Source organism: Salvelinus fontinalis, chromosome 3 (assembly GCF_029448725.1).
Source record: "Salvelinus fontinalis isolate EN_2023a chromosome 3, ASM2944872v1, whole genome shotgun sequence".
Lineage (NCBI taxonomy): Eukaryota > Metazoa > Chordata > Actinopteri > Salmoniformes > Salmonidae > Salvelinus > Salvelinus fontinalis.
In genome coordinates, this window is record NC_074667.1 from 19,974,449 (window position 1) to 20,118,627 (window position 144,179).

The following is a 144,179-nucleotide window of genomic DNA, read 5'->3' on the forward strand; positions in this document are numbered from 1 at the left end:
GAAAGGGAAACTGCCTTGCTCAGGGGCAGAACAACATATTTTTATGCCAGCTCAGAGATTCAACCAGAAACCTTTCGGTTAATGGCCCAACGCTCTAACCACTAGGCTGACTAACCCTTCTTATGTCCCGCATACATACAACCTCTGTAAGGTCCCTCAGTACTGAATTTCAAGGACAGATTCAACTACAAAGACCACGGAGCTTTTTGAAAGTCTCATAAAAAAGGGCTGTGGGTGATTGGTAGATGGGCAGTGATTGGTAGATGGGTAACAATAACAAATCAGACATTGAATATCTCGTAAAGCTTGGTCTAGTTAATAATTATGCTGTGCATTATCTATTAAACCACCCAGACACCCCAAAGATACAGTCATCCTCCTCAACTGAGCTGCAGGACAGGAATGAAACTTCTCAGGGATGTTACCATGAGGCCATTATTGATTTTAAAACAGCTACAGGTTTCAATGGCTGTGATGGAAGAGAACTGAGGATGGATCAACAACATTGTAGTGAAAATACAAATATTCCAAAACAACAAGGCACTAAAGTAATACCGCAAAAAAAAAAAAAAACATGTCAAAGGAATACACTTGGTCTAAATGCAAAGCCCTATGTTTGGAGCAAATCCAACACAACACCACTGAGTAACTGCTTCCTTATTTAAAAGAATGGTGGTGGTTGCATCATAGTATGGATATGCTTGACATTGAAAAATTACTGGAGAGTTTTCAGGAAAAATAGAAATGGGCACAGACAAAATCCTAGAGCAAAACCTTCTTCAATCTGCTTTAAACCAGACACTGGAAGAGGAATTCACCTTTCAGCAGGTCAATACCCTACAACACAAGGCCACATCTACACTGGAGTTGCTTACCAAGAAGACAGTGAATGTTCCTAAGTGGCCAAGTTATAGTGTTGACTTAAATCGTCTTGAATTATGATGGAAAGATTTGAAAATGGCTGTCTAGCCATGATCCCCAACATCTTGACAGAGCTTGAAGAATTTTGCAAGAATAATAGGCAAATATTTCACACACCAGGTGTGCAAAGGTCTTCCACTTACCCAATAAGTTTCTCAGCTGTAATTACTGCCAAATGTGTTTCTAACCTGTATGGAGTCAGGGGTGTGAATACTTAGGCAACAATTATATTTTATTTATTAAATGTATGTTAATACTAATAAAAAACGATTTCTTCCACTTTGACATTACTGAGTATTTTGTGTAGATTGTTGACAAAAAAAAAAAAAAAAAAAAAATCTATTTTAATCATACTTTGTAACACAACAAAATGTGAAGAAATCCAAGGGTTCTGAATACTTTTGCAAGCCATTGTTTAGCTGGCATGGAATGTTCGTATCCTGTATATTGGACTGTGATATGTGGTTGTCTCACCTAGCTATCTTAAGACGAAGGCATTTACTTACTAGCAGTACTACTTGTTTCACTGAGTGAGGCGGATATATAGCACTTTGCATAAAAACAACATGGTTCTTTGTCTCTCTGAAATGAAACCGTCAAGTAATAGATTTCAAACAAATGCATGTCTGTCATTGAACATGTCTGCCATGCCATGATTAGATAGTGAAAAAACACACCAATCTTTAACTAAAAAAAACAAATTTACCTAAATTTCTGAAAAACTGATATATAGCGTTGTGGAATGAAACTCTGTCTGTTTGCCTCAAGTTTTGACAGAGGTTCATTATGCTCCCCTAATCAAATCTAAAATTGTGTTTTTGGAAAATGTTTAATTGAAACAGTAAAAGGGGTAACGTAAAGGTCGAAAGATCAAGTGGGGAGAGTAGAAAGGATGGACACGGAGAACGAACCCTGGTCTCCAAGGTTGACATCATCTAATGCTACGTGAGGTTTCTTATAATTAGCAGCATTTGATCGTGCTAGACAGGTATTCCTTCAAGTTGCGCTCCAGTGATAACTAACTAGAAGCTTTGAAGAGCTGAGGACCTTCGATGCCGCACGGGTGTTTCCATGTGCCAAGGTCTTCAGAGTAAGGTCACAAAAATTAGCTCATCGAGTTAGCAAAATGTCAGGAATTTAGCGAAATGGGTCTGTGGGGCTGCAACTGAATCCAGTGATTCACACATCACCAAATGGTACACTTTTCACTGGGGGAAATTGTTCTGCATAAACAGATACACATATTGTGGGATAATATTTTGATTTCTCCAGTCTCCTGAGGGTAGTTTAATTCAAGCAATGTATGTAGCTTTGTCTTGTCTTCCATGTCTAAATAAATGATGCAAGAACCAACATATATTGGATAATGTTTTTGGTGCTTTTTACATAATACTTATTCCATTGTAATTGTGAAGTATAAGGAATGTGATTGTATCCTATTAAAACTGCAGATTGGATAGTTGCCCATGAAGTGTGGGTTATGGGAGAAATGTAAAAAATAATGGCAAAGATCACAAAAGTGTCTTGAGTCTTTATTGAAATATCTAGTAACAGTTTAGGCGTTAGGCGGTTTGTCCATTCCAAATGCAATAACACAGACAAGTTCATATTACAACATTAAGTTACTGCAGGGGCACAGACAGACATGCCTTACAAAGGCAACTCGGAACTTCAACAGTATACATGGAGACTGTGCTGTATGTCTGAATACATCCCTAAAACTATGGGTTTTCATAGTCCGTATCCCATAGGTCAAGCAGATAGGTATTCTACCACGATAAGGTTAACAGTGTATGTGCAGTCATTGCCATAGTAGAGCATGAGAGGGTCGTATTCTTTTTGAACAATACAGTTTAGTGATCGTCACAATAACTAAAGCCCATTCCGGTAAGCCGTATAAACACAAACAACAGCAATCTGATGTAGGTTGAGCTGTGTAATTAGAAAACCATTCATCAGGTCATGGGTGTTGCACAGGTTGGCTTGCCTTGAATGTTCCAGTGGAAAGCCCTACATCCTAATCCAAGTGGTCAGTCGGAATTGTTCGTTTTAGTGCTGGTATTATCTGAAGTGGGAAATAAGAAAGAAAGGGGTGGGTAGGGGTGTATTTTACAAAGGAGAGGGGATATACAGTGCAGTGAAAAAGTATTTGCCCCCTTACACTTTTGAATCATCTGTCCAAAGAACATTATTTCAAGAGTCTTGATCATCCAAGTGCTTCCAGGTGCTTTTTGGCAAACTTGAGTCAACGTTTTGGACGACATGGGTCCAATTATGCCTGGCAAAAACCAAACACTGCATTCCACCGTAAGAACCTCATACCAACGGCCAAGCATGGTAGTGTTAGTGTGATGGTTTGGGGATGCTTTGCTGCGTCAGGACCTGGATGACTTGCCTTAAAAGAAGGAACCATCAATTCTGTTCTGTATCAGATCATTCTACGGGAGAATGTCAGGCCATCTGTCTGTGAGCTGAAGCTGAAGAGCAGCTGGGCCATGGGGCAAGACAATGATCCAAAACACACAATCAAGTCTACATGAAAATGGCTAAAAGCAATACATTTGAAGATTTGGAATTACCTAGTCAAAGTCCAGACCTAATCCCAATTGAGATGTGGCAGGACTTGAAACGAGCAGTTCATGCTTGAAAACCCACATATGTCACTGAGTTACAGCAGTTCTGCATGGAAGAGTGAGGCAAAATTCCTCCACAGTGATGTGAGAAACTGATCAACAACTACAGGAAGCGTTTGGTTGGAGTCATTGCAGCTTATGGTGGCACGGCCAGTTATTGAGTGTGAAGGGGCAATTACTTTGTTCATTAAATAAATGAAATAAATATGTAATTGTTGTGTTATTTGTTCACTCAGGTTCCCTTTATGTAATGTTAGGTTTCGGTTGTAGATCTGATAACATTCAGTATCAAAAATATGCAAAAGTAGGGTTTAATCAGAAAGGGAGAAAATACTTTTTCACGGCACTGTAGATATGCATCAGTGATTTGGTTTGGTCTTTTACAGGTCTCGCTATGTCATGTCCACAGGTAGACATACATTGGTATTAGGGGGTTGAGTAGGGGAGGGGAGTGAAGTGGGGACGTGACTATGTAGCTATTGACTGCATGATCTCATGGCAAAGGCATTGACAGAAGCCATAGAACACACACAGAACTAGGGTGGAGGGCACCAGGCTGACCAGGATGACGCCCAGGGTGAGCTGCTGGATCATCAGCAGGTAGATGCCCAGTGGCAGCGACGAGAAGAAGACCAGACACAGGACACCGATTAGGAAGCTGGGAAAGTTGCGCGAGGTCCAAGCCCCACACTTCTGCAAGGGCATGTCGCAGGGCTGCGAGGCCAGGCTTGCGGGCCGGTACAGGCGCACCATATTGAGCATGCTCATGGAGTCCGATGACTGCGATTCGCCCGGCACCTCCATGATGGTGATGACCAGGCAGTCGGAGGAGCTATGCGACTGCTCGCCGGTTGTGACGCAGTCACCCCCAGAATCACCACCACAGCCGTCCCCTCCACCTCCGCTCCCGCTCAGGCTGCTTGGGGTGAGCAGTACCTCCCCGCCAGGGGTGATGGAACCGCCACTCTTCCTGGCCCGGTCCTGATAGGTGAGGATGGCCAGGATGTTGCTGTCGTCCTGCAGCAGCCAGATCTCCTCGTAGGGCACGTGCGTCTCGTGGCGGCAGAAGGGGCAGCTGACGATGCTGGGGGACGAGTTCTCCACAATCTTCTTCAGGCATTTGGCGCAGACGCGGTGGAGGCAGCCCAGCACCTTGGGCTTGCGGGTGCGCGTGTCGTAGCGGTTATAGCAAATCTTGCACTCCAGCTCCTCCACGGTGTAGACCAGAGGCTGGCAGCGCTGGTCCGTCTGCAAGTCCAACTTCTCAAACTTCTGGTTCATCCCGAGAGAGGCAAGGGAGGGCGGAATGCCCAGATTGCCAGGAATACAGGTGCTGATGCAGCAGCGCTAGCCAGGAATGGTGAATGTCCCAAGGCGTCACCCTGCACTGATTCAACAGCAGCTGCCCGGTAAAGTTTTGTCCCTGATTCAAGATTTATATGATTTTTTTCTCAAGTGTGAAGATAGTGAATGTTGTTTTTAGACTGTTATTTGTTTTTGTCCACATTATAACTCACAAGAAGCGGGGTAAAAATAATGATTTAAGACACTGATATGATGGGCACCAATATACTTTTTTTTTTACACCTTTTCACAGTAAAAATACATTCACATACGGTATTACTTCGCAAATATTGACACCTAGGTTGCAAAGAGAACAATCAGGCCCTGATATATATTTTTGTCTGGTCGTGAATACCCTGAATAACTGAGTTCGTACAGTTGAGCATGCTGATTGGCTTTACTTTCACAACGATGTACAGTATAGTGCTAAATTAGTGTTTGAGGGCATAGGATTGGGGAAGACAGATTTGGACTGGTCCCTACCCTAACGTAGCGCAGGCAGACTTCGGATCAGAGGGTTTCTCTTGCAGTTATCTACTGCTATCATACAATACAATGCTCTCATGGTTACCCTGCACATACAATGTCTGTCTGCAGATTTGGTACAAATTCAGATCTGCAGATGAGTTTCCAATGACAAAACCATTCCAACAATTTACTGAGAGAACCTACTGGTTTTGAAAGTCCCTGTGATGTGTAAAGTGCGTAAACAGAAAACATACACAAGTGGACAGGGAGCTGGAACCATTTTCAAATTTGCCTGTGTCACTATTGCTTCGATAGGAATATCCAAAATATGGAGGGATGAATTGGATTATATCCGTCAGGAAATCTTGCGTGAGTGGTTGTCGAACGATCAAGCTAGAGAGAGGTAGTGGTATTGCCAGTATTGGTATTCTCAGGACACTGGTACAGCAGCATGGTTACTCCTCTGTGGAAAGAACACAAAGGAATATTTGTCAGTGAACATTTGGGAATCAAAAACAAGTATAAAACCACACAGTAGAGGCCTAGGACGATCTAGCGGTCTAAGCTGTTGCCTCCTGTGCACATACAGTACCAGTCAAAAGTTTGGACACGCCTACTCATTCAAGGGTTTTTTCTTTATTTTTTACTATTTTTTACATTGTAGAATAATAGCGAAGACATCAAAACTATGAAATAACATATGGAATCATGTAGTGACCAAAAAAGTGTGAAACTTCTTCGGTATCGGTGTCCCTTCCACAGGACGGTTGAGCTAACGTAGGCTAATGCGAGTAGCATGAGGAACATTTCCCAGGACATAGACATATCTGATATTGGCAGAAAGCTTAAATTCTTGTTAATCTAACTGCACTGTTCAATTTACAGTAGCTATTACAGTGAAAGAATGCCCTGCTATTATTTGAGGAGAGTGCACAATTTTGAACATGAAAAGTTATTAATAAACAAATAAGGCACATTTGGGCAGTCTTGATACAAAACTTTGAACAGAAATGCAATGGTTCATTGGATCAGTCTAAAACTTTGCACATAGACGGATGCCATCTAATGTCCAAAATCTAAATTGCATTTGGGTGTGTCATTTTAGACATAACTTTTAAAAAGGGGCTAATCCTTAAGAGTTGTTAAACAAATCAAAATATATTTTATATTTGAGATTCTTCAAAGTAGCCACCCTTTGCACACTCTTGGCATTCTCTTAACCAGCCAATTAACAGATGTGCCTTGTTAAAAGTTAATTTGTGGAATTTCTTTCCTTCTTAATGCTTTTGAGCCAATCAGTTGTGTTGTGACAAGGTAGGGGTGGTATACAGTAGATAGCCCTATTTGGTAAAAGACCAAGTCCATATTATGGTAAGAACAGCTCAAATAAGCAAAGAGAAATGACAGTCCATCATTACTATAAGACATGAAGGTCAGTCAATGCGGAACATTTCAAGAACTTTGAAAGTTTCTTACATTACATATATTTACATTTTAGTCATTTAGCAGACGCTCTTATCCAGAGCGACTTACAGTAGAGTGCATACATTTTATTACATACATTTTTTTTTTTACATACTGAGACAAGGATATCACTACCGGCCAAACCCTCCCTAACCCGGACGACGCTATGCCAATTGTGCGTCGCCCCACGGACCTCCCGGTTACGGCCGGCTGCGACAGAGCCTGGGCGCGAACCCAGAGACTCTGGTGGCGCAGCTAGCACTGCGATGCAGTGCCCTAGACCACTGCGCCACCCGGGAGATGTTCTTCAAGTGCAGTTGCAAAAACAAGTCAAGCGCTATGATGAAACTGGCTCTCATGAGGACCGCCACAGGAAAGGAAGAGCCAGAGTTACCTATGTTGCAGAGGATAAATTCATTAGAGTTACCAGCCTCAGAAATTGCAGCCCAAATAAATGCTTCACTGAGTTCAAGTAACAGACACATCTCAACATCAACTGTTCAGAGGAGACTGCATGAATCAGGGCTCCATGGTCGAATTGATACAAAGACACCACTACTAAAGGACACCAATGAGAAGAAAATACTTGCTTGGGCCAAGAAACATGAGCAATGTACATTAGACCGGTGGAAATCTGTCCTTTGGTCTGATGAGTCCAAACCGGGCGCGTTCCCAGTCATCAGCGTTATCTGCATTGCCTCTATTCAAATGACTCTCTCCTAACACACACGCCATATGTTGCTGCTAGTATTATTATTTTTTGATCCTGCATATAACTACCTCATTGTCACGCCTACTCCAGCTCTTCCCCTCCGGCGTTCAACGTCGCCGGTATACTAACCACCGGTCCTGGGTTCCACCATGATACTCACCTGGACTCCATTACCTTCCTGATTACCACCCCTATATCTGTCACTCCCTTGGGTTCCTTCCTCAGTAAGTATTGTTCCTGTGTTCATGTGTAAACTCTATTGTTATGTTGTCTCGTTTCATGTTTGTTGTTTTATTAAACGTTTCTCCTGCACCTGTTTCTCGACTCACAGCGTCTCCGTTACAGAATACTGACTCAAACAATGGAAGCTGCAGGAAAACCGAATATCTCTCAGATGGTCGACAAGCAGGGTTACCTTCTACGTTAACACCATGACCAGCAGGCACAACTGGGGACGGATATGGAAGAGGTTCTTCGCAGTTTGCAATGTTTCGAACACACCCGGGAGGTCTTGCCTTCAACTAACGGAGGATACTCTACAACCAGCCGACCCAGCGAGCCAGCACAACAGCCCATTCAGCAACCCGCTCAGGTCAGCGATGCCCGTATGTCCCTCCCAGATAAATACGACAGTACCTCATCCAAATGCCGTGGCTTACTACTTAATGTGCTCCCTCTTCTTTACATATCAGATGGGAGCTCCCACCACCGAGAGGACCAAGGTTGTCACGGTTATTTCTCTGATGACTGGGCGGGCGTTGGAATGGGCTACGGTCGTATGGGAGAGAGGAGGAGCTAGAATCCTATGAGGGGTTCATGGCTCTATTTAAATGTATCTTCGATCACCCCCCGGAGGGCAGAGAGGGGGGGGGAGTGAGTGTCTACTTCAAATACGGCAGGGGCACCAGACGGCTGCCGAGTATGCGCTCACCTTCCGGACAGTGGCAGCATTCCAGAGAATGGAATGAGCTGGTGCTACATATGCTATTCAGAAGAGGTCTGCGTGAGGAGGTCCAGACGGAACTGGCCTGTCGACACGACGACCTCACCTTGAAACAAACTCATTGCGGTGGTCATCCGTCTGGATAACCCACTTCGTGAGTGTCAGTACTCTCATCACATCTCTCCCTCCCTTAGTGAACACTCGGGATCAGAGCCTTAACCCATGGAGGTAGGGGTCACACGCTTCCCCGCGGCGGAGCACCGCAGATGGATATAGCTGGGGCTCTGTCTGTACTGTGGGCAAGGAGGGCACAAGCTCCAGCGGTGTCCGGCACTTTCGATTCCGGGATCCACAAGAGCAGAGGGACGGTCACGTGATCTTCCACCCCTTGGGGCAGCAGTGAGTATTCCATCTTCATCACTTTCTGCTAGGTTCTTTTTGGTGTCCATCACACTAGTTGACTGTCCCTCATGTACTGTGTCTACAGCATTAGTGGATTCCAGGGAGACGCGGCTAAATTTATTGACCAGACCCTTGTCTCCTCTCTTAATATCATCTCATACCCGCTCTCCTCTCCTTTTCCGGTTCAAGCCCTCGATAGTTGACCATTAGGATCTGGAACCGTCACACACATCACACATCACCCAACCACTCACCCTCACCATGGAGTCCACTCATCAGGAGAACATCCCCTTCTGCATTACCAGTGCACCAGTTCACAAGATCATCCTTAGCCTCCCTTGGCTTCAACGCCATAACCCTACCTTCTTATGGTCGAGGATGAGAATCACAGACTGGTCACCCGAATGCCAGAGCACCTGCTTCCCTGCTTCCCTGTCCCCTGTGGTTCCACGTCAGTTGAGAGTCCTGTGGTTGCCCTTCAGCCCAACATCCTGGAGGTATACCAAGACCTGCGGGAGGTATTCTCAAAGACCTGCGCCACCTGTCTTCCTCCTCATTGCCCCTGGGACTGTGCCATCGACCTGCTTGCAGGTTCAGCACCTCCGTGCATACGCATCTACCCTCTGTCGGTGGCTGAGACCCAGGCCATGGAGGATTACATCCAAGAGGGGCTCCAACAAGGTTTTATCCGCACGACCACTTCTCCTGCGTCGGCTGGTTTCTTCTTCGTGGAGAGGAATTGACTACAGTGGACTCAATGAGATTATCACAGCGTATCGGTAGCCTCTCTGGTTGTTGCCAGCAGCCATCGGACAGCTCCGCGGGACCCGGATTATTACCAAACTGGACCTGTGGAGTGCTTACAATCTCATCCGTATCCGGGAGGGGGATGAGTGGAAGATTGCGTTTAGCACGATGTGTGGTCACTATGAGTACTTGGTGATGCCATTTGGCTTAGCCAATGCTCTGTCAGTGTTCCAGGCATTCATTAACAAGGTGTTCAGGGACATGCTCGGACTCCAGGTGGTCATGTATATCGAAGACATCTTGATCTACTTGGCTAACCTGAAAGATCACATCACTCACGTTCGAGCAGTCCTGGAATGCCTCCTGGCTAACCACCTGTAGGTCAAGGATGAGAAGTGCCAATTTCATCAGAGGGCTGTCTCCTTCTTATGCTACCAAATCAGCCTGCAGGGAATTGAGGATGGATGACAAGAAGGTAGATGGGGCAGGGGCACCAGACAGCCCCATCAGGTCATGGCCAGTCCCAACCACCATAAAGGGGTTACAATGGTTTTTGGGGTTTGCCAACTTCTACCGTCATTTCATCAAGAACTTCAGCTCTGTCACCAGTCCTCTCACCTCTCTCCTTAAGGCAGGCCTCGTAGGTTGTTGTGGAGCCCAGCAGCCAACGAGGCCTTCTGTCTACTCAAGGGATGTTTCATCTCCGCCCCATTGCTCAAACATCCAGATCCCACGATATCCTTTGTGGTGGAGGTAGATGCTTCATAAGTAGGCATGTGGGCAGTTCTGTCTCAACAACAGGGTAATCCATAGAAGTTGTACCCGTGTGCTTTTTACTCTAAGAAACTGTCCCCTGCAGAGAGGAATTATGACGTCGGTGATCCTGAGCTCCTGGCGGTGAAGTTGGCATTAGAGGAGTGGAGACACTGACTGGAGGGCACCAATGAACCATTTGTCATTCTCACCGACCATCAGAACCTGGAGGACATACGGACTGCAAGAAGGCTGAATCCGCACCAAGCAAGGTGGGCCCTTTTCTTCACAAGGTTTGACTTCACGCTGACCTATCACCCAGGTTCAAAGAACACCAAGGCCGATGCTCACCTCTACAATTCGGGAGAGGGTCCTGTCCAGAATGCGCCTATGATCCCATCCTTCCGAGTTGTAGCTCCTGTGGTCTGGGATGAAGATGTGAACATCCGCCAGGCTCTGGAGAGGGGGCCCGCATCCAACTCTCCTCCCGAGCACATTTACATTCCTACAGGGATAAGGGTCTGGCTGATGACCTGGGTAAACACAGCTGTTGTCGCTGGACATACTTGTATTTCTCGCACTACCCAATCCATCTCTGGGAAATACTGGTTCACCTTAGCACAGGATGTCACTTGCTACGTCAACTTCTGTTCCGTATGTGCCCAAACCAAATCCCCCCGGAATGCTCCAGCAGGGAAGCTCCCTCCCCTTCCTGTGCCTCAGCATCCCTGGTCCCATCTATCCATTGACTTTGTTACAGATCTCCCCTCCTTTGATGGTTTCACCACCATTTTGGTGGTTGTGGATAGATTTTCAAAATCCTGTCGTTTAATCGCTCTTACTGGTCTCCCTACTGCTCTCCAGGTCACTGAGGCACTCTTCCAGCAGGTCTTCCAGCATTATGGCCTTCCCGGAGGACATTGTCTCCGACCGTGGCCCCCAATTCACATCATGGGTATGGAAAGCCTTAATGGAGAAGCTCTGTGTCACGGTCAGCCTCACTTCCGGGTACCGACCTCAGTTCAACGGGCAGGTGGCGAGGATGAACCTGGAGCTGGGGAGGTTCCTGAGGAGTCACTGTCAGGACCGGCAGGGAGAGTGGGCACAATTCCTTCCATGGGCAGAGTATGCCCAGAACTCGCTATGTCACTCCTCCACTGGGTTGACCCCCTTGCAGTGTGTTCTGGGCCCTGGCTCCGTGAACCCCGGGCCAGACCGACGCTCCTGTGATTGATGAGTGGTTCCGGCAAGCAGAAGAAGTGTGGAGCGATGGTCACTTGAGAATCCAACGAGCCGTCCACCATCAAAAGGAGCAGGCAGAACGCCACCGCAGTGCGACCCCTGTGTTCCAGCCTGGGGATCGTGTCTGGCTTTCTACCAGGAACCTCTCACTCCGCCTGCCCTGCAAGAAACTGAGCCCCCGGTTTGTGGGGCTGTTCAAGGTTCTCCGCAGGGTCAACGAGGTGACTACTGTATCTCACCTTCTTTTAATGTCTCCCTTCTCAGGCTGGTGGTTCCTGGTCCCCTAGCTGATGCTGTCCCCACGACACCCCTCCACATCGAGGGGAGTCCGGCATATGCCGTCAGATCCCGACTGGACTCCCGACGTTGTGGGTGTCGTCTCCATTTCCTGGTGGACTGGGAGGGGTTTGGCCCAGAGGAGCGGTGTTGTGTTCTGGTGGAGGACCTTCTGGATCCCAACATTATCCGTGATTTCCACCTTCGCAGCACAGACCAGGCCGCTCCTCATCCTCAGGGTTGTCCCTCTGGCTGGTGTCGTCCTGCGGGCCGGAGGAGCCGCACGTCAGGGGGGGGGGGGGGGGTGTACTGTCACGTCTACTCCTGCTCCTTCCCTCCGGCGTTCAACATCGCTGGTATACTAACCACTGGTCCTGGTTTCCATCATTACGCGCACCTGCAGATCATCATGATACTCAACTGGACCCCATTACCTTCCTGATTACCTCCCCCTATATCTGTCACTCCCTTGGGTTCCTTCCTCAGTCAGTATTTTTCCTGTGTTCATGCGTAAACACCACTGTTATGTTGTCTTGTTTCATGTTTGTTGCTTTATTAAATGTTTCACCTGCTTCTCGACTCACAGCGTCTCCATTACACTCATCTATCACTGATATCGTTATTGATATTGTTCTTGTACATATAATTTTTTAAATATTGACACTATCTATTTTGGACATTTCTACTATGCAAGTAACCATTTCGCTGTACAGTTAACACGTTCTGTAGAGACCCATCCAGATGTGGCTGGGGGTTATAGCATTTCTTTCATATGACCCATTAATTTAGACAAGTGTATCTGGGTAAGCGTCATCTAATACTTATTAAATATTTTTTATCTGGACACTTGCTGTTTACCTGCAATTTTCCCTGACTGTAGGCTATTACTTTAACCTCTCTTGGGTAGGGGGCAGTATTTTCACGTCAGGATGAAAAGCGTGCCCAGAGTAAACTGCCTGCTACTCAGGCCCAGATGCTTGGATATGCATATTTTTAGTATATTTGGATAAAAACACTCTGAAGTTTCTAAAACTGTTTAAATGATGTCTGTGAGTATAACATAACTATATATGGCAGGCAAAAACCTGAGAAAAAATCCAACCAGGAAGTGGGAAATCTGAGGTTTGTAGTTTTTCAACTCTTTGCCTATCCAAGATACAGTGGAAATGGGGTCATATTGCACCTCCTAAGGCGTCCACTAGATGTCAATAGTCTTTAGAACCTTGTTTGATGCTTCTACTGTGAAGTGGGGGCGAATGAGGTCAGAGGTCTGCCAGAGAGCCACGAGCTGACCAGGCGCGTTCACGTGAGAGACTTAGCTTGCGTTCTATTGCATTTCTGAAGACAAAGGAATTCTCCGGTTGGAACATTATTTTGAAATCTGACAGCGGTTGCATTAAGGAGAAGTGGATCTAAAATTCCATGCATAACAGTTGTATCTTTTAGCAAAGTTTATTATGAGTATTTCTGTAAATTGATGTGGCTCTGCAAAATCACCGGATGTTTTGGAACTACTGAACATAATGCGCCAATGTAAACTCAGATTTTTGGATATAAATATGAACTTTACCGAACAAAACATACATGTATTGTGTAACATGAAGTCCTATGAGTGTCATCTGATGAAGATCATCAAAGGTTAGTGATTTATTTTATCGCTATTTCTGCTTTTTGTGACTCCTCTCTTTGGCTGGAAAAATGGCTTTTGGTTTTTCTGTTTTTTCTGTGACTTGGCTCTGACCTAACATAATCATCTGGTGTGCTTTCGTCGTGAAGCCTTTTTAAATCAGACACTGTGGCTGGATTTACAACAAGTGCATCTTAAAATGGTGTAAAATACTTGTATGTTTGAGAAATTTTAATTATGGGATTTCTGTTGTTTTGAATTTGGCGCCCTGCAGTTTCACTGGCTGTTGACGAGGTGAGACGCTACCGTCCCACATACCCTGGAGAGGTTAACCACTTTTAGTCTTAATCTTTACTACTCACTGTTTAGCACATGATCTCACATGTGAATCCTTAAAGAGATGGGTGGGACTGGCTTAAGAGGGTGTAAACAATGCTGAATGGGTGTAGATAAAGGAGGGCTCTCCAGTAGGTGTACCAAAATATTCAAAGGCCATTTTCTCAAAAGGGAGTTTACAAGTTCAACTTTCAAAGCAGAATTACTTTGCCATTGTTCCTCAAATTCAGTGTTTGATATACCGGTTTGTCTCAGCTTTTATCCAATGTAAATAACACAACTTAAAATGTTGCTACATAAGACCAAATCAAGGGGGTCAGTCACATATGTCAATGCAACAGGTCAAAATGATAAGATTACAAAAAAGCTTCTTCAGGCTAGGGTCTATTTTTCCTCATTTCCACCTGACTGACGTGCCCAAAGTAAACTGCCTGTTGCTCAGGCCCTGAAGACAGAATATGCATATAATTGGTACCATTGGAAAGAAAACACTCTGAAGTTTGTAGAAATGTTAAAATAATGTAATAGACTATAACAATAGATATGGTAGGAGAATTTTGGAAAAAATAATTCTGGTTGGTTTTTCTTTGAGAGCCCATGCTCTTCCATTAGAACGTATAGGGAAAACATTAACTTCTTCAGGCTGCAGGGTGAATATTGAAAAAACTGGAAAATATGTGCACATTTTCAAACGGCCTCTTAAGAAATTTTTTATTTTACAATATGCATATATTTACTACTGTTGATTACTACTGATAGATAACAGTCTATAGTTTCTAAAAAGGTTTTAATTATTTCTCTAAGTCGAACAGAACTATTTTTACAGCCATTTTCCCAGCCGAATTGAGATTTCCAAAATGCGATGTGTCTCTTTAAGACCTTGTCTATACAAGGTCATGACACTTAGGACCGTAGAAACACGTCATACGCCTTCATCTGGATGTAATGCGGAAGTGAGACTTGAAAGCAGTCGAATATCTCGTCCATGGACTGAATACCACACCTTCCTGTGAGACCTGCGCAGTTAAAAAAAAATTCCGGGCGCGAGGCAGAAGTTAGACTCGGCTCCTGGAAGAAGCTCGATAACGGTGAATATGATCTCTTGCTACGATATTATTTGATACATGTCACAAAATCATCCTAAAGTATGTTTTTTCAATATACTTTAATTATATTATTGCAATTTATTCTGGACTTTAGACGTGATGTTTTGGAAGAATTTTTTGAAGACAGAAAGATTAGCGCCGCACAGCCGTGGTGCTTGCTAACCAAAGAGGGAAATATTTCGTTCTGGAACCCAACTAAAGACTGTACTGGACATTGGACCCCGTTACAACATTCTGATGGAAGATCAACAAAGATAAGGACCCAATTTGGGATGCTTTTTCATATATCTGTCGAACTGTTCTATGCTAACTGTGCTAACTGTGCTAGGCTAGCGCTTGACTAGAATCAATGCTGCCTTATGCTAGCTTATGTTGTTAGCTAATATAACGATATATTGTGTTTTCGCTGTAAAACACTTCAAAAATCGGAAATATTGGCTCTATTCACACGATATCTGTCTTTCATTAGCTATCCACCATATGTTTTTCTGAAATGTTTTATGAGGTGTAATTAGTAGTTGACGTTGGTGTCTGTATTTTCTCTGGCTACTCCCGTCTGATTTCAGACTGTAGCATTTATGGTAGCATCAATGTAAAACTGATTTATAGCTAAAATATGCACATTTTATGAACAAAACATAGATTTATTGTGTAACATGTTATATGACTGTCATCTGAGGTAGTTTTTTCTGGGTTCTTTAGGTTGGTTTTAGGTTATTTCGGTTGGCTTGTGCATGCTACTTGAATCATAATTCATACATCATAATCATAATCATACGTGTCTGTCCACTTTTGTATTTGGTGGTGAGCTAACATAAATATATGTGGTGTTTTCTCTGTAAAACATTTAAAAAATCGGACATGTTGGCTGGATTGACAAGATGTTTATCTTTCAAATGCTGTATTGGACTTGTTAATGTGTGAAAGTTAAATATTTAAAAAAAATAGATTTTGAATTTCGCGCCCTGCAGCTGTTGTCATTTTCGTTCCGACATCGGGTTTGCAGCCCAAACAGGTGAACCTCTTATGGCTGGGGGCAATATTGAGTAGCTTGGATGAATAAGGTGCCCAGAGGTGCCCAGAGTAAACTGCCTGCTACTCAGTCCCAGTTGCTAATATATGCATATTATTAGTATATTCGGATAGAAAACACTCTGAAGTATCTAAAACTGTTTGAATGATGTCTGTGAGTATAACATAACTAATATGGCAGGCAAAAACCTGAGAAAAAATCCAACCAGGAAGTGGGAAATCTGAGGTTGGTTGTTTTTCAACTCATTCATTTCCTATTGGAGATACAGTGGGATAGTGGTCATGTTGCACTTCCTAAGGCTTCCACTAGATGTCAACAGTCTTTAGAACCTTGTTTGATGCTTCTACTGTGAAGGGAGGCCAAATGAGAGGGGAATGAGTCAGAGGTCTGCCAGAAAGCCACGAGCTGGCCATTCTCATTCATGTGAGAGTTAGCTTGAGTTCCATTGCATTTCTGAAGACAAAGGAATTCTCTGTTTGGAACATTATTGAAGATTTATGTTAAAAACATCCTAAAGATTGATTCTATACTTCGTTTGACATTTTTTTTATCGGACTGTAACGGAACTTTTTGACCTTTCGTCTGCTCTTAGTGTACGCGCTTCGTGTGTTTGGATTTGTTAACCAAACGCGCTAACAACAGGAGCTATTTGGACATAAATGACAGATATTATCGAACAAAACAAACATTTATTGTGGAACTGGGATTCCTGGAAGTGCATTCTGATGAAGATCATCAAAGGTAAGTGAATATTTATAATGTTATTTCTGACTTCTTTTGACTGCACAATATGGCGGATATCTTTTTGGCTTGTTTGGGCTCTGAGCGCCGTACTCAGATTATTGCATGGTTAGCTTTTTCCGTAAAGCTTTTTTGAAATCTGACACAGCGGTTGCATTAAGGAGAAGTTTATCTAAAGTTCCATGTATAACACTTGTATTTTCATCAACATTTATGATAGGTATTTCTGTAAATTGATGTGGCTCTCTGCAAAATCACCAGATGTCTTGGAACTACTGAACATAACGCGCCAATGTAAACTCTGATTTTTTTATATAAATATGAACTTTATCGAACAAAACACACATGTATTGTTCAACATTAGGTCCTATGAGTGTCATCTGATGAAGATCATCAAAGGTTAGTGATTAATTCTATCTCTATTTCTGCTTTTTGTGACTCCTCTCTTTGGCTAGAAAAATGGCTGTGTTTTTCTGTGACTTGGCTCTGACCTAACATAATTCTTTGGTGGTGCTTTCGCTGTAAAGCCTATTTGAAATCGGACTAACAAGAAGTGTATCTTTAAAATGGTGTGAAATACTTGTATGTTTGAGGAATATTAATTATGGTATTTCTGTCATTTTGAATTTGGCGCCCTGCACTTTCACTGACTGTTGTCATATCAGCCGTAAGAAGTTAATTACATTTTAGGGTACATGAGGATTGAATAGAAACGTATTTTGACTTGTTTTAACAAAGTATAGCGGTAGCTTTTTGGATTCCTTTGTCTGCATGTTGAACGAGTGGATTACTCAAACCGATGGTGCCAACTAAACTGACTTTTTGGGATATAAAGAAGGATTTTATCTAACAAAATGACACTACATGTTGTAGCTGAGACCTTTTGGATGACAAATCAGAGGAAGATTTTCAAAAAGTAAGTGAATATTCAATCCCTATTTGTGAATTTATGAAACCTGTGCTGGTGGAAAAGTATTTTGATATGAAGCGCTGTCCTCAAACAATTGCATGGCATGCTTTCACTGTAAAGTCTATTGTAAATCGGACAGTGCAGTTAGATTAACAAGAATGTAAGCTTTTAACCGATATAAGACAGATTATTTATTTGAAATGCGCGCCCTCCAGTTTCACCGGAAATTGTCCTGCCAGCGGGACGCCTATCCCAGAGAGGTTTAACTATCTGATGTGTCTCAATTATGATTCTGGATGTGCATGGTTTTATCGAGGCTTCCTGCCCAAGATGCAATAAGTTCGAGAATTATACATTTTTTGGACTGAATAAAATGTAGCATAGTGAAAACTAAGTACATGTTTATTTTCTTTCTTCCAGGACTGATGGAATGTCCGTTACCAAGTTTTTTTTTTACATGTTTACCAATGATTCTGTATCTCTCCCTTTGAAAGGCTTCCTGAGGCAGGTGCCTTAGGAGAGAAGTTATTGAGACTGTATACTATACACTATAAAGGTGCCCGGATCCGGCTGTTAAGGGAGCGCCCAAATTAAGTAAGGCCTGGCCATTTTACCATACGTTTTACCTCACACGCCAGCACCCACACACAACCCACCTATTATGACTATTTGTTAGTTGCGTTAATACTGTGTTTGATTTATTGTGTGGGGTCTTTTTATTTTGGTTTTAGTGAGTTTTTCAAAGGTTAGAAAGGATACACAAATTACATTTTCTGAAGTATCTATTGTACGAGTTTTGGCTGCACATATGTCAATTCTCTTGATAAGAAATCTTCAAATGATGTCTGCGTTACAGTGAAAGAAAAGGGAAATATACTCACTTAATGGGGTTGAATGACCTCTGACCTCTGTTCTGACTTTCTGGGGAGGCCTGATCATCCTCACTAGAAAGGCTAGAGACATTGGGTGAGATTTAAATGTAAACACTAATAACTAGAAGTTCATAATTTATCAATAGTCCTATGTGTGATTCGGACCACGAGAAGGACAGAGAGAGCTCTGCCCCTGAATGAGGGACACCTGTCTCTAGTCTATTTCCTTATGGATTTAAGGGTTTATTTGTTATTCTGATTTGTTTATTATTTATTTAATCAGAAGTGTTTTTTTGGAACGCATGAATCATGATGTGAGTCATGTGTCCAAAAGAGGATAAGGAGTTCTATATGAAGAAGTCTAATGCTGTTGTTGTTTTGTTTTGTTATTGTCTTGCTTCAATACAAATCTCACCAGATTGGGTCTGCTGGATGGTCGGAATTTCTCCCTAAGGATTAGCCCTCTGACTTCCTGACCCTGTAACTCTGCGGTGAGATCGCCAAGATGATAGGGGAGTATTAGCCAATGAAAAAAAGGGTTTCAACTGTGTCTCTTTGATGTTTGTGTTACATATCTGTATTAGGAATATTGGTAGTAGTAATAATTTGTCATGCGGTGAATAATTTGTCTGAATTTCCTGAATCAGAAATGCCATTAACTAAACTGTTCTGGTCTGTCCTCTCTCGAGGTTATGGCGAAGGTGACCACAGATGGTATCTAGATGCATGGAAGGGTTAATTTGACCAAGAACAGTTTGAGCCTCACGCCCTCAAACCTGAGTCCAAGTCATTAACCTGTACACAGCATCCAGTCGAAGCTATCAACTGACTTTTCTCTCATGCCATTTCTCTCAGGAGTGCAACATGAGTCCACATGGAGTGAGCATGGAGAGAGATCTCTTCCAAACGTATCTCATGCTGCTGATGTACTGGTTGGAAAATGAACAAGACATGATGGACCGTAAAGGATGGTGGCGATTCAGGTGAGAGATTCATGTGCTTGGGAAAATCAGATTATTCCCCAGATATTGAAATCGGGACATTATCAAAGGCCATCCACTTTGAACATGTGCCTATTTAAACGGTTTTGACAGTTATTGTATTTTCATGATGGTCTTCACCAATAACCGTCAGTTACATGGTTATTCAATTACCATCAAACCCTTAGCGCCTAGTCCTATCCGGCAGGACAGACAGGACAGACTGGCAGAGCAGTGATGGGACCAAACAAGGTGGGATCCAGTCCTTAAGCTGGTCTGGCCAAAATACAGGGGGAGCTGATAGCCAGTGTCACTTTAGAGGATAATGGGGGCCAGGGGGGTGACAGCTCCAGTGCACGTAAAGGGGTTGGGGGCTGCCCCATGAGGCCAGTCCACAGAGACACAGCAGTCTTGGGGGAAAGAGTGGCGGAGCAGTCTAAGGCACTGCATCACAGTGCTAGAGACTCACGTTCGATCCCGGGCTGTGATCAGGAGTCCCATAGGGCGGCGCACAATTAGCCCAGCATCGTCCGGGTTAGGGGAGGGTTTAGCCGGGGTAGCCTGTCAGTGCAAATAAGAATTTCTTCTTAACTGACTTGCCAGGTTAAATAAAGGTAAAATAAAAAACATGCCACGGGGGTGGCAGAGGATTCTCAAACTCAGTTAGTGTAGGGCCAGTGGGGACCTTTCATGAGCGATGAGTACGATGCCGGAGGATGGCCAAGGCTAGAGGCGGTCGCTCGCGTGCTGTGGCTGAGGATTGTGGCATGCCGGCCGGGGCCCAGAGACGAGGTCAGGTGGTTCCCCAGGTGCAAGAGTCGGAGTGCAGGAGGCGGGCGGCCCCCCAGAACTGAAGACAGTGGGTCCCCCAGATCAGGGGGCAGAGGGCCTAGCAGTGCAGGAAGCCAAGAGCCTGACTGGACAGGGGACTTGGAACCTACTACTAAGGCTGAGGACTGCAAGCCAGGTATGGCGGGATGCTGGCGGGATGCTGGAAACCTAGCTGAGCAGGGAACTTGTAGGCCAGCGCTAGTATAGCCTCCTGTGATATCAACATTGTGAACATGGTGGCGGTTGGGTTTGTTATACTACGGACAACGAACACAATTGCTTTTTTAACAAGGCAAACGACAGGTCAAAGGCAGGCAGATGTCAGTAATCCAGAGCAGAGTCCGAAATGTACAGAACGGCAGGCAGGCTCAGGGTCAGGGCAGGCAGAGGTCAGTAATCCAGGGTGGTGTAACATGGTACAGAACGTCAGGCAGGGTCAGGGCAGGCAGAGTGGTCAAAACCGGGAAAACTAGAGATATTTTACTAGGCAAGTCAGTTAAGAACAAACTCTATTTTTAATGACGGCCTAGGAACAGTGGGTTCACTGCCTTGCTCAGGGGCAGAATGACAGATTTTGTACCTTGTCAGCTCAGGGATTCTATCTTGCAACCTTTTGGTTACTAGTCCAACACTCTAACCACTAGGCTGCTCTGCATGGGAAAAAACGCTGGTAGGCTTGACAAAACAAAACGAACTGGCAACAGACAAACAGAGAACACAGGTATAAATACACTGGGGATAATGGGGGAGATGGGTGACACCTGGAGGGGGGTGGAGACATGCACAAAGACAGGTGAAACAGATCAAGGTGTGACAATCTGTATTCCCAGTCATTTGAAAATCATAGATTAGGGCCTAATGAATTTATTTCAATTGACTGATTTCCTTATATGAACTGTAACTCAGTAAAATCTTTGAAATTGTTGCGTTTATATTTTTGTTCATTATAGAACGGCTGAGGGCTGGGAGCCTAGTGCTGATAACTTAGGGCCTGACAGGAAAGCGACTCTGAACCTGACAGGGAAACTGACTGTGAACCTGAGAGGGAGAATGACTGACAGGGAAACTGGCACTTTTAATGCGAATATTCAAAAAATCTGTATAAAACAATATGTGCATTTTCTCACCAGAGATGTGTCTCCATAAAATGGACATATCGCGGATAAAAGGTTATACGTAAACGACGTAGTGCACATAAAAATAACTTTTGCAGTTAAATTCCTTTGTACCGAATGAAAAATAAAAGTTTCGATAGCATTTCTTATATGCGCTCTAGCCAACAGTTTGCAGCTACGTTGTGGGTAGGCTACCTACGTGATGATATTATTATGGATAAGAGTGAGATTATTTATATTTGTCAATCAGAAGCTAAGTATCATTCATCAGGTCACCAGAATAAGACCCTGGATATTTATTGGAAAGGAGCATCAAGCGTGTCACCATGCGCTTTCACCACCCTGTGAAGTTCATCATAATTTATTTTATCTGTAGCCTAATAAACTGCATGCTTTCCACAAGTGATAGTGGGAGGACCACACAACATATCGTTGCATGACTCCAAGTTTACATCGATATGATGGTTATCATATCAATACTTACTTATCAACGCCATGTCTCGCATAATTAATTTAACTGACAAGAAAAGGTCTGACCATGTCGAACAAACAAATTGTCTTTCTGCATTTGTACATTTGTAGCGGCATATCCTGTTTCCATCAGCCCGGTCGTTACTTTTTTCATGCATCAGGTAATTCGCCCCCATTAAATGGTTGGATAGAAACCTGGTTATTTTTACAAGAATGTCATCAAGTCTTAGGCACATTTTTGTAATTTCAATAAACATTTAGTCTAGTTATTGTCAAAATGAAAACAGTGGGCCATTTTAGTCAACTAAATGTCATTTTATTTTAGTCACATTTTTATTGCCTCATTAATCTATAGTAAACATAAATAGCTGACTTCCATGTGCACAAACATACAGAGCAGTGTCCTACCAGCATATTTTTCTGCATAACATCCTGTTCTCTTCCCAACAGCAAAAATATAACATACACTATATAAACAAAAGCATATGGACACCCCTTCAAATTAGTGGATTTGGCTATTTCTGACAGGTGTATACAATCAAGCACACAGCCATGCAATCTCCATAGACAAGCATTGGCAGTAGAATGGCTTTACTGAAGAGCTCAGTGACTTTCAACTAGGCACAGTCATAGGATGCCACCTTTCCAACAAGCCAGTTCGTCAAATTTCTGCCCTGCTAGAGCTGCCCCGGGCAACTGTAAGTGCTGTTGTCTTTGACAATATTTAGGGCCTTCCTCTGACCGCCTGGTGTAGAGGTCCTGGATGGCACGGAGCTTGGCCCAAGTGATGTACTGGGCCGAATGCACCCTCTGAAGTGCCTTGCGGTCCAAGGCCAAGGAGTTGCCATACCAGGCAGTGATGCAACCAGTCAGGATGCTCTCGATGGTGAAGCTGTAGAACCTTTTGAGGATCTGAGGACACATGTTGGGGCGGCAGGGTAGCCTAGTGGTTAGAGCGTTGGACTAGTAACCGGAAGGTTGCAAGTTCAAATCCCCGAGCTGACAAGGTACAAATCTGTCGTTCTGCCCCTGAACAGGCAGTTAACCCACTGTTCCTAGGCCGTCATTGAAAATAAGAATTTGTTCTTAACTGACTTGCCTAGTTAAATAAAGATAAAAAATAAATGTCAAATCTTTTCAGTCTCCTGAGTGGGAATAGGCTTTATCGTGCCCTCTTCATGACTGTCTTGGTGTGTTTGGACCATGTTAGTTTGTTTGTGTAGTCCACAATCATCTCCTTTGTCTTGATCACATTGAGGCAGAAGTTGTTACCCAGGCACCACACGGCCAAGTCTCTGAACTCCTCCCTATAGGCTATCTCATCATTATCGGTGATCAGTAACTTTCACTGTTGTGCCGTTGGCAAAATGAATGATGGTGTTGGAGTCGTGCCTGGCCATGCAGTCATGGGTGAACAGGGAGTTCAGGAGGGGACTGAGCATGCTTCGCTGAGGGGCCTCCGTGTTGAGGATCAGCATGGCAGATGTGTTGTTACCTACCCTTACCACCTGGGGGCAGGCCCGTCAGGAAGTCCAGGATCCAGTTGCAGAGGGAGGTGTTTAGTCACAGGGTCCTTAGCTTGGTGATGAGCTTTGAGGGCACTATGGTGTTGTACGCTGAGCTGTAGTCAATGAATAGCACTCTCACATAGGTGTTCCTTTTGTCCAGGTGAGAAAGGGCAGTGTGGAGTGCAATAGAGATTGCATCAGCTGTGGATCTGTTGGGGCGGTATGAAAATTGGAGTGGGTCTAGGGTTTCTGTGATAATGGTGTTAATGTGAGCCATGACCAGCCTTTCAAAGCACTTCATGGCTACAGACGTGAGTGCTACGGGTCGGTCGTCATTTAGTCAGGTTACCTTAGTGTTCTTGGGCACAGAGACAATGGTGGTCTGCTTGAAACATGTTGGTATTACAGACTCAGCTCGCGGCTGGGCATCCCTTTGTAGTCTGTAATAGTTTGCAAGTCTTGACACATCCGACGAGCGTCGGAGCCGGTGTAGTACTATTCAATCTTAGTCCTGTATTGACGCTTTGCCTGTTTGATGGTTCGTCTGAGTGCATAGCGGGATTTCTCATAAGCTTCCGGGTTAGTGTCCCGCTCCTTGAAAGCAGCAGATCTACCCTTTAGCTCAGTGCAGATGTTGCTTGTGGGCACAGAGACTATGGCTTCTGGTTGGGGTATGAACGTACGGTCACTGTGGAGAGGACGTCATCAATGCACTTATTGATGAAGCCAGTGACTGATGTGGTGCACTCCTCAATGCCATTGGAAGAATCAAATATGGCTTCTGGTTGGGGTATATGGCTTCTGGTTGGGGTATGAACGTACAGTCACAGTGGGGATGACGTCATCAATGCACTTATTGTTGAAGCCAGTGACTGATGTGGTGCACTCCTCAATGCCATTGGAAGAATCACGGAACATATTCCAGTCTGTGCTAGCAAAACAGTCCTGTAGCTTAGCATCTGCGTCATCTGACCACTTCTTTTTTTTAAACAGATTTAAGTTTTCCTGCATTAAAGTCCCCAGCCACTAGGAGCGCCACCTCTGGATAAGCGTTTTCCTGTTTCCTTGTGGCCTCATTGAGTGCTTGGTCTTGTAAGTTAACCTTAGGATCTACATTATATGCCAAAAATGATGCTTTGTTAATTTTAGTACAGCCTTGTAACTTAAGCTTTATCGCTTGTATTTGAATCCATTAATTTAAAAAAGTTATTAAATAATACTTGCTTTGATATTTCCTTCTCATAACCATTCCTTGATCTTAGTCAGTTAAACGTATAATACTTGATTGCAGATGGTTTTACTATAATGCTAAATGGAGTCAGATAATTTATTTAATATACTTAACATACCTTAACATGTTAACATATTATTGCATATTCTTATCACGAGTCGCATGCGAGGTATCAATAATATACACATCAAAGATTACCCCACTACACTTACATGCTGACCACACCGCTCACGTCGCGTGCTCGAGCGTTGCAAAATAGATTTACACATACATGTTATTCAATGATTGCACCCACTCTGCTCACGAGCATCTGCGTAGCCAAGCGCTAAAGCAGAACTTGGTTCTATTTGTGACGCTTGACGCACTGCAAGTCCCGCCTCTCCCATCTCATCATTGGTTTTACCAAGCTAGCTAGCTAGCTAAATATCCATGAATGTTTAATGTTTTTCGACCTGTCCCCAAATGAATATATTTGGTTCAGAGTTTTTTTTATATTTCAACCTGCGTGTCCTGATCGCGTCTGGTGTGGGTGGACAAAATCAACATGCGCGTGATGGCGAACGCACGTGCGCGAGTGGTCAAGTCAGCACGTAAGAATGTGGACTAAGAGTATATGTATTAAGATTGTTTCACAAACACACTGGGAGTAGGCTATATGTATTTATTTGAATCAAAACTGAAATCAAATCCTCCAGGCCACTGAAATTGAGTCTCACTAGGCCATTATTGTATCCCACTAGAACTCTTTGTGAAACAGAGAAACTAAGCGACAAACAGCAACAGTTAACTCTACCCAATGCTGTGGGAACTGTGAATATCATGCTACCACACAGAGACAGATACTACTGTTTGAGGAACCCAGAGAAAATAGACCACTGGTGTTGTGTGCATATCCCCAGGATTTCTATTGACTTCAACTCAGTAGAAAATTGAGCTCTTCTCGTGGCCTTTAATAATTTCCACTTGGTGTCAGTTTGATTCTTTGCATAATCATTAACACACTTGCTGACATAGCATAGTGTCACGGCCGTCGAAAGAACTGGACCAAAGCGCAGCGTGGTGAGCGTACATATTCCTTTTATTTAGAATGACGCTGACAAAACAATAAACAATAACAAAACGACCGTGAAGCTTAAGGGCATATAGTGCCACAAACAAAGACAACTTCCCACACAGTAAGGAGGGAAAAGGGCTACCTAAGTATGGTTCCCAATCAGAGACAACGATAGACAGCTATCCCTGATTGAGAACCATACCCGGCCAAAACATAGAAGTACAAAAACATAGAAAATAGAACATAGAATGCCCACCCAAATCACACGCTGACCAAACCCAAAATAGAGACATAAAAAGCTCTCTAAGGTCAGGGCATGACACATAGTGTGTTTCCCTATCTGACAGCGGACAATAAATCCAGGGTGGGTTGTAAATCAACTGGTGGGGGAGGCATCACTGTTCACTAGATGTAGAATTATAAGGAAGACAATAGCCAACAGTCTCATTTAATGGATCTCGATAACAAAAGTAAACAGGCTATCATATGGCAAAGCAAATAAACCCATAAGCAGGACAGGCCTACCATATCCTTAATTGAATGTCAGCTTGTCAAGCAGTATTGCTTTTAATGCTAGCCTATTTATGCATTTTGTAGTAAACAAAGAAACAGCAAATAATCTCATAGAACATTTCACACTCGTATGCATTGACTTTTTTCAAATGTTGTTGTGTCACAGCCTGCATTTAAAATGGATTAAATGTAGTATTTATTTTCACTGGCCTACACACAATACCCTATATTTTTTACACATTTATTAAAAATGAAAAGCTGAAATGTCTTGAGTCAATAAGTATTCCAGCCCTTTGTTATGGCAATCCTAAATTAGTTCAAGAGTACAAATTTTCTTAAGTCACATAAATTGCATGGACTCACTCTGTGTGCAATAATAGTGTTTAACATGATTTTTGAATGACTACCTCTGTACCCCACACATACAATTATCTGTAACTCAGCTGCCGGAGAGGAAGGAAACCACTCAGGGATTTCACCATTAAGCCAATGGTGACTTTAAAACAGTGGCTGTGACAGGAGAAAACTGAGGATGGATCAAAAACATCATTGTTACACCACAATACTAACCAGAGTGAAAATATTCCAAAACATGTATCCTGTTAGTAACAAGGTACTAAAGTAATACTGCAAAAAATGTGGCAAGGCAATTAACTTTTTGTCCTCAATACAAAGTGTTTATAAAGGTTTTATACTGTTGGGAGTTGTTTTCTAGGAAATTTAGAATTAGCTAACATATGAAATTGTTTTATATCATTTAGCTATTTGATTTAGAGTTTTAGGACCCCTTTAGGTGTAAAAATATATATATATATAAAGTATCAAATATTGAATTTGGCCTTGAGTAATAAGAGTTCCTCTGTCCAGTGTCTTTTGCACATCTTAAAATCTTTTCTTTTTATTGGCCAGTCTGAGATATGGCTTTTTCTTTGCAACTCTGCCTAGAAGCCAGTATCCCGGAGTCGCCTCTTCACTGTTGACATTGAGACTGGTGTTTTGCTGGTACTTTTTAATGAAGCTGCTAGTTGAGGACTTGTGAGGCGTCTGTTTCTCAAACTAGACACTTGTCCTCTTGCTCAGTTTTTCACCGGGGCCTCCCACTCTTTCTATTCTGGTTCTGTGAAGGGAGTAGTACACAGCGTTGTACCAGATCTTCAGTTTCTTGGCAATTTCTCGTATGGAACAGCCTTCATTTCTCAGAACAAGAATAGACTGACAAGTTTCAGAAGAAAGTTCTTTGTTTCTGGTCATTTTGAGCCTGTAATTGAACCCACAAATGCTGATGCTCCAGATACTCAACTAGTTTAAATCAGAAAAACAGTTTTCAGCTGTGATAACATAATTGCAAAAGGTTTTTCTAAAGATCAATTAACCTTTTAAAATTATAAACTTGGATTAGCTAACACAACGTGCCATTGGAACACAGGAGTGATGGTTGCTGATAATGGGCTTCTGTACGTATGTAGATGTAGATATTCCATAAAAAATCTGCCGTTTCCAGCTACAATAGTCATTTATAACATTAACAATGTCTACACTGTCTTTCTGATCAATTTTATGTTATTTTAATGGACATAAAATGTGCTTTTCTTTAAAAAACAAGGACATTTCTAAGTGACCCCAAACTTTTGAACGGTAGTGTATGTATCTTTTTTTTTAACCCCATTTTTCTCCCAAATTTTGATCTTGTCTCATAGCCCCAACAGACTCGGGAGGCAAAGGTCGAGTCATGCGTCCTCTGAAACATGACCCGCCAAACCGTGCTTCTTAACACCTGCGCGCTTAACCCGGAAGCCAGCTGCACCAATGTGTCGGAGGAAACGCCGTTCACCTGACAGCCTGCAGGCGCCCGGCCCGCCACAAGGAGTCGCTAGAGCGCGATGAGCCAAGTAAAGCCCCCCTGGCCAAACCCTCCCCTTATTCAGACGACGCTGGGCCAATTGTGCATCACCCTATGGGACCCCCGATCACGGCCAGTTGTGATACAGTCCTGGATCAATCTCGGGTCTGTAGTGACATTTCTAGCACTGCGATGCAGTGCCTTAGACTGCTGCGCCACTCGGGAGGCCCTTAATAATATCAGCTGAGAAATAAATATAGTAGCAGTAGAAGGCTGGGATCCTCCTCTTTTTAATGGCAACTATCAAAACTCTGCTTTCGCACAGGATTGCATATAGGAATGTTTGGGCTTATAAGAACACGTATTTCACTTCATGCATCGACCACTGTTTGAGGAGCATGCAGCCTCATGGATAGAACGTTTGGAGTGTAGCATAAGGTAACCAGTCCATCCAGTATGCATGATACAGTCCACACTCAAAGGCGATTGCTCTACCAAAGACATCTTAAATCTAGGTTGTTATTTTTGTAATGTTTTTCTGCCATGTGTAATATGCTGTAGGCTATTAAATCAAAATGAAATCACATTTTATTGGTCGCGTACACATATTTTGCAGATGTTATCGCAGGTGCAGTGAAATGATTATGTTTCTAGCTCCAACAGCAGTAATACCTAACAATAAAAACAATAAACACAAATGTAAAAAATTTAAAGAAAGAAGGCTATGTATAGTATACATGGCATAATCATTTAAATCAGCTTATTTTGGGGCCTTGGGCTCATATATAGACCTATGTGTTTGCATATGCTCTAATACGTGTATGGGTGTTTTGAATTAACCATCACCTTAGAAAGTGCTGTCCATTTCCTTGTGTTTGGCTTTGAAACAACATCCACAACGACCATGTTTTCCACTCAATTTCAACCTGTTGTTGAACCTCTTTCTTCAAATTGATCATCACAGTGAGGTGAGTTTTAAAAGCATCATACTGTTTTGATTATGTGTTTGATGTGATTTTCGATAGCATTTGCATTGATGTCAGAGTGGTTAGAGGGACAAAAGCGCTGAGTACCAGGCCATTAGTGACCTGACGGTTGTTAGCGAGTTGGGTACTACCAACGCATGTTCAGAGTGCATAAGAGGAGATTACTGTGACTCAACGGTTATGTGGAATTTGACTGCGGTCATGACTTATAACTGGAATGACAATGATATTCTATACCAGGGTTCCCGAACTGGCGGCCCCACAAGTTTTCTGAGCAAAAAAGTCAAACAAAAAAAACATATATTTTTATTGTTGGACATAAAACACCTCTAAAGTGATTTTACTTTTGGAAATCTGTTCCAAAGTATTCCCACACATAATAGAGATGATGTGATTGTATACAAATGTAAGTTGATCATATAACAGTATATTAAAAATATTGGTATTTCAGTACTGTATAATACGATGGAGCTAATTCACTATGAATCTAAAAATATAGCCCAATAACTTCCTTCCTACTTTGTAAAGTATACAGAAACATAAGCACACTTGGCACTGAACCGTGAAATACTATCCATACTGTATGAGACAGACACTTGTCTTTTCTTGTTTCTAATTTTAGACACAGCAAAAATCTTGATTTGATGGGATCGGACAGGTCGATATATTGCACCTGGGAATAGTGGTGGTCAAGTCAACCACTCCACTCTTTGCATTAACGGTCTGACTGACAGTGAAACCTGTTCGATTAGGTTGCTTTTCTTTTCTTACAGTGTCAGAGTAGCATTGCCACACACTTTGAGCAAATTGACAGTCAATATAACGCTGAGCTGCTTTCAAGTATAAGACATGCAGTAAAAGTGCATTGTTTTACAGATGTTGGATCTTAATTTGACCCCCATTGTCGCAGGAGGAAAATAACCTGGCAGCAGGAGGATTTGAAGAAATATTTAGAATTGCCACCAGGGGGCAGCTGGAAGCGGTGTTTGCAGTACCGTACCTACATTATACCTTATGTAGGCTATGTGCATTGTGAATTCTTATGTGTATTATAATGATTTGACATATTTGTAGGGGGTACATGTATTTTTCATAGGGAAAATCTGTTTGTTTAGATTGTTATATGTTGAAGGCAAGCAAAAGGCAGAATAAATTATTGGTTACCTCAGTGCCTGTGTGGTCCTTCGGTTACAGCTGCTTACCCCGGCACACATATGCCAGAGTTGGCATGGGTTCGAATACGGCCCACTGCCGTTTGACTCATAAGATTAATGTCTATTTTTGACGCATTAATTCCGCGTGGTTAGAGGGTTAAATTCCGTGTGGTTACAGGGTTAAAACAGAAAATATGTTTAAAATATAGAAGCAGTTAAATATAGCCCAACTTAAAAATGGGTATGATTTCTTTGATAGACTACACTATCGACTTTACTACTTTTGTCACGACTTCCGCCGAAGTTGGCTCCCCTGCCTGTTCGGGCGGTGCTCGGTGGTCGTCGTCACCGTCCTACTAGCCGCCACCGATCCCTTTTTCGTTTGTCTGGATGTGTTTTCTGATTATTTGCACCTGTGGTTTTTTTGTTACGTAATGAGCTTCCCTATATTTAGGAGTTTGACCCGCCCTTGTTTTGTGCAGGATTGTTTTTTGTTACGTGCGTTGTATGTTGGGTTGTTGCAAGTGTTTTTCTGCGCCCTGTATGTTCGGGCTTCATATTTTGTTAAGCAGTAAAAGGAATATTTTTTTCCAAGCGGCTCTCTCTCTGCGTCTGATTCTTTTCACACCCTTTGACGATCGTGACAACTTTGGATTATCAGGCAGTTAGATCACATATTTTATCACGAATAACTACACTCAGACTAGCCTGCTACACTTTTATACACTCTCCTACTAGAATACCACAGTATATGCAAATATATATATATATTTCACCTTTATTTAACCAGGTAGGCAAGTTGAGAACAAGTTCTCATTTACAACTGCGACCTGGCCAAGATAAAGCAAAGCAGTTCGACAGATATAACAACACAGAGTTACACATGGAGTAAAACAAACATACAGTCAATAATACAGTAGAAAAATAAGTCTATATACAATGTGAGCAAATGAGGTGAGATAAGGGAGGTAAAGGCAATAAATAGGCCATGGTGGTGAAGTAAATACAATATGGCAATTAAAACACTGGAATGGTATATTTGACAGTAGATGAGTGTGCAAAGTAGAAATACTGAAGTGCAAAGGAGCAAAATAAATAAATAAATAAATACATTAGGGGAAGAGGTAGTTGTTTGGGCTATTTATAGATGGGCTATGTACAGGTGCAGTGATCTGTGAGCTGCTCTGACAGCTGGTGCTTAAAACTAGTGAGGGAGATAAGTGTTTCCAGTTTCAGAGATTTTTGTAGTTTGTTCCAGTCATTGGCAGCAGATAACTGGAAGGAGAGGCTGCCAAAGGAGGAATTATTTTATCCCAAGTGTTTATCCCTTACTTCAACCATACATTTATTTCTTAATCAAAAAATATAGCTATAAAAAATTATCTTATGACTGGATAGATAAATAAAGTAAGGAAACAGGGATGGAAGTCCTAATGGATCGAGGATTTAAAGGGGGTTAAGTTGGACAGATTGGTATGATAATGAAATGAACGTATTGTTGAAGGGAGGTTGAAGGAGGATGGGTGTGTGTGTCTGTATTAGGGTTGAATATTTTCTCTGTATTTTACAAATGGTCTATCCTGAGAATATATCACTTCTCTCCCGGTTAACCAAGGAATTTTCCACAAAAACCAGAAGTGTCATTCAAAAGCATTATAAAACATAGAAATATGTGTGGATTTGATTAGGGCTTTGATTGGCATGAAAATTGAAACCTAATGTTATCTGAGCCTGATTAACCATATATTAAATACATTTTATGAGCCCTACATTAACAACATTTAATGACCCCAAATGATTGTGACATTATCCAATACATATATACAGGTACAGGTTACTGCACATTACGCACAACAAAAGAACATGAAATCCCATAGATGTAGTTAGTTATATGCTGTCATGACTCTCCTGCGAGGATCCAAAAGATCAGGTTACAGTGGATCAGCTCTGCAGAGAGAGAGCTCTGCAGAGCTGGAATGTGCTGTGTGTAGAGAGAGAGTCTTGCCTAAAAACGTTAACATAAAACAATGGACATTGAAACAATATTTCTAACAAAGAATGTTGAGAATGATGACAGATGGAATAAGGGAAATTAATGTCTATTTTGTGATGTCATTACTATTATCAGAAAGACATTATAACGGGAACATTGTAACTTTAAGAGCTTTCACACATTATATATCAGATGTACATCTAAATGTTGTAAACCTTATATGATTTAAATATGAAACTATTTTTGAAAAGATAGAAATGTGATTTTAGTCTTCTAATGAGATAATGTTTTCTCATGTCTGTTGCATACTAAGACACGCCACTAATGACGTCAGAGTTCGTGTCAACATGATGGAACCACCTTTCAGGCCAGAGTGCTTAAAAGGACTCGCTGAGAATGTAAATACAGACCAGAGAACGTAAGGATGTGGTCCACACAACATTTCAGATGTCATACCCTCTAAGTGTTTGTTTAACTTTTTGGAAAAGTGGTCAAAGTAGCTGATTTATGGCAAGTGACATTGTTTACAGTGAATGTTGGACGTCATGATGTCACAATGGGGAGCTTTAGAATGTTGAAAGAAGGGTCATTAAAGTGAATGAAAAAAATGGTTTAAAAAGTATAAAAGATATCAAAAAGTTAAATGAAAGCACACTATTCCAGATCATAATACACTTTTTAAAGTTTGAATGGCGTTTCCAGCTTAAACGGTGTAAGAAGAGTAGTGTGCAGAATAATAATAATAAGATGAAGTGTGACAAAGATTTTAAGTCGGGAATTTGCTTCGCAAGTCTCATCTAATAATTTAAAATGACGTGCCTATGTATCATCAGTAATAATAGTATTCTTAGTGCTTGCTAGAGCATTATTAACTGCCGTAGCGCAGTGGTCTACGCGGCGCGCTCCAGCTCCGAGCCTCATGAGTTTGCGCCCAGTGCTGGCAATCTAGTGACAAGCCTGAGCCTACATTAGGCCCACAAGTTAATTGCATTTATTTAAATATTTTCAAGAAGTTAAATGAATAGTGTGATTTACACATCAGAGAAAAATTTCTTAGCTCAACTAAATCGTCTTTGGATAGGCTCAAATGTATAAACATATTGACAGCTTTACGAAATTAAATATCAAAGCCACACAATACAGGCTTTCAATCCACACCAAAGACCATAACTAAATCAACAAAATATACATAACCTAACTATAAAACGTGGGCGAGCATCCACGAGTATCCACACTGGACAAAAGTTTATCGTTCTACAGTAGGCCTACATCTGTCAATCAACTGATGGCCTAAATCAATTTAGCCAGGGAAACACAAACAAATCAAATCAAATTATTCACATGCTTACTCACAAGCCCTTAATCACACCTTTCATTTTGTGCCAATGGATAGGCTAATGGGTAGCCTACAGAATGTAGCCTGTTGGAATATAGCCAAATAACAAGGGGCTTATTGCAAACATCGATGGTACTAGATTAATGCTGGCTGACGGCTCTGGCAGGTCATGGCTGGCTGACGGCTCTGGCAGGTCATGGCTGGCTGACGGCTCTGGCAGGTCATGGCTGGCTGGCGGCTCTGGCAGGTCATGGCTGGCTGGCGGCTCTGGCAGATCCTGGCTGGCGGGCGGCTCTAGCAGCTCCTGGCTGGCTGGTGGCTCTGGCAGCTCCTGTCTGGTGGGCGGCTCTGGCAGCTCCTGTCTGGCGGGCGGCTCTGGCGGCTCCTGTCTAGCGGACGGCTCTGGCGGCTCCTGACTGACGGACGGCTCTAGCGGCTCCTGACTGACGGACGGCTCTAGCGGCTCCTGACTGACGGACGGCTCTGAAGGCTCAGGACAGACGGGCGGCTTTGAAGGCTCAGGACAGACGGGCGGCTCAGACGGCGCTGGGCAGACGGGCAGTTCAGACGGCGCTGGACAGACGGGCAGTGCAGACGGCGCTGGGCAGACGGCAGACTCTGGCCGGCTGAGGCGCACAGTAGGCCTAGTGCGTGGTGCCGGAACTGGTGGTACCGGGCTAAGGACACGCAACTTAAGGCTAGTGTGGGGAGCAGCAATAGGGCGCACAGGGCTCTGGAGACGCACAGGAGGCTTGGTGCGTGGTGCCGGAACTGGTGGTACCGGGCTGGAGACACGCACCACAGGGCGAGTGCGTGGAGGAGGAACAGGGCTCTGGAGACACACTGGAAGCCTGGTGCGTGGTGTTGGCACTGGTGGTACTGGGCTGGAGCGGGGAGGTGGCGCCGGATATACCGGACCGTGAAGGCGTACTGGCTCCCTTGAGCACCGAGCCTGCCCAACCTTACCTGGTTGAATGCTCCCCGTAGCCTGGGCTGTGTTGGCGAACCGGGGACACCATGCGTAAGGCTGGTGCCATGTATGCCGGCCCGAGGAGATGCACTGGAGACCAGACGCGTTGAGCCGGCTTCATGGCACCTGGCTCAATGCTCAATCTAGCCCGGCCGATACGTGGAGGTGGAATGTACCGCACCGGGCTAAGCACACGTGCAGGAGACATCGTGCGCTTTACCGCATAACACAGTGTCTGCCCGTACTTTCGCTCTCCATGGTAAGCTCGGGGAGTTGGCGCAGGTCTCCTACCTGACTTCGCCACACTCCCTTGTAGCCCCCCCCCCCCCCCCCCAAGAAATTTTTGGGCTTGACTCTCAGGCTTCCGTGCTAGCCGCGTACCTTCATAACGCCGGTTCCCTTTCGCAGCTGCCTCCGCTCTCCTAGCTGCCTCCACCTGTTCCCATGGAAGGCGATCCCTTCCAGACAGGATCTCCTCCCATGTGTAGCAACCTTTTCCGTCCAACACATCCTCCCAAGTCCATTCCTCCTGACATCGCTGCTCCTGCCGCTTACCACGCTGCCTGGTCCGAGTGTGGTGGGTGATTCTGTAACGCTCGTCTTTAGGTGGAAGAGAGGAGGACCAAGGCGCAGCGTGGTGAATGTTCATGATGTCGAATTTTAATGATATCCAACAAAAAAGAACACTGACAAAATACAAAATAACAAAACGATGTGAACAGACCTGAACTTGAGAACATAAAACATGAACGCACGAACAGGTAGGAACAAACGAACGAACGAAATGAAACAGTACCGTGTGGTGAAACAAACACAGACACAGCAACAATCACCCACAAACAAACAGTGAGAACAGCCTACCTTAATATGGTTCTCAATCAGAGGAAACGTAAAACACCTGCCCCTGATTTAGAACCATATCAGGCTAATGCAATGAACCCAACATAGAAACACATAACATAGAATGCCCACCCAGCTCACATCCTGACCAACTAAACAAGGCTAAACAAAGGAAATAAGGTCAGGAACGTGACACCTATACTGTATGTGCACACTGAACGTAGCGTGCCAAATTGCTAGAGCACCCCAGGCCGCATTTGAACTTCCTCATTTGAATTTCCTGGTACAGTAGGAAAATCCTCAGTGACAAAAGAGTGATCAAGTTAAGAGCTAACATCTGTAGATTTGTAGCGTGTTGATTCACAACATTGTGAGACATGTACTGTTGGACCTATATACATTCATCAAATTCACTTTCAAAATAGTTGTATATAAAGCTGCTATAAATAAAAGAATCAATAATTCAGTGATTTACTGAGTCCACCCTCTCCCCCAACACATTGTTTCAAATAATGACACTTAAAATGGTTTAAAACGGTTTCAGATACTCTAGTTATTGGGGATACATTTTTCAAACCTGTCCAAGTATTTACATAAATACCTGTTGACATTTCTCTAAGATATTGCACTTTTTATATTTAACCATGTTAAAACAATTTAGGCACTACTGAAACTACTACTTTGTGATTGAAAACATGTCCAATGAAGGCTTATGAAGATTTAAAACAATAGCCTATTCTAATTAGGTGGGCATGTCTGTCAAAATTGTACAATCCGACACCCAGTTTTGATCAGAAGCAAGCTTCTGGAACTCCTGTTGCAACATAATTTCACTATAGTCACTTCAGGAGATTTTAAAACGCCTTTTAAAATGGACCCCATATTTAGTTTTGGCAACTAAACTGACCAGACTGATTCTAACCTATTGATAGGCTACATATTTATTTCAGCATAAACACGTTTTACAGAAGTTGTTGTTGCTGTGGCTGTTTTTATTAGCCTGTTGTGTTGCATAAATTAATGCATTATAATTCCCAACAAGAAAAACAAATGGAAGCCCTGTATATTTGGAGTAGGCTGTATTTGAAAAGCCTAGTTTGAATACAATCTTAATATCATTCACATAGTGGTCCTTTGTAGCTCAGTTGGTATAGCATGGTGCTAGTAACTTTGGGGTAGTGGGTTCGATTCCTGGGAACACCCTTTGTAAAATGTATGCACATATCACTTTAAGTCACTGGATAAAAGCATCTGCTAAATTACATATATTATACAACCTATACTCATAATAACCTATAGCACTATAATAGAAAATGTACATGTATTTGTTAGATAGAACATAGGCCTATACTACTAGGTGTGACAATTTGTTATGCATATTGAAATTGAATATAACCCAGTTGCAACAAGCCTCATTTACATTCAGTAGCATACATTAGACTAATCCAACAATCAAATATCACCGCAGTTATGTGCACGCGCCTTTGATAGGAAAGTGTAGGACGAAAAACCTGGCTCACCGTATGACAGTCTTCCCAGTGTCTTCCCGTCAAGGTCCAAGGTAACCGAGGCTTATCGCCATCACATTTCTTCTTCCCTCGTTATCTAGTGTCGCGCCCTGTCGGTGAGTCACTGTGGATCTTGAGGTCCCATCTGCCCCTGTCGGACTGCTATCTCCCCTTCAATGCGGTAGCGCGAGCACCGTAGCATCAAGACCTGCACAGATTTATCTTCAGTGGTTGCTGTGGCAACAACACAAAGTGCAAGCTGCATGCAGCTGAGCTGCGCAAGACTCAACCGTCAAGCGTGGCTGTGGTCTGTTATGGCTGGAGACAGCAGAACCATTCAATTTCACTGTCAATCAGTGGTAGGCTGTATAAATCTTTGCATGAAAATATATGTTTTGTTTGCAATTTAAATGCTCATATCACAATTTGTTTTTGCCCAGGATATGTATATTGATGAATAAGCCTGTACACCAATAGCCTACACAGGGCAGTAACCAGGGTTAGAGTTTCAGACCTCACAAAAATTTCATTTTTGAAAGTTGGAAAAAAAATTGGAAGTTGAAGCTCATTTACTGCATTTCTATACAATTTATGAGTCATGCCCTTCATTAAAATTACACGTGACTGTTTGAGTCACATATCTCCTCTTATGCCCCCTGGATATACGTTGGTAGTACCCAACTCTCTAACGACCAGTGCATCATTTGTAAAACGGGGGGGGGGGGGGGGGGGGGGGAGACTAGACGCAGCAGACTAGACGACTAGTCTACTGTCTATGGTGGTGAAATGGACGGCACTCTCCAAGGTGCTGATTCATTCGAACACTTTAGACAACACTGCAGCATGCCCACATATTTGAGTGTAGCTGCAGGGCTTACACAAGTCCAAATTTTTCATAGCTTAATTTTCTAGACACTAGTGTACAGCAACAATTTCAGATGTTATATATATGGGGGACACAATCTTCCCAGCTCTGTAGATTCTGCTGTGAGGAGGCAGAGTCATTAGACCATTTATTTTGGTATTGTCCGCATGTAGCTCGTTTTTGGTCACAGGTCCAGGAATGTTTGAAGAATTGCAACATTTGCGTAGAACTAACGCTACAGATAGCAATAATGGGGGATTTGAAAAGCCATAGTCAATCAATCAATAATATAATTATTATTTTAGCAAAAATGTTTATTTTTAATTTACAATCCGTGGAAACTATGAGAATAGGAAGATTCAAATATTTTGTGAAGCATCACAGCACAGTTGAAAAATATATGGCAAATAAAAATCCGAAATGGATGATGTTGGAAGATAGATGGGAAAGGTTGAGTGGAGCTGAAGGGTGGGACTAATAACAAGATAAACAATGTAGGGCATACGGGATCTGTGAAATGTGTATAGGTGCGGAGCTATTGTGAAATAGCACAGTTACAAGTGGAAATCAAACTGGATGGACAACAGAAATAGAGGAAGGACTAAGAACAAACAAGAGAGAACTATTATAAAGTAGACTGTGTCTGTAAAATGTGTATAAGATGTATAAATTGAAGGTAAAAACAGAAATGTTTATCAGTTTACTCCAATTGGGGGATCGGTGGTAGGGTTTGCGGGGAATAATAACAAAGGTATACTCTTTAAAAAAAGTATGTATGTCTATGTAGGTATGTGTATGTATATATGTGTATATGTATGCAAACGTGAATGGATATATATATTTACCCCAAAAAATATGGGGGATTGGAAATGATGCAGACAATTACATTGGAAGCAACATTCTTTCCGCAATATTAAGCTGATCCACCCCCCCCCCCCCAAAAAAAAATTTTTAAAAAAAATTCAGATGCCACTGCAGAACACCCTCCATTTGCCAATGCACACATACTCAGCTGTGGTGCTTACAAGACCCGAATTTCATATCATTTTCAAGACATCAATGTAGCAGTAGAACAAATATCACAACATTGGAATATAACTTCAAATAAAATAAATAAATGTAGGCTACACCAGCACACACATATGATAATATATAGGCGTCCTGCCTATGTGATAATATGAGGCACATATTCCGATTAACTTCACACCACATAGGTTTTCAAAACCTCCCACAATGACTCTTCCCATGCCAATTCCATTTAACTCCTGACAGTCACTTTCTTGCTCATAGCCATGAATGGGCGTGTGGCTGTGAAGTTTAGTCTCCTAAACTGTTCGGAAGACTGGCTTTTTCCTAAGAGCTCTTCATTTTTTTTATGTCGGAGGCAGAGGATGGGGCGGCAGGAAGGCTAGGGGTTAGAGGGTTGGTCTAGCAACCAAAAGGTTGCAAGATCAAATCCCTGAGCTGACAAGGTAAAAATCTGTTGTTCTGCCCCTGACCAAGGCAGTTAACCCACTGTTCCTAGGCTGTCATTGAAAATAAGAATTTGTTCTTAACTGACTTGCCTAGGTAAAAGAAATGTTACTGTACATTCCACCCACACTTTTGATACCTCCCGTGGTTTCTAGACCCAAGCTCCCTACCTTTTTGCATGTTGAATTCTGCATGACAAGCCAGGGGTTATATGTTTGCTTGTTCTTGAACTGTAAAGTGCACCTGCTCCGAGCACTTGTTGGTGGATGCACTGTTCCGTCTCAAATCAAATCAAATTTTATTGGTCACTCGTTTAGCAGATGTTATTGCGGGTGTAGAGAAATGCTTGCGTTTCTAGCTCCAACAGTGCAGTAATATATAACAATTGTGGTGGCATTTTCCAGTATTACCAAATGACAAAAGAGAGAGACAAACTTCACACACAGTCAAGAGTTATACTTAAACTACATCTTTAATGAGCTTTAAGCTTTAGCCTTTGACTTTCAACAATTCACTATCTAAAATGAGTTTTGAGAGTGACTACAGAAGAATACAAAGATATTTTATAGCCAAGATACACCCCTCTCAATTTACATGATGAACCACAGATCTTAGGAACTCTTCACAAAGGGACTTTTACTTGAGAAAGGAGTATCCCTTAGCCAGATAGCATTCGCTATAAATTATCGCTCAGTTTGGTCTCTAAAACAAGGTTATAATCTCGTTCCTGGTACTTCATAGTCCAAAAACATTACCTCATCCAAGGCATAACTCAATTGTCAACTCTAGATACTCCCATCTCAAGTAAACCCCTCTTGACCCCACTCCTGGACAAGCTCACTGAGGGGAGTGAGCCTTTAGGTCATACACTATCCCAGGATAAGTGTAAGATGAGAGAGGACCTACAATGTTTCCAGACACTGCCATACACCTCCCAATGGGAAAAGGAGGGAGTGACTGGCGCACAGACATTGTGGAGACAAGTAATTGGTTCCCTATTAATCACGCCATCCCTTGACATGGTTTAAGAATAGGTAAAGATTCACATATGAAGACAATGTTCCATTCTGTTCTCTTCCCTTTCTGATATTCTGCATAACACCAGGGACATGTGGTGCCTGACCTCTCCCCTCTCTGGACCCCAAGTGACTGAGCCCTAGCTGAGGGAAAAGTGCAACTGCCAACACTATAGTCCAAAAGGATACATTCTAATGACAAGTATCTCACATAAGCATATTATATAAATAAAACATTATTTATCTATGTTACCCAACTAATTCGGATTCATCCGCCACACAATTCACAACAATACACACAATACACAAACATCTAAAGTAAAGGAATGGAATTAAGAATATATAAATATTTGGACCAGCAATGTTGGAGCGGCATAGACAAAAATTCAGTAGAATACAATAGAATACAGTACATACTTAAATATGAGATGAGTAAAGCAAAATATGTAGACATTATTAAAGTGACTAGTATTCCAATATTCAAGTGGCCAGTGATTTCAAGTATATGTATATAGGGCAGCAGCATCTAAGGTGCTAGTGATGGCTATTTAACAGTCTGATGGCCTTGAGATAGCTGTTTTTCAGTCTCTCGGTCCCAGCTTTGATGCACCTGTACTGACCTTGCCTTCTGGAAGTTGGCGGGTTGAACAGGCAATGGCTCCGGTGGTTGTTGTCCTTGATGATCTTTTTGGCCTTCCTGTGACATCGGGTGCTGTAGGTGTCCTGGAGGGCAGGTAGTGCCGGTAGTGCCCCCGGTGATGTGTTGGGCAGACCGTACCTTCCTCTGGAGAGCCCTACAGTTATGGGCGGTGCAGTTGCTATACCAGGCGATGATGCAGCCCGACAGGATGCTCTCAATTGTGCATCTGTAAAAGTTTGTGAGGGTTTTAGATGCCAAGACAAATTTCTTCAGCCTCCTGAGGTTGAAGAGGCTCTGTCGTGCCTTCTTCACCACACTGTTTGTGTGGGTGGACCATTTCAGTTTGTCAGTGATGTGTACACCAAGGAACTTGAAGCTTTCCAACTTCTCCACTGCGGTACAGTCAATGTGGATAGGGGGGTGCTACCTCTGCTGTCTCCTGAAGTCCACGATCAGCTCGTTTGTTTTGTTGACGTTGAGGGAGAGGTTATTATCCTGGCACCACACTCCCAGTGCCCTCTCCTCCTCTCTGTAGGCTGTCACGTCATTGTTGGTGATCAAGCCTACTACTGTTGTGTCGTCTGCAAACTGGATGATTGAGTTGGAGGCATGCCTGGCCACGCAGCCATGGGTGAACAGGGAGTACAAGGGGGCCGAGCATGCACCCTTGTGGGGCCCCTGTGTTGAGGATCAGCGAAGTGGAGGTGTTGTTTCCTACCTTCACCACCTGGGCGCGGCCCGTCAGGAAGTACAGGACCCAGTTGCACAGGGTGGGGTTCAGACCCAGGGCCCCAAGCTTAATGATGAGCTTGGAGGGTACTATGGTGTTGAATACTGAACTAAGTACCGATACAGATATAGCCCTTGGTTCACTCCAGACTTGACTGCCCTTGACCAGCACAAAAACATCCTGTGGTGTACTGCATTAACATTGAACAGCCCAGGCGATATGCAACTTTTCAGGGAAGTCAGGAACCAATATACACAGTCAGTTAGGAAAGATAAGGCTATCTTTTACAAACAGAAATTTGCATCCTGTAGCACTAATTCCAAAAGGTTTTGGGACACTGTAAAGTCCATGGAGAATAAGAGCACCTCCTCCCAACTGCTTACTGCACTGAGGCTAGGAAACACTGTCACCACTGATAAATCTATGATAATCGAGATTTTCAATAAGCATTTTTCTACAGCTAGCCATGCTTTCCACCTGGCTAACGTGAACCCGGCCAACAGCGCTGCACCCCCCGCAGCAACTGGCTCAAGCCCACCCCCCGCTTCTCTTTCACCGAAATCCAGAAAGCTGATGTTCTGAAAGAGCTGCAAAACCTAGATGCCTAAAAATCAGCTGGGCAATCGAATCTGGACCCCTCTTTCTAAAATGATCTGTCGAAATTGTTGCAACCCCTATTACTAGCCTGTTCAACCTCTCTTTTGTATCGTCCTGCCTTTCTAAAGTCTTCGAAAGCCAAGTTAACAAACAGATCACCGACCATTTCGAATCCCACTGTACCTTCTCCACTATGCAATCTGGTTTCCAAGCTGGTCAAGGGTGCACCTCAGCCACGCTCAAGGTCCTAAACGATATCATACCCGCCATCGATAAAAGATAGTACTGTGCAGCCGTCTTCATCAACCTGGCCAAGGCTTTCGACTCTGTCAATCACCACATTCTTATCGGCAGACTCAATAGCCTTGGTTTTTCAAATGACTGCCTCGCCTGGTTCACCAACTACTTGTCAGATAGAGTTCACTGTGTCAAATCGGGGGGTCTGTTGTCCGGACCTCTGACAGTCTCTATGGGGGTGCCATAGGGTTCAATTCTCGGGTCAACTCTGTTCTCTGTATATATCAAATGATGTTGCTCTTGCTGCTGGTGATTCTCTGATCCACCTCTACGCAGATGACACCATTCTGTATACATCTGGCCCTTCTTTTGACACTGTGTTAACAAACCTCCAAACGAGCTTCAATGCCATACAACACTCGTTCCGTGGCCTCCAACTGCTCTTAGGTGCTAGTGAAACTAAATTAATGCTCTTCAACCGATTGCTACCCGCCCGGCCGATTAGCATCACTACTCTGGACGATCTGACTTCGAAAATGTGGACAACTACAAATACCTAGGTGTCTGGTTAGACTGTAAACTCTCCTTCCAGACTCACATTAACCTGTTTGGGCTGCAAGGGGCAGTATTGAGTAGTCAGATAAAATGTGCCCATTTCAAACGGCCTCGTACTCAATTCTTGCTCGTACAATATGCATATTATTATTACTATTGGATAGAAAACACTCTCTAGTTTCTAAAACCGTTTGAATTATTTCTCTGGGTGAAACAGAACTCATTCTGCAGCACATTTCCTGACCCGGAAGTGGAAAGTCTGAATTCGATGCTCTGCTTTTCTTCCTGCCTATACATGGCCATGAAACGTAAGAGTCTACGTTCCCTTCATAGACCTTCCCCTGGGTGTCAAGAGGCTGTGAGAGAAGAAATTTAGTGTTTATCTTGGTCTGATGTTGAATACAGGCTCTTTGTATGACGTGTCCCCCATTTTCGGTACTCTGAGGAGCGCGTGCTGGACAGAGGGATTGCCTTCTGTTTAGCTGCCGTTATGGACGACCAATATCTCCGGCTTTGATTTTATTTGATACATGTGACCATATCATCGTAAAGTAGGTTTTTTCAATATAGTTTAATCAGATTATTGAATTTTTTTCGGGAGTTTTGCCGTGTTCCGTTCTCTTCCGTTTGTTGACATGGAGAGATCCGTGCCACCCGGCTAGCGCGCGTGCTAAATGAAGAGGGAAAGTGTCCGTTCTGAATCCAAACAACGACTGTTCTGGACAAAGGACACCTTGTCCAACATTCTGATGAAAGATCAGCAAAAGTAAGACCCAATTTATGATGTTATTTCATATATCTGTCGTAGTCGCCGGCGCCCAAGTGTTTCTGGCTATTGTGCTAAGCTAATATAACGCTATATCGTGTTTTCGCTGTAAAACACTTGATAAATCGGAAATATTGTCTGGAATCACAAGATGCCCGTCTTTCAATTGATGTACACTATGTATTTTTCAGAAATGTTTTATGATGAGTATTTAGTTATTTGGCGTTGGTATCTGTAATTTTTCTGTCCGCTTTCGGTGCAATTTCTGACTGTAGCTGCAATGTAAACTATGATTTATACCTGAAATATGCACATTTTTCTAACAAAACATATGCTATACAATAAATATGTTATCAGACTGTCATCTGATGAAGTTGTTTCTTGGTTAGTGGCTATTTATATCTTTATTTGGTCGAATTTGTGATAGCTACTGATGGAGTAAAAAACTGTTGGAGTTAAAAAAGTGGTGTCTTTTGCTAACGGGGTTAGCTAATAGATTTACATATATTGTCTTCCCTGTAAAACATTTAAAAAATCGGACATGTTGGATGGATTCACAAGAATTATACCTTTCATATGCTGTATTGGATTTGTTAACCTCTAACGAGCACCTACCCCGGATTCGGGAGCACCCCCCACCCCCCCCACACTGATTAGCATCGCTAGCATAGCGTCACAATTAAATAGTAGCATCTAAATATCATTAAATCACAAGTCCAAGACACCTAATGAAAGACACAGATCTTGTGAATAAAGCCACCATTTCAGATTTTTAAAATGTTTTACAGGGAAGACACAATATGTAAATCTATTAGCTAAACACGTTAGCAAAAGACACAATTTTTTTACTCCAACAGTTTTTTCCTGCGTCAGTAGCTATCACTAATTCGACTAAATGAAAATATATATAGCCACTAACCAAGAAACAAATTCATAAGATGACAGTCTGATAACATATTTATGGTATAGCATAGTTTTTTTTTGAAAAATGTGCATTTTGTCAGGTATAAATCACAGTTCTACATTGCAGCTGCAATCTGAAATAGTGCCGATGCAGCCAGAACAATTACAGAGACCAACGTCATATAACTAATTACTTGTCTTAAAACATTTCAGAAAAAATACACAGCGTACAGATATTGAAAGCCCAACATCTGGTGAATCCAAACAATATTTCAGATTTATTAAATGTTTTATAGCGAAAACAAAATGTAGCGCTAAATTAGCATAGCCACGCCAGCCAGAGCCAGCTGGGCGCACCCGACCAGTTCACATGCACGACAGATATATGAAATAACATCGTAAATTGGGTCTTACTATTGCTGATCTTTCATCAGAATGTTGATCAAGGTGTCCTTAGTCCTGATGAGTCGTTCAATCCATTCACAATGGCAACTTTCCCTCTTCATTTAGCATAGGTACTGGTCGACTGGCACGGTTCTGTCCAAAGTAAAAAAACTCACAGAACGGAACACGGCAAAACTCCCGAAAAAATTCAAATAATCTGATTAAACTATATTGAAAAAACATACATTAAGATGATATGGTCACATGTATCAAACAAACTTCGAGACGGAGATAGTTTTCATCCGTAACGGCAGCAAAACTGTAGACAATCGCACTTCCAAATAGCGCGATTCAGAGAACCGGAAGTTGTCGGTCACGCCAAAGAAATAGGTCTTATTTCACGTCAGTACAAGATAAACAAAAAATTTCTCCTCTGACGTCCCCTTGACACCCAGAGGAAGACGAATGAAGTGTGTTTCGGGTCATAGGTGGCGTGACCATATATAGGCAGAGCGTTGAAGCGAGCATACACATCTTGCATTCTTCTTCTTGGTCAGGGAAAGTGCTGTCAAATGACTTCTGTTTCACTTAGAGACAAAATTGAAACGGTTTTAGAAACTATAGATTGTTTTCTATCCAATGGTATTAATTATATGCATATAGTAGGAGCAATAATTGAATAAGAGGCAGTTTAATCTGTAGAGGAAATTATGCTAATGGGAAAACAGCACCCCCTGTATTCTTTAATGTGTGAAAGTTAAATATAAAAAAAAAAATGTATTTTGAATTTCGCGCCCTCCACTTGAGCTGGCTGTTGTCATAAGTGTACTGACGTCGGGCTGCAGTCATAAGAAGTTAAGCATCTCCAATCCAAAATTAAATCTAGAATCGGCTTCCTCTTCGCAACAAAGTCTCCTTCACTCATGCTGCCAAACATACCCTCGTAAAACTGACTATCCTACCGATCCTTGACTTCGGCGATGTCATTTACAAAATAGCCTCCAACACTCTACTCAGCAAATTGGAAGTATTCTATCACAATGCCATCCGTTTTGTCACCAAAGCCCAATATACTACCCACCACTGCGACCTGTATGCTCTCATTGGCTAGCCCTCGCTACATATTCGTTGCCAATCCCACTGGCTCCAGGTTATCTATAAGTCTTTGCTAGGTAAAGCCCCGTCTTATCTCAGCTCACTGGTCACCATAGCAAGACCCACACGTAGCACGCGATCCAGCAGGTATATTTCACTGGTCATCCCCAAAGCCAACACCTCTTTGGCCTCCTTTCCTTCCAGTTCCCTGCTGCCAATGACTGGAACGAATTGCAAAAATCACTGAAGCTGGAGACTTATATCTCCCTCTCTAACTTTTAGCATCAGCTGTCAGAGCAGCTTACCAATCACTGTACCCTCACATAGCCCATCTATAAATAGCACACCCAACTACCTCATCCCCATATTGTTATTATTATTATTTTCTTCTCTTTTGCACCCCAGTATCTCTACTTGCACATCATCATCTACACATCTATCACTCCAGTGTTAATGCCAAATTGTAATTATTTCGCCACTATGGCCTATTTATTGCCTTATCTCCCTAATCTTACTACATTTGCACACACTGTACATAGATTTTTCTATTGTGTTATTGACTGTATGTTTGTTTATTTGTAACTGTGTTGTTGTTTGTGTCACACTGCTTTTCTTTATCTTGGCCAGGTCGCAGTTGTAAATGAGAACTTGTTCTCAACTGGCCTATCTGGTTAAATAAAGGTCAAATCTATTATTTTTAAATGTCAGGGATAGGCAACCCTGTTCCTGGAGTGCCGCAGGTATGGGGGGCATAGCAGGGAATATAAATATGATTCAAATTTATTTAGCCTGTTGTGCATGTTATTTGGGCATTCATACGTATCACATACGTATCACATATCAGTTTGTGATACATACTGCTTTGTGTGCTGGTGGGGCAGCCGGCGGAAAATACAGAGCATAGAGGTTGGTAATGTTCTCTCATTGCGCCGTGATTGGCTCAGTGTTCTGTCACTCATGGGGACATTACATCACCGCAAAATCTACAGGGAGAGCTCGAAAATTCAAGCTCCTTGGGTGCTGCCATAGACTTACATTAGAAGTGCCCATCCAAGAAGGTTCAAGGTCATTGGGCACAGATAAAATAACGTCAAATCATGTTACCTACCGTAGCTTTGATTGGACTGATCATGTCAACATCATACTTTCAAAATCTTAGCTAGCAAGCTAGCAGTCATCATGAATCAAGGCGATAATCTACAGGCAAATCCTTCTCAATTCTTGTCATATGAAGAGAAATTATGAAGAGAAATTATAGGTAAAATGTGTCGGTGCTCATCGGCAATTGGACATAAACAAGTTAAACAACAAGTTGTTTGGAAGGAATCAATGGCTAACTGCAAGCATTGCAAAGCAATTACTAGCCTGCTATTTAGTGGAATGGTGTGTGGTCCAAGTCTGGGTTTAAGGGTCTCTTTTCCAAGTGTCGTGTCTTGAGTATCATTAATGTTTAGATGCCTCCTAGGAATCAGGAGCAGGAGAGCAAGGAAATCCCAGTGGCAAGAGTTTAATGAGCAGTCCCAACACAACTACAATATGGGACTAAAACACGCCCAAAACGAGAATAAAGCGTAACACACACAGAGGAGAAACCTCTACTACTAAACTCAATACCAAAACTGCAAAACTGACGAGAGAAAAGAAACCCTGTGGTGCAGACACGCACCCCTATATAACGTCACCACAGAAAACAATCCCGCACAAAGACTCGCAGGCAGCGGAGGTAAATATACCCACCGAAATCAACTAACAAGACACAAGTGTAAACAATACAGACAGACACAAACGAAAAGGAAAAATGGATCGGTGGCAGCTATTAGGCCGGCGTCGACAACCGCCGAGCACCGCCCGAACAGGGAGAGGAGCCACCTTTGGTGGAAGTCGTGACAATTAAAAGTGAAGACTGTTATATTATCAAATCAATTCTCTAGGTTTAATTATTACGTGATTAAACTAGTCATGTAAACATTAACTAGGAATTCGGGGCACCACAGGAAAATGTCGTTGCAGAGTTATTATTTCCCGAAAATAGCTCTTCTGATATTTTTGAATCTTGTCAAAACAGTCGCCTGTTAATGAAATTTTCCTCGATCAGTTTCGTTCTTGAACGTTGTAATTCTTTCATCTGCACGAATCCAGATTTTACTTGATGAATCATCCATACACAAATTGGCTCAATTATTTATTTACTAGCTAATTAAACAATTACAGAATATATAAAACATCCTAACATTATACAGTAAATACTGTCCCTAGAGGACTTAACAAAACATGACAGTTTGGTTATAACACAATAGTTACAGAGAGAAAAGGGGGTGGAAGGAAAGCAGACAAATATTTCGGTCTTTAGGACAATGGGGAAGCTACTCTCACGGAAATGAAAATACATATGCCACTAATAAATCGCTAGTTCGAAAAGTAATGCAATGTTTTTACGTGAAGCTGGCTTCGATAGTTGGTCGATGGAGGTAAGATTCTGGTTTGTCCAGTAGAGATTGCCATTTTCCTTTGTAGAATCTTCGAGGTCGTAGTGGTGTGAGAGGTTCATCTCACTTTATAGATGCTTCTGCATTGTCGTCAGTGTTCTCGGACTAGACTTGCACAAATTTTCAGCTGCAGACTAGGCTGTAGTCTAGGATTCACTTATTTTGTGATCAATGGAGGTAAGAGTTCATACCATTTCCAGCCGTGGAGCGTCTTTTGGTAGAGTTGTAGATTCAAACCATTTGTAACACCCGGCTTACACAGTGGTTTGCATGGTCTGGTGTGAATTGCGTCACAGGGGCTTTTATACTTGGGTAGAAAAGGGGCCGTCTCATCATGTTCGTGCCCACATGGGCATGGCTATTGACTGTATATAAGTTACCATTAAACTAACTAGCTAGCTTGCCTACTCCAACAATAACTCCACAGATAAAAGGGTAAACCAAGTTTGTTTCTATTAATCCCTCCTTCAGGCTTCTAATTCTTCTTTGAACTTTATATGGCGGTTGGCAACCAACTAAGGTGCATTACCACCACCAACTGGACTGGAGTGTGGACCTCAGTTCATCTTTCAATCACCCACGTGGGTATATGCTTTTAAAAACCAATGAGGAGATGGGAGAGGCGGGATTTTCAGCGCATCAAGCGTTACAAATAGAACCAACTTCTATTTTAGCGCCTGGCTATGCAGACCCTCGTTGATGCGCGCAAGTTGTGTGGGTGCAATGATTGAATAACATGTATGTGTATATTTATTTTGCAAAGCTCGCGCACGTGACGCATGTGGTGTGGTCTGCATGTAAGTGTATGTTATCCTACGGTTCTGACTTGGTGTACAGGGAGAATACTGTAAAAATGGCCCATGTTCTGAATTCTGTCTCTGTACATTTTAAAAGTTTTTGTCACCATAATAATGCAATTAATGTATTGTTTAGTGTTGTGTTGTGTAGTAGCTTTGCTGGCATGCATCAAAAACATTTTGGGGGAGTTTGCTCCACCAAGATTTACAATGCCTTCGGAAAGTATTCAGACCCCTTACCTTTTCCCACATTTTGTTACATTACAACATTATCGTGCTGAGGGTTTTTTTCAGCGGCAGGGACTGGGAGACTAGTCAGGATCAAGGGAAAGATTAACAGAGCAAAGTACAGAGAGATCCTTGCTGAAAATCTGCTCCAGAATGTTCAGGACCACAATTTCTGGGGAAGATTCAACTTCCAACAAGACAAAAACTCTAAGCACACAGCCAAGACAATGCAGGAGCGGCTTACTTAAGTGGCCCAGTCAGAGCCCAAACTTGAAGCCGATCGAACATCTCTGGAGACACCTGAAAATAGCTGTGCAGCGACGCTCCCCATCCAACCTGACAGATGTTGAGAGAATCTGCAGAGAAGAATGGGAGAAACTCCCCAAATACAGGTGTGCCATGCTTGTAGCGTCATACCCAAGAAGACTCGAGGCTGTAATTGGTGCCAAAAATGCTTCAACAAAGTACAGAGTAAAGGGTCTGAATACTTATGTAAATGTGATATTTCAGTTTTTTATTTTTAATACATTTGCAACTCTGTATAAAAATCTGTTTTTGCTTTGTCATTATGGGATATTGTGTGTAGATTGATGAGAAAATTAAAACAATTTAATCAATTTTAGAATAAGGCTGTAAAGTAAGAAAGGGGTAAAGGGGTCTGAATACTTTCCAAATGCACTGCAGATAGGACCCATTATTTCTGGACTGAATACATTTTCACCCAAATATAATTGCTTTTTAAACATAGCAATTCGGGGTTGTGTTCATTAGGCACGAAACAGAAGAAAAACCGAAACAGAGAGTACCTGGACCTATAAGAAATTGTCATTTTTGTTTCTGTTGCAAAACATTTTAAAGCATTTTCTGTTGTGTGAATGAATACGGACAGATTTCAGATTTTCACTTTTTTTTCAAGTGAAAAATAAGTGCATTCTCTGGCCTCCCGGGTGGCGCAGCGGTCTAAGGCACTGCATCGCCTCGTGTTCGATCCCAGACTATGTCACAGCCAACCGTGACTGGGAGCCCTATGGGACGGCGCACAATTGGCCCAGCGCTGTCCGTGTTTGGTTGGGGAGATTTCCTTGGCTAATCGTGATCTAGCGACTCTTTGTTGGCGGTCCGGGCACCTGCAGGTTGACTTTGGTCGTCAGTTGGATGTGGTTTCTTCCGACACATTAGTGCGGCTGGCTTTCAGGTTAAGCAAGCAGTGTGTCAAGAAGCAGTGCGGCTTGGCAGGTCATGTTTCGGAGGACGCATGCCTCTCCCGAGTCCGTTGGGGGGTTGCAGCGATGTGACAAAATTGTAACTACCAATTGGATATCATTAAATATTTTGTTATTTCCGCACCGTAAAAGTGTCCATAATTTGCAGGATGCTGGATGAGTACTTTGAGGAGCAGATGAAGGAGATCATCAGGATGTGTGCCTACCAGACAGACCATGCTCTTCTCTGCCACCATGGGCGAGGAATACAGACACAACCTGTATTCCTTTATTATCACATTGGTCACCAAACCCGGTCTTGGTGAGCTACAGGGTGTGCAGGCTTTTGTTCCAGCTCAGCATTAACTCACCTGATTCGACTTGTCGCCGTCATCTTGATGATTGGCTGATGAGTTTGGTCACGTGTGGTAGTGTCTGGTGATGGTATGCCATTATGGTTTGTGTTGACAAATATGGCATATTGTTCAATTAGATTCTGAACGTCGTTGCATTGTTTTCCCATGACTTTACCCTCCAGTGGCTGCATTGTTTATTGAAATGGTGTTATCTTTCTCTCCCTTTGTCCTCCAGGTGAAAGACTTGGCGTTGGTCTCTCTGAAGCAGCCAGTGCGTAATCTTTGTGAAAAGCAACACAGACGTGGCGCCCGACAGGAGTTTGTCAGGATCCGACCAGCCAGGGAAGGAGACAAGGAGGCCGTTGTGGGCGGTGAGTTGTCTGGACGACTATCACAATACAGTGATGAGTTATTGTGAAGTAAAGTACAACATGTAGCAGAAAGTTCACTGCTCACCTTTTTCACCTTCGTCATTTTCCATTGAACAGAAATGGTCCCGTGTGGCTCAGTTGGTAGAGCATGGCGCTTGCAACGCCAGGGTTGTGGGTTCAATTCCCATGGGGGGGACCAGGATGAATATGTATGAATATGTATGAACTTTCCAATTTATAAGTCGCTCTGGATAAGAGCGTCTGCTAAATGACTTAAATGTAAATGTAGCAATCTCGACTAACTGTGGGTGTGTCACCAGTCTGTGCAGGTGTGTCTCTTGTGTCTCCTGCCTGTGTGTGTTTTGTGTTTATCTCCTGTGTCAATGTCTGTGTGTCTCAGCCCTGCTGACGCAGACGTTCCAGGACCACGTGATGGTGTTCACCCAGACTAAGAAGCAGGCCCACCGGATGCACATCCTCCTGGGCCTGATGGGGCTAAAGGTGGGGAAGCTGCACGGGAACCTGTCCCAGACCCAGAGACTGGAGAGCCTCAGGTACCTAGACACTTTCCAACTAACTGGCCTTACACCTGGGCTTGCGCTGCTCCGCAAAGAATTACACTCTGTTTTTATTTTTAACAACTGAACGTGCGGCTCACGCCCAAGAACACTTGATAAATTGCTATGCAAAAGCTATGCATCCAGTGTAGCAGCTTAAAACCTACTCTTTTTGCGATGCCACAGGGTAGCTCCCCTGTAACACTTACAGTGTTATACACTATTACCTACTTCACACTATTGCCTGATTTACACTATTGGACCAAGCGAAGTCGAGCTGTACTGAGCTGGCCTGGTTACGCATCCACCATCGTTGCGGCAACCGTGCTGAAAAGGACAATGTGAAATGAAACTACACGTTTTGTGTCGTTTGTTTTGTGTCAATCAGGCATTTGACATTGCTAAAATAATAAGTATGCATAATACATACCCAGCCATCTTTTCTCAGAAATTAATCGAGTAGCTGGTGCAAGATTTTTGTTCTGTTGTGCTGAGATAGGTGAGTGAGGGTCAGGGTGGGAAATACATTTTTGGGTCAGCCAGCAAAAAATCTACCAGCCACTCAATATTTACCAGCCCAAATATATATTTTTACAAAAACATTTTTAAATCAATGGATGAGCATGCTTTGTAATGTTTCTAAAGCAAAAATGTATTACCAGTATGTATTACATTCTCAAGCAAGCACGAACATTTCAGCTGTCCCTTTAAAGGACGGGACGTTACCGTGTTAACTGGGCACTCTCTTGTCTTCCTAGCAGCAAACTCAAACTAACATTGAAAAACAACCTAGTGTGTGAACAAAACTGTGTAACTGGCCAAGAAACACGATGACAAAGTCACACTTTAGTAGCTTTTCTTGTCAATTGTGACCAACTTCTACATGTGGGCTTTTGATTGACAAAACGGTTCCCAAATGCTCTGTGACTACCCACCAACGTGGCAAATGAAATAGTCATTCTTACCCACCAATGACAAAATTTGCCCGCGTTTGGCCCGTGTTCATTTTCCATCCTACTTGTGGCTATAGTTTATATAAAAGCTGCCCTTCACTGTAGAAATGAACCATGTCTCCTCAGATGATCAACTTGACCATGCCGATGAAGCCATTTTCAGATTGAGATGCACCCGCTAACATCGTCGTTCTCCTCCACAGGTGATAAACTTTACCATGCCCAACACAATGAAGCACTACATTCACAGGGTGGGCCGCACAGCCAGATCCGGCAAGGTGGGTTGCTCTGTGTCCATGGTGGGCGAGACAGAGAGGAAGATGCTCAAGGACATTGTCTGGAAGGCCAATACTCTTGTGAAGGCCCGTGTCCTGGCACAAGGTAAAAGCTCAACACCAGGACCCTTTTAAAATAGTGCAGAAATGCATCTTTCCTTCCTTGTGTACTTGAGATAATATCTATAAGTGTTTGGATATGGCATAGGCAGGGATATCACCCTGTTAATTTTAACAATTCAAACAATTCAGATCACTGATTACTGAAAGGAAGGTAAGGATTCATTTCTAAAGTTTTAAAAATGTTGAAGTCGATTCTATTGCAACGGGGCTCATCTGACTAAATAAAATAAAAGGAACCTCGGCATACCTACACCTCATTCAAGAGGGACTCTAGTCCTCCAAATTTGTAGAATTTTATGTTATTCTTAAAGGATTATTCAATTTGATGGCCACAAGGTCAATTGATCTTTTTTCTCTGGTTGTGCTTTTGTGATGACTGAGCTGTTCTCTCTCTTCTTCAGAGGTGATTTAAAAATTCCGAGACCTTATTGAGAAGCTGGAGAAGGACGTGTACGCCGTGATGCGCCTGGAGAGAGAGGAGAGGGCCATGGCCTACTCGGAGGCTCAGGTAAAAAGCAGCATATTGTGTGTATTCAAATACATGGTAGTGTGTTCCTGTGGTCATTTGTGTGTATGTGTATTTTGTGTGTGTGTGTGTGCGCGCACGTGTCATTCAGATCAGTGTGTCACAGAAGCAGCGAGCACAAAACGCAGACGAGACAGACCTCCAGAGGAAGTGGTTCCAAATGCACGACGAGCGCAAGACCGCAGTGAGTACCGCAGACCAATACTTACTATAGGCCTACCAACCCCCCTACCATGTTCCTCGCTGCTACAAGATGGCATCTTCATTTTACAACATCCTGCCCTTTCGATGTTATATACACAGTACACGCAGTGCATTACCATGGACAGCATAGCTCATCTCACTGCAACCAATGCCCACGACCTCGACTACAGCTCAACTAAAACCGGCCCTTGACCAGACCCATAGTTCATGATTTAACCTTTGTTTCTGCCAGTGACCAAAGCTCTGGCGGACTTTGACTTGACCCTAAGGGGAAAGAAGAGAGAGAAGTTCATCAGAGAGGGGAAAAAGAAAGAGTTATCGGTACGAGTGCTCATATTAGTTCCCTGTTTGACTGGTACCATGTTTTCATTTTGTATGTTTTTTTCCTAGATTTTTCTGTCTTTTTTTTCTGTATAATTCAAATTAATGTTAACAGAATTCCACATCAACGGTGTTTCCACTCAGGAATCTTTTACTTAATCATTTACATACTTTATAGCATCGAAACCATTACATTGACTAATAATTTGCTATTTATGTCCTCTGTACACTAGATATGGTTTTGAACTAGTTATAAACTGATAAGGGATGCAACAGTTTAAAGTTCAACTCAGGCTAGCCAGCTCAAATATCCAAGCGGTCAGTTCTGTCATATAGCTAAATTACATTTATGTTTACTTAGCAATCTTAGAGTATCCTGTAGTTATCCGGGTATACATCAGTCCATATAGTAAGGAGCCTTGTCCGAGCCAGAACGGCCCATATGGCAGGAGCCTATCCTCTGTCTGTAGCGCGAGGCAGCTTGATGTACAAGTACACTTCCTGGATAGGACGCTACTCTATCTCAGCGTTATTACTTTGACTATGCAGTTGGAGCTAGATACCCTTTTCTTCCCTAGTCGTCTCCACTGAAATTCAATTCGCTAGAGTGACATTTATTGTATTGTGCACGTCTCTCTATAATTTCCGCATAACATACAAGTACATAAACATTGTAAAGCAAAGCAGACGTGTGTGTGTATATACATCATCTTTGGGTCAAGTACTTTTTCAGTTAGCTGTGTATCTTGTCCAATCACCGTTTTCTCTTTGTGCCTCTCAGTCTGAGGACAAAGCCCAGTTTGAGATCCTCAAGTCCCAGATGTACGCCGAGCGAGCAGCCAAGAGGGACCGCACACCCAAACGAGCCAGGGCCATGCCAGAGGATGAGCCTGTCCAGAAAGGTGGCCTTTTATCACACACTTTTAAACAGCTAATTACTCATATTCTATAAAGAACTGGGCCATGTTCGTAAAGCATCTCAGGAGTAGGCGCTGATCTAGGATCAGTTTGTCTTCAAGATCAAAATGAATGATTACATGGAGTATAGTACTCCTACTCTGAGACACTAAGAATAGGAACCATGGTTTTTCATATTTTGTGTTCCAAGTAGGTGGCTTACTAAATTCATGTTTTACTACTTTAATGGCCATCACCATCATCACAATCTGGCCATGAACAAGGAGAAACCCGCGTTTTCCATTAGCGCCGGCTGATCAGCCGGTTACAGACTAGTTTTCTGCCTGAAACTTTTTCCAGTTAATAATAAACAAGGATTCTTTTTGATTTAAATGTTTCAATTCAGTAGTCTGTCGAGGCGTCTCGCACTAGAATGAATGATATGCATCTTCATTCTATCCATGTAATGGCGCAGGAGGGGAGTGCTGCCGTTTTAGCGGCTCTTAACCAACCATGCTATTTTGTTTGTTTTTTTGCGTTCGTAACTTTTTTTGTTGATAATGTTGCTGCTACCGTCTCTTATGACCGAAAAGAGCTTCTGGACATCAGAACTGGGATTACTAACCTCAAATTGGACGAAGAGTTCTTTAATGTCGTCGTTCAGCCATGACTCGGTGAAACATAGGATATTACCGTTTTTAATGTCCTGTTGGTAGAATATATATGTGCTTTCAGTTCGTCCCATTTATTTTACGGCGATTGAACGTTAGCTAGCAGGATGGAAGGCAAGGGCAGATTAGCCACTTGTTGTCTGATCCTCACAAGGCACCTTGATCTTTTTCCGCGAAACCTCCATTTCCATCGAATCACGGCGATCTGGGCCTGGTCGGGTGTCTGTAGTAGTGTATCCCTCCCGTCCGACTCATTAACCTCTTGACGCTAGGGGTCAGATTTTTATTTTATTTTTAAATAACGTTCCCAAGGTAAACTGACTATTTCTCAGGTCCAGATCGTAGAATATGCATATAATTTACAGATTAGGATAGAAAACACTCCAAAGTTTCCAAAACTGATTTTGCAGGCGAAAACCTGAGGAAATCTAACCCGGAAGTGTTTTTATTTTTATTTTTAATCTGTGTTTCCTGGCCCGTCTTTCTTCCATTTAAAGCGGTATCAACCAGATTCCTTTTCCAATTGCTTCCTCAGGCTGTGACCAGGCTTTAGACATAGTTTCAGGCTTTTATTTTGAAAAATCTGCGAGATTTTTTAAAACTAGTCAGGTGTCCTCTGATTAGTTCCTGCGCACGAGAGGGGTAGCTCTCCATTTTCTTTCTCTCTTTTATTGAATAGGTTAAGGTCCGGTTGAAATAGTTTTTATTTATTTATTTATTTTACCGTTATTTTACCAGGTAAGTTGACTGAGAACACGTTCTCATTTGCAGCAACGACCTGGGGAATAGTTACAGGGGAGAGGAGGGGGATGAATGAGCCAATTGTAAACTGGGGATTATTAGGTGACCATGATGGTTTGAGGGCCAGATTGGGAATTTAGCCAGGACACCGGGGTTAACACCCCTACTCTTACGATAAGTGCCATGGGATCTTTAATGACCTCAGAGAGTCAGGACACCCGTTTAACGTCCCATCCGAAAGACGGCACCCTACACAGGGCAGTGTCCCCAATCACTGCCCTGGGGCATTGGGATATTTTTTAGACCAGAGGAAAGAGTGCCTCCTACTGGCCCTCCAACACCACTTCCAGCAGCATCTGGTCTCCCATCCAGGGCCTGACCAGGACCAACCCTGCTTAGCTTCAGAAGCAAGCCAGTAGTGGTATGCAGGGTGGTATGCTGCTGGCGATTATGTTTGTTAAAAACAATCTGAGGATTGATTATAAAACGTTACGGATACTTTTTGGAATTTTCGTCGAACGGAACGAGGCTTTGGTTTTCTGAACATAACGTGCAACCCAAATGGCGTTTTTTTGTTATAAAAGTAACTGACTTTCGTGACCATGCTCTTCTGGCTTTCGTGACAATGCTAATTTGGGGCTAGCTGTTGTAGCATTGATTGATACACTCACAAAAGCTTGGATTGCTTTCGCTGCAAAGCTTATTTTCAAAATCTGACACGATAGGTGGATTAACAACAAGCTGTGTTTTGGTATATTTCACTTGTGATTGCATGATTATAAATATTTTTTGTAATATTTTTGAATCTGATACGTTTGGGAATTTTCTTCTGCCTTTCAGGACCGGAACGAGGCTGTAGTTTTCTGAACATAACGCGCAACCCAAATGGCGTTTTTTTGTTATAAAAGTAATATTTATTGAACAAAAAGAACCTTTATTGTGTAACTGGGAGTCTCGTGAGTGCAAACATCCGAAGATTATCAAAGGTAAGCGATTAATTCTATTGCTTTTCTGACTTTCGTGACCATGCTAATTTAGGGCTAGCTCACAAAAGCTTGGATTGCTTTCGCTGCAAAGCATATTTTCAAAATCTGACACGATAGGTGGATTAACAACAAGCTAAACTGTGTTTTGGTATATTTCACTTGTGATTGCATGATTATAAATATTTTTAGTCATATTTTGCGCACTGCAATTCAGCGGTTGTTTAGGAAAATGATCCCGCTAAAGGGATCCGTAGCGCAGAGAAGTTAAGAACATACAGCTGGCGGGTTGTACACTCTATAGGCAGGATAGAACAGCAGCCTCTGGTAAGACACGGGGCAGGGGCCTATGCATATATGTAAACAGCTGGTGCACGACATCTAAGGAAGTCTCAAGGTTTTACTCGCCTGAGGTAGAGTATCTCATGATAAGCTGTAGATTACACTATCTACCGAGAGAGTTTTCATCTGTATTTTTCGTAGCTGTCTACATACCACCACAGACTGAGGCTTGCGCTAAAACCCCAATCAATGAGCTGTATTCTGCCATAAGCAAACAGGAAAACGTTCATCCAGAGGCAGCGCTCCTAGTGGCCGGGGAATTTAATGGAGGGAAACTTATTAAAACAGTTTTACCTCATTACTATCAGCATATTAAATGTGCAACTAGAGGGAAATAAATTCTAGACCACCTTTACTCCACACACAGCGATGCGTACAAAGCTCTCCCTTGCCCTTCATTTGGCAAATCTGACCATAACGCTATCCTCCTGATTCCTGCTTACAAGCTACATTAAGCAGGAAGCACCAGCAGTTAAGCAGGAAGCACCAGTGACTTGATCTATAAAAAAGTGGTCAGATGAAGCAGATGTTAAACTACAGGACTGTTTTGCTAGCACAGACTGGAAAATGTTCTGGGATTCTTCCGGTTGCATTAAGTAGTACACCACATCAGTCACTGGCTTCATCAATAAGTGCATTGAGGATGTTGTCCCCACAGTGACTGTACGTACATACCCCAAACAGTACCCCAAACACATTTGCACTGAGCTAAAGGGTAGAGCTGCCGCTTTTAAGGAGTGGGACTCTAACCCGGAAGCTTCTAAGAAGTCCCGCTATGCCCTCTGACGACCCAACAAACAGGCAATAAGTCAATACAGAACAAAGATCGAATGCACTACACCGGCTCCGATGCTCGTCGGATGCGGCATGGCTTGCAAACTGTTACAGACTACAAAGGGAAGCACAGCTGCCTAGTGACACAAGCCTACCAGACGAGCTAAATAACTTCTATACTCGCTTCGGGGCAAGCAACACTGAAACATGCATGAGAGCATCTGCTGTTCCGGACAACTTTTTGATCACGCTTGCCGCAGCCAATGTGAGTAAGACCTTTAAACAGGTCAACATTCACAAAGCCGCAGGACCAGACAGATTACCAGGACGTGTACTTGTACCTGACCGTGTGGTGCAAGGACAACAACCTCTCCCTCAATGTGATCAAGACACAGGACATGATTGTGGACTACAGGAAAAGGAGGACCGATCGCACCCCCATTCTCATCAATGGAGCTGTTGTGGAGCAGGTTGAGAGCTTCAAGTTCCTTGGCGTCCACATCACCAACAAACTAACATGATCCAAGCACACCAAGACAGTCGTGAAGAGGGCACGACAATCCCATCCCCCTCAGGAGACTCGCATGGGTCCTCAGATCCTCAAAAAGGTTTTACAGCTGCACCATCGAGAGCATCCTGACGGGTTGCATCACTGCCTGGTATGGCAACTGCCCGGCCTCCGACCGCAAGGCACTACAGAGGGTAGTGTGTACTGCCCAGTACATTAACAGGGCCAAGCTTCCTGCAATCCAGGACCTCTATACCAGGCGGTGTCAGAGGAAGGCCCTAAAAATTGTCAAAGACTCCAGGCACCCTAGTCATAGACTGTTCTCTCTGCTACCACATGGCAAGCGGTACCGGAGCACCAAGTCTAGGTCCAAGAGGCTTCTAAACAGCTTCTACCCCCAAGACAAAACACTCCTTAACAGATAATCTAAGGGCTACCCAGACTATTTGCATTGCTCCCCGCTCTTCTATGCTGCTGCTACTCTCTGTTATTAACTATGCAAAGTCACTTTAATAACTCTACCTACATGTACATTCTGTCACGCCCTGATCTGTTTCACCTATCCCTGTGATTGTCCCCCCCCCCTCCAGGTGTCGCTTATTTTCCCTGGTGTATTTATCCCTGTGTTTCCTGTCTCTCTGTGCCAGTTCGTCTTGTTTTGTCATCCAGCGTGTTTTTCCCTTGCTCCTGCTTTTTATTATCTCTCTTTTTCTAGTCCTCCTAGTTTTGACCCTTGCCTGCCCTGACTTTGTACCCACCTGCCTGACTGTTCTGCCTGTAGCTCTCTACCTCCTGGACTCTGACCTTGTTATGAACATTTTGCCTGTATACGACCATTCTCTTGCCTGCCCCTTGGATACTAATAAATATCAGAGACTCTAATCATCTGCCTCCCGTGTCTGCATCTGGGTCTCGCCCTGTGCCCTTATAGTACAAACTGGCCATGACAGACCCAGCAGACTTGGACCGGCTCCGCCACGCTGTCTCCCTGAGACTACTGAACTTTTTGGAATGGCTTCGTTCCATGACGAATGCCACGACCAAGGGTTTACCTTCTTATGGCTGCAATCCCGGTAACGGGATGATATGACAACAGCCAGTGAAAGTGCAGGGCGCCAAATTCAAACAACAGAAATCTCATAATTAAAATTCCTCAAACATACATGTATTTTATACCATTTTAAAGGTAATCTTCTTGTTAATCCCACCAAAGTGTCCGATTTCAAATAAGCTTTTCAGCGAAAGCACCACAAACGATTGTAAAATCACAGACAAACACAGTCATTTTTCCAGCCAAAGAGAGGAGTCACAAAAAGCAGAAATAGATAAAATGAATCACTAACCTTTGATGGTCTTCATCAGATGACACTCATAGGACTTCATGTTACACAATACATATATGTTTTGTTCGATAAAGTTAATATTTATATCCAAAAACCTCACTCTACATTGGCGCCATGTTCAGAAATGCCTCCAAAATATCCGGAGAAATTGCAGAGAGCCACGTCAAATAACATAAATACTCATCATAAACTTTGATTAAAGATACATGTCTTACATAGAATTAAAGATACACTTGTTCTTATTGCAACCGCTGTGTCAGATTCCGGCAAAAGAACAATATTCAATAATCTAAGAACAGCGTTCAGCCATAAAAGTAAGCCATACAGTTACCCGCCAAATTGTGCAGTCAACCAAACTCATAAAAAGCATTATAAATCTTCACTTACCTTTACTGATCTTCTTCGGAATGCACTCCCAGGACTCCCACTTCCACAAGAAATGTTTGTTTTGTTCGGAAATGTCCATCATTTATGTCCAAATAGCTATTTTTGTTAGCGTGTTTGGTAAACAAATCCAACGTCAGGAAGCGCGTTCACTAAAAGCAGGCGAAATGTCAAAAAGTTCCGTAACAGTCAGTAGAAACATGTCAAACTATGTATTGAATCAATCTTTAAAATAATTTTGACATAAATTTTGAATAACGTTCCAACCGGAGAATTACTTTGACTTCAGATGTGTGATGGAACATAACTCCCTCTCATGTGAACGCGCGTGTTCAGAGCATGGTCAGGTCATGATAGACCTGACTAATTCCTGTCTCCTTCAGCCCCACTTCACAGTAGAGGCATCAGACAAGGTTCTACAGACTGTTGACATCTAGTGGAAGCCGTAGGAAGTGCAAACTAATCCATATCTGACTGTGGGTCTTGGTTGAAAATCGACCAGCCTCAGAATTCCCACTTCCTGTTTGGATTTTTCCTCAGGTTTTTGCCTGCCATATGAGTTCTGTTATACTCACAGACATCATTCAAACAGTTTTAGAAACGTCAGAGTGTTTTCTATCCAATACGAATAATAATATGCATATATTAGCAACTGGGGCTGAGGAGTAGGCAGTTTACTATGGGCACCTTTCATCCAAGCTACTCAATACTGCCCCTGCAGCCATAAGAAGTTAAGGCTATTATGGAGGAAATCAGGGAGTTAGCTTATAGGCAGCCTGCCACCTCTGAGAAACTCCAACCAGCCAGTAAACTTTTTTCTATTCGTGGTGAGTTTCTACAGCCTACCCCTATTCTGGGGATCCTGGAACCTGCCTGGGTTTTCTTTCTCAGTGCTCCCTTATTTCTGAGCTACAGCCATCTTTGTTCCCTTCGGACCAATCAGAGATAGCGTATATTATTGCGCTAGTGTCGGGAAGTGCGCTCTCCTGGGCTACGGCAGTTTGGGAGCAACAATCCACCATTTGTCATCATCTAGAGGATTTCTTGGCAGAGGTGAGGAAGGTGTTCGATTCTCCGGTATCCGGGAGAGAGGTGGCCCGTAAACTTCTTGAAGTACGTCAAGACTCCCATAGTGTGGTAGACTACGCTGTAGACTTTTGCACGTTGGCAACCGAGAGTGCCTGGAATCCAGAGTCCCTTTTCGTTACCTTCCTGAATGGATTATCAAAGGTAATAAAAGATGAGCTAGCTGCTCGGAAATTACCGGTTGACCTCGATTCCCTCATCGCTCACACCATTAGGATTGATGGACATGTACGGGAACACAGGAGTGAGAGGAGGTCTGTGCTAGGTCACACTCGTTCATGTGCTGTGGCTCGCACACCTCCAAGGGAATCCGTAAGTCTGGATTTCTGAAGAGAGGATCTGAAGCCACCCGAGCTGCCTCGAGAATCATCGACGATGGGTGAGTCGGATACACCAGAACCTATGCAACTGGGAAGAGCTAGATTATCACCTAGGGAACATTCACATAGGCTAAGCTCCAACAGTTGTCTGTATTGTGGTGCTGTGGGGCATTTCATAGCTACCTGCCCAGTGAAGAGACCTAAATCATTAGTAGGTACAAGTACACTGGAGAGCCAGACTGGGAATACTCTACTTCCTATTACCCGTACACCTTTTGCTCTTATCCTGCTATGGGGAGACCAGTCAAAGTCTCTCCGGGTGCTCATTGACTCGGGGGCTGATGAGAGTTTCATGGACGCTACCCTTGTATCGGAATTTGGTATTCCCACTTAACTCCTCTCCATTCCCATGGATGCCAGAGCACTGGATGGCCGTTCCATTGGGAGAGTCACGCACAGCACAGTTCCCATTAATCTGCGGATATCTGGTAATCACAGTGAGTCAATACAGCTTCTCCTCATTGAGTCTCCTCACATCCATGATATTTTGGGATTTTCTCCAGTAGCACAATTCCGATATTGACTGGACCACGGGTTCAATCCTGGGTTGGAGACCGTTCTGCCATTCACACTGCCTAAAGGTGGCGCAGCCTTCCCCGGAACGTCTGCCTCCAGGGTTAAGTACATTCATTCGACGCCATCACCTCATGTTTCAGCATGATGATGCACGGCCCCATGTCGCAAGGAACTGTACAACAATTCCTGGAAGCTGAAAATGTCCCAGTTCTTCCATGGCCTGCATACTCACCTAACATGTCACCCATTTAGCATGTTTGGGTAGCTCTGGATCAATGTGTACGACAATGTGCTCCAGTTCCCGCCAATATCCGGCAACTTTGCACAGCCATTGAAGAGGAGTGGGACAACATTCCACAGGCCACAATCAACAGCCTGGTCAACTCTATGCGAAGGAGATGTTTTGCGCTGCATGAGGCAAAAGGTGGTCACACCAGATACTGACTGGTTTTCTGATCCACGCCCCTACCTTTTTTAAAGGTATCTGTGACCAACAGATGCCTATCTGTATTCCCAGTCATTAGGTTCTACTGAATTTGTTTGAATTTACTGATTTCCTTATATGAACGATAACTCTGTGAAATCTTTGAAATTGTTGCCTTTATATTTTTCTTCAATGTATTTTTTAAGATAATGTGGGCTATTTACTTCATTTTTCTGTTTTAATCAAATACAAAATTTGAAGAACAAATAAGTTTGTGGCAATTCATATCTTGTAGTAAAACTGTAAATAAGACTTTAGACTCAAGAGAAGACCGGTTAAATGTTAACTTAGAAAATAGTTCTGATCATATAGGCCTGGACCTAGACAATATTCGAAACAACTAATGATCCACTGAATTCATACATTTTCAATCATTTAAATGGTAAAGCCATGTCTTTCTACGCAAAACCACAACACATTTTTCCAATCTGGGAAGAAAACTCATTAAAGTATTCAATAATCTTGCTGTGTATTTCGGATGGAGTCAAGTCATTAGAATGTACCAGAGGCACCAAAGTAGAGCTCCTTCTGAGAAAGAAAATGTAAACCCTGCATGGCTGGCTACTGTATCTCTTTGTGGAAAACACTGAGAAGCTGCATTTTGGTATTCAGGCACATTCATATCTGATTGCAGTACTATGTTTTTCCAGTTTTACCCAGCGGCGAACACATTGCCAGTTTTCATATTTTTATTTGTTTGCTTTCTTGAGACAATTACACAAGTTTACAGGGCACCCCTCCTGACAACTCCATTAGTCCAATTCACCTCTGATCTCCAACCCCATACTACCTTGTTGGCTGCATAAATACTGGGTCCTACAACAACTCAGGAATGAAACAGAAAACCGGTAGACCAGCCAAGAAGTCTATTTGACAAGGAACTTACAAACACCAGTAAGAAAGCACTCAAGCAATACAGAGTTGGATAAGTGTCTCTTTCATAAACTTAGTTATTACCTTAACACCACTGAGACATTGACAACAAAACAGGGAACCTGGCTGTACGTACAGTTAAAATCAGAAGTTTACATACACCTTAGCCAAATACATTTAAACTCACTTTTTCACAATTCCTGACATTTAATCCTAGTAAAAATTCCCTGTCTTAGGTCAGTTAGGATCACCACTTTATTTTAAGAATGTGAAATGTCAGAATAATAGTAGAGAGAATTATTTAATTCAGCTTTCATTTCTTTCATCACATTCCCAGTGGGTCAGACGTTTACATACACTTGTCGTAGCTGAATCAGAATTAGTTAGGTAACATAGATAAATAAGATGTTTTATTTACTTTCATAATATGCTTATGTGAGATACTTGTCATTAGAATGTCTCTTTTTGGAGTATACTGTCAGCAGTTTCATTTTCCTTTCTTCTCTAGGGAAAAGTCACTTGGGGCCCAGAGAGGGGAGAGGTCAGGCTGGTCTTTTACATGTCTGGTAATATGCAGAATATCAGAATGGAACATTGTCTTCATATGTGAACAGGTTTCAACATTGTCTTCATATGTGAATGTATCTGTTAAACCATGTGAAGGGCTCCACAATGTCTTTACTCCAGTCACTCCCTCCTTTTCCCATTGGGGGAGGAGCATGGCAGTGTCTGGATCCATTGTATTACCCATCTGATGTTGAACTTATCTTGACCTAGTATATGACCTAGATGCTCACTCCCCTCAGTGAGCTTGTACAGGAGGGCGTGTATTTGAGATGGGTGTATCTAAAGTTGACAATTGATATATTTTATTTATTTTTATTTATTTAACCTTTATTTAACCAGGTAGGCAAATTGAGAACACGTTCTCGTTTACAATTGCGACCTGGCCAAGATAAAGCAAAGCAGTTCGACACATACAACAACACATAGTTACACATGGAGTAAAAACAAACATATAGTCAATAATACAGTGAAAAAAATAAAAAAAATAAGTCTATATACAATGTGAGCAAGTGAGGTGAGATAAGGGAGGTGAAGGCAAACAGATATATGTATAAATAAATAAAAATATAAAAAGGCCATGGAGGCGAAGTGAGTACAACACAGCAAGTAAAATAAAAACTAAAAAAAACACTGGAATGGTTGGTTTGCATTGGAAGAAAGTGCAAAGTAGAGACAGAAATAATGGGGTGCAAAGGAGCAAAATAAATTAATAAATAAATACAGTAGGTAAAGAGGTAGTTGTTTGGGCTAAATTGTAGATGGGTTATGTACAGGTGCAGTAATCTATGAGCTGCTCTGACAGCTGGTGCTTAAAGCTAGTGAGGGAGATAGGTGTTTCCAGTTTCAGAGATTTTTGTAGTTCGTTCCAGTCATTGGCAGCAGAGAACTGGAAGGAGAGGCGTCCAAAGGAAGAATTGGTTTTGGGGGTGACTAGAGAGATATACCTGCTGGAGCGCGTGCTACAGGTAGGTGCTGCTATGGTGACCAGCGAGCTGAGATAAGGGGGGACTTTACCTAGCAGGGTCTTGTAGATGACCTGGAACCAGTGGGTTTGGCGACGAGTATGAAGCGAGGGCCAGCCAACGAGAGTGTACAGGTCGCAGTGGTGGGTAGTATATGGGGCTTTGGTGACAAAACGGATGGCACTGTGATAGACTGCGTCCAGTTTATTGAGTAGGGTTTTGGAGGCTATTTTGTAAATGACATCACCGAAGTCGAGGATTGGTAGGATGGTCAGTTTTACAAGGGTATGTTTGGCAGCATGAGTAAAGGATGCTTTGTTGCGGAATAGGAAGCCAATTCTAGATTTGACTTTGGATTGGAGATGTTTGATGTGGGTCTGGAAGGAGAGTTTACAGTCTAACCAGACACCTAGGTATTTGTAGTTGTCCACATATTCTAAGTCAGAGCCGTCCAAAGTAGTGATGTTGGACAGGCGGGCAGGAGCAGGCAGCGATCGGTTGAAGAGCATGCATTTGGTTTTACTTGTATTTAAGAGCAGTTGGAGGCCACGGAAGGAGAGTTGTATGGCATTGAAGCTCGCCTGGAGGGTTGTTAACACAGTGTCAAAAGAAGGGCCAGAAGTATACAGAATAGTGTCGTCTGCGTAGAGGTGGATCAGAGAATCACCAGCAGCAAGAGCGACATCATTGATGTAAACAGAGAAGAGAGTCGGTCCAAAAATTGAACCCTGTGGCACCCCCATAGAGACTGCCAGAGGCCCGGACAACAGACCCTCCGATTTGACACACTGAACTCTATCAGAGAAGTAGTTGGTGAACCAGGCGAGGCAATCATTAGAGAAACCAAGGCTGTCGAGTCTGCCAATGAGGATGTGGTGATTGACAGAGTCAAAAGCCTTGGCCAGGTCAATGAATACGGCTGCACAGTATTGTTTCCTATCGATGGCGGTTACGATATCGTTTATGACCTTGAGCGTGGCTGAGGTGCACCCATGACCAGCTCTGAAACCAGATTGCATAGCGGAGAAGGTGTGGTGTGATTCGAAATGGTCGGTAATCTGTTTGTTGACTTGGCTTTCGAAGACCTTAGAAAGGCAGGGTAGGATAGATATAGGTCTGTAGCAGTTAGGGTGAAGGGTGTCCCCCCCTTTGAAGAGGGGGATAACCGCAGCTGCTTTCCAATCTTTGGGGATCTCAGACGACACAAAAGAGAGGTTGAAGAGGCTAGTAATAGGGGTGGCAACAATTTCAGCAGATAGTTTTAGAAAGAAAGGGTCCAGATTATCTAGCCGGCTGATTTGTAAGGGTCCAGATTTTGCAGCTCATTAAGAACATCAGCTGACTGTATTTGGGAGAAAGAGAAATGGGGAAGGCTTGGGCGAGTAGCAGAGGGGAGGGCAGTGCTGTTGTCCGGGGTAGGGGTAGCCAGGTGGAAAGCATGGCCAGCCGTAGAAAAATGCTTATTGAAATTCTCAATTATAGTGGATTTGTCGGTGGTGACAGTGTTTCCTATCTTCAGGGCGGTTGGAAGCTGGGAGGAGGTGTTCTTATTCTCCATGGACTTTACGGTGTCCCAGAACTTTTTTGAATTTGTGTTGCAGGAAGCAAATTTCTGCTTGAAAAAGCTAGCCTTGGCTGTTCTAACTGCCTGTGTATATTGGTTTCTGGCTTCCCTGAAAAGTTGCATATCACGGGGGCTGTTCGATGCTAATGCAGAACGCCATAGGATGTTTTTCTGTTGGTTAAGGGCAGTCAGGTCAGGAGAGAACCAAGGGCTATATCTGTTCCTGGTTCTAAATTTCTTGAATGGGGCATGCTTATTCAAGATGGTGAGGAAGGCATTTTAAAAAAATGACCAGGCATCCTCTACTGACGGGATGAGATCAATATCCTTCCAGGATACCCCGGCCAGGTCAATTAGGAAGGCCTGCTCGCTGAAGTGTTTCAGGGAGCGTTTGACAGTGATGAGTGGAGGTCGTTTGACCGCTGACCCATTACGGATGCAGGCAATGAGGCAGTGATTGCTGAGATCTTGGTTAAAAACAGCAGAGGTGTATTTGGAGGGCAAGTTTGTTAGGATGATATCTATGAGGGTACCCGTGTTTACGGAATTGGGGTGGTACCTGGTAGGTTCATTAATAATTTGTGTGAGATTGAGGGCATCAAGCTTAGATTGTAGGGTGGCTGGGGTGTTGAGCATGTTCAAATTTAGGTCGCCTAGCAGCACGAGCTCTGAAGATAGATGGGGGGCAATCAGTTCACATATAGTGTCCAGAGCACAGCTGGGGGCAGAGGGTGGTCTATAGCAGGCGGCAACGGTGAGAGACTTGTTTTTAGAGAGGTGGATTTTTAAAAGTAGAAGTTCAAATTGTTTGGGAACAGACCTGGATAGTATAACAGAACTCTGCAGGCAGTCTTTGCAGTAGATTGCAACACCGCCCCCTTTGGCCGTTCTATCTTGTCTGAAAATATTGTAATTGGGGATAAAAATGTCTGAATTTTTGGTGGTCTTTCTAAGCCAGGATTCAGACACGGCTAAAACATCCGGGTTGGTAGAGTGTGCTAAAGCAGTGAACAAAACAAACTTAGGGAGGAGGCTCCTAATGTTAACATGCATGAAGCCAAGGCTATTACGGTTACAGAAGTCATCAAACGAGAGCGCCTGGGGAATAGGAGTGGAGCCAGGTACTGCAGGGCCTGGATTCACCTCTACATCACCAGAGGAACAGAGGAGAAGTAGGATAATGGTACGGCTAAAAGCTATGAGAATTGGTCGCCTAGAGCTACTAGAGCAGAGAGTAAAAGGAAGTTTCTGGGGGCGATAAAATAGTTTAAAGGAATAATGTACAGACAAAGGTATGGTAGGATGTGAATACAGTGGAGGTAAACCTAGGTATTGAGTGATGATGAGAGAGATCTTGTCTCTAGAAACATCATTGAAACCAGGTGATGTCATCGCATATGTGGGTGGTGGAACTGCAGGGTTGGATATGGTATAGAGAGCAGGGCTAGAATCTCTACAGTGAAATAAGCCAATAAACACTAACCAGAACAGCAATGGACAAGGCATATTTACATTAAGGAGAGGCAAGCTTAATCGAGTGATCAATAAGGGTCCAGTGAGTAGAGGTTGGTTGGGGTCGTGGCGATCCAGACAGCTGGCCGGGTATATGGCTATCGGTAGCAGCATAGGATGGAGGTCTGTTTGTAGATACCTCGTGCGTTTCCGTCGGTAGGTTCCGTGTAGTGGGGTTTTGTTCAGATAGCAGCCGATAAGACAGCTAACGATTAGCGGGCCTCAGATGAGCGTTCAGGTAACGCCGGGACGGAGGTGCCGGTTGGATAAATCCCTCGGGCAGATAACGTCGGCAGTCAGTCGTGAAGGCCCGGTGGGGTTCCGTATCTGCAGCAGCAACAAAGAAACGGGTCCGGATGGTGATGGAACTCCTCAGCTGGCTAGCTCCAGCATGATTTGAGTTAGCTCCGGGGTCGACGTAAGCCAATAGTCACACGGTATGCAGCTAGCTAGCTGCGAAATCAAGGTGCAAGTGTCCAGAGGCTGCGGTTGGAATCCGGGGAAACTGAGAGAAAAAAAGTCCCGGAATGCTCCGGTCCGAGTCGCGTTGCACAAAAGTGCCGGTAGATTATCGAGCTAAAGGAATAGCTGATGACCGCAAAACGTGGGCAGCTGAAACACCAACGCTAGCCAGCAAACCGGCTAATTTCGGGGCAGCTACAGATTAGCTTCTGGCTAGCTATCGGAGTAGCTTCTGGTTAGCTTTCAGGCTAGCTTCTGAATTAGCCCCTGGCTATCTTCCACGATGGATTTTCAGATTGAGGTAAATAATACTTATTGTAATTGGTGAAGCGGGTTGCAGGAAAGCTTTTGCAGGAAAGCTTTTGTAGTTGAGTTCTTGGATAATAAAATAAATAAAAGATATGTGAAGAAAAGGTGTAAATATATATATATACAGGACACGACACGACAACACGGAAAAATACGTCTGAACTGCTAAGCCACCTTGGTATATATGCCATTGGATGAGGTAATGTTTTGGTACTATGAAGTACCAAGAACGAGATTAGAACCTCGTCTTAGAGAGCAAACTGAACGATAATTTACAGCTAATGCTATTTGGCTATGGGATACTCCTCTCTCAAGTAAAAGGCCCTTTGTGAAGTTCCTAAGATCTGTGGTTCGTCATTTAAGTTGAGAGGGGTGTATCTTGGCTATAAAAGATACTAGAAATCTTTTGTAAGGACTCTCAGAGAATTCATTTATAGACACTGAATTGATCTGAGAGTGAAAGGGCTATGGTGAAGCTCATTTGATTAAAAATGAAGTGTAAAATATAACTCTGACTTGTGTGTGGTTTGTAAACTCTCCTCATTTAGTAATACAGGAAATTACCACAACACACTCAATTAGTATTTGGTAGCATTGCCTTTAAATTGTTTAACTTGGACCAAACATTTCGGTAAGCCTTCAACAAGCTTCCCACAAAAATGTGGGTGAATTTGGGCCCCTTCCTCCTGACAGAGCTGGTGTAACCGAGTTAGGTTTGTAGGCATCCTTGCTCGCACATGCTTTTTCAGTTCTGCCCACACATTTTCTATAGGATTGAGGTCAGGGCTTTGTGAAGGCCACTCCAATATTTGACTTTGTTGTCCTTAAGCCATTTTGCCACAACTTTGCAAGTATGCTTGGGGTCATTGTCCATTTGGAAGACCCATTTGCGATCAAGCTTTAACTTCCTGACTGATGTCTTGAGATGTTGCTTAAATATATCCACATAAATTTCCTACCTCATGAAGCCATCTATTTTGTGAAGTGCACCAGTCCCTCCTGCAACAAAGCACCCCCACAACATGATGCTGCCACCCTCGTGCTTCGTGATTGGGATGGTGTTCTTCGGCTTGCAAGCCTCCCCCTTTTTCCTCCAAACATAACGATGGTCATTATGGCCAAACAGTTCTATTTTTGTTTCGTCAGACCAGAGGACATTTCTCCAAAAAGTATGATCTTGTCCCCATGTGCAGTTGCAAACCGTAGTCTGGCTTTTAATGGCGGTTTTGTAGCAATGGCTTCTTCCTTGCTGAGCGTCCTTTCAGGTTATGTCGATATAGGACTCGCTTTACTGTGGATATAGATACTTTTGTACCCGTTTCCTCCAGCATCTTCACAAGGTCCTTTGCTGTTGTTCTGTGATTGATTTGCACTTTTCGCACCAAAGTACGTTCATCTCTAGGAGACAGAATGCGTCTCTTTCCTGAGCGGTATGATGGCTGCGTGGGTCCATGGTGTTTATACTTGCGTACTATTGTTTGTACAGATGAACGTGGTACCTTCAGGGGTTTGGAAATTGCTCACAAGGATGAACCCGACTTGTGGAGGTCTACAATTGTTTTCTGAGGTCTTGGCTGATTTCTTTTGATTTACTCATGATGTCAAGCAAAGAGGCAGTGAGTTTTAAAGAAGGCCTTTAAATACATCCACAGGTACACCTCCAATTGACTCAAATGATGTCAACTAGCCTATCAGAAGCTTCTAAAGCCATGACATCATTTTCTGGATTTTGTCCAAGCTGTTTAAAGGCACAGTCAACTTAGTGTATGTAAACTTCTGACCCACTGCAATTGTGATATAGTGAATTATAAGTGAAATAATCTGTCTGTGAAGAATTGTTGGAAAAATGTATTGTGTCATGCACAAAGTACATATCCTAACCGACTTGCCAAAACTATAGTTTGTTAACAAGAAATTTGTGGAGTGGTTGAAAAACGAGTTTGAATGACTCCAACCTAAGTCTATGTAAACTTCCGACTTCAACTGTAGGTGCCATGTACAGGGTTGTTTTAATCCTCAGACCCTCCTTAGAGGATAAGAAGAGGCTGAGAATCGAAAGAAACAAGAAAGGAGGCCGCTTCAAGTCGAAGGCCAAGTAAGTGAATGGGTCATCTGTAGTGGATTCATCTTGACCATAGTACAATATCCATTGAAGACGGATCATGCAATGGCTCATGTTATACACATGCTTTTCTGTAGTTTTTGCAGTGATTTAATTTATACCGGTATTGAAATATAATGCCAATGGCATGCTAAGTAAAACCTTGACGTGACTAGTGATTATGAACAATGAATATTCCCAGCTTTTGGGCTGTCGAAGTGGGGGCTTGGCAGGTGCTTTGAGTCACTGTTCAAATGACCCTAACAGCTGCTCTAGTGCTATATCAATGTGTACTGTGTACATGTGCACTGTAGTAATCTTTTGATATGTTTGTTCTGTTTCAGGTTTAGGAGAAAGTAAAGGTCACATCGATGGGAAAATGACAAGAAATGCAGTTTGGATGGATCGATTCACCTTCAGTGTATTTTTTATTGACGTTAAAAGTATCTTTCTTTATAAAGCAGTGCTTTCCCACTTGTCAGCGAGGGCATGATAAAAAAGACACTCACACAGGTGGTGTGGTTGCGGTGTGTAACCATACCAGGGTTTCATGTAACCTGTTGAAGCCTCACAAAATAAAGATATAAAAGTTTTCCTTTTTAGATAAAACCATTCTAAATATATTCATTTCACCAAATAATTGATTAAAACACTGTTTTGCAATGAAGGTCGACAGTAGCCTCAGCAGCACTCCGTAGGCTAGCACCATGGTCTAGCCGGAGGACAGCTCTGTCACGATCGTGTTGACATGAATGAGAGGACCAAGGCGCAACATGATATGAATACATCTTCTTTATTAACAACGACGAAGATGATCACGAAACACTTAAACAACACTAACAAAAACAACAAACGATCGTGAAACTTCAAACGTAAGTGCACACACAAACTACTTACGTCGACATAGACATATACAATGACCCACAAACAGCTAAAGCCTATGGCAGCCTTAAATATGGTTCCCAATTAGAGACAACCGAAACCAGCTGTCTCTAATTGAGAACCCATTCAGGCGACCATAGACTTTCCTAGAAAACTACACACCCATAGACACAGCTAGATACATACACTCAACACAAACCCATACACTACCACCAACACCACCTCTACCATATAAATACCCCCAAACACACACATACCCCATGTCACACCCTGACCTAACTAAAATAATAAAGAAAACAAATAATACTAAGGCCAGGGAGTGACAAGCTCGCTTCTGTCCTCTGGGTACATTGACTTCAATAAAAATCTAGGAGGCTCAAGGTTCTCACCCCCTTCCATAGACGTGTACAGTAATTATGACAACTTCCTAAGGAAGTCATCCAACCTATCAGAGCTCAGGCAGCATGAACTGACATGTTGTCCACCCAATCAAAGGATCAGAGAATGAATCTAGTACTAAAAGCATACAGTGCATTCGACAAGTATTCAGACCCATTGGCTTTTTCCACATTTTGTTACTTTATAGCCCTATTCTAAAATGTATTAAATAGTTGTTTTCCCCCTCATCAATCTACACAAAATACCCCATAATGACAGAGAAAAAACAGCTTTTTAGAATTTTTTACAGATGTATTAAAAATAAAAAACATATCACATTTGCATTCAGAAAGTATTCAGACTCATTGAATTTTTCCAGATTTTGTTACGTTACAGCCTTATTCTAAAATGGATTAAATAAATAAAAACTCTTCATCAATCTACACACATTACCCGATAATGACAAAGTGAAAACAGTTTTTTATAAATTGTTGCTAATTTATTAAAAATAAAAAACATACCTTGATTACATACAATACCAGTCAAAAGTTTGGACACCTACTCATTCAAGAGTTTTCTACTATTTTATACATTGTAGAATAATCGTGAAGATATCAAAACTAGGAAATAACACATATGGAATCATGTAGCAACCAAAAAAAGTGTTAAACAAATCAAAATATGTTTTATATTTTAGATTCTTCAAAGTAGCCTCCCTTTGCCTTGATGACAGCTTTGCACACTCTTGGCATTCTCTCAACCAGCTTCACGAGGAATGCTTTTCCAACAGTCTTGAAGGAGTTCCCACATATGCTGAGCACTTGTTAGCTGCTTTTCCTTTACTCTGCGGTCTAACTCATCCCAAACCATCTCAATTGGGTTGAGGTCGGGTGATTGTGGAGGCCAGGTCATCTGATGCAGCACTCCATCACTATCATTATTGGTCAAATAGCCCTTATACAGCCTGGAGGTATGTTTTGGGTCATTGTCCTGTTGAAAAACAAATGATAGTCCCACCATGCGCAAACCAGATCGCTGCAGAATGCTGTGGTAGCCATGTTGGTTAAATGTACCTTGAATTCTAAATAAATTACAGACAGTGTCACAGCAAAGCACCATCACACCTCCTCCTCCATGTTTCACTGTGGTAACCACACATTCGGAGAAAATCCTTTCACCTACTCTGCGTCTCACTAAGACATAGCGGTTGGAACAAAAAATCTAAAATTTGGACTCCTCAGACCAAAGGACAGATTTCCACCGGTCTATTGTCCATTGCTCGTGTTTCTTGGCCCAAGCAAGTCTCTTATTATTATTGGTGTCCTTTAATAGTAGTTTCTTTACAGCAATTTGACCATGAAGGCCTGATTCATGCAGTCTCCTCTGAACAGTTGATATTGAGATGTGTCTGTTACTTGAACTCTATTAAGTATTTATTTGGACTGCAATTTGAGGTGCAGTTAACACTAATGAATGTATCCTCTGCAGCAGAGGTAACTCTGGGTCTTCCTTTCCTGTGGCGGGTCCTCATGAGAACCAGTTTCATCATAGTATTTGATGTTTTTTTTGCAACTGCACTTGAAGAAACTTTCAAAGTTCTTGAAATTTTCCGCATTGACTGACCTTCATGTCTTAAAGTAATGATGGACTGTCATTTCTCCTTGCTTTTTTTGAGCTGTTCTTACCATAATATGGACTTGGTCTTTTACCAAATAGGGCTATCTTCTGTATACCACCCCTACCTTGTAACAACACAACTGATTGGCTCAATCACATTTCGAAGGAAAGAAATTCCACAAATGTACTTTTAACAAGGCACACCTGTTAATTGAAATGCATTCCAGGTGACTGCATCATGAAGCTGGTTGAGAGAATGCAAAGCTGCCATCAAGGCAAAGGGTGGCTACTTTGAAGAATCTCAAATATAAAATATATCTTGATTTGTTGAACACTTTTTTGTTTACTACATGATTCCATATATGTTATGTCATAGTTTGGATGATTTCACTATTCTACAATTTAGAAAATAGTAAAAATAAAAAACCCTTTTTTTAGGGCATAGGCCCACCCACATGGGAGCCAGACCCACCCAATCAGAAGGAGTTTTTCCCCACAAAAATACTTTATTACAGACAGAAATACTCCTCAGTTTCATCAGCTGTTCGGTAGTCTGGTCTCAGACGATCCCGCAGGTGAAGAAGCCGCATGTGGAGGTCCTGGGCTGGAGTGGTTACACGTGGTCTGCGGTTGTGAATGAGTAGGTGTCCACACTTTTGACTGGTACTATATATGCTTGTCAACAACAGCCAGTGTTAATTAATATTATATATATTTTTTACCTGAACCCTAATTTGACTGACTGTTACCATCAATCAAATGCTTTTTAACAACTGATCACGGTGTGGTGGGGAGACTAAATAGCCTATCTAGAACTGCTAAAAAGTTGTCATGACGTGCGGACCTCTCTCACTCACGTGATTCGTCCAATAGTGGACTAAGCTGCCTGCTGCAGCCCTCTGAACACACACCCCCCCTCCACACAGCCTGATAGTCAGCAGAAGCAGGTCACAGTGAAATATATATAAGCCTATATTTTTTATTTTATTTAACTAGGCAAGTCAGTTAAGAACAAATTCTTATTTACAATGACGGCATTGTAAGTGGGTTAACTGTGGGTTAACTGCCTTGTTCAGGGTCAGAAGGACAGAATGACCTCGTCAGCTCAGGGATTCGATCCAGAAACCTTTCAGTTACTGGCCCAATGTCCTAACCACTAGGCTACCTGTCATGGCTGCAGCAATGCAACTTAGAAGTAGCCCAAAAACCTGCAACCAATACATTTTCATCCACAACATCGTTTTCAAAGTAGACCAATTTCGGGAAAACCTCGAACATGGCAACCCTGTGCGTACTTGAAGTATAGCAAATGTTTATAGCTAAGCCAAGACAGACCACAGCCTGCCATTCCCATGGGAACAAATGAGTCATAGGGAAGAACAAGCAAGGAGAGGGGCAGAGCCAAGAACGAGCAAGCGGGACCCTGCTTGCTCCTTGTAGCATGTATTTGCATATTTCTGTTCGGGGAACACCTACGCTGTGAAGTGCGGGTGTGCAAAAACTCAATTCGTCCTCGACAACACCATTTTATAAACATTTACAAAGGATGCAGTCTACAAAACTTAATTCACTCTGTTCGTAGCAGATTCTAGGTTTGGGAATAGAAAACTGTATTGACATCAAATATTTCATCAGTGAGAACATTTGCAGAATGTCCTCTAAAATCCATCTCATTCCCTCTACCGGCCTGAGATTCCTCTCACCATCATATCTACTATTTTATTTTTTAAATTAATCTTTATTTAAAAATGCAAGTCAGTTTAAGAACAAATTCTTATTTACAATGACAGCCTACACCAGCCAAACCCTGCTGACGCTGGGCCAATTGTGCGCCACCCTATTGGACTCCCAACCACAGCCTGGACTTGAACCAGCAGTGCCTTAGACCACTGCACCACCCGGGAGCCCTTTTGGTAATGAGCGGAACCGCTAAGCAGATGCTTCACATTTATACATCCAGTGAAATATCTGTCTCATTGTTGTATTTGTGGTATAGGCTTTATTGGCATTTAAAGCGCACTTCCGGGTTTTTCTATCACTAGTAAATCGTATTACGAGTTTAAAGTGTGATAAAACGGATACAACGTGTTCGGCACACGCCTACTGTATATTGCTGCATTCAAAACAACTGGGAACTCCGAAAAATACGAGGCCAATTCATGACTTCAGTGATTTTCAGGTCGGAAATTCAGAGCTCTAGAAAGAGGCCAGAATCCCGAGTTGGCATTCCAAGTTGTGTGACCGTTCAAATCGATTTTTCCCAGCCAGGAGCAATTTTTTCCTGAGTTCCCAGTTTTTTTTCGAACACTCGGAAGTCGAACATTTCCGACTTCCCACTGGAACGCAGCATATAATTTGGAAAACGAAACTAACAGGAAACGGCCAGGGCCCATTTGAAAAGTGCCTCATGGAATCAGTGTTGCCAACAATTTTTATGTGAGAATCGCTATTGGCTCCTTGATTTGAAGCTAGATTACGTTTCGTTGCCGCGACGACATCACAGCACCAATTTGGCTTGCTGCGGCACGACCGCTGGACGAAAAAGGTATTCAAATGTATGCAATCACTACCGTAACTCGCTCTGGATAAGAGCGTCTGCTAAGTAGTACATTTTTGCCCGACGTTACGTTATCACTCCCTCTGGCACCGCACCTATGTGAAGCTGGCCACAATAAGAATTATCTTTGCCACAATTGCGGAATTTGCTTGTTGCCTTCAAATTAAAAGTCCCCAATTGAAAGTAATTCCAACGGATACATTTAGTGGAATCATGTCATATTTGAACTAGACAATGATAGTCAAGGTCAGAATATTGTTAAATAAATTCAACAAAAGTCAATAACTAGATAATTTGACCAAAAAAAAGATATTGAAATTGCACTGTTGATGTACTGTATGAGACTTTAGAATTCCATTGGGGGCATACACTCTACAGCCACCCTAACCTATGGATGTTGGACCCATGAAATGGGGTATCAGCCTACTTAGTGATACTCACAGAACACAACTATGTAGAGTTTACACAAATATTAGCATCTTAGTGTAACAGTCTTGCTTCCGTCCTCCCTTTGCCCCAATCTGGCCTCGAACCAGGGATCCTCGAACAAATCGATAACATTCACCCCCAAAGCATCGTTACCTGTCGCTCCACAAAAGCTGTGGTCCTTGTTGAGCAAGGGAAACAACTACTTCAAGGTCTCAGATCGAGTGACGTTGCCGACTGAAACACCACTAGCATGCACCGCTAACTAGCTAGCCATTTCACACTGGTTAGCCTCACAAATTTATGTAAACTCTAGACAGTTGTGTTCTGTGAGTGTCACTGAGTAGGGTGATCTCCCGTTTAATGGGTGCAACATCCACAGGCTGTACAGTGCTATAATACAGTTCAAACGGCCCAAAACAAACTAATGACAATTTATTCTCAAGCTCAGCTCTAGGACGGCATTGGTCCTAATCATTTCAGGGAACTGAACTGGCTTCCAGTTGATCTCCGCATAGTGCAGATCAAACTGTTGATGGTCCTGACCTTGCCCCCAGTTACCTGTCTGGTTATTTTAATTTCATGAGAGGTTCAAGCCATGGATTACAGGCAACATTTGCACTGAGCTAAAGGGTAGAGCTGCCGCTTTCAAGGAGCGGGACTCTAACCCGAAAGCTTATAAGAAATCCTGCTATGCCCTCCGACGAACCATCAAACAGGCAAAGCGTCAATACAGGGCGAAGATTGAATAGTACTACACTGGCTCCGACACTCGTTGGATGTGGCAGGGCTTGCAAACTATTACAGACTACAAAGGGATGCCCAGCCGCGAGCTGAGTCTGTAATACCAACATGTTTCAAGCAGACCACCATTGTCTCTGTGCCCAAGAACACTAAGGGAACCTGCCTAAATGACTACCGACCCGTAGCACTCACGTCTGTAGCCATGAAGTGCTTTGAAAGGCTAGTCATGGCTCACATCAACACCATTATCCCAGAAACCCTAGACCCACTCCAATTTGCATACTATACTGCCCCACAGATCCACAGATGATGCAACTCCACACTGCCCTTTCCCAGCTGGACAAATGGAACACCTACGTGAGAATGCTGTTCATTGACTACAGCTCAGCATTCAGCACCATAGTGCCCTCAAAGCTCATCACTAAGCTAAGGACCCTGGGACTAAACACCTCCCTCTGCAACTGGATCCTGGACTTCCCGATGGGCCGCCCCCAGGTGGTAAGGGTAGGTAACAACACATCCGCCACGCTGATCCTGAACACGGGGGCCCCTCAGGGAGGCCCTAAAAATTGCCAAAGACTCCAGTCACCCTAGTCATAGACTGTTCTCTCTGCTACCGCATGGCAAGCGGCATGCCAAGTCTAGGTCCAAGAGGCTTCTAAACAGCTTCTACCCCCAAGCCATACGACTGCTGAGCAGCTAATCAAATGACTACCCAGACTATTTGCTTTGCCCCCCCCCCCCCCCCCCCTTTTAGGCTGCTGCTATTCTGTTTATTATTTCTGCATAGTCACTTTAACTGTACCTACATGTACATATTACCTCAATTACCTCGATTAACCGGTGCCCCCGCACATTGACTCTGTACCGGTACCCCCTGTATATGGTTTGATACTTTTATTTTACATCTATTTTTTACGCAACACTTATTTTTATTAAAACTGCAATGTTGTTTAATGTCTTGTAAGCATTTCACTGTAAGGTCAACACCTGTTGTATTCGGCGGGTGTGACAAATAACATTTCATTTGATAGTCATCACACCAGAGCTAGTGTTGCCAGTATCAGACCGCTGCGCTATAGGAGCATGGCAGTAAAACACTTTTTCCTTAACACTGGTGCAGAGGAATGGGATGGTGTACCAAACCATATAAAATCTATCCCTACGCTAGAGAGTTTGAAGATACAGTGAACCATAAGTAATGGTTTATGGGCAAAATGCGTAGGCTTAAAGAAAGTATAATTATTTCAATGAATGTTACTTGGTAATCTATTTTATCTTGTACGGTTTCCTCCCTATTGATGAGATGTATTTTGTTTTCATGTTATAATCTTGTTTAGGTTTTATTTTCATGTATTTTCATGAGGACCATAATGGAAATACGTCTTAACTTTTTTGTGTCATCCTTGATGATTTTAATGGCATTGTACTGTATCCACATGTGTGGTTTCATTGTGCCTAAAATTGTTTAAAAAAAAAAATATTATATTAATAGAAATGTCCAATACATACAATAGACTGACTGGAAATGTGATTTCCCACAGTCAAAGTCCTGCAATGAGAGCTAAGATGCTGGTATTTGTGTAAACTCTACACAGTTGTGTTGTGTGAGTGTCACTGAGTAGTCTGATACCCCATTTCATGGTTTCAACATCCATAGATTAGGCTGTACAGACAGTGCTTATAAGTATGGCCCCATAGCCATTCTAAAGTCTAATACATCGACAGTGTTGTTGTTGTGTCAAATTAACTAAATATTGTCTCTTGTTGGATTTATTTAACAATATTATGACCTTGTTTAGCATTATTTACTTCAAATATGGCATGATTCCACTATTTGTATCCATTTGATTCACTTTCAAATGCGGGACTTTTATTTTGAAGGCGACCTGCAAATTCCACTATTGTGGTTTATCCTTATTGTGGCTAGCTTCACATAGGTGAATTCACCAACACTGACCAGCAGAGAAGGACTAAACTGATCATTACTGTCAACCAGACAAGGACAACTGAAATCCACATATTAAAACGTTTGATGTAGTCTGAAAATTGGGACAGGAATCACAAAAACAATCACAAGTTCATAACAAGGTATGTTTTTCCTTTTACATCGCTTTGTTTATCGAACGCTCTAGAATAGAAAATGTATCAGGCGACCACACTTTCGGCTCTAGTAAATAACGAGTAAATATATTGAATAAAAATATAAACGCAACATTCAACAATGTCCGGTTTTACTGAGTTACAGTTCATATAAGGCAATCAGTCAATTGAAATAAATGCACGAGGCCCTAATCTATGGATTTCACATGACTGGGAAGGGGCGCAGCCATGGGTGGGCCTGGTAGGGCATAGGCCCACCCACATGGGAGCCAGACCCACCCAATCAGAAGGAGTTTTTCCCCACAGAAGTACTTTATTACAGACAGAAATACTCCTCAGTTTCATCAGCTGTCCGGTAGTCTGGTCTCAGACGATCCCACAGGTGAAGAAGCCGCATGTGGAGGTCCTGGGCTGGAGTGGTTACACGTGGTCTGCGGTTGTGAAGCCGGTTGGACATACTGCCAAATTCTCTAAAACGACGTTGGAGACGGCGTATGGTAGAGAAATTAACATCCAATTCTCTGACGAGAGCGCCGGTGGAAATTCCTGCAGTCAAGCATGCCTATTGCACGCGCCCTCAACTCGAGACATCTGTGGCATTGTGTTTTGTGACAAAACTGCACATTTTAGAATGGCCTTTTATTGTCCACCACAAGGTGCACCTGTGTAATGATCATGCTGTTAAATCAGCTTATTGATATGCCACACCTGTCAGGTGGATGGATTATCTTGGCAAAGGATAAATGCTCACTAACAGGGATGTAAACAAATTTGTGCACAACATTTTAGGGAAATAAGCTTTTTGTAGGTATGGAACATTTCTGGCATCATTTATTTCCGCTCATGAAACACATGGGGACCAACACTTTACATGTTGCGTTTATATTTTTCTTCAGTGCACAAAATTGTATGTAATATCACAGTCACTTGGTTTACACACTTGGCAAAAAAAAAAAAAAAATCTAAATTAGCAAAGGATTCACAATTTGCATCATTGCATAACTGTCATAAAAAGACAGTCCATGCTAAAACTGACATTTTGAGGGTGAAATCGTCACCTTTGGTTTTGAAGGTATACAGATTTAGCTTGATAACAGACTGTTACATTGTATCATGTATTCACTGACTGAATCCAAGTGATGTAATGTCTGTAGAAATTAAACCAATGCCATTTCAATGTAATCTCTTGTTGTATCCATTAGATGGCACACGTCATCCACCACAATATAAAATAACCATGCATAAATATCAAGTTTGCCTCTGTTTTGGAATCCATTTGAAGAAATTGTAAATTCCATTGTTATAAACATTCAAATTGTTTTGAGTTTCATTACTTGTCTTAGAGGACCAATAGTAAGTCATCCTGAATGGATCCCCCAAACAGAGGGGGGCAACGGAGAGATAGAGGAGGAGCCAACCATGTCGATCACAGAAGAGGTAAGGAGATTTCTTTTTTCTTTTGGACAAGCAAAACATGATTGGCATTTCCTTCTTTAGATTGATATAGATTTCCCTGTTGTTTGCCTCAGGTGCTGAGGCTGGTCAGGGAGAAGAGGAAGGGATAGCCAACCAAGGGAGAGAGGGAAGAGGTAGGGGGGCCAGGGAAGAGAGGAGAGGGGTTAATGGGGGGAACCCGAGGGAGGATAGGAGAGAGCGAGATGACAGAGCAGGGAAGGGAAGAGGAAGAGCAGGGGAGGATGCTAGGGGTAGGGGTGGTCGAGCAGGAGGAGGAGGAGGAAGGGAGATAGTGGGAGGCAAAGAAAATAGAGGGGGAGGGAGAGGCAGAGGAGGAGTGAGGGGGCGAGGTAGAGGAAGGGGTGGTAGAGGAAGAGGGGGAGGGAGAGGAATATCTATAGGCGGTGGCACCCCTCAGGTTCATCCAATGGATTACCCAACCTTGGAGGAGCTGTCAGGGAAAGACCCTTCAGAGCTAGCCATCACTCTGGCCTCTATGAACCATGAACTGCAAGCTCTCCTCGACGAGAGAGAGATGCGACAGGACCTTGTTCAGCTTCTCTGCCAAGTATTATGCAAGGCCTTCTTGTCCAAAACCAACCGCCAAACCGTACAGTACTTGACTGGCTTAATCAAGGATTCCGGATTCCTCCGAACCATCCTGCCCCATTACGTGATGGGAATGGTATCCGAGTTTGACCACACTCGCCGGGAACAATACCCCCAGCACTTGGACAACATCATGACCCTTCTCTCCAAGGTGCTCAGCGTCTTCCCAGCTAGCTCTATAAAGGGCGTGTCCATGATAGTTGCCCTCTTCAGACCAGTCATCTCCAGCCTGCGAGCCGTGCGGGTGGACGTCCTGGTGCAGACGGGGGAGAACCTGGATAGGATCCAGGGCCTGGTCGAGCACCTCCAGGAGAGAGCCAGGGAGGGCACCCTGAGGTCTGACAACTACTCCTTCATCACCCCCCAGGAAGACGCCCCACCCGGGGAGGCCGACTTCAGGACCCTGCCAATCTACCCCATCCCCAAAGAGTTCCACCAGGACCAGAGATCCTACCTCAGGCCCAACCTCATCTCCCAACGCTACGCCAGCGGACTGCTCTACCTGGACACGCACTTCCGGCTCATGCGAGAGGACTTTGTGAGGCCTCTTCGAGAGGGCATCCAGCAGCTGATTCAGAGCCAGCAGGACCTGGGCAATAAAGACATCCCTTTGAGAAAGTGCCGCTTTGATGACATCAGAGTGTACTTTGACACTCGACTGGTGGTTCCATTGTGCACCCCGTCTGGTTTGGCCTATAAGGTCCAGTTTGACTCCCATCCTCTTAAGGTCAGTGAGTTTGATTCAGAGTATTTGAATAGAAAAATGATAACTTACCAACATTGTGTAGTTATATAACTTAAAATATAGTGAGATTATACAATACTCTTTGAAATTACATTAATACATACAATGTTTATCCATATCCAAAGAGTGTATTCAAATATATGTTCATGTTCTTCTCGGTCCCGCACAGTTTGTCCGCTGGCAAAACTCCAAGCGGCTGATATACGGCTCCCTGCTCTGCATGTCCTGTGACAACTTTGACACCTTCCTGTTTGCTACTGTGTCGGACCGGGACCCCAAGGAGCTAGAGAAGGGCTTTGTCCAGCTCAGTTTCCTAGGGGAGAGCAGGCGAGCGCTGGCCGGAGTGGAGGCCCACCAATCGTTCCTCATGGTGGAGACCACAGCCTACTTTGAGGCCTACCGCTACGTCCTCGAAGGGCTGCAGGAGCTGGAGGTAGAGGATCTGCCCTTTCAGAGGTCGGTGAACTGTCTGTCCGTCATTCTTAATTTCAGCAATTAGCTTGTGAATGCACCAGTGTTGTTGATGCTATGACATAGAGAGTCGGCTAATCAGCTTTGGGACAAGCTTAAGACAAAACGTTGGGTTTTCGTCATGCTTTTCTGACAATGAGAATTACAGATTGTATTGATACAGTTCAATGCTTCTGATCTTAAAGTGCTTAACATGGTTTGTGAGTGACTTAATTCTTCCACCAGCTGCTAGATGAATTTGGCTGAAATTATGTTCACCACATGTCAATTCTTGTAATGAAGAATGACATTCGTGATTTATGACGACATGTAAATTACAGGTATATAGTGGAATGCAGCTCAGACGTCGAACCTCCTGCCTACCTGCCCAGGGCAGATACGTATGACCTGTCTGCTATTGCAGTGCCTGAGTTTAAGAGCAGTATCAAGAGCTTCCACACCCTGGATCCTGAAGACTGGCCCCCCATGGAGCAGCTGGGATTGGACGAGTCTCAGATGAGAGCCCTTCAGCTCGCACTCACCAAGGAGCTGGCTATCATCCAGGGACCCCCAGGCACAGGTGGAATACATTTTGAATAAGTCATACATATTGAATAGATCATGTTTACGTACATGTACAGTACCGGTCAAAAGTTTGGACACACCTACTCATTCAAGGGTTTTTATTTATAATTTTTAAAACTATTTTCTACATTGTAGAATAATAGGGAAGACATCAAAACTATGAAATAACACATATGGAATCATGTAGTAACCAAAAAAGTGTTAAATCAAAATATGTTTTATATTTTAGATTCTTCAAAGTAACTACCCTTTGCCTTGACAGTTTTGCACACTCTTGGCATTCTCTCAACCAGCTTCATGTGGAATGCTTTTCCAACAGTCTTCAAGGAGTTCCCACATATACTGAGCACTTATTGGCTGCTTTTTCTTCACTCTGCGGTCTAACTCATCCCAAACCATCTCAATTAGGTTGAGGTTAGGTGATTGTGGAGGCCAGGTCATCTGATGCAGCACTCCATCACTCTCCTTCTTGGTCAAATAGCCCTTACACAGCCTGGAGGTGTGTTGGGTCATTGTCACATTGAAAAACAAGTCCCACTAAGCGCAAACCAGATGGGATGGCGTATCGCTGCAGAATGCTGTGGTAGCCATGTTGGTTAAGTGTGCCGTGAATTCTAAATAAATCACAGTGTCACCAGCAAAGCACCCCCACACCATTATACCTTTTCCTCCATGCATTCACGGTGGAAACCACATATGCAGAGATCAACCATCCACCAACTTTGCGTCGTACAAAGACATGGCGGTTGGAACCAAAAATCTCAAATTTGGACTCAGCACAGATTTCCACCGGTCTAATGTCCATTGCTCATGTATCTTGGCCAAAGCAAGTCTGTTTATATTGTTGTCCTTTAGTAGTGGTTTCTTTGCAGCAATTCGACCATGAATGCCTGATTCATGCAGTCTCCTCTGAACAGTTGATGTTGAGATGTGTCTGTTATTTGAACTCTGAAGCATTTATTTGGGCTGCAGATTCTGAGGCTGGTAACTAATGAACTTATCCTCTGCAACAGAGGTAACTCTGGGTCTTCCTTTCCTGTGGCGGTCCTCATGAGAGCCAGTTTCATCATAGTGCTTGATGGTTTTTACGACTGCACTTGAAGAAACGTTCAAAGTTCTTGAAATTTTCCGTATTGACTGACCTTCATGTCTTAAAGTAATGATGGATTCTCGCTTCTCTTTGCTTATTTGAGCTGTTTCTGTCATAATATGGACTTGGTCTTTTACCACTGTTATTATTCTACGATGTAGAAAAGATTCAAAATAAACAAAAACCCTTGAATGAGTACGTGTGGCCAAACTGTTGACTGGTACTGTATACACATAAAAATGTCCAGGCCAAAAGCTGAGAAATTGTGCCACGTTGCTTCATGTAACGTAGTCTTTAGTGCAACAGCTCTGCAGGAGTGTAACACTTTTAGACATTTGTTTTCTTTCCTTACTCATAATCCCAGGGAAGACCTACACAGGACTAAAGATCGCCCAGGCTCTGCTTACCAATCAGGAGATGGGGAGAGGTTTCACCTCGCCCATGCTGGTGGTTTGTTACACCAACCACGCTCTGGACCAGTTCCTAGAAGGTAGTCCTCCTTTTTTCTCAACATTGCACTGTGGATGCAATGCACACACCTCATGCTACTTTTGCTTCTCAAATGAAGTTATTTTCCACCTCAAGCCATTCTTGAAGAATTTCAGATGCTACATACCATCATTTTGTGTTTGACCAAAGATAATTCTGAAGGGCACTTTTGTTGTTGTATGTATGAGCACCTTTTAAATTTGTTAAACAATGCGCACCATAGGCATCCACAAGTTTTTACCAGACGGTATTGTGAGAGTGGGTGGGCAAAGCGACAGTGAGGTCCTGAAGCGTTTCACCCTGAGGGAGCTGAAAAGCTCCCATTACTTCCGCCGCAACCTACCGCAATATCTTCGCCGCGCAAACAGTGAGGTGAGGCCCAACTTGAAACCTGAAAGTTACACTGACCAATATGTGAACATTTTAGAAATAGTCTTTAAATGTAAATTGTAAATGTAGCTATTGAAGTGAATGTAGCTCAGCTTTCATTTTTGTCAGGAATGTAACAGTCAGGTTGGCTATCTTTTGGGAGAAGTCAATAAGCGAAATAATATCACATAGTGATGTTAAGAATATTGTTTCCCCTCAGATCTATGATGCATTGCGGACAGAAGAGACTAAGATCCAAACTCAGTCTGTGCAGCTGGAGTGCAGTCTTCGGGGCGTCCTAAGGGAGCAGTACCTCCAAAAGTTCATCTCAGAGAAACACTGGGATAGCCTGACGCTACAGCCAGTGAGTCTTTGATAGCCTCTCTGTCCGACCTTTATAATTACAACTATCAGGCTGGTGACTACTTCTACGACTATAACTAATAGTTCCATCCCCACAGCTACTACTAGAACTATGTACCCGCAATCGCGCGCATGTTGACCCAATGTTTATATCACGCGTCTGGTGTGTCCACCCACACCAGACGCGATCAGGACACGCAGGTTGAAATATCAGAATGAACTTTAAACCAGCTATATTAATTTGGGGACAGGTCGAAAAGCCTTAAACATTTATGGCAATTTAGCTAGCTAGCTTGCTGTTGCTAGCTAATTTGTCCTGTGATATAAACATTGGGTTGTTATTTTACCTGAAATGCACAAGGTCCTCTACTCCAACAATTAATCCACAGATAAAATGGTAAAACGAGTTTGTTTCTAGTAATCCCTCCTTCAGGCTTCTTCTTTCGACTTCATATGGCGGTTGGCAACCAACGTTAAGGTGCATTACTACCACCAACTGGACTGGAGTGTGGGCCTCAGTTCATCTTTCAATCACCCACACCTAGTTTACAATTGGCTCATTCATCCCCCTCCTCTCCCCTGTAACTATTCCCCAGGTCGTTGCTGCAAATGAGAACGTGTTCTCAGTCAACTTACCTGGTAAAATAACGGTAAAATAAAATAAATAAAAAAAAACGTGGGTATATGCTCCTAAAAACCAATGAGGAGATGGGAGAAGCGGGACTTGCAGCGCATCAAGTGTCACAAATATAACCAACTTCGATTTTAGCACCTGGCTATGCAGACGCGTGTGAACAGTATGGGTGCAACGATTGAAAAACATGTATGTGTACTTTTATTTTGCAATGCAAAATGTGGTCAGCATGTAAATGACTACTGACCCGTAGCACTCACGTCTGTAGCCATGAAGTGCTTTGAAAGGCTGGTTATGGCTCACATTAACACCATCATCTCAGAGACCCTAGACCCACTCCAATTTGCATACCGCCCCAACAGATCCACAGATGACACAATCTCTATTGCACTCAACACTGCCCTTTCTCACCTGGACAAAAAGAACACCTAAGGGAGAATGCTGTTCATTGACTACAGCTCAGCGTTCAACACCATAGTGCCCTCAAAGCTCATCATTAAGCTAAGGACCCTGGGACTAAACACCTCCCTCTGCAACTGGATCCTGGTCTTCCTGACGGGCCGTCCTCAGGTGGTAAGGGTAGGTACCAACACATCCGCCACGCTGATCCTCAACACGGGCTTAGTCCCCTCCTGTACTTCCTGTTCACACATGACTGTGTGGCCAAGCACAACTCCAACACCATCATCAAGTTTGCCGACGACACAACAGTGGCAGGCCTGATCACCGACAACAGTAAGACAGCCTATAGGGAGGAGATCAGAGATCTGGAAGTGTGATGCCAGGACAACAACCTCTCCCTCAATGTGATCAAGACAAAGGAGATGATCGTGGACTACAGGAAAAGGATGGCCGAGCACTCCCCCATTCTCATCGAACGGGGCTGTAGTGGAGCAGGTTTAGAGCTTCAAGTTCCTTCGTGTACACATCACCAACAAACTATTATGGTCCAAACACACCAGTCGTGAAGAGGGCACGACAATGCTTATTCCCCCTGAGGAGAATGAAAAGATTTGTCATGGGTCCTCAGATCCTCAAAAAGTTCTACAGCTGCACCATCAAGAGCATCCTGACTGTTTGCATCACTGCCTGGTATGACGACTGCTTGGCCTCTGACCGCAAGGCGCTACAGAGGGTAGTGTGTACGGCTCTGTACATCACTGGGGCCAAGCTTCCTGCAATCCAGGACCTCTATACCAGGCGTTGTCAGAGGAAGGCCCTAAAAATTGCCAAAGACTCAAGCCACCGTAGTCATAGACTGTTCTCTCTGCTACCGCACGGCAAGCAGTACCGGAGCGCCAAATCTAGGTCCAAGAGGCTTCTAAACAGCTTCTACCCCCAAGCAATAAGACTCCTGAACAGCTAATCAAAGGGCTACTTGGACTATTTGAATTGACCCCTCCCCCCTTTTTTTACGCTGCTGCTACTCACTGTTTATTATCTATACATAGTCACTTTACCCCTACCTACATGTACATATTACTTCAATTACCCCAACTAACCTCTACCCCCACATTGACTCGGTACCAGTACCCCCTGTATATAGCCTCCTTATTGTTATTTTAGTGTTGCTCTTTTATTTTTTACTTTAGCTTATTTAGTAAATATTTGTTCTTAACTATTATTTTTTCTTAACTGTATTGTTGTTTAAGAGCTTGTAAGTAAGCATTTCACGGTAAGGTCTACACTTGTTGTGTTCTGCGCACGTGACAAATACAATTTGATTTGATGTTATCGTCGGATAGGACAACTAATATGAGTACGCTAACCCCAACTGCCTCTACAAGGCTTGAGATTCAAAAAGTAGGTCTGGCATTCCCAGAAAAGCTTTATGAAACGATGTTGAACTGTGATAATCTGTCATTGGCCAGAGAGGAGACAATACTTACTATTAATATGTAATCCTCAGGCACTGGATGGCTTTGAGGGCTGTGGTGGGAAGAAGCCGTCTCTTGTTATGGAGTGGCTGGGATTAGGTCTCACTGCCTTCCAGCAGAGGACGCCACATCCTCCAAATTGCAATGCAGGTGAGAAGCCACTGCAGTGCCACAGAGAGTAGACAAGACAACATGATCAGACAGATAATAAACGGAACAGGTGCAGAGAAATGCTTCTCTTTGTGGGATTGTATGTAGCTATTAACACAAGCATTTCGCTTCTGCTTCTGCGATAACATCTACAAAACTGTGTAGGCGACCAATAAACTTTATTGATTTTTTTTAAATATTATTTAGTCTCTTTGAACTCTTTTTTTGTTTCATTTAAAACTCCCTTTGATCCTAACTGAAACTATATGGGGGAAAAAAGAGTTCAGTGCTCATTTTCATGTTGAGACAACTCCTAGGAAGTTAGAAACTCTGGTCCTCACTCCTCACCCATTTTCACCTCTCTATTTGATGATAGATGGGGAAATGGACGAAGCTGAAGAGGAAGAGGACGACCTGATCGAGATAGCGGAGGAGGCAGACCTGATCCAGGCGGAACGCTTTGTAGAAGCCTCAAACATGCATCATGGTCGGGATGAAGAGCTTAGAAAGACGGAGGAGACAGTCAGGGATATGGCGGAACTGATGCTGGCCATGAACCTGGAGAACACTGAGATACAGGCAGAGCAGAGTGAAGAAGGCTGGGAGGTGAGAACCAATAATTAACCTTGATCCAACAATATAACCAAAAGACATTGCATCATAAATCATGTGAATCATCAACCAACTGAGCTGCTTATTGATTTAAAATGACAACCTCCTGCTCTAAAGTATTTAGCTTAGGAGTATTGTAGAAAGACAGGTGCTGAGTTAAAGTGTTGTTAAAGTTATTTGAAAAGCCTGCGTGTCTCTCTGTATGTGCGCAGATGCAGCGGGTACAGAAGAGGAAGATGAAACATCGTATTAGGAGGGAGCTGGGCAGGAGCTCAGCCGTGAGTGAGGATGAGGAGGACACCATTCTGGATGTGTGGACTCTCAGTCTGCCAGACAGATGGAGACTGTACCGGTAATACTCCACCTCATCCCCTAGGCAACAGCATTCTGCGAGAGCGTTTATTCCCATTGAGCATAATTATGTCAACTAATTACAGAGAAAATGTATGCACTGATCCCCTCACCTCAAAGGCAAGATTTTGCTCTATAAAACGTTCTGTCACCGTGGCAATGTAACTGTGCTTAGCTTGTGAATGCATAGTCATCATGGCCACACAGGTGTGCACTTGGCTTGATCTAACTGGGGAAAAGACTAGTGCAAGGCTCAGTTGTGTGCCGGCCAAAAAGCTATCTTGGATTAAACCCAAAAATGTAATGTTAAGTCACAGCTTCAGCCTGTTTGATTGACTCTGCTCAATGCATTATTACGAATCTCAGATATTCTGATTTTGATTGTGCTGTATGAGGATGTCTGGTAAACACACGTGTTCTATGGGTTTTATATCATTCTTATGACATACTTATTTTGACTCGATAAGTGGTCTTGCAGTGAAATTCTACTCAATGACGTAATCTACTGCTGCTCTGTGTCTGCAGGTTATGGGTGAGGCGTTACCGGACTGAGCTGCGTATGCGAGCCCAGCAGGCGGAGCAGGACTATCAGGACACAGCCGAGCGTCTGGCTGAGATTCGTTTCCTTGAGGACTTATATGTCCTGAAGGATGCCAAGGTCATCGGCATGACGACTACGGGGGCTGCTAGATGCCGCAAAGCTTTGCAGGAAGTGAGTCCCCGCCTGGTGATCGTGGAAGAGGCGGCGGAGGTACTGGAGGCCCACACCATCACCACTCTGAGCAAGGCTTGCCAGCATCTCATCCTCATTGGAGACCACCAACAGGTACAGGACACTCATTGGTCAGGCATGGTCAACTCCCTCTTAAAGATTTCACTGTTATTCCAGTGAATCCAGGAATTCAACTGGACATCGTGCTTGAACATTTTTCAAGTTCCTAATGTAAACTGGGCTTTTAAAAAAAATAATTGAAAGTCCATGGTCATTTTCATTTCTTAATTGGCTGGGATTGAAATGCAATCAACTTCCAACTCTGCTTGGAGTTCACCCAGCTAAAAGGTCTTACATAACTTGACTTAATTCCCTTTAGCTCTGAGTGAATACAGTGGCGTCAGTAAGTATTCACACCCCTTGACTTTTTCCATATTTTGTTGTGTTACAGCCTGAATTTAAAATGGATTAAATATACATTTTGTGTCACTGGCCTACACAATATACCCCATAATGTCAAAGTGGAATTACGTATTCAACCACTTTGTTATGGCAAGCCTAAATAAGTTCAGGAGTAATAATTTGCTTAATAAGTCACATAAGTTGCATGGACTCTGTGTGCAATCATAGTGTGTAACATGATTTTTGAATGAGTACCTCATCTCTGTAACCCACACATACAATGATCTGTAAGATCCCTCAGTCGAGCAGTGAATTCCACTGCCTCGTAAAGAAAAAGTACCTATTGGTAGATGGGTAGTGCTGAACAATTTTCTTTTTTTAAACAACTAATTGATCAACATCAGTTCATTCCATTTAGTTAATATTTTTTCTGTGAGCTCAATGTGCACGTTGCACAGAGATAAATCAGATCCAGTAGGAAGTTGTAGTTTCCAACAGGTCAATATTCTACATAGTATTCACATAAAACGTGGAAATTAACTACAGTGACCATAATTCATTGTGCATCTACTTATCGGTATATAGACGGTATATAGAGAGCAGCTGTTGCTTTGCGAGGTACACTACGTGGCCAAAAGTATGTGGACATCCGCTCGTCGAACATCTCATTCCAAAATCATGGACATTAATATGGAGTTGGTCCCCTCTTTGCTGCTACTGTATAACAGCCTCCATTCATCTGGGAAGGCTTTCCCCTAGATGTTGGAACATTGCTGCGGGGACTTGCTTCCACTCAGCCACAAGCGCATAAGTGAGGTCGGCACTGCAGTTGGGCAATTAGGCCTGGCTCTCAGTCGGCGTTCCAATTAATCCCAAAGGTTTTTAATGGGGTTGAGGTCAGGGCTCTGTGCAGGCCAGTCAAGTTCTTCCACACCACTCTCTACAAGCCATTTCTGCATTGACCACGCTTTGTGCACGGGGGCATTGTCATGCTGAAACAGGAAAGGGCCTACCCCAAACTGTTGCCACAAAGTTGGAAGCACAGAATTGTCTAGAATATCATTGTATGCTGTAGCGTTAAGATTTCCCTTCACTGGAACTAAGGGGCCTAGCCTGAAGCATGAAAAACAGCCCCAGACCATTATTCCTCCTCCACCAAACTTTACAGTTGGCACTATGCATTCGGGCAGGTAGCGTTCTCCTGGCATCCGCCAAACCCACATTCGTCCATCGGACTGCCAGATTCATTCCAGAGAACGCGTTTCCACTGCTCCATAGTCCAATGGCGGCGAGCTTTACACCAATCCAGCTCATGCTTTGCATTGCACATGGTGATTTTAGGCTTGTGTGTGGCTGCTTGGCCATGGAAACTAATTTTATGAAGTTTCCGACGAAATGTTGTTGTCCCGGTCCTGTTCTGTGTGCTTGTGTGGCCTACCATTTCTCGGCTGAGCCGTTATTGCTCCTAGACGTTTCCACTTCACAATAACAGCACGTACAGTTGACCGGGGCAGCTTTAGCAGGGCAGAAATTTGACCAACTGACTTGTTGGAAAGGTGGCATCCTATGACGGTGCCATGTTGAAAGTGACGGAGGTCTTCAGTAAGGCCATTCTCCTGTCAATGTTTGTCTATGGAGATTGCATGGCTGTGTGCTTGATTTTATACACCTGTCAGCAATGGGTGTGGATGATATAGCTGAATCCACTAATTTGAAGGGGTGTCCTTTTGGAGATGCTTTTGGAGATGTAGCGTATCTCTACCTGAAAGTACATAAAAGTATGCCTTATTTACTTTGAAGAACTCCAGAATAGTGATTTTGTCAGACAGCATAGGCAGCAGCTCAATAGAGATGTGACGATGACTTGGAATAAAATAATAAAGTCATCAAATAAAACAAATGAAATATAAGCAACTGAAATATTTTAGTAAAGTAATGTGAATAAATTATGGTTAATAAGTGATAAGCAGTAATAGGCAATCACTACCATCAACACAAGGCCAAATCGACATTGGAGTTGCTTACCACGAAGGCAGTGAATGTTCCTGAGTGGCCAAATTACAGTTGACTTAAATCTGCTTGAAAATCTATGGCAAAAAAATATATTGTTGTCGAGCAATGATCAACAACTAATTGGACAGAGCTTAAAGAATTTTGAAAATAATAATTGGGCAAATGTTGCATTATCCAGGTGTGGAAAGTTCATAGAGATTTACCCAGAAAGACACAGCTGTAATCGCTGTCAACGGTGCTTCTACAAAGTATTGACTCAGGGGTGGGAGACCCATGAGGCGGGGTCATGTTTCGGAGGACGCATGGCTCTCGACCTTCGGCTCTCCCGAGTCCGTACTGGAGTTGCTGCGATGGGACAAGACTGTAACTACCAATTGGATATCACGAAATTGGTGAGAAAAAGGGGTAAAACGTACCCCTAAAAATAAAAAATATACAAACATTTTACTCAGAGTTTATTTGCCAATACACTGAGTATACAAAATATGACAGACTGACCTGGTGAATCCAGGTTGAAGCTATGATCCCTTATTGTCACTTGTTAAATCCACTTCAATCAGTGTAAATGAAGGGTAGGAGACAGGTTAAAGAAGGATTTTTATGCCTGGAGACAATTGAGACATGGTTTGTGTATGTGTGCCATTCAGAGGGTGAATGGGCAAGACAAAAGATTTAAGTGCCTTTGAACGGGGAATGGTAGTAGTTGCTAGGCGGACCAGTTTGTGTCAAGAACTGCAACGCTGCTGTTTTTTTAATGCTCAACAGTTTCCCGTGTGTATCAAGAATGGTCCACCACCCAAAGGACATCCAGCCAAACTGACACAACTGTGGGAAGCATTGGAGCCAATATGGGCCAGCATCCTTGTGGAACGCTTTCGAAACCTTTTAGAGTCCATGCCCCGACGAATTGAGGCTGTTCTGAGGGAAAAAGGGGATGGGGGGGGGCAACTCAATAATAGGAAGGTGTTCCTAAAGCTTGGTATACTCAGTGTATATTTCCCATACTCTTTACCATATTACATTTATTCGACAAGGACAATGCACATTAAATACAACATTTCTGCAAATGTTTCAGGTTTAGTCGAAAGCCTAATATTCATCTGTAGTGAGCAGCATATTAAAAACAGTGATCTCCTCGACTCTATTGTCTGTTTATATTGTCTAAAACTGTTGAGGTGGTCCATGCCATCCTCTCTTGAGGTTCAGGGGTACTTATGTAGCTTGCAAACTCCATTGTCCCCCTAGCTCCGGCCCAGTGCAACAGTGTTTGACCTGGCCAAGAACTTCAGTCTTGAAGTGTCCATGTTTGAGAGGCTGATCAAGATGGACATTCCGTATGTCAGACTTAACTATCAGGTATGTGTGGGAATCTTAAGGGAAGTTTATACGGACAAACCAGATAAACCAATTACCCTTGTTCTTCATTCCTTGTTCTTCACTTCCTTCCATATCCATTGACCAATCTTCTCACTCTGGGTCTATCCTACACAGCATCGTATGAGGCCAGACATTGCCCGTCTCCTGGTCCCTCACATCTACTCTGAGCTGGAGAACCACCCTTCAGTGATGGACTTTGAGAATGTTAAGGTAAATTAATGCATACATAAATGAATGCATACATAGATTTTTGACATGGTATTTTCCCCCCTAGCAGGAGTACATTTGAAGCTGTTTATCAATGAATTTCCCCATGTGGTCAATTCAATGTACCATTAATAAAGCATGATAAACCGTCCATATGTGTAGGCTTTAGAAGTTAGTTGCGGCCCAATATACATTGTATTCAACCCGCTGTTGTATTGCAGGGGCTTCACTCAAACATGTTCTTTGTGGAGCATAATTATCATGAAGAGGAGATCAAGGATGGAAAAAGTCACCAGAACCGCCACGAGGCCCTCTTCGTGGTGGCGCTGTGTCGCTACCTCCTGTTACAGGACTACCAGCCGTTCCAGATCACCATCCTCACCACTTACACAGGCCAACTCCACTGTCTGCGCAACCTCATGCCAGCCAAAGAGTTCAATGGGGTCAAAGTTCATGTTGTTGACAAATATCAAGGGGAGGAGAATGATATTGTCCTGCTGTCCCTGGTTCGAAGTAACAAACAAGGGAAGATGGGTTTCTTGAACATCCCCAACCGTGTCTGTGTAGCCCTGTCAAGGGCTAAGAAGGGCCTCTACTGCATTGGAAACATGGACATGTTGGGAAAGGTCAAGCTTTGGAGCAACATCCTGCACACGCTGCGAGAGAAAGACCAAGTGGGCCCTGCAATGACTTTGTGCTGCCAGAACCACCCTGAGCGACACATTAAAGTGTCCTGCGGAGACGACTTCAAACAAGCTCCCGAGGGAGGCTGCAACCTGCCCTGCGAGTTCCGCTTGAACTGTGGTCACGCGTGCGCCAGTGCCTGCCACCCGTACGACCAAGAGCACAAAAAGTACACATGCAACAAGAAGTGCCAGAAGGTCCTTTGTGAGCTGGGGCATCGATGCCAACGTCAGTGCTACCAGGAGTGCCCTACTGGCTGCCTTAAGCGGGTAGAAAAGATTGTGCCACAGTGCCAGCACAAGCAGATGGTGCCCTGTCACCAGGCTCCGGAGAAGTTTGTGTGCCAGGAGCCCTGTCAGCAGAAGCTCATGTGTGGGCATCCATGTGCCTTGGTGTGTGGGGAGTCCTGCACCACCACCTGCATGGTGATGGTCACATTGGAGCTCAAATGTGGACACAAGCAAGAAGATCCCTGTCATTATAAGAGATCTACCATACAGCCAGAATGCAGGACACATTGCAAACAGATGCTGAAGTGTGGCCACCCCTGTCCTGGTTCCTGCCAGAGGTGCCACCAGGGCCGCTTCCACATGGGCTGTCTCCACCAATGTGATCGCCTCCTAGTCTGCTCCCATAAATGTCGGGAGCCCTGTACACGTGGATGCCCACCCTGTCAAATGCGCTGTGAGAATCGCTGCATCCATAGTGTCTGTATGAAGCCATGCGGCCAGCTCTGTGCCCCCTGCATAGAGCCTTGTGCCTGGAAGTGCCCTCATCAGCGCTGCAGCAAGCTTTGCCATGAGCCTTGTGACCGTCCACCATGCACCCAACCCTGTACCAAAACCTTGCACTGTGGGCACCCATGCATCGGCCTGTGTGGAGACCCCTGCCCCAACAAGTGTCGTGTTTGCCACCACGAGGAGGTAACAGAGATCTTCTTTGGTACGGAGGACGATGTTGAGGCCTGTTTCATTCAGCTAGAGGACTGCGGACACTTGTTTGAGTCCACGTCCATGGACACATACATGGGAATGGATGAGAACCAGCAGGCTATCGGAATAAAGTTGAAGGAGTGCCCCAAGTGTCGCACACCCATCCGCAGGAATCTCCGGTACGGGGCTCATGTCAACCGGAGTCTGGTGGAAATTGAAAAAGTGAAGGAGAAGATTAATGGAACACAGTCAGATATTGAGGCACAGAAGGTGGTCCTTAAGCAGCAATGGACTGACAAGGAGGACTTGCTAAGGTACCTACCTATGGAGTACATACAGATCAGAGATACACTGAGAGCCTCCGACCTCACATCAAAGGAACTATGGATCACTGAGAACAAGATGGCCTTACTTGAGAGACTGAACAAGCTGCTGAAGATTCGTAGAGGGCACATGTCAAGCGTAGAAACCTTTTACTTTGACGAGAAGGTTCCGGAGTTCCTGAGGTGGCTGATGGATCATCACCAAAAGTTCTCAGAGCAGCAGGCATCTGATCTGCAGAGCGAGCTACAGAGGCTCTCCTTTTTGGCAGAGCTTAACGCCCGCTGCAAGATGGGTAATGGAACAGGCCGTCGGGTCCACGTTCAGGCTGAGGTCACAGCCATGAGGAAGGTTCTGGAGAGAATGCAGCCATTCACTCAGCAAGACAAGGACTTGGTAAAGCAGGCACTTAAAGAACTGGATAAAAAGCTACCAAGCACTGGCCTGGGGATCACTGATGAAGAAAGGATGATGATTGTTAAAGCTATCAACCTGAGTGTTGGACACTGGTACAAGTGTCCCAACAATCACATCTACGCCATCGGAGAATGTGGACGGGCCATGGAGCGTAGCAACTGCCCAGAATGCAACGCTACGATTGGTGGAGCAAGCCATGCTCTGGTCAGTGGCAACAGAGTGGCATCAGAGATGGATGGGGCGCAAGAGGCTGTGTGATCTGAAGTCAATAATGTGCTGAACTTTGATCTGATTCACCTTGATGATTAAAAACAGATTGTTTTCAGTTTAATTGTGACTTTTCATAACTGATGTGACAGTTATCACAATTGGCACTCCAGAAAGCATAGCCGTATAAATTGATATATTTAATTCTGAAATTACAGTAAATGATTCATTGAATGTGATGAAATTAATCTGCTTCGCAAAGTATAATACATATTCATTTTTATTTCACAGAGGTGATGTTTAATAATGTCACCCCAGAGTGCAATACTGAAATTATATGTGACGTTTTGCTACTGTATCTGTGTGATCTTGAAAGTTGAAAATTAACGATTGATCAAAAAAAAATCATTACACACTGTACAATAATGAATTATGCAAACGATTAGACTAGATTTTTGTGTGACGATGGGCCTACATTTTTAGACAACTGAGTGTTTTTTTCCCCCGTCACACCAATGGAAGGCAGCAGTGTATTGTTCATTTAACAAAGAGTTGGCTTGATACTTGCAATGTTGGCCTTTTACACAAATGTAATACAATTATCTGAGATGATCCAATATGTTTGCAAAACGATTTTCTAACACACACATTCACACATGAATCATTCAGCTGACTCAGTTCATATAATATGATAAAGGGGCTGAAAAACAACTCTGGCATGAAAAGAGAACACTGTAAAAGTAGGTAATATTCACACACTTGTGCACAAACCAAATGTTCAGGATACAAAGTGCTGGATACTGTATGTATTTTGGGGGAACCCATATGATTTTTTTTCTACTGTCTGCAACTTGATATGGGAAATTGCTGTTATTTGAATAGCACGGGGAAAAGAGCAGAGATGAGATGTGGGCAGGGTGAGCATCCACAACATCCTTGCATGGAATAAATTAGGGTTGGTGTCTCTCCCATTTTGACCTGGTTAATTATGGAGGTAAACTGCAACTCCACTTTGTGTCTTGGACGTTGGCCATTTATTTAAATTAGGATAGGCCTACTTTATGTATTAGTTGAATACAGTTACTGAACATTTTGTCAACTGAGTTATAGCGTATATGACCCTAACCTGTAAGTGATGCTCAGGTGATTAGGTGGCAGGGCGGAGGGGTATGACTTGGTGTGGAACCATCCAGAGACAACCCTTACTCCCTAGGCACTTAAGGCACTGGCGGATCAGATCAGTGTAAGCAATATATAATGAACAATGGTCCAATGTTTCATGAGCTGAAATAAAAGATCCCAGAAATGTTCCATATACACAAAAAGCTTATTTCTCTCAAATCGTGGGCACAAATTTGTTTACATCTCTGTTAATGAGCATTTCTCCTTTGCCAAGATAATCCATCCACCTGACAGGTGTAGAATATCAAAAAGCTGATTAAACAGCATGGTAATTACACAGGTGCACCTTGTGCTGGATACAATAAAAGGCCATTCTAAAATGTGCAGTTTTGTCATACAACACAATGCCAAACGCCTCAAGTTTTGAGGGAGAGTGCAATTGGCATGCTGACTGCAGGAATGTCCATCAGAGTTGTTGCCAGAGAATGTAGTGTTCATTTCTCTACCATAAGTTGTGTCTCTGTTGTTTTAGAGAATTTTTCAGTACATCAAACCGGCCTCACAACCGCAGACCACGTGTAACCACGCCAGCCTAGGACCTCCACATCCGGCTTCTTCACCTGCAGGGTCGTCTGAGACCAGCCACCCGGACAGCTGATGAACTTGTGGGTTTGCAAAACTGAAGAATTTCTGCACACACTGTCAGACACCATCTCAGGGAAGCCCATCTGCATTCTTGCCGTCCTCACTAGGGTCTTGACCTGACTGCAGTTTGGCATCGTAACTGACTTCAGTGGACAAATGATCACCTTCAATGGCCAATTTCGCAAGAATCTGTACACAATTCCTGGAAGCTGAAAATGTCCCAGTTCTTCCACGGCCTGCATACTCACCAGTCATGTTACCCTTTGAGCATGTTTGGGATGCTCTGGATCATTTCAGCTTGATCAACATTTCAACATTTCAGCCTGATCAACTCTATGTGAAGGAGATGTGTCGCACTGCATTAGGCAAATGTTGGTCACACCAGATACTGACTGGTTTTCTGATCCATGCCCCTACCTTTTTTGTTCAGGTATCTGTGACCACAGATGCATATCTGTATTCCCAGTCATGCCAAATCCATAGATTAGGCCATCATTTATTTATTTAAAATTGACTGATTTCCTTATATGAACTGTAATTATATGTAACTATTTATATTTTAGATCAGTGTAGTAGTAGCTTTACCTTGCTCTCTGATAGGTTGGGAAGATTTTGTACCATATTTCTTATACCTATCCAATCTTCTCAGATCTACACAAGACCATAGGTTTAGGTGCTAAGGGTTGATTCTGGACGGGGCCAGGGTTCGTTGTATGTAGCCTTATTTTTTTTTCATCAGCTGCATTTGTGGTGAGCAGTTCCCTTTCCAGCCTGATGGCCGAGCACCAGGACCGTGAGTCAGATATGAGACACATGCACACACAACTACACCTGAAAGTGTGAAGTTATAGAGATGACCGAAACACCCTTTATGCATCATTTAGAAAGGTACTCAAGGATGCGTGGCAGGATCAGCAGATTTCTCGCACTCTCAGTCAAAACATGACACACGGCTAGCTGGCCAATAATAAAACATTACCGGAATTTCAAACATAACATTCTTGGCAGAGAAGCAGCAAGACCTAAACTGACATTTTCTCCAATTCATAGGATTCAGGGCTGACATCCATTTTGGGTGTTTTGCAGCAGCTTGCATCACTTTATTACATGATGAATGTAGCCCTGTCACAAACCTAAATCTAATGCAAACATTTCTAAAAACCTGTTTTTGCTTCGTCGTTATGGGTTATTGTGTGTAGATTGATGAGGAAAAATAATAATTCAATTCATTTTAGAATAAGGCTGTAATGTAACAAAAGGTGTAAAAAAGTCAAGGGGTCTGAATACTTTTCGAATGCACTGTAGAACAGATCTATTGATTCTTCAACTTACTTTCAAGGATAATGACAGATCTATAACTCACATTTCTATTTGAATTTGGTAGGGTCAGGGCCTACCCAGTGGCACAGTGGTCTAAGGCACTGCATCGTTGTGCTAGCTGTGCCACTAGAGATCCTGGTTCGAGTCTAGGCTCTGTCGCAACCAGCCGAGACCGGGAGACCAATGGGGCGGTGCACAATTGGCACAGCGTTGTCCGGTTTAGGGGTGGGTTTGGCTGGCAGGGATGTTCTTGTAAAAAAAACTTGGGTGTGAGCGATCAGCTTTGTACAACAGCTAACCAACCAGTTTGTAAATCATGCAGAGACACGAATCCAACAGACAATGGCTTCCTTCAAAAGGAAAAGCCAAAGAGCAACTTGGAGACGCAAACAAGAGTAATTAATAGTTAAACGGTATCTAGGAAAACATAGCTAAAATACTCTCAATGCACACTAAAACAAACAAACTGCTCAAATCTGTTTGCTTGAAAAGACAGTAGAAGCAATCGTGTCAGACACGAACAAACAAGGCAGAACAAGATAACAAAATGTGCCTTTTGGAAACAAAGTTTCAAACTTTAGAAGAGGAATAGGACCAGCAATAAAACAGAATGAGACGTGAGAATATTGTCCTTACCAGAAGACGCAGAAAAAGGAGACCTTTCCAGCTACATAGTCATTTACATTACATTTACATTTAAGTCATTTAGCAGACGCTCTTATCCAGAGCGACTTACAAATTGGTGCATTCACCTAATGACATCCAGTGGAACAGCCACTTTACAATAGTGCATCTAAATCTTTTAAGGGGGGGGGGGGCAGAAGTGATATTGAAGTTGATCAAACTGATATCCGAGGAACTTGACGTAGGTATATCACCAGAGGATCTGGAATGATGCCAAAGAACGCCAAATACCCACACATGGTTATCGTCAAACTATGGAGCTATCAGACCAAAGTCAACATTCTGAAGGCAAAAGGGTGAAAGGAGATAAAATTCCAAGGCTAGACCAATTGATTCATCCAGGAACTGTCTGCTAAGCTGAAAAGAGACGCAAGTCACTGGAGGAAAAGGGGACCAAATCTCAACTCCGCTTCCCGGGAGTGCTGTGGGTATGGAAGGGAACGCAAAGGATGGAATTCACAAGTGCCGATGAAGCCCTAATCAAGCTGCAAGAAACCTTTCCAGTCAAAGGCCTACAAACATTGCTCGTAATGGAGACTGGTAGTGGGATCCCCTGCACTGTGAAGAAGACAAAGTGGGAAAAAGCAAAGGTAAGCTACATACAGTGATGCCTAAGACCAGCTTATCGTAAATTGTGACAATATTATTTCCCCCTCCCCAATACAATCTATACTCTACCTTCCCCAAGTAACTGTTCTTCTCTATGAAGTAACGATAGAAGTAGCCGATGCCAGCGGGCTACATTGACGCTGATAAGGCATTTGAAAGGGGGAAATATAGAAAATTATGTCATTAACTGTTCGAAATGTAACAAGTACTTTTGGTTTTCAGGGAAAATGTATGGAGAAAAAATACATCATTTTCTTTAGGAATGTAGTGGTGTAAAAGTTGTCAAAAATATAAATAGTAAAGTACAGTAGTACTTTAAAGTATTTTCACACTACGGTGTGTGTGTGTGTGGGTGTGTATATGAATGAGTGTGTGAGGGAAGTGTGTGAGAGAATGGGTGTGTGGACGCATAGGTTATAAACTGAGTCAACAAAACATTAAGAACACCTTCCTAATATTGAGTTGCAACCCCCCTTTTGCCCTCAGAACAGCCTCAAATCGTTGGGGCATGGACTCTACAAGATGTCGAAAGCGTTACACAGGGATGCTGGCCCATGTTGACTCCAATGCCTCCCACAGTTGTGCCAAGTTGGCTGGATATCCTTTGGGTTGTGGCTGGAAGTCTGGATACTATAGACATCACCAGATGCTGGGTTTCTTCCCTGGTGATGCTCTGCCAGGCCTTTACTGCAGCTGTCTTCAGTTCCTGCTTGTTCTTGGGGCGTTTTGCCTTCAGCAAGTGAAATGCATGTTCAATTGGATTCAGGTCAGGTGATTAACTTGGCCAATGCAGAACATTCCACTTCTTTTCCTTAAAAAAGTATTCACAGTATCATTGTGGGTCATCATCTGCACTGTGAAGCACTGTCCAATGAGTTTCGAAGCATTTGGCTGAATCTGAGCAGATAATATAGCCCAAAACAGTTCAGAACTCATCCTGCTGCTTTTGTCAGCATCATCAATAAATACAAGGGAACCAGTTCCATTGGCAGCCATACATGCCCATGCCATAACACTACCTCCACCCTGCTTCCCTTCTCCATACTCTTCTCTTCCCATCATTCTGGTACAAGTTGATCTATGTCTCATCTGTCCATAGGATATTGTTCCAGAACTGTACAGGCTTTTTTAGATGTTTTTTGGCGAACTCTAATCTGGTCTGTTTTTGAGGCTTACCAAAGGCTTACCAAATTTACTCTGGTGAAGTCTTCTCTTGATTGTTGACTTTGACACAGATACGCCTACCTCCTGGAGGGTGTCCTTGATCTGGCCAACTGTTGTGAAAGGGTTTTTCTTCACCAGGAAAAGACTTCTTCTGTTATCCTCCACAGTTGTTTTCTGTGGTCTTCCGGGTCTTTTGGTGTTGCTGAGCTCACCAGTGCGTAATTTCTTTTTAAGAATGTACCAAATAGTTGATTTGGCCACACCTAATGTTTTTGATATCTCTCTGATGGGTTTGTTTAGATTTTTCAGCCTAATGATGACTTGCTTCACTGGCAGTGAAGGGGCGGCAGGGTAGCCTAGTGGTTAGAGCGTTGGGCTAGTAACCGAAAGGTTGCAAGTTCAAATCCCTGAGCTGACAAGGTACAAATCTGTCGTTCTGCCCCTGAACAAGGCAGTTAACCCACTGTTCCTAGGCCTTCATTGAAAATAAGAGTTTGTTCTTAACTGACTTGCCTAGTTAAAAAAAAAAAAAAAGGTTAAATGTAAGTCGCTCTGGATAAGAGCGTCTGCTAAATGACTTAAATGTAAATGTAAATGTAATGGCAGTGACAGCTCTTTGGGCTTCATATTGAGGGTTAACAGCAACAGATTCAAAATGCAAATGCCACACTTGAAATCAACTCTAGACCTCATATCTGCTTACTTGTAAATTAACTAATGAGGAAATAACACACACCTGGCCATGGAACAGCTGAGCAGCCAATAGTCCAATTACTTTTTGGTTCCTTAAAAAGGGGAGGGGCACATATAAAAAGTGGTGTAATTCCTACACCGTTCACCGGATTTGGATGTAAATACCCTCAAATTATTTATTCATTATTTAATATCAACTCCAATATGCTGTGGTAGACAGCACATCATATGTCAATGTCCAAATATTTATGGACCTGACTGTACACATTGATTTAATTGTATAACCCCCTGGGGCAAATCTGGTGTTTTTAGAGCTATATTAGATCAAACCCAGACAAGAACTATTATTTTAGCAAGCAACCTAAATCACACATTCGGGAAGTTAGACAGACATAGCAATAAAAAAGGCAAATTCAAAAGCTATTTGAGAATTGGGTAAAGAAAATCCATGACATAGTGGTATTGGATCATTCTCCTGTATCATGCTTCATTACACCAACAGAAAATACATTTAGTGACAGAATATGGAGAATGAACAGAGTGTATCTTCAAAACCCGAAATGTATTAAATGCGTGAACAAAAAAAAATAAAAGACTTTAACCATTACAAATGAGGAGAGAAGAAAGCTGACCCCGACATAATTCGGGACGCTTTTAAGGTGTGCATAAGGGAAATGACAATCTCATACTCTGCAAAAGCTAAATCTCAGTTAGAAAAAAAATCACTGTCTTAGGAAAAAGCCCATAAAAATCTTTACAAGGTAAAACGTCTAATTAAATGTAGGAACTTAAGCAGGAATATGATGTTTTTCTTTTGAAGAGATCCAACAACTGCAGGTTAAACTCAAATAAAGCATACTATTTAAATGGCAAACACACAAGGTAAACACCTCGCAGCCCTCACAAAACAAATACACGGCAAACCAGATAAAGAATACAAATGCTTTAATTAGAAACAACAACGCTATTAATAGCAATTTTAAAAGTTTCTATTAAAATCTATATAAATCAGAATTAAACAACAATCAGACTGCTCCTACAGCCTTCTTACACCCAATAACCCTGAAGCAACTATCAGCAGACACAGACAAAAAATAATCACTAAAAATAGAAATGACCCAAAAACAAATATTACACACTGTTAAAACATTTCCGAGGAGAAAAGCACCAGGTATGAACGGCTTTACAATATACACTGCTCAAAAAAATAAAGGGAACACTTAAACAACACAATGTAACTCCAAGTCAATCACACTTCTGTGAAATCAAACTGTCCACTTAGGAAGCAACACTGATTGACAATACATTTCACATGCTGTTGTGCAAATGTAATCGACAAAAGGTGGAAATTATAGGCAATTAGCAAGACACCCCCCAAAACAGGAGTGATTCTGCAGGTGGTGACCACAGACCACTTCTCAGTTCCTATGCTTCCTGGCTGATGTTTTGGTCACTTTTGAATGCTGGCGGTGCTCTCACTCTAGTGGTAGCATGAGACGGAGTCTACAACCCACACAAGTGGCTCAGGTAGTGCAGCTCATCCAGGATGGCACATCAATGCGAGCTGTGGCAAGAAGGTTTGCTGTGTCTGTCAGTGTAGTGTCCAGAGCATGGAGGCGCTACCAGGAGACAGGCCAGTACATCAGGAGACGTGGAGGAGGCCGTAGGAGGGCAACAACCCAGCAGCAGGACCGCTACCTCCGCCTTTGTGCAAGGAGGAGCAGGTGGAGCACTGCCAGAGCCCTGCAAAATGACCTCCAGCAGGCCACAAATGTGCATGTGTCTGCTCAAATGGTCAGAAACAGACTCCATGAGGGTGGTATGAGGGCCCGACGTCCACAGGTGGGGGTTGTGCTTACAGCCCAACACCGTGCAGGACGTTTGGCATTTGCCAGAGAACACCAAGATTGGCAAATTCGCCACTGGCGCCCTGTGCTCTTCACAGATGAAAGCAGGTTCACACTGAGCACATGTGACAGACGTGACAGAGTCTGGAGACGTCGTGGAGAACGTTCTGCTGCCTGCAACATCCTCCAGCATGACCGGTTTGGCGGTGGGTCAGTCATGGTGTGGGGTGGCATTTCTTTGTGGGGCCGCACAGTCCTCCATGTGCTCGCCAGAGGTAGCCTGACTGCCATTAGGTACCGAGATGAGATCCTCAGACCCCTTGTGAGACCATATGCTGGTGCGGTTGGCCCTGGGTTCCTCCTAATGCAAGACAATGCTAGAACTCATGTGGCTGGAGTGTGTCAGCAGTTCCTGCAAGAGGAAGGCATTGATGCTATGGACTGCCGCGCCCGTTCCCCAGACCTGAATCCAATTGAGCACATCTGGGACATCATGTCTCGCTACATCCACCAATGCCACGTTGCACCACAGACTGTCCAGGAGTTGGCGGATGCTTTAGTCCAGGTCTGGGAGGAGATCCCTCAGGAGACCATCCACCACCTCATCAGGAGCATGCCCAGGCGTTGTAGGGAGGTCATGCAGGCACGTGGAGGCCACACACACCACTGAGCCTCATTTTGACTTGTGTTAAGGACATTACATCAAAGTTGGATCAGCCTGTAGTGTGGTTTTCCACTTTCATTTTGAGTGTGACTCCAAATCCAGACCTCCATGGGTTGATCAATTTGATTTCCATTGATCATTTTTGTGTGATTTTGTTGTTAGCACATTCAACTATGTAAAGAAAAAATGATTTAATAAGAATATTTCATTCATTCAGATCTAGGATGTGTTATTTTAGTGTTCCCTTTATTTTTTCGAGCAGTGTATTTGACATTCTGGGACAAAGTAGCACCCCTATTCATTCAAATGACAACACATCACTCAATTCAGTGCTTCTGAGTTCCATGTATCAGTTATTTCAGTTATATTAAAACCAGGAAAATCTAGTCCCCTGAAGATTACAGACCCATACATTTAATAAACTGTGACAATAAAATAATAAAACTCACAAGCAACAGAATGGCAAAAGTCTTACCATATTAATCAAGGGGTTATAAAAAATAGACACTTACAAACAAATATAAGAACATGTTTCAGTATAATAAACTTCCCTTTTTCAGGACCCTGTCTTTCAAAGATAAGTCGTAAAAATCCAAATAACTTCATAGACCTTCATTGTAAAGGGTTTAAACACTGTTTCCCATGCTTGTTCAATGAACCATAAACAATTAATGACCATGCACCTGTGGAACGGTCGTTAAGACACAAACAGCTTACAGACGGTAGGCAATTAAGGTCACAGTTATGAAAACTTAGGACACTAAAAAGGCCTTTCTACTGACTCTGAAAAACACCAAAAGAAAGATGCCCAGGGTCCCTACTCATATGCATGAACGTCATCTGCGTGAACGTCAACTCATCTGCGTGAACATCGCAATAAATTGCAATGTCCGTACTGTGAGACGCCTAAGACAGCGCTACAGGGAGACAGGATGGACTGCTAATCGTCCTCGCAGTGGCAGACAACTTGCAACAACACCTGCACAGGATCGGTACATCCGAACATCACACGTACAGGATGACAACAACAACTGCACCAGGAACGCACAATCCCTCCATCAGTGCTCAGACTGTCCGCAATAGGCTGAGAGAGGCTGGACTGAGGGCTAGTAGGCCTGTTGTAAGGCAGGTCCTCACCAGACATCACCGGCAACAACGTCGCCTATGGGCACCCACCGTCGCTGGACCAGACAGGACTGGCAAAAGTGCTCTTCACTAACGAGTCGCGGTTTTGTCTCACCAGGGGTGATGGTCGGATTCGCATTTATCGTTGAAGGAATGATCGTTACACCGAGGCCTGTACTCTGGAGCGGGATCGATTTGGAGGTGGAGGGTCTGTCATGGTCTGGGGCAGTGTGTCACAGCATCATCAGACTGAGGTTGTTGTCATTGCAGGCAATCTCAACGCTGTGCGTTACAGGGAAGACATCCTTCTCCCTCATGTGGTACCCTTCCTGCAGGCTCATCCTGACATGACCCTCCAGCATGACAATGCCACCAGCCATACTGCTCGTTCTGTGCGTGATTTGGTGCAGTCCATGAGGAGGAGATGCACTGCAATACTTAACTTCTCTAGGGTAGGGGGCAGCATTCAGAATTTTGGATGAAATGCATGCCCAAATTAAACTGCCTGCATCTCGGGCCCAGAATATATGATATGCATATCACTGGTAGATTTGGATAGAAAACACTCTAACGTTTCCAAAACTGTTAAAATAGTGTCTGTGAGTATAACATAACTGATTTGGCAGGTGAAAACCTGAGAAAAATCCATTCAGGAAGTCGTTTCTTTTTTGGTTTTGTAGTTTTCTATTCAATGCCAATACAGTATCCATTGACTTGACTCAAATTGCAGTTTCTATGCCTTCCACTAGATGTCAACAGTCTTCAGAAATTGTTTCAGGCTTGTATTCTGAAAAATGAAGAAGTAAGAGCAGTCTGAATGAGTGGACCCTGCCGTGTCACAGAGCTGTTTCCTGCGCCAGACCGAGAGAGTGCGTTTCTTGTTTACCTTTTAAATTGACAATGTTATTGTCCGGTTGAAATATTATCGATTATTGAGGCTAAAAACAACCTGAGGTTTGAATATAAACATCTTTTGACATGTTTCTATGAACTTAACAGATACAATTTGTATTTTTTTGTCTTCCTGTTTTGACTGCGTTTGAGCATGTGGATTACTGAAGAAAACGCACGAACAAAACTGAGGTTTTTGGGTATAAAGAGACTTCATCGAACAAAAGGAACATTTATTGAGTAAATTAATGTCTGCTGAGTGCAACCATATGAAGATCATCAAAGGTAAGGGATTAATTTTATCTCTATTTCTAAATTGTGTAACTGTTCTACCTGGCTGGCTACTGTTTGTAATGATTTGTCTAGTGGGCTAAGTTCTCAAATAATCGTAAGGTATGCTTTCACCGTAAAGGATTTTTTAAATCTGACACCGTGGTTGGATTCACAAGCAGTTCATCTTTAAACCTATGTAAAATATGTTTTGTTTTCTGAATTTTGATAATGAGTATTTCTGTATTTGAATTTGGCGCCCAGCTGTTTCACTGGCTGTTGAAGAGGTGGGACGCTACCGTCTCACGTGCCCAAGAGAGGTTAATGCAGCTGGTGGCCACACCAGATACTGACTGTTACTTTTGATTTTGACCCCACCTTTGTTCAGGGAGACATTATTCCATTTCTGTTAGTCACATGTCTGTGGAACTTGTTCAGTTCGTCTCAGTTGTTGAATCTTGTTGTTCATACAAATATTTACACATGTTAAGTTTGGTGAAAATAAATGCAGTTGAAAGTGAGAGGATGTTTCTTTTTTTTAGTTTACAATACACTAAAAAATAAGATGTAGATGTATCAGTAATGGCTGTTGATGCTGAAAAGTCTTTCAAACGTCTTGAATGGCCTTTTCTATTCCAAACTTAAGCCTTCAACCTTAAATATTACATACACTGAACAAAAATATAAACACAACAAGTGAGGTGTTGGTCCCATGTTTCATGAGCTGAAATAAAAGATACCAAAAATGTTATTTACATCCCTCTTAGTGAGCATTTCTCCTTTGCCAAGACAATCCATCCACCTGACAGGTGTGGCATATCAAGACGCTGATTAAACAGCATAATCATTACACAGGTGCATGCTCATCGTCCTCACTAGGGTCTTGACCTGACTGCAGTTCGGCATCGTAACCAACTTAAGTGGGAAAATATGAAATCGTGTGCTCTTCACGGATGAATCCCGGTTTCAACTGTACAAGGCAGATGGCAGATATTGTGTATTGCGGTGTGTGGGCAAGCGGTTTGCTTATGTCAATCTTGTGAGAGAGTGCCCCATGTTGGCAGGGGGTTTCTGGTATGGACAGGCATAACTATGGACAACGAACACAATTGCATTTTATCAATGGCAATTTGAATGCACAGAGATACTGTGACGAGATTCCGAGGCCCATTGTCGTGCCATTCATTCGCCGCCATCACCTCATGTTTCAGCATGATAAGGAACGGCCACATGTCGCAAGGATCTTTACACAATTCCTGTTAGCAGAAAATGTCCCAGTTTTCCCATAGCCTGCATACTCACCAAACATGTCATCCACTGAGCATGTTTGGGGTGCTTTGGATCGACGTGTACGACAGCGTGTTCCAGTTCCCGCCAATATCCACCAACTTAGCACAACCATTGAAGAGGAGTGGGACAACATTCCACAGGCCACATGTCGTACCGCATGAGGCAAATGGCGGTCACACTAGATACTGACTGGTTTGCTGATCCACACCCCTACTATATTTGTATTCTCAGTCGTGTGACATCCATAGATTAGGGCCAAACGTAAGAGTTATCAGTATTGGTTAACATGAATATGAACTGAACTTATTTCCCGAAGATCTTCTGATATACCAGACTAATATTGAACATTTCTGAATACTCTAAAATGTCAGGATATGAAATGTAAGTGGAAAAAACTGAAAATGGCAAAAGGAAAAATAATAACTCATGAACTATAGCAATCCTTTAAGTTAAATAATTAGTATGCTTAATAAGTGACAAACACCAAATATATAAAGATAACTTAATATCATTCCTCAACAACATGAAAGCAGATTAATTAAATGGAACAATATTCCCATAAATATTACAGGAAGAATAAACCTTGCTAGAATGGCATGGCTCCCAAAGGCTTTATATATTTTTTTCAGTAATACCAATTACCTCACTGAAGATATTCTTTAAAAAAATATTACTTGGCCATTACAGACTTTATATGGGAAAATAAAACTCACAGAATAAATAGGAAAGTTTTACATCTCCCTAAGTCTGAGGGTGGATTTAACCGTCCAGACATAGAATTGTATCAACTCACCACCCAAGGCTTTTATTTGGGACATTGTTAAAGGCACTAAAGAGGAACAATGGGTACATATTGAAGATGTGCATGCTCATCCCCAGTATCTTTTCATGTGTCTGTTTTCAAAGGATGGAGCTAAGAACATCATAGTTAAGAACACTATAACAATATGGAAGAACATTAAACAGATTCTACAAGAACCAATATCACTTCCAAAAAACACACCCCTATTGAACAATCCATGCATTGTTTTCAGAATTCACAGATAAATTGGCCCATGTCAAAAATTAAAGGCATAGAAACCGTAAATGACTTGGTAATAGGAAATAAAATGATTTCCATGACAGAATTAAAAAGCCATTTTGGTCAGACCAATATAGAAATCATGAAATTTCGATCTGAAGTCTTTTGGACATCAGAGCAATGTTGGGGGAATTCTATTTGAATCAGGAAAGGATACTCATATTATAGGTAGGGCTGTTGCCTGACCATACTGCGACACCGGTAGTCACGAGTCATGACCGCAGTCAAATTCCCTGTGACCTTTGGTCATGGTAATCTCAATCTAAGTCTGCGCAAATGTATGGCGCTGATGGGTAGCCTACCAAACTTGCTAATGACCCTCGCTAATGATCTGGTACTTAGCGCTCTATTGTCCCTCTAACCACTCTCTAAAGACATAATGATTGAATTTGAATAATCTGAATGATGAGGACAAACCTTGAATGATGGGAGTTAGATTTCCCATTCCGAAATGGACAACTGAAAGCCCCGGACCCAACATGCATACTTTTTAAAAACCTCTTCTGAAAGGACCTAAAAGGACAACTGGTGTAACGGCTCTCTTTCGGTGAGTGAGTAGACCAAGGCGCAGCGGGTGATGAATACATAATGTTTTAATGACAAGACGGAAAAACACGAAACGAAATACACTTGAATGATTTACAAAATAACAAAACGAACTAGACAGACCTAAACTATGAACTTACATGAAACGAGGAACACAATAAACAGGAACGACCGAACGAACGAGACGAGACAGTACCGTGTGGTGCAAAATACACAGACACAGCGACAATCACCCACAAACAAACAGTGAGAACCTCCTACCTTAATATGACTCTCAATTAGAGGAAAACGCAAAACACCTGCCTCTAATTAAGAGCCATACCAGGCAACCCAAAACCAACATAGAAACGGAAAACATAGACTGCCCACCCAAAACTCACGCCCTGACCATCACACACATACAAAACAACAGAAAACAGGTCAGGAACGTGACAACTGGTCCGATTTGAGTGAAGGAAGCAGCAGAAAAACCAATTGTTTTGATACTATTAAACCGGAGCCATGGAGAAAGGGAGCGAGAGAGAGGCAAAGAGCAAGCAGCTGTAAGCTATTAGGAAGCGGAAGCTGTTCGGTGTGTGAATGTGAGTGAAAGGCAATTTATGCTTGATCCGGATATAGAAAATGTGGTCAGATATAGAAAATGTGGTCGTCACACCATGTGGATGGTGTGACGCAATTGAGGAGCCTCCGGAGGCATGTAAAGGCCTAATTGAGCTCCATACTGCATCGCCGTGCGCTTCTAAAATGTTATAACAATGCAGAGGGCTCAGTATTGCTCTGCATTGACATAATTGGTTGGCGTTAGGTGAGGCCGGGAGGTCCTGTATAAACACAAACTCACTTCCTTGTCAACTTCCTCCACAACATCTCTGCGCTGCTCCGAGAAGCGCAAGAAGTAAAAATGCCCTGACTTCTGCAGAAGCCATTATCACCGTAAATGCTGCATGGCCAATGCAGAGGTCGGATTGACCATGCAGCGCCTTTTAGACATGCGAGGCTCATAGGGAGAGACTGCAACCATTGTTATCTCGCGCTAGACTAACTTCGCGCTAGTCTAACTTCGCGCTAGACTAACTTTGCGCTAGTTATATATCATCCCATCCGATTGCATTGTACCTGTCTTGACTGCATCAAACCAAGAGAAGGTAGCTAACTAGGCTAATTGAAGCTTGCCATAATGTTACTGCGTTTCTCATCGTCCTACAGTTAAGCCAATTTAGGCTTGATCCGCAAATGTGGTCAGATGATTCCTATGGAGGGTGTGACGCAATTGTAGAGCCTCCAGAGGCATGCAAAGGCCAAATCAAGCTCAGTTCTACATCGGCATGTGCCTCTCAAACTTTGTAACAATGCGGGTGGCTCTGTATAGCTCGGCATTGACATAATTGGTTGATGGTAGGTCGGGGCGGGTGGTCCTGTATAAACACAAACACACTTCCTTGACAACAGCTCTGCGAAGCGCAAACAAGTATGTTTGCTCTCTCTTCTGAGGCGGCTGCATGCAGTAAATGCTGTATGGCCACTGCAGACCTCGGATTGACCATGCAAAGTCTTTTAGCCTACACATAATTCCACTCAGATTTATAGCCGAAGTAGCAGCCTTCCTGTTGGAGTTTGGTTGTTGTGTTGTAGCCTTTCTTTCTCTTTTCACTTTTAAATGTGTCATTTTAATTCCATTTGACATCGATTAGATACCCCGTGACCTTCTTGCTACACAAGCATAGCAGCAATGTAATTGTCACTCTCTCTCTCCACTGGAAGTGCAAGGATCAGAGCACATGCCTTTTTTTTTGCAACTTTTTCCAAATCATCAATATAGAGTTGCATCATGCAGCCCTTACGTTTTGATTTCTAAGACATTCCCAGGTGTATAGGCAACTAATCACAACTAAATAAATACTATATTTTATTAATGGCTATATTAAATGGATTTATACGACTTTTTAAAATGTAAATGTTCCAAAGGAGAGTTTAAATTAATTAACGTGCAATTACCATGAGACTGGCAGTCATTTGCATGACAATTACCATCTGACAAAATGTCATGACGATAGGTAAGATATACAAAACCTTGCAGCAAGCCTATCCAACTACTAGAAAAAGACTAACGAAATTACAGTTTATGAAAATGTACGCTTAATCCAGTATAAACTAATTGCAATAACGAAGCTGTGAGTCGGAAAGCAGGTGCTGGTGAAACATTTAATAAAACAACAAAACCTGTAACGAGACAATTTCATAAGGCAACACGCCGGTAAACAAGAACAATACAAACTGGTGAGAAAACATAAGGGAGTGACATATAAATGGAAGGAAACTATGAAGGTAATGAAGTCCAGGTGGGAATCATAATGATTAATAGGTGCACGTAATGATGAGTGCCAGGTGTCCGTAATGTTGAATCCCAGGACCAGTGGTTAGTATTCTGGCTACTTCGTACGCCGGAGGGGAGGAGCAGGAGAAGATGTGACACTAATGTACAGAATTTATTATATAAGAGACAAAATTCACACATTTTACAGCACAATGGCAGGGTCATGTTTTAAATGTAAAACTAACAGTGACTCATGATTCATGATATAAAGTCCAAAAGTTATGGGCGTTAGAAAGTTGGCTGTCTGAAATGTTACCATATAGATTTAATTTGAATCATTCTATCTACATATTTCAAGACATGTTATATGAAGGACAGGTGAGATACCCAATGGGTTGGACCATACTTTTCTCATCAATCATTTTTTAAATACTTTAGCCTAAAAACTGGAAATCAAATGAGCCTCCATCGTTAAGACAGTGGAGGAATCAAGTGCATTATTATCAAAATATTGAAAAACTGTGGGCTACATAGAAAAACAAATAGTCGGTCAATGCCAATAATCAATCAATCAATCAAGTTTATTTTATATAGCCCTTCGTACATCAGCTAATATCTCGAAGTGCTGTACAGAAACCCAGCCTAACACCCCAAACAGCAAGCAATGCAGGTGTAGAAGCACGGTGGCTAGGAAAAACTCCCTAGAAAGGCCAAAACCTAGGAAGAAACCTAGAGAGGAACCAGGCTATGAGGGGTGGCCAGTCCTCTTCTGGCTGTGCCGGGTGGAGATTATAACAGAACTATGCCAAGATGTTCAAAATGTTCATAAGTGACAAGCATGGTCAAATAATAAAAATGAATCATTTTCAGTTGGCTTTTCATAGCCGATCATTAAGAGTTGAAAGCAGCAGGTCTGGGACAGGTAGGGGTTCCATAACCGCAGGCAGAGCAGTTGAAACTGGAACAGCAGCAAGGCCAGGTGGACTGGGGACAGCAAGGAGTCATCATGCCCGGTTTGCCGTGACGTATGGTCCTAGGGCTCAGGTTCTCAGAGAGAAAGAAAGAGAGAACGAGAGAATTAGAGAGAGCATACTTAAATTCACACAGGACACTGGATAAGACAGGAGAAGTACTCCAGGTATAACCAATTGACCCTAGCCCCCCGACACATAAACTACTGCAGCATAAATACTGGAGGCTGAGACAGGAGCGGTCAGGAGACACTGTGGCCCCATCCGAATAATAATCATACTATACTGCAGGTAAGTACAATAAATATTCAAGGTAATTATTTATATAGTTACCACACTACAACACTTCTCCCCCCTTAATTTCAATCCCCCCTGTAAGGAAAGAACATATGGTTAACCAGAAAACCACATCAGTGTTTTCGCTTCTCTTCTTCACAACACTCTAGTGTTACTGTAAATGTAAACAAACAAAAATCTGAACCTCTCTCTCTCTGCACATCTCGTTGCTCCTAAACGTAAACTTCTTTACTTGTGCAGTCATCGATTGTATGCCCCCCGATTACAGTCCTACTGATAATCTCATAAATAAAGCACATATTAATCTAAAATCATAGCCTACATGTTTAGGTTTGTGCTCTTAAATTGTACCTGAAATTGTACCTCTCTTAATTTTTCCCAGAGCTGTATATTATTGTAGTAACTTGTAATGCTGGTACTAATGGTGCTAATGATCTTTGTCATTGCCTGTGCTGTGTCACACGTTCATGGATGTATTATGATTACGTTACTGTAGCCTGTTTCGCTGTACAGTGTATGTGCACTTTCCCTAGTTTATGTGGCATGAGTCATGACCGAATGCTGGCAAGTCCACAGTCTAGGTTACTATTTTTTACTAGTTGAAACATATTGCGTTCAATGTTATATTATGATCGCTATGTTGCACTCATGGCTATGATATAATTCCTCCACGAAGACGTAAGACGTACAAACTGTGTAGCCTACCGGCAGTTGTGTCACTATTATTAGCTAGGCTACTTAGCCAGCCATGCTGGGTGTCGTGTGTATGTGTCAGTGTGTGTGTTTTAGCGAGTGTTTTTGACTGACCTGGTCCCTTACTGGCGAACATGTCGCTTATTTTGCAGCATTTAGCTGCGTCTGTGGCAAGGGCCTTCCTCTTTTTTATTCTCTCCCTCTCTGCTCCACCTTTCCTTTTCTGACCGTCCATTTCGCCATGCGATTTGTCTAAAATGTTATCGATAGAGAAGCATGTTGCTATGTGTCACGGAGAGACCTGAAGTCATTTTTGTCGCGCGGGGACACTGCAGCGAGAGAGTGAGAGTCGCACCTGATGCTTGGATTCTCTGTCCACTCATTCCTGCTTGCTATATTATCGCTGGTTAAGTTGACTATTCACGGCAGGCCAAAACGACCCTCAGGCCACCGAGAAATGTCACGGTGCTCCCGACAGCCAGTCTGCCACTGCTCACAAACACACAACTCGTCAATAACAAAACCCAACTATCCCATGACCAGACTCTGCGGACCCGGTGACAGGCCCAGTTGAAGACCCTAGAGTATACAGACATATTGCAGGGGTCAGATCATAGGATCCTAGGATTAACATATATCACGAGAAAGCTCCGGGTGTCTAGTAGGAAGATAGAGTGTAAAATGTGGTTTCTGCTACGATAAACTCACCCCCCCACATATAAGCAGCATGTCATGCTTATTATAGCCGACAAGGTTACCATGTCGACACATTAATATTCTACATAATGACCATTTTAGGCCATAGTTGGAGATGTAGTTGAAACAGTTGCAGTTTCAAACATTTAAATCACAGATGTCTAGGTGCCCGAAAGAATGTGAAAATGTTTGTGAGATTCCCCCAGATGTACCTGCAACAACATTCCTTAGCCCCAGGTTGTGAAAGGGTCTTTTGTCATTTGTGTTTTTCCAGTTGAGCGGTCTTGCCAGAGCATGACCTATCAGTGCTGCCATTATCCTTCTTGTTGTCGCTTGGACATTACAACCTCCAATGGTCCACAGATATGTAATCTAAAATTGAAGGGAAATAAATAAAAACTAAAATGTATAATGGAAAGAGAGACACTATTAGTAAGAAAGTATTTACTGTATTGAGTGAGTTTACCAAGTCTTTTCGACTTTGGTGGTCCTCAAGTTTTTGTTCCAGGCGATCAAGTTCATCATAGTTTTGTAAGGGTAGGCTGATGTCGTCAGATAAAGTGATCTCTGCTGTACTTGATCGAGAGAGACCATTTTCTCAAGTTTTGTCAGTCTGTTCCTCATATCTTCAAGCGCATTGACCAAGTACCTATCAATATCTGACAAGAAAGCATCTAATCACAAACGTTGGCCACCTGTATTCAGCGAGGCTGAAAGCCCAATTGCTTTATTTTTATAATATCAGCTTAGCGAAGAATTTTGCAAGACATACCTGCAGACAGAGAGTGGCTAGCATGCAAAGGGTGGCTCAGAGGCAGCGGGTCTCTCGGCGCTAGAGGATGGCTTGGAGTCAGAGAGCATCTTGCAGATTGGGGGTGACTCAAAGGAAGTGAGTGGCTCACAGGGTTCATAGGGTTGCTGGTAGACGGAGAGTTACTGGGAGGTGAAGGTATTGGTGGTGTTGGGACTGGAAGTACAGACAACTGGACACAGGTCACTTGCACTTGGAAAGTTCTGTTGCCTTTTCAGAAGTGCTGCCTCCAAATCAACGTATCGCTTGTTTGGTCCGGTGAAAATAGAGAACTATTTTAGATACATACCCCAAGACCACAAAAATATGAACGTAAAGATTCTTCACATAACTTTGCTGTAAATATAACCGCTATGTATTTTATAGCACTCGCAAGCCAACATTTCTCACAACTTGTGTAAATGTCATACCACATGCAGGACACGCACGGTTGAAGTGTAGAACATCACACAATTTTCATGAGGTGTATATAATTATTCAAGATATACTGTATTGTCCTAATAAATCAGAGGTTAAGGACACAATAAATAGATCTTACTGTCTCGACCATTGACTGCGTTCAAGTTCTTCTGGATCACGTTGTAAAACCATTTTGGTCTCCGCTTCTCTAGCTTTGAATCTTGCTTTTTCATAATCAACCGTAAGAAAGACAAACTAATTTAATTTGGCAGCTGTTCGCACTTTGTGGGACGTACTGTACAAAAAAATATATTCACCCCTTAATATGACATTATGCTGTTCAAGACGTTATTCTTTCAGCACACCATATGGGTCAAAAGTCTAATGCTATTTGCATGTTCCTATTGTATTTTTGTGGGTGACCCTACATGCAGAAAGAATTCAGAAAAAATGCCTACCTTCTGTGCCTAAAATTGTCATCTCATATGAAATCCATGTTTCACCAGGTACTTCACGACTCATTAAAGCTCTCTTGTGTTTGTTCGGATCGGTATAAGGTGGCCATAATGTTATGGATGAGTCCTCCTGATTCTATTTTTTGCCGTTTGTAGGACAGTACGAGCTTGCTTTGGTAGATTTGGATGGGATTCCTTCAGCACACCAAGAAGATCTGAGAGGGTGTCCTGTGGTATTTAATTTCTCAATGCCCACTCACATAACACCTTGCATAACTTTGCAGAATTATTATCTTCCTCTTCTTCCTCATCAAAGCCGTCACTTGCCTCTTCACTATCACCAGAAGAACTTAAGCAATCCAGATACACATAATCTTCCTCATGATTAGGCTCCTCGTGGAGATTCAATTCCAGATGAACGTCTTCTAACACTTGAGAATCATTAATATCCTCTAGTGAAGATGATGAATTGGCAAACAATTGGAGTATTCTTAATGTGCGCCTTCGTTTCGTCCAATAACTTCTGCCAGACATAACTGCCGTTGGACAGCCACTACTACTGCAAGTGAATTATGCTTCAGATAAACTGACTACATTCAGAGGATGACTGGCCTTAACTCTGAGGCTTTTGTTCAGTGGAGGTTTCAGAAAATCTGTGATCAAAAGAAGACGTGAAACAGTGTGGAATAAGTGAAGAATGTGGGTTAAGTATAAGGGATAGGGTACAGCTAAATTATGGACACATAATTTGATAGATTGTTACTTGCCTTGCAAAATGTTAGACAGTTACACATTAAATTGACAATTTTACTGTATCCAAATGACTGTTGACTAACCCCATTCGGTACAAATTTGCGTAACCGCAGCATTCAAACGAGGCTGCAATGAAAACTAATGGGACTTTAGCGACTGTATTGGCATCAAAATCTGGGGTGTGAACTATGTTTCTATTCAAGCTTTGATTGACATGCTAATGGCCCAATAGTATTGGAGAAAAGTTGAAAAAACGGACCCCTCTGACGCTGTACTTTAAATTGTGATGTGTCATGACATAACGTACAGCATGCATAATGCAATTCATTCTGTGTAGTACAGCCTCTCTCCACCAGGTGTAGCGCCTCATTCACAGATTAAAAACAAGAAAGGGACAGGGTAAGGGGGGGATACCTAGTCAATTGTACAATGCATTTATTTTTTGCGTCATCACTGCAAGCCAACATGACTCTCAAAAGCCGCAACAGCCGCTGTTTACTTCTGAAGATAACTTTAGCGCTGCCCTAAAAACCCGATTCAAATTCGACACAAACCTTTAAACAAGTATGTAATGACACATTATTGTCACGTCCTGACCATAGTGCTTATGTGTTTTGCTTGTTTTAGTGTTGGTCAGGACGTGAGCTGGGTGGGCATTCTATGTTGTGGGTCTAGTTTGTCTGTTTCTGTGTTCAGCCTAATATGGTTCTCAATCAGAGGCAGCTGTCAATCGTTGTCCCTTATTGAGAATCATATATAGGTGGCTTGTTTTGTGTTGGGGAATTGTGGGTGGTTGTTTTCTGTGTCAGTGTTGGTGCCACACGGGACTGTGACGGTTGGTTCGTTTGTTGTTTTGTATTTTGTCTAGTTTTCGTGTTATTAAATCATGGAAACTTACCACGCTGAACATTGGTCCTCCGATCCTTCTCGCCTCTCCTCGTCCGATGAGGAGGACGACTTAGACTGCCGTTACAATTATATAAACTCTTTAAAGCGTTTTATTTACATTTTAGAGATGATAAGTTGGACAGATCGGGTGAAGAAAACCGTTTCCCCACACGGCTTAACTCTCACTTTCCCTATCATGTAGTAGGTTTCACTTCCCCACCATGGCGTACGATCGTGGATTCGCCTTGGACTACACAAGCTTACAAACAGATTTTGCATCTGAGTTCCTAGAGTGTGCGGCTCTCCTTTATTTTTAAGTTTTCTACTCCGCTAGCCAGCACCTCGCCTAAATAGGTGTGCGTTTCTTTTTCTTCTAGATTCACTTCCCACCCGTCATTTAAAAAAAAGACCCGACAGAGCTCATTGCCTTCTTCAATCATACAGAGGCAGCATGAAGGTCTCATCATTGATTTTGCTGGAAAGGGGAGCAATTGTGCTTTACAACTATAGCTAGCTAACTGTTGAATATCGCCACAGAAAAGAATAGTGGCAACTAACTTGCTTAGCCAGTCAAGTTAGAAGTGCACACATCTAGATGCTAGCCTGTGGTAACGTTAGCCCAAAAGCAATAACCTTAAGATAGCAACCTAGTACTATACATAGATGTATAAGCTTACTCCCTTGCACTAGATGTGTACATTTTCATCTCAAGTTAGTTATGTCCCCTTTCATAGATGTTACTTAGCTAAAGACTTACATGAGTCTTATTAGCCAAGTGATCTTAGTCAATTTAGGCTTTGTAATATTTTTATGCTACCGTGGCTAACGTAAGCTAACATCGTAATTCTGGGCCATCACACCACTATAACCAGAAGCTAACTTTGGGTAAGTGACAGATTTCTGACCTATGGTGGCAGTTTAGCTTTAAAATATGTATATTTGCGTTGAAACAGGTTGGGTTGAAACAGCGAACTCGCTGATAATTGACTTACTTTTGTAAAACGGCCACACAGTCAAAATTAAGTAAAGTCAAAACCGAGCTAAAGGCTAGAGCTGCTGTTTTCAAGGAGTGGGACACTAATCTGGACTCCCGCTATGCCCTCAGATGAACCATCAAACAGGTAAAGCTTCAATACAGGACTAAGATTGAATCCTACTACACCGGCTCTGACGTTTGTCGGATGTGGCAGGGCTTGCAAACGATTACAGACTACGTAGGGAAACCCAGCCACGAGCTGGCCAGTGACGCGAGCCTACCAGACAAGCTAAATACCTTTTATCTCACTTCGAGGCAAACACAAGCATGCATGAGAGCACCGGCTGTTCCGGATGACTGTGTGATCACTCTCTCCTTAGCCGATGTGAGCAAGATCTTTAAACAGGTCAACATTGACAGGTCCGCGGGGCCAGATGGTTTTTCAACCTCTTCCTGACCGAGTCTGTAATACCTACAGGTTTCAAGCAGACCACCATAGTCCCTGTGCGCAAGAATGCGACAGTAACCTGCCAAAATGACTACCGCCCCGTAGCACTCACGTCGGTAGCTATGAAGTGCTTTGAAAGGCTGGTCATGGCTTACATTAACACCATGATCCCGAAAACCCTAGACCCACTCCAGTTCGCATGCCGCCCCAACAGATCCACAGATGATGCAATCTCAATCGCACTCCACACTACCCTTTCCCACCTGGACAAAAGGAACACCTATGTGAGAATGCTGTTCATTGACTACATCTCAGCATTCAATACCATAGTGACCACGAAGCTCATCACCAAGCTAAGGACCCTGGGACTAAACACCTCCCTCTGCAACTGGATCCTCAACACCGGTTTCCCTCAGAGGTTTGTGCTTAATCCCCTCCTGTACTTCCTGTTCACCCACGACTGCGTGGCCAAGAATGACTTCAACACCATCATTAAGTTTGCTGATGACACAACAGTGGTAGGCCTGATCACCAACAATGATGAGACAGCCTATAGAGAGGTCAAAGACCTGTAAGTGTGGTGCCATTGCCAACAACCTCTCCCTCAATGTGAGCAAGACAAAGGAGATAATCATGGACTACAGGAAAACGAGGGCCGAACAGGCCCCCATTTACATCGACAGGGCTGAAGTGAAGGGTTTTGAGGGTTTCGAGCTCCTTGGTGTCCACATCACCAACAAACTATCATGGTCCAAACACACCAAGACAGTCATGAAGAGGGCACAACAACACCTTTTCCCCCTCAGAAGACTGAAACGATTTGGCATGGGTCCCCAGATCCTAAAAAAGTTCTATATTTGCACCATCAAGAGCATTCTGACCGGTTGCATGACCGCCTGGTATGGCAACTGCTTGGTATCTAACACTACAGAGGATAGTGCATACGGCCCAATACATTACTGGGGCCAAGCTTCCTGCCATCCAGGACCTATATACCAGGCGGTGTTAGAGGAGGGCCCAAGAAATTGTCAAAGACTCCAGTCACCCAAGTAATAGACTGTTCTCTCTGCTACCGCACGGCAAGTGGTACCGGAGTGCCAAATCTAGGTCCAAAAGGCTCCTTAACAGCTTCTATCACCAAGCTATAAGACTGCTGAGCAATTAATCAAATGGCCACCTGGACTATTTGCATTCACAGGCAGTGAAGTGTTTATTCCTCAACAAAAAAGCTTGATGTGAGGGGGGCTTCAAACCACGGTTAAAGTGCCACCTAGAAATGACGGCAAAAAAAGAAGCAACGATGATAATGATAGCTTACATGTGTGCAAAATTCTTTTACAATTCCATACATTTTTTTTTTACCATGTATGATAAACGTACATGTTGTAAGGACCTCTTATTATTTTTCCATAACAGCACATGGATGTGTGGGAAACATTAACAAAAACGTGGAACTTTGCCATATTTGCCTAAAGTAAAAATGTTGTCTAACGTTAGTAGTAGCTAGTAGCTTAGTCAAGGATGCATCAATGCAATATTGGCACACAACATTTTGTTATAGACAAACGGAACAAAAGTAATTATTGAATTTTTTGGTTTAAAATATCCCTCTAGTGGCCAGAGACGGTGAATATAAAGTTTTTGATCTTTGATTAAACAACATTTTTATACTTACATACAATCAGTGCCAGCTGTTAAGGTTTGCATTGGGCTAATGTGTGCCACGTTATCTGATAGGACCAGCTACAATTTTGCATTTTGTCACATGCATGTACATTTTAATTGGCTGATACATATTTTGTCCTGTAGAACTTGTTTAAATTTAAATGGTTGCTTGTGTTTGCAAGTATGGACCCACCATGTTTTGAGGCTATATTTGTTTACATTTACTTTGTTTACAAACAAAGGAGTAAAACAAGCTCATATTTTAGGTTCTGATGGGGTATGACAGTTGAACTAAGATCATGAGGCATTTAGAAGTTATGAATCAATGGGTACATATCATTCATTCCTAATTACAAAAATGGATGTAGCAGATTGTACCTTTTTTCCCCCCAGAAATGAGAAAATACACTATATATACAAAAGTATGCGGACACCCCTCAAATGAATGGATTCGGCTATTTCAGGCACACATGTTGCAGCCAGGTTTATAAAACACAGCCATGCAATCTCCATAGACAAACACTGGCAGTAGAATGGTCTTACTGAAGAGCTCAGTGATTTTCAACGTGGCACTGTCATAGGATGCCACCTTTCCAACAAGTCTGTTTGTCAAATATCTGCCCTGCTACAGCTGCCCCAGTCAACTGTAAGTGCTGTTATTGTGAAGTGGAAATGTTTAGGAGCAACAACGGCTCAGCTGCGAAGTGGTAGGCCACACAAGCTCACAGAATGGGAGTGCTGAAGTGCATAGCGCATAAAAAATGTCTGTCCTCGGTTGCAACACTCACTACCGAGTTCCAAACTGCCTCTGGATGTAAAGTCAGCACAATAACTGTTCGTTGGGAGCTTCATGAAATAGGTTTTTCATGGTTGGGGTTAGGCCCCTTAGTTCCAGTGAATCGAAATCTTACCCTACAACATACAATGACATTCTAGACGATTCTGTGCTTCCAACTTTGTGGCAACAGTTTGGGGAAGGCCCTTTCCTGTTTCAGCATGACAATGCCCCCGGGCACAAAGCGAGGTCCATAAAGAAATGGTTTGTTGAGATTGGTGTGGAAGAACTTGGCTGGCCTGCACAAAGCCCTGACCTCAACCCCATCGAACACCTTTGGGATGAATTAGAACACTGACTGCCAGCCAGGCCTAATCGCCCAATATCTTGTGGCTGAATGGAAGTCCACGCAGCAATGTTAAATATCTAGTTGAAAACCTTACCAGAGGAGTGGAGGCTGTTATAGCCTAGGCGTCCCGTCAGCGGTGAAATTGGAGGGCGCGCAATTCAAATAAATACTCGTAATACTAAACATTTATGAACATACAAGTATCTTATATCGGTTAAAAGCTTAAATTCTTGTTAATCTAACTGCATTGTCAGATTTACAATAGGCTTTACAGTGAAAGCATAGCATGTGATTGTTTGAGGACGGTGCCCCACATCAACATATTTTTCAACCAGCACAGGCGTCATAAAATCACAAATAGGCGATTAAATAATCATTTACTTTTAGGAAATCTTCCTCTGTTTGCAATCCCAAGAGTCACAGCTACAACATGTATGGTCGTTTTGTTATATAAAATCCTTCTTTATATCCCAAAAAAGTCTGTTTAGTTGGCGCCATTGATTTCAGTAATCCACTCGTTCAACATGCAGACAAAGGAATCCAGAAAGCTACTGCTAAACTTAGTTAAAACAAGTCAAACTACGTTTCTATTAAATCCTCAGGTACCCTAAAATGTAAATAAACTATAATATTTCATACGGAAAGTAGTATGTTCAATTGAAAAGTAAAATTGGCAAGTGCGCGTCCTCTTCCTTACACAGACTGATTTCCAACTGTGACTCTCAGTACCAAAACTCAAATTTCTTCCTCGTTTTGGAAGAAACAAGCCTGAAACCTTGAACAAAGACTTTTGACATATACTGGAAGCAATAGGAAGTGGAATCTGGGAGCTGGAATTACATAGCTTTCCATTGAAAGAGCATGGGATAAAAATAAAAAAAAGTCAAAGTATTTTCTTTCCAATGATACCAATTATATACATATCCTGGCTTCTGGTCCTGAGTAACAGGCAGTTTACATTGGGAATGTCAGTCAGGCAGAAATTCTGAAAAAAGGGCCCTAAGTTATAGCAGCAAAGGGGGATCAACTCCATATTAAAGCCCATGATTTTGGAATAAGATGTTCGACGAGCAGGTGTCCAAATACTCTTGGTCATGTAGTGGAGTTTGACAACCCTGTTCGTAAGCTTTTCAATTATATACATCTCAACTGTTTATTATTTCCAGTGATAAAACATGGATATATCATGGTATGATGGGGTATGCAAAATGGGTCAACTTTGAGCTCCTTTATCTCTTGAATGTTTTGGCATTGTGGTCCAAAAAGTAACTTTCTGAGCACTTCTACAATGGGCAATTACTGTATGTATGGAAGGTTTCGTTCAAATAAAAAAGGGTGCTGTCAAAAAGTAATTTAATGCAAATGGATTTATTCCCAGAGATATGAGCACAGGGATGTTAGCATGTGGACATATTATACTACATAATGTTTGGCAATGCACATATGAGCAATAGGAGTCGAAGATATTTTCATGGATAAATATAATAACTTAACCCATAACAGTCTAAACCCTGTGTTTTCACTTAAAGGGATTGTTCAACAATACATATTTAGATATTGGTTTTCATACGTTGAAAGACAAGAAGTGACTGGAATACACACTTTGTAGGCTACTCTCCACGCAGCCAGAGACAGTATTGCACTTGCAAGAAAACAGATTGACTAGTGAAATGCACCCTCCGCCTTCTGATTGGACCAACAAACTATCAATCAACAGAAGTTGGGTGAGCTAGGGCCGTGAGAAGGTTTTGGGGAGTAGCAAGTGTGAAACGGAATTGGAAAACATTATTTTTTTCATACATATTTTAATAGGCTTCATTTAGCCTACCACCTTGGCTTAATGATATGGCCACTAACATAGGCCTACTGCATTTCACCAAATTCTTGTTTAAAAAACATCCGATTTGTGCTTCAGAACCAAAAAGTTGCACATCTTGACTGTTGACCTGTTCCCCGGACCTGCAACCTTATCCCCGAACTGCTTTTTCGAATCTCTCTTTCTAGCACCTGCTGTCTCGACCTCTGAATGCTCTGCTTTTAGCTGACTGACATTTACTCCTGAGGTGCTGACCTGTTGAACCCACTATAACCACTGTTTTATTATTTTAATTTTTAATTTTTTTTTATTTTAATTTTTATCCCATTTTCTCCCCAATTTTTCGTGGTGTCCAATCGCTAGTAATTACTACCTTGTCTCATCGCTACAACTCCCGTACGGGCTCGGGAGAGACGAAGGTCGGAAAGCCATGCGTCCTCCGAAGCACAACCCAACCAGCCGTACTGCTTCTTAACACAGCGCGCCTCCAACCCGGAAGCCAGCCGCACCAATGTGTCGGAGGAAACACCGTGTACCTGGCCCCCTTGGCTGGCGCGCACTGCGCCCGGCCCGCCACAGGAGTCACTGGAGCGCGATGAGACAAGGATATCCCTACCGGCCAAACCCTCCCGGACGACGCTATGCCAATTATGCGTCGCCCCACGGACCTCCCGGTCGCGGCCGGCTGCGACAGAGCCTGGGCGCGAACCCAGAGACTCTGGTGGCGCAGTTAGCACTGCGATGCAGTGCCCTAGACCACTGCGCCACCCGGGAGGCCCACCACTGTTATAATTATTTGAACCTACTGGTCATCTATGAACGTTTATCATTCTTGAAGAATCGATCTAGCCTTAATAGCCATGTACTTAATCTCCACCGGCACAGCCAGAAGAGGACTGGCCACCCCTCAGAGCCTGGTTTCGCTCTCGGTTTCTTGTGAGGTTCCTGCCTTTCTAGGGAGTTTTTCCTAGCCACCGTGCTTCTATATCTGCATCGCTCTGCTTATGTAAAAAGGGCTTTTATTTTATAGATTGATTTATTGTAGGGCTGACCCCATTTAGTCGACTAGTCGATTGTTTTGTCAATAGGGTGTTGGCCGACCAAGATTTCTTTAGTCGAGCAGGAGCAAAACAAATTCAAATAAAAAATATCATAGTGTAGAAGACATATGTCTGAGTCACGCTGAGTGGACTGATCCATTGTGGAGGCCTTGGGGATGGAACAGTCCATCAGTCTAAGAAGTGCTACTGAAATTGTATATGATTATATTACATAAGAACAAATGGTGCAACACTAATAAAAATAATATTATTTTATAACAAATTGGGGACCCTGGCTGGATAGTGGTCGCTGTCCGTGCTTCTGGAACACATCAGTGCGATGTTGAATTGGCGCCTTTTCCTAGACCATGTTGCTCTGTGCATAATAGCGAAGTTAACCAGCATAATGGTGTTGAGAATAATGCCGGAGTCAGTAGCAAAATGAGGAGATTGTCACGTTCGTCGTTTGGATGAAGAGAGGAGGACCAAGGCGCAGCGTGATAGTAATACATTCTTCTATTTATTTACCGAAACGAAGAACACTTGACAAACTATACAAAAAACAACAAAACGAACGTGAAGCTATATACGAAAAGTGCAGACACAGGCAACTTACACATAGACAATAACCCACGAAATACCCAATGGAATATGGCTGCCTAAATATGGTTCCCAATCAGAGACAACGATAAACAGCTGCCTCTAATTGAGAACCAATCTAGGCAACCATAGACATACAAACACCTAGACCAGTAAACACCCCATAAACATACAAAATCCCTAGACAAGACAAAACACATACATCTTCCATGTCACACCCTGACCTAACCAAAATAATAAAGAAAACAAAGATAACTAAGGTCAGGGCGTGACACAGATGCCTTATTGTCTAAGAAAAGTGAGGATAGAGAAAATCTGAACTTAATTAGGTCTATAATCAATAGCCTAACATTTAAATGTGACTGGCTTTATAAATCATCAATATATCTACAGAAATAAGACAGATCCTCCTTCTGTTGTCTGTTTGAGTTTTTGTTTAATAGCCTACTGATTCCGTGAGCACCAAGCCTCATGCAATGACATGTCAAGTAAACAATTTCACAGTTAGTTAAATATTTGTTTATTTCGTTAGAACGGCCTCTCAGGTATTATTTATAATTTATTTAGTGTTTACACTGTTCCAAATTGTCTGAAAAATTATATTTATAATCAAAATAACGCTCCTTTTTCTTGATATCTTTCTTATTTTTATTATTACTATTATTATATAATAATAATAATAAGTAATTTCATTATCATTAGTAGGTTTAGTATAGCAGCCTTGTTTAACTTCTTAGGGCTATGCCCCTTTTTTCTCCACTTCCTGCCTGAATGACGTGCCCAAAGTAAACTGACTGTAGCTCGGGATATGCAGACAGACCATCCTCTTAGAAAGGCAAGAGAAAGGTCATACTGAGAATTAGCTCCATGGATGCAATTCCTATGACTTCCACAAGGTGTCAGCAGTTTATGTTCAAGGTTTCAGGCTTGCAACTTCAAAAACGAATAAGAAATATCAGTTTTAACAGAAGGACACAGTCTGGAAATTCGTGTTTGCGCGCGCCATGAAGACATTATGCACCTGCTAAAATTGGTTTCCTATTGAACATACATTTTAGGGTATCCGAGGAGTAAATAGAAACGTATTTTGACTTTTGGATTTCTTTCTCTGCAAGTTGAATGAGTGAATTACTCAAATCGATGCAGACAACTAAACAGACTTTTTGGGATATAAAGAAGGATTTTATCTAACAAAACAACACTACATGTTATAGCTGGGACACTTTGGATGACAAATAAGAGAAGATTTTCAAAAAGTAAGTGAATATTTAATCGTTATATGTGATTTTATGAAACCTGTGCCGGTGGAAAAATATTTTGATGTGGGGCGCCGTCCTCAAACAATCGGCATGGCATGTTTTCGCTGTAATAGCTACTGCAAATCGGACAGTGCAGTTAGATTAACAAGAATTTAAGCTTTCAGCCGATATAAGACACTTATGCAGTATGTACCTAAATGTTTAAAATCAATAATTTTATGATTATTCATTTGAATTGTGCGCCCTCCAGTTTCACAGGAAGTTGTCCCGCTAGCGGGACTCCAATCCTAATTAACCACCATCGAGCTGTAGGCCTAAGAGCACATCCCTTTTAGTCTTAATACCGTACCTTACTTAGGCCTAGATTTCATTACTTCTATAGGCTACTGTATCAATCAATCATTAATTTGTTAATGTCATGACACAGCAGATGAGTCATTCATGATTTGAAATGACATCAAGCATTTTAGTTTTAAAATTAAATAAAGTGAGCCTTGAATAATTAGCTTAAACAATAAATAAACCGTTCCATTTCGGAAATTGCAATCACGTATGAATGCGATTCTTTTTATTCTTTTCTGTAATAAAGGCTTAATAAGAAACATTACAGCAGACTCTCTTTACTTCATTTAGTGTTGTTAAGAGTTTGTTAAAACCAATGTATTGATGTGATTATGATATGCTATAGGCACGGCCTATGGCTGCAGATTGACGAGGGCAGCATTTTCTGAGCAACAATGACCAAGACACACCTCCAACAACAACACATAAAACCTCACATAATTCTGCCCCAAAATAATAACAATTTCTCTCAACCAGCTGCATATGGGCTTTTTAGGTGAGCGCTGAAGCCACCCTTTGAAAAGCAGTGCCCACTTTGTCAAAGGCAGGGGCGCAAAATATTTAGCTTGTCCATTGCCAGCGCGCCTCTCCAGGGTGCTGTCTATGCAGCGCTCCACCAACATTCAGTCAACAAAAATTATCTAACATAAATCATGTAGCACATATAGTATATGGTACAAAGAGTATGTGGCTTTTTCTGAAGCTTACAGGCTGGAGATAAAATGCATGGCAATGTAATGAGACGGACACAATTTACATCATGCAGATTTCTCCGATCAAATAGCCTAACCTAAATGGCGTTCAATCAAATAAAACATTTGCTGTCATGTTAACAAAGCAACATATCCTCTAAAAACAGATTTCCAAGATGGCGTAGCAGTCAGACATCTTTGTCCCTCGTCTTGTCGTGTCCCATGTATTTATATTTTTCTTCGCATATCTTTTTAAATTTTTTCTAAACCTAAACTTTCAAATACTCTCCTGCAACCCGCCTCACCCAATGTGGTGTGCATCTGTTTTTTCTAAAGTATTTTTATTTACCTCGGAACCGGAATCCCCCAACAGAAGCTAGCCAGCTCACGAGCTACAAGCTACTAGTCAGCTAACGACTGCTAGCGGTCATCAGCTAACGTTTAGCTCGGAAAGCTCTCACCAGTTTGTATAACGGGACTCAAACCAGAGCATACCGGACCTATTTTCTCTCCATACCCCCGGATTCCTACCGCAAGCTCTGAACACTTTCACCGGATCATCGCAGCCAGCTAGCAGCACCTCGAGTGACTACTCCTGGCTAACGTCTGTCCCGAAGCAAGCACCAATTAGCCTGGAGCTAGCCCATGCTAGGCCCATTCTCCCGGCTAGCTGAAGAGGCCCATAAGCCACTCCTGGGGTACAACCCCTTCTACTGCCAGTGCGGGGAACGGAACCCCGCCGATCCTTCACGACTGGACTACCGACGTAACTTGCTCGAGGGGGTACTCAACTGGCCCCTACGCCGCAACGTCCACTGAATGCCCATCTGCTAGCCGCTAGCTGTCTAGAGCATATTGGACTGTTAGCTGAATAGATCCATCGGCCAATTTCTTGGGCCACTATACCTATTTTGCCAATTGGACTTGGACCCCTCTGCTACTCGGAACGCTACTAATCCATCACGACTGGTCTATCGCCGTCACCGCACGAGGAGGCTAAAACAGACTTTCTTCCGTCGAGAAGTCCCTCTAAGGCCCTTCTGCTAGCTTGCTATCCCCGGCCTGCTAGCTGTCTGAATCGCCATGTCTCCAGCCAGCCCAACTACACACTGGACCCCTGTGATCACTCGGCTACGCATGCCTCTCCCTAATATCAATATGCCTTGTCCATTAATGTCCTGGTTAGTGATTATTGTCTTATTTCACTGTAGAGCCTCTAGCCCTGCTCAATATGCCTTAACCAACCATTTTGTTCCACCTCCCACATATGCGGTGACATCACCTGGTTTAAACGTCTCTAGAGACAATATCTCTCTCATCATTACTCAATACCCAGGTTTACCTCCAATGTACTCACATCCTACCATACGTTTGTCTGTACATTATGCCTTGAACATATTCTATCGCGCCCAGAAACTGTACCTAGGCAACTCAGGAACATTCAATGTTGTCTTGGTAAGCAACTCCAGTGTCTATTTGGCTTTGGGTTTTAGCTTATTCTCCTGCTGAAAGGTGAATTTGTCTTTAAGTGTCTGCTGGAAAACAGACTGAACCAGATTTTCCTCTAGAATTGTGCCTGTGCTTATAGCTGTATTCCATTTCTTTTTAATCCTGAAAAACTCCCTTTTCCTTGCTGATGACAAGCATACCCATAACATGATTCAGCCACCACCATACTTGAACATATGAAGAGTGGTATTCAGTGATGTGTTGGGTTGGATTTGCCCCAAACAACCCTTTTTGTATTCAGGCCAAAAAGTTAATTTCTTTGCCACAGATTTTGCAGTATTACTTAAGTGCCTTGTTGCAAACAGGATGCATGTTTTGGAATATTTTTACAGGCTTCCTTCTTTTCACTCTGTCATTTAGGTTAGTTTTGTGGAGTAACTAGAACATTGTTGATCCATCCTCAGTTTTCTCATATCACAACCATTAAAATCACCATTGACCTCATGATGAAATCTTTGAGCAGTTCCTTCCTCTCCGACAACTGAGAAAGGACGCCTGTATATTTGTAGTGACTGGGTGTATTGATACACCATCCAAAGAGTAATTAATAACTTCACCATGCTCAGAGGGATGTTCAGTCTCTACTTTTTTATTTGTACATAGCTACTAATCTGTGCCCTTCTTTGCGAGGCATTGAAAAACCTCCCTGTTCTTTGTGGTTGAATCTGTGCTTGAAATTCACTACTCGGTTGAGGGACCTTACAATTATCTGTATGTGAGAGGTACATAGATGGGGTAGTCATTCAGAAATTGTGCTAACTAATATTATTGAACACGGGAAAAAGTCCATGCAACTTATTATACAATTTGTACATATGCTTACTCCTAAAGTTATTTAGGCTTGCCATGACAATAAGGTTGAATACTTATTGACTCAAGACATTTTTTATTTGTTATTAATGTCTGAGATTTCCTACAAACTAAATTCCACTTTGACATTATGGGGAGATCAGTATGTAGATCAGTGACACAACATATCAGTTCAATCATTTTTATTGAACAAAAAAAAAAATGCAACATGTCAACTGGTCCCATGTTTCATGAGCTGAAATAGAAGATGCCAGAAATGTTCCATATTTTCTCAAAAACTTATTTCTCTCAAATTTTGTGCACAAATTTGTTTAAATCCCTGATAGTGAGAATTTCTCCCATGCCAAGATAATCCATCCCCCTGACAGGTGTGGCATATTAAGAAGTTGATTAAATCATTACACAGGTGCACCTTGTGCCGGGAACAATAAAAAGGCCACTAAAATTTGTCACACACACAATGTCACAGATATCTCGTTTTGAGGGCGCATGCAATTGGCATGCTGACTGCAGGAATGTTCATCAGAGCTGTTGCCAGAGAATGTAATGTTCATTTCTATACCCTAAGCCGCCTCCCAATTTTTGGGGGGGAGAATTCATCCAACCGGCCTCACAACCACGCCAGCTCAGGACCTCCACACCCGGCTTCTTCACCTGCAGTATCGTCTGAGACCAACCACCCGGACAGCTGACGAAACTGTGGGTTTGCAAAACCAAACCATTTCTGCACAAACTGTCAGAAACCATCTCAGGGTAGCTCATCTGCCTGCGCGTCATCCTCACCAGGGTCTTAACCTGACTGCAGTTCAACGTCGTAACCGACTTCAGTGGGCAAATAATCACCTTCGATGGCCACTAGCACGCTGGAGAGGTGTGCTTTTTACGGATGAATCCCGGTTTCAAAAGTACCGGGCAGAAAACAGACATCGTGTATGGGTTTTTATGGGCGAGGTTTGCTGATGTCAACGTTGTGAACAGAGTGCCCTATGGTGGCGGTGAGGTCATGGTATGTGTAGGCAGGCATAAGCTACTGACAACGAACACAATTGCATTTTATCGATGGCCATTTGAATGTACAGAGATACTGTAACAAGATCCTGAGGCCCATTGTCATGCTATTAATCTGCCTACATTACCTCGTTTCAGCATGACAATGCACGGCCCCATGTCGCAAGGATCTATCTGTACACAATTCCTGGAAGCTGACAATGGCCTGCTTACTCACCAGACATGTCACCCATTGAGCATGTTTGGGACGCTCTGGATCAACGTGTACGACAGTGTGTTCCAGTTCCCGTCAATATCCAGCAACATGGCATAGCCATTGAAGAGGAGTAGGACAACATTCCACAGGCCACAATCAACCGCCTGATCAACTCTATGCAAATGAGATGTGTCGCGTGAGGCAAATCGTGGTCACACCAGATACTGACTGGTTTTCTGATCCACACCCCTACCTTTTTTTAAAGGTATCTGTGACTAACAGATACCTATCTGTATTCCCAGTTATGTGAAATCCATAAATTAGGACCTAATTTATTTAAATTGACAGATGAACTGTAAATCAGTAAAATCTTTGAAAACGTTGCATGTTGCTTTTACATTTTTATTCAGTGTATAAAGAGAAGTAGCGACAAATGTCAGTGTTTTCACAGCATTACGTAAAGTGGAAAGCTGTTTTTGCAAGTAAGACTTGGCCCCTTGGGTTGTATGGTCCCCTGACAGAGTTGTTAAGGATCAGGGGCCCCTGTTGGCTCCTGCCAACTCTCTCTGGCCCCAATTCATGCCATCACCTATTCACCATGCAGCTCAGGTCCCAGTGGAGATAAAGAGAGTCAGAGTCTGGGAGTGAATGGGGAGGGAGTGAGCCCACTGTCACTGGTTTAATCAACTATCATGCTTCCATCACCATTTGATAACTGCTGAAAGAGGCATCACCGCCCTCCTCTTTAATTGCTCTGATTGAAATTTTCCCCCTCATTTGAGTGTCTATCTATATGGTCCTCTTTGTAATTTACCATTCTATTCCTCTCCAGACTCCAATACTCAATCTTCTCTCGCTTTAGCTCTTACTGATTCAACTCAGTATCATTTGTTATTAAAGGCCAAAAGCAGTCTTTTTAAAAAATATTTTACTTTAAAAACATCTCAATATCTAATCATTTCAGGGTAACAATTAAGTACCGTACTGTGATTGAAAACAATCAAAATGTACGAAATTAAACAAAAATAGGTTGTTAGCAAGAGCAATTTCTCAAGCAAGAATTTTGCTAGGACTGTCTGGGAGTGGTCTGAGGGGGGAAGGGAAAACTAGCTGTTATTTGTCGAGAGGTTTGGAACTCTTCCTTATTGGTATACTAATCTACCGCCCGGTGATGTCACCAGGCAGGCCAAAACTCCATCCAATCAAAACAGGCTGACATTTCTGGTGTTTTTTTTCAAACAGCTCTTACACTCAAATGACATTATCATAATGTTCACAATTTCACAGTATAATTCCAACCTCAGTGTGGAAATGTATATAAAATACAGGAAATCACATTTTTGACTGCACTGGGCCTTTAATAAGCCACATTAGAATTAAAAAGACATGCATTGCCATTGTCTGGGGGAGAAGAGGATGACAGTAAATTCATGAAGCTACTAGTGCAATAACTGGGATTCCAGATGCAGTGTTTTATGTTCTTCTTACTGTAAAAGCTCTTGGTATGGCCCTGAGGGAAACATTGAGGAGAAGATGATCATTATTTGTTGTTTCCAAAAAGGGAATACTAGAAAACTGTAATTTGAATGTAAACCTTGTTGAGTTTAAATTGTGAAATTCTAACGCCAACCTTGCTACAGTCTCTTCTCAGAATGAAGGTACACTTTCTTCTATAATCTCAGAGTTTAAGAATTATGATATCAAAATAAAACTGTCTTTCTCAAATACTCTTGATGGTTCTGAATGAACGGAATATCAAAATAAAACTGTCTTTCTCAAATACTCTTGATGGTTCTGAATGAACGGAAGTCATAATATTGCTTATTGTAGCTGTGGGTCTTTCCCTGTCAACACATAGCCTAGCTAGCCTAGCTATCCTACATCCTTGCTGTTGCTTTGTAACTAGAAAACGGCACATACAGGTTCAGAGCCTGTTTGAATTGGCATTGAAGGGGAGCAAGTGACCGGTTTAATGGACTGGAGCATTGCAGGAACATGAAGTCAATGTTTGATTGCAGGCTAATTAAGTAGTAATTAAGTGTGTAGTATATTAGCAATCGATTACCTTCCCCTTCTCTGGAGATGCACGTCGACACCTCGTGGAACATATGTCACTGCATTTCAAAACTTTGATTAAGGCAGAGGGAAACACTGGCCTAAACAAGGTTTTTTCCCTGATTCAGTTTCCAGGCTACAAGGTACATTTATTTTTATTTCAACAAGCCCTCTACGGGAGCATCTCAGTGTTGAAAAAAACAAAACCTGGATGAACTCTGCCCAGGTAAGTATATTTACCTTGGTGTGATTTTAATTTGAATAAATCTGTGAAATACAAATTTGTGTAATTGAGCATTCATTTCAGAACACCTGCAACTGGATTGGTGACTGACATTAAGTTATTTTGCTGCACTGGGCCTCCAAGTGCTTCATAACTTTGGATTTCATTCAAAATGATTAATACAATACCACATGTGATTGACAGAATATCCAATGAGGTTGGCTGATGCTTAAAACCTACTGAAATATGGCTAAGAAACATAAATATAGTATGCCGCTAATCCATTCTACTCTCCTTCTCCTGGCTACCGTGACTAAGGTTGTTTATTACCAATACGATTGCTGTTTGATTATCAATATACGTTCGGGCTCACCCTACAGAGTATAGACTAACAGGTCCAACAGGCTGTGACAGATATTTAAATGAATTTCATCCCAGGCTTTACCCAGAGAAAACATTCAGGACCTTTACCCCAGCTGAAATCTGCCAGTTACAGTAAGTTGAATGGCTGTTTGTGTTAGTGGGAAGCCTGGCCCCTTGGCCATCCACTTTTTGTATGCTTGTGTGGCTGAGTGATTTGTGCACTGCCAAACCCATCGCTCAACTACAAATTAGAACAATTACTGCTGCCTGGCTTCCTTTTTCGCTGCCTTTCATTAAAAATGGCTCTATCGATAGCGCTGTTTATGCCAAGATTAATGTGATCTGCCGCTGACAGGATGTCATTAGGTGATTATTTCATTCAGAGCTGGATAACAAAAGGAAGAAAGGGGGTTGGGGTTAAAGGTGGAGAGGAAAAGTAGGGAAGGAGGGAGGGAGTGAGGTAAAGTAAACCCAATGTCTGTTACCTGTTGCAAGGGTGCGTTAGTTGCTCTTACACCTGTATAGTAATAACATTGTATTAACAATGTTACATTACCACTTCAGTAATTGCATAATGACCAGTGTATTTTTTTGTCATAGCGACTGCTCCTTATTTCCATTTGTGTAAATAAAATAAAAATGCTCTGGACAGGGAATAATGTAAACCAGAGAGAGAAGATTGCTACTGTCTGTTCCAGCACATGAGTTTTGTGTCAGTTCCCTCCGTTGTGGGAAAATGGTGAGAGTGGTGTAGGTCTCGGATACTGATCTTGGACCATGTGGTAAACAAGCCTAAGACAATTAGGCTATAATGGTAAAAGACTGAGTGGACTCCATCATACTTCTAGTCTCCAGTTTGTTTGTTGGTAGTGAGCTTTCGGAAGTACAGCGGAGAAGAATGCAAGACAGGCCCTCTGACTGGGAAAGATGTGATATCATCATTGTACTTATATAGAAGTACAATGACAAGGCAATACGCCGGTAGACTTCAACAAGACTAGAGCGATTAGAAATGTCCATGGTCTGGAGTGGAACACTGATGTGGCAGGACAACAAAAGAGAAACATGTAACTCTATGATTGTGTGATGGCACATCGCTCATGGACCTCTACGGGAGACTATATTTCTCCTGCTGAAATAAATACATTTTCTGCGCCCTAGGCACTCAGCAGCCGTAGAGAATGAATTCTGACAGCTGCACAGGCACAGATAGTCACATTGTGCCACTACAGCAAAATAGCCCCTGGGAGTGAAGGATCCAAGGATCCAGGAGGAGGGCAGAGAAAGCCCTGTCAGACCTTTTACCACGACAATGTCCCCGCACTTCCGTGGGCAGACTGACCCGTCACGGCCTTGTCAGGTGGATTGCCACGGCAATAACACGTGGCTAGCATCACTGTCTGCTTCCAACCGGATCACAATTAGCAGCCGCAGACAGGCTGGTCAGATAGTTCGTCTCTCACCTGCTTATAGGGCAAAGAGAGAGAGAGCGAGAGAGAACATGGCAAATGGGCAAAGAGAGGTTTTAATGTGTTTATTGAAGTTTTAGATAGATCAAATAGCATTGGATGATGAGTATCAATGGATATACAGGAGTAAGGCATTGAGGGAGTTCCTTATACTGCATGTTCTGTTGGGCAAAAGTAATGCCACTTTTTTAAAGCTTGTGTAACTGTCCATAAATGTATGCCTATAGCCCTTTCTTTTTCAATGCAGGGAATGCGGAAGGTGTTTACTGTTTGCTTGATTGTAAAATGATTGTTTACATCAACATAGATATACAGTAGGTGCAAGGGCTGAAAAGTATCCCTAGAATAAAGTGCCCTTGACCGAAAGAATACAAATCAGTTCTCTTGACAACCCAACCCAACTGTGACGCAACTCTGACAGGTGTGCTGGTCAGTTTGACCTTTGACTCTGCCCATGGGCGTTCTTTAAGCTTGGTCTAAAATGGAGTAATATTACATTTCATAGAGTTTACATAATATATAATGCTGTTATGTAGTGCAGGTTTCTAGGGAGAGCCATTTGGAGGACACAGCATCGAAATGGATTATTAAACCTTTTAGAGAATGAATAGGATATGAAAGTAAATAAATTAAATAAAAACCTGGTGAAAAAGAGTAAAAACTGCGGAAGGAATCCAGGTGTCAGTGTGCTGTGAACAGCTTCAAAGATACAGGCGATAACCAACAGAACGCCCCAGTCGTTTGCATCATGGCCCTCTCTTTGATAATGCTTACTCTGAAAAAGCACAACACTAGTAATACAGTTTGTTCCTTGCATTAGGTTATACTTAGAATGTCTGCATGAATTCAGCACTCGGTGTTCAGTAATATTGAGCCAACCAAGGGGCAATAGCATTTCAGCATTAAGAGTTCAGCGTCATCATCATCCCGGAGTTACGGAAACAACTTTTTGACTGTTGAATGTGTTCGGCTTCTGCCTGACCATCAGCTGCCCGAGGTTAATTACAATGTGCTTCGGCGAAGGGACAGGTTTGCGTGGTGTCAGGGATGGAAATGAAAGTGAAGTGCTTTGTGTACGGCCTAGCCCACTGCAATTCTCTTTTTACGTAACCAGCCACTCAAAGAGACAGGCCTCTTGTAATCTGTGCTTGAGCAAAGAACAGCATTTTAATTGCCTCCCATTTTATTTATCTATGTCTATTTATTCATTGATAATTGTATTGAGTTATGTATGGTCATGTTGATGCATTTCAATATTTATTAAACTCAAGGCAAACTTATTTGATATGGAGCAATATTAGTTGATTGTATACAGTGGTTCACCAATTAGAAGTTTTGAGATTATGCCACGGGATTTAGAGGTCATTTGTGGTTTAGTACGGTACCCTGCGTCACTGCTTCATTGCTCCAGACCCCCGCAAGGGGGAGTTAGAACACTGATTATGCTTTTGGCTCCCAAGGCCTAATGTGTCTCCACCTGACAATGAATGGGGGATACTAACCAAATAGAAACTGATATTTGTGCCCGACTTCAAAATTGAATTTCAATGAACTGAATGATGAGGATGAAAAAGGTGATTGAATTTAGAACAATAGTGTAAGAATTGCTATTCCTCTGTCCTGCACGCACACCCGAAAAAAGACAGAAGAAGCTGTAACTGGACTGTAGCATATTACTTACTAAAACTGTTACACTAAGATTATTATTCTAAGAGAAACAAAAATATTACTACCGTGTCTTGCGCATGTCCCTTAGATATTAATTTAGTATCCGCCAATCCTTAAAATTTAACTACTGGCGGAGAGCCATATAGATTGCAAAATAGTTGGGAAGAGATTCGATGGCACATGGTTTATGAATTGACACGCAATTTTCCATTCCTCCTGAAAGCGCTAATAGTCAAATGCCTTTTCTCTCACGCACTAGATTGAATCCCCGAGCTGACAAGGTAAAATTCTGTCGTTCTGCACCTGAATAAGGCAGTTAACCCACTGTTCCTAGGCCGTCATTGTAAATAAGAATGTGTTCTTAACTAACTTGCCGAGTTAAATAAAGGTTAAATATATATATTTTTTAAATAAAGCATTTAAAGGCTGACATTGGTTGATTTTATGCATTCATTAATTAAATTGCGCTAGCTGACATGCTGCGGTTCATCTGATGATGGTGCACATGGGCCTATTTATACAATGAATATGAATTCAGAGGGCAGAAATTATTCAATATTAAAGCATTAGACCTCTCACTAAAGGCGTCAGTCATACAAAGGGTATACTTAAATCCGAACTGGTTGGAGATAAGAGTACATGGCCATAAAGGCTAGATCATTTTTAGAGCTGTTCAAACATTCATAGATGACCAGCAGGGTCAAAAAATATAAATAGTGGTTATTGAGGGTGCAACCGGTCAGCAGCTTAGGAGTAAATGCCAGTTGGCTTTTCATAGCAGAGCATTCAGAAGTCAAGACAGCAAGTGCGAGAGCGAGAGCGAAACACACAGTAACACGTGGAATATAGCATTAAGAATGTCAGTTTAATATGCAGTGCAGATCACCTCTTATTACCCTTCTCAGATAAAAAAAAAGTGGCATTTAAATTGTGGCATTGTGGCATTTAAAGCATATTGAAGTTAGAAGCAATAGGATTTGAAGCAATAGCCTAAGGTCAACTATTTAGCCGTATGGTCAACTATTTCAAATCAAATCAACGTTTATTTGTCACGTGCGCCGAATACAACAGGTGTAGACCTTACAGTGAAATGCTTACTTACAGGCTTTAACCAATAGTGCGGAAAAAGAGGTATGTGTGTGTGTGTAAGTAAAGAAATAAAACAACAGTAAAAATACATTTGAAAATAAGAGTAGCAAGGCTATATACAGACACCGGTTAGTCAGGCTTATTGAGGTAGTATGTACATGTAGGTGTGGTTAAAGTGACTATGCATATATGATGAACAGAGTAGCGTAAAAGGAGGGGTTGGCGGGAGGAGGGACACAATACAGATAGCCCAGTTAGCCAAAGTGCGGGAGCACTGGTTGGTCGTGCCAATTGAGGTAGTATGTACATGGATGTATAGCTAAAGTGACTATGCATATAAGATAAACAGAGTAGCTGCAGCGTAAAAGAGCGGTTGGGGGGGGCACACAATGTAAATAGTCCGGGTATCATTGGTTACCTGTTCAGAAGTCTTATGGCTTGGGGGTAAAAACTGTTGAGAAGCCTTTTTGTCCTAGACTTGGCACTCCGGTACCGCTTGCCATGCGGTAGTAGATAAAACAGTCTATGACTGGGGTGGCTGGGGTCTTTGACAATTTTTAGGGCCTTCCTCTGACACCGCTTGGTGTAGAGGTCCTGGATGGCAGGCAGCTTTGCCCCAGTCATATATTGGGCCGTACACACTACCCTCTGAAGTGCCTTGTGGTCAGAGGCCGAGCAATTGCCATACCAGGCAGTGATGTATGCTCTCGAAGTTGCAGCTGTAGAACCTTTTAAGGATCTCAGGACCAATGCCAAATCTTTTTAGTTTCCTGAGGGGGAATAGGCTTTGCCGTGCCCTCTTCACGACTGTCTTGGTGTGTTTGGACCATTCTAGTTTGTTGTTGATGTGGACACCAAGGATTTTGAAGCTCTCAACCTGCTCCACTACAGCCTCATCAATGAGAATGGGGACGTGCTCGGTGCTCCTTTTTCTGTAGTCCACAATCATCTCCTGAGTCTTGGTTACGTTGAGGGATAGGTTGTTATTCTGGCACCACCCGGCCAGGTCTCTGACCTCCCGGGTCATAGGCTGTCTCGTCGTTGTCGGTGATCAGGCATACCATTGTTGTGTCGTCTGCAAACTAAATGATGGTGTTGGACTCGTGCCTGGCCATGCAGTCGTGGGTGAACAGGGAGTACAGGAGGGGACTGAGCACGCACCCCTGGGGAGCTCCAGTGTTGAGGATCAGTGTGGCAGATGTGTTGCTACCTACCCTCACCACCTGGGGGGGCGACCCGTCAGGAAGTCCAGGATCCAGTTGCAGAGGGAGGTGTTTAATCCCAGGTTCCTTAGCTTAGTGATGAGCTTTGAGGGTACTATGGTGTTGAACGTTGAGCTGTAGTCAATGAATAGCATTCTCACATAGGTGTTCCTTTTGTCCAGCTGGGAAAGGGCAGTGTGGAGTGCAATAGAGATTGCATCATCTGTGGATCTGTTTGGGCGGTATGCAAATTGGAGTGGGTCTAGGGTTTCTAGGATAATGGTGTTGATGTGGGCCATTACCAGCCTTTCAAAGCACTCCATGGCTACATATGTGAGTGCTACGGGTCTGTAGTCATTTAGGCAGGTTTCCTTTGTGTTCTTGGGGACAGGGACTATGGTGGTCTGCTTGAAGCATGTTGGTATTACAGACTCAATCAGGGACATGTTGAAAATGTCAGTGAAGACACCTGCCAGTTGGACAGCACATGCCTGGAGCACACGTCCTGGTAATCCGTCTGGCCCCACAGCCTTGTGTATGTTGACCTGTTTAAATGTCTTACTCACGCCGGCTACGGAGAGCGTGATCACACAGTCGTCTGGAACAGCTGATTCTCTCATGCATGCCTCAGTGTTGCTTGCCTCGAAGCGAGCATAGAAGTGATTTAGCTCGTCTGGTAGGCTCGTGTCACTGGGCAGCTCGCGTCTGTGCTTCCCTTTGTAGTCTGTAATAGTTTGCAAGCCCTGCCACATCCGACGAGCATCGGAGCCGGTGAAGTATGATTCAATCTTAGCCCTGTATTGACGCTTTGCCTGTTTGATGGTTCGTCGCAGGGCATAGCAGGATTTCTTGTAAGCTTCCGGGTTAGAGTCCCGCACCTTGAAAGCGGCAGCTCTACCCTTTAGCTCAGTACGAATGTTGCCTGTAATCCATGGCTTCTGGTTGGGGTATGTACGTACAGTCACTGTGGGGATGACATCCTCAATGCACTTATTGATAAAGCCAGTGACTGATGTGATGTATTCCTCAATGTCATCAGAAGAATCCCAGAACATGTTCCAGTCTGTGATAGCAAAACAGTCCTGTAGTTTAGCATCTGCTTCATCTGACCATTTTTTTAGAAACCGAGTCACTGCTTTAATTTTTGCTTTTAAGCAGGAATCAGGAGGATAGAGTTGTGGTCGGATTTACCAAATGGAGGGCGAGGCAGAGCTTTGTACGCGTCTCTGTGTGTGGAGTACAGGTGATCTATAATTTTTTCCCCTCTGGTTGCACATTTAACATGTTGATAGAGAATTGGTAGAACCGATTTAAGTTTCCCTGCATTAAAGTCTCCGGCCATTAGGAGTGCCGCCTCTGGGTGAGTGGTTTCCTGTTTGCTTGTTTCCTTGTACAGCTGACTGAGTGCGGTCTTAGTGCCCGCATCTGATTGTGGTGGTAAATAAACAGCCACAAAAAGTATAGCTGAGAACTCTCAAGGCAAGTAGTGTGGCCTGCAATTTATCACAATATACTCTACTTCAGGCGAGCACAATCTAGAGACTTCCTTAGATTACATGCACCAGCTGTTGTTTACAAATATGCACAGACCGCCACCCCTCGTCTTACCGGAGTGTGCTGTTCTATCTTGCCGGTGCAGCGTGTATCCCGCGAGCTGAATATCCATGTCATCATTCAGCCACATTTCCGTGAAACATAGAATATTACAGTTTTTGATGTCCCGTTGGTAGGATATTCATGACCGTACCTCATCTAGTTTATTGTCCAATGATTGTACGTTGGTGAGTAATATTGACGGTAACGGCAGCAGCTTTCCTACTCGCCTTCTGCAGATCCGGACGAGGCATCCGGCTTTACTTCCTCTGCGTCGTTTCCTTATGCGAATAATTGGGATGTCTGCCCTGCGGGGTGTTTGGAGAATATCGTGTAAATCCTGCTTGTTGTTGTTGAAAAAATCTTAGTCTAATCCGAGGTGAGTGATCGCTGTCCTGATATCCAGAAGCTCTTTTCTGCCGTAAGATATGGTTGCAAAAACCATAATAATTTACAAATATCGCAAAAACCCCCACATAATTGGTTAGGAGACTGTAAAACGGCGGCCATCTCCTCCGGCGCCATTTCAGCACCATTTCACGCTGCTCTGAGATAAGCATGGGGACTGGTCTTGATAAATCAATGAGATTTTACATTTTCACTGAATCTCCGTTTGGGTATTAATCAGACTACAATTAGGATTTGGAAATGTTAGGGTTGTTTTGCTCTTAGTATTGTAGCCTACTCCCGACCAGTCACGTTGAACAGCGCCATATTTTCCTAACGGAAACCCAGAGGGTTTTGCTGTTAATTTTTCTTGGAATAGAAACACCATAATATTAATAAATTAAGCTAAATTTCTTAAAATCAATCCCATATACCTTGTTCTTACAAAAAAGTTTTAAATTCTCTAGTACAGCCAATATTAAAGACTGTCAAATACTTCTCAAAGATGCCCTCCAGTGTTCAAAATAGCACTAACTAGCATTAATGGCAACAATCGCTGACACTTAAATAACGTGCCATAGAATTCTGCGGCAGCCTGCAAGGTGTGCTGAAGTATGACGCAACTTTTACAGGAAGAAACACTGTAAGTGAGATAACAGCTCAATTTCAGCATTAGTGAC

General features: G+C 42.8%; 2 protein-coding genes and 1 pseudogene across 3 annotated transcripts; 2 read left to right on the forward strand and 1 right to left on the reverse strand.

Moving 5' to 3' along the window:
* Window positions 1-2,440: 2,440 nt before the first annotated feature.
* Window positions 2,441-37,171, reverse strand: LOC129840720 (E3 ubiquitin-protein ligase RNF182-like). 2 transcript variants are annotated; one of them, XM_055908849.1, is made up of 3 exons: window positions 36,873-37,171; window positions 18,540-18,611; window positions 2,441-5,829 (listed from the first exon to the last, which is right to left on the reverse strand). In XM_055908849.1, the coding sequence occupies exon 3, from the start codon at window positions 4,833-4,835 to the stop codon at window positions 4,023-4,025; it is 813 nt and encodes a 270-aa protein (XP_055764824.1). In that variant the 5' UTR covers window positions 4,836-5,829; window positions 18,540-18,611; window positions 36,873-37,171; the 3' UTR covers window positions 2,441-4,022. The 2 variants fall into 2 exon arrangements, with proteins under 2 accessions (XP_055764824.1, XP_055764814.1); XM_055908839.1 differs by lacking the exon at window positions 18,540-18,611 and having other exon boundaries at window positions 36,873-37,170.
* Window positions 37,172-51,004: 13,833 nt separating this feature from the next.
* Window positions 51,005-72,339, forward strand: LOC129835212 (probable ATP-dependent RNA helicase DDX27; annotated as a pseudogene).
* Window positions 72,340-80,505: 8,166 nt separating this feature from the next.
* On the forward strand, window positions 80,506-99,243 carry LOC129840731 (NFX1-type zinc finger-containing protein 1-like). The gene is made up of 15 exons (XM_055908861.1): window positions 80,506-80,674; window positions 82,030-82,123; window positions 82,216-83,477; window positions 83,665-83,951; window positions 84,287-84,525; window positions 85,985-86,110; window positions 86,333-86,481; window positions 86,699-86,842; window positions 89,385-89,502; window positions 89,879-90,108; window positions 90,327-90,466; window positions 90,991-91,291; window positions 94,838-94,948; window positions 95,084-95,179; window positions 95,398-99,243. The coding sequence occupies exons 2-15, from the start codon at window positions 82,054-82,056 to the stop codon at window positions 97,786-97,788; spliced, it is 5,664 nt and encodes a 1,887-aa protein (XP_055764836.1). The 5' UTR covers window positions 80,506-80,674; window positions 82,030-82,053; the 3' UTR covers window positions 97,789-99,243.
* The last annotated feature ends 44,936 nt before the right edge of the window (window positions 99,244-144,179 follow it).

What these genes read in the sequence shown, in the direction of transcription:
- LOC129840720 (XM_055908849.1), bottom strand. Translation starts at nt 4,835, where the DNA reads ATGAACCAGAAGTTTGAGAAGTTGGACTTGCAGACGGACCAGCGCTGC.
- LOC129840731 (XM_055908861.1), top strand. Translation starts at nt 82,054, where the DNA reads ATGGATCCCCCAAACAGAGGGGGGCAACGGAGAGATAGAGGAGGAGCC. An exon ending in CCAGGGACCCCCAGGCACAG is followed by an intron (nt 84,526 to 85,984) that starts GTGGAATACATT and finishes TCATAATCCCAG; the next exon opens with GGAAGACCTACACAGGACTA. An exon ending in TTCGCCGCGCAAACAGTGAG is followed by an intron (nt 86,482 to 86,698) that starts GTGAGGCCCAAC and finishes GTTTCCCCTCAG; the next exon opens with ATCTATGATGCATTGCGGAC.